General features: G+C 36.7%; 5 protein-coding genes and 1 pseudogene across 8 annotated transcripts; 2 read left to right on the top strand and 4 right to left on the bottom strand.

The window, feature by feature from the left end:
* The first annotated feature begins 547 nt into the window (after positions 1 to 547).
* LOC306844588 (ral guanine nucleotide dissociation stimulator-like 1) lies at positions 548 to 12,660 on the top strand. Its single transcript, XM_079376828.1, has 17 exons — positions 548 to 861; positions 2,832 to 3,121; positions 4,589 to 4,633; positions 4,882 to 5,051; positions 5,136 to 5,281; positions 5,365 to 5,613; positions 5,956 to 6,059; positions 6,178 to 6,262; positions 7,259 to 7,336; positions 8,183 to 8,269; positions 8,370 to 8,402; positions 8,512 to 8,633; positions 8,803 to 8,898; positions 9,021 to 9,156; positions 10,264 to 10,524; positions 10,700 to 10,814; positions 11,288 to 12,660. Exons 1-17 carry the CDS (start codon positions 838 to 840, stop codon positions 11,434 to 11,436), a joined length of 2,190 nt encoding a protein of 729 aa, XP_079232954.1. The 5' UTR covers positions 548 to 837; the 3' UTR covers positions 11,437 to 12,660.
* An 11,259-nt stretch (positions 12,661 to 23,919) lies between these two features.
* Positions 23,920 to 30,746, bottom strand: LOC306844590 (uncharacterized protein). The gene is made up of 2 exons (XM_079376831.1): positions 30,182 to 30,746; positions 23,920 to 27,078 (listed from the first exon to the last, which is right to left on the bottom strand). Exon 2 carries the CDS (start codon positions 26,535 to 26,537, stop codon positions 24,744 to 24,746), a length of 1,794 nt encoding a protein of 597 aa, XP_079232957.1. The 5' UTR covers positions 26,538 to 27,078; positions 30,182 to 30,746; the 3' UTR covers positions 23,920 to 24,743.
* A 5,065-nt stretch (positions 30,747 to 35,811) lies between these two features.
* Positions 35,812 to 36,776, bottom strand: LOC306844774 (annotated as a pseudogene). The gene has a single exon. The product of its transcript is annotated as an uncharacterized misc_RNA (transcript).
* Positions 36,777 to 38,605: 1,829 nt separating this feature from the next.
* LOC306844593 (uncharacterized protein) lies at positions 38,606 to 54,801 on the top strand. The gene is made up of 12 exons (XM_079376836.1): positions 38,606 to 38,636; positions 42,652 to 42,828; positions 47,826 to 47,855; positions 48,208 to 48,480; positions 49,086 to 49,424; positions 50,912 to 51,193; positions 51,282 to 51,311; positions 51,419 to 51,514; positions 51,734 to 51,764; positions 52,559 to 52,608; positions 52,757 to 52,791; positions 53,053 to 54,801. The coding sequence occupies exons 2-12, from the start codon at positions 42,702 to 42,704 to the stop codon at positions 53,143 to 53,145; spliced, it is 1,386 nt and encodes a 461-aa protein (XP_079232962.1). The 5' UTR covers positions 38,606 to 38,636; positions 42,652 to 42,701; the 3' UTR covers positions 53,146 to 54,801.
* On the bottom strand, positions 53,476 to 62,957 carry LOC306844587 (uncharacterized protein). Its single transcript, XM_079376827.1, has 4 exons — positions 62,731 to 62,957; positions 58,871 to 61,223; positions 56,916 to 56,992; positions 53,476 to 55,474 (listed from the first exon to the last, which is right to left on the bottom strand). The coding sequence occupies exons 2-4, from the start codon at positions 61,209 to 61,211 to the stop codon at positions 55,379 to 55,381; spliced, it is 2,514 nt and encodes an 837-aa protein (XP_079232953.1). The 5' UTR covers positions 61,212 to 61,223; positions 62,731 to 62,957; the 3' UTR covers positions 53,476 to 55,378.
* Positions 62,958 to 63,138: 181 nt separating this feature from the next.
* Positions 63,139 to 104,489, bottom strand: LOC306844592 (uncharacterized protein). Of its 3 annotated transcripts, XM_079376834.1 has the most exons (9): positions 104,096 to 104,449; positions 92,361 to 92,402; positions 78,180 to 78,234; positions 76,529 to 76,609; positions 73,856 to 73,974; positions 69,929 to 70,034; positions 67,621 to 67,651; positions 66,378 to 66,437; positions 63,139 to 65,758 (listed from the first exon to the last, which is right to left on the bottom strand). In XM_079376834.1, the coding sequence occupies exons 3-9, from the start codon at positions 78,225 to 78,227 to the stop codon at positions 64,803 to 64,805; spliced, it is 1,401 nt and encodes a 466-aa protein (XP_079232960.1). In that variant the 5' UTR covers positions 78,228 to 78,234; positions 92,361 to 92,402; positions 104,096 to 104,449; the 3' UTR covers positions 63,139 to 64,802. The 3 variants fall into 3 exon arrangements, with proteins under 3 accessions (XP_079232960.1, XP_079232959.1, XP_079232961.1); XM_079376833.1 differs by lacking the exon at positions 92,361 to 92,402 and having other exon boundaries at positions 63,564 to 65,758; positions 104,096 to 104,489; XM_079376835.1 differs by lacking the exons at positions 92,361 to 92,402; positions 104,096 to 104,449 and adding an exon at positions 79,412 to 79,441 and having other exon boundaries at positions 63,564 to 65,758.
* Between the last annotated feature and the right edge of the window lie 2,588 nt (positions 104,490 to 107,077).

Genomic DNA, 107,077 nt, shown 5'->3' with positions numbered 1-107,077 from the left:
AATTAAGTCCGTATATGAGCATTAGTGGGACTGAAGTTGTCAGAATAAACCCGAAATACACGTCGTTGTTGTCATGTGGTGAATTTGGCCAATCGTGAAACAGCTGTGTCGTCATCAGCGCTCCCGCAGTCGCTCTGGAGAAATTGCGCCGGCTGAGTCAGCCGGCTGCTCTCGAAACGCTATCGCGGTACTTTGATGCCACACGTGACAGTGACGTGTGGTCGGCGCCGGTTCAAGTCGGACTAAATTTCTAACCGGCATGCACTGCTTCAAGTCAGCCGCCGATCGGTCTGCTAAGTGCTGCATGAAGTCGAACGCACCTAATGAGTCCTGCTATGCCTAAGGCTTAGATTATGAATATTAATGCAGCAATGCGACGTCGCTTGTAAACTTCCAGAGGCGTTCCACGCAACGTAATTAATATTCATAAAGCAAGCCTTCACCATTAGTCAGTGAACGTTTCTAATGAATATTAATGAGCGCGTCCCATGCGTCATACTAGACGTAATTATCTACGTATAGAGACCAACCCCCTGCAGTTTAAAGCGCTTGACAGCTGAAACACAGACATAATCATAAAGATAATCATTTTCTGCGGTCACGGATTTCATTTTCCTTTAAAGCATTACTATATATTTGATGACAATAAAGGTAGTACTGTATGAAATGTACATTAAGTTGACTTTATCGTCACTGGAGTTCTTAATTCGCAAAGTTATCCATTTCCAGCAGCTCTCTAGACATGACGGTCAAGTTTGACTCGAGCTGACTAAGGAATATAGTTTTTGCGCAAATGGAGAGTCTAAACACTGCTTGAGGAAATAGAGAGCTGAAAACATGCGAAAATGGGAGTTCACTATGGTAAGTCGCTTATTTTATTCAACTGATTTATTAAAAAGGACATTAGTTCTCTTTAATATTATTTTACAGGTCAGAATGACTAAAGGAAAAGTGACTGCAAACGCGTTTTGTTGTAGCTTATACACAGTGTTGTTGTTTCTCTTCATTTTAATGCCAGAGAAAATGCAGTATTTCCTGTTCTTTCTTCTCCGGACATCCCAGTACTGTCACAAAAACTCAATGGGTTTACAATAATTTAGACGTGATATTGGCTTTAGGAACGCGTTTAATCATCTGTTGACCAGAGGTGTTGCTGAGGGGAGGGTGTGGTGCACTTCACTTTTCCCAGTAGAACTGATTTTGTGTTTGTTCTCAGACCCACCTGTAGATTGAAGATATTGACAGTGTCCTGTTTCACAGTTGACCTGTGATAGTTTCAGCTTTCCCTCCCCCAGTCATCCCCCGTGCTTTGTTCCATGGCACAGTTTTAGAGGAGACACAGGGCTTTGGTTTGGAAAGCTCTCTGTTTTGCTTGACTGGATTTTCTGGGAAGAATGCACTTGTGATTTTCACAGCAGTTGATTTGTTAGAGGAATAAACTACCCTTGGTTTACTTAGAAGCACAACCATTTCCAAATGTGTGGTTTGCATATTATGCATGTTCTGTGATGTTCATTGAGCTTTTGGCACAGAGCAGTGATTCTTAGAACAAAACAGGGCACAGCAGTGATGGACTTGACAGCTTACATATTTTACATGTCACACTTGTATTCAATACAGTAGCATATAAAAAGAATAAAAGAAACAAATTTTCTTATTATTATCAATGTTGATCTTCTGCTTATCAATCTTCTGCTTTATATATTTTTTGGAGCTGTGATACTTTTTTCATGGTTCTTTGATGAATAGAAAGCAAAAGGACAACACTTATTAGATACAAATCACTGCCACCTTTTGATCATTGTAATGCCTCCTTGTGTGTGTGTGTGTGTGTGTGTATATGTATGTATGTGTATATATATATGTATATATATTTTTTTTTTTTTTGTATTCATGATGTTTTAAACTGTTCTGAGGATACGTGATTTTATAGCTTATACAATTTTTTATTTTAAAAAAATGTGGAGTTAAATCATTCTAGTTGAAATCCATGATTATTTTCAGTGTGGGCATTTTTTTATTATTAATGGCGTATAAATCGCTGGATATCTTGTCTAAAGAATCAGTGACAGATGACACAATTATGCTAATATGTCCTCAAGCCAGTTGTTATGAGCTCATCTAATATTGGTTACATCTGAATTGGTCAACAACAACAGCCATGTTTTGCCTGGAAGAGAAAACACTGGACTTAATTTACTCCAGTGTGTTACACGGCCTGTCTTTGTTTAAAATCATCAGGAGTTTTTTTTTATTCGCCCACAGCTGTTATTCATTGTGGGATATGGTATTTGCTATGCAAATAATCATAGCTTCATTTACCACCAAAGAGGATTTTTGTAAAGAAAGTACTGAGTATTTTTGGTGTCAACCAGTTATGATTTGCCACCATGAAATACGTTAAATGATTTCTCTTCTTTCCTTAAAATGAAAATGCCCTTTTTGTGTGTGCATCATTAAACAGTGGTGTTATTATTTTAATACTGTAAAAATGTTTGGTGTATTTGCTTATAACATGATCTGAACTCTATATTGTACATGGCTTTGTTGAAAAAGCATCTGCTAAGAAAGAAAATGTAATGTACCATGTATTGTCTTCTCAGGCTAGTGAAGATAAAATGTATTCACTCCTCCTGACTTGTAATTTGGATAACAATTTGCCTGTATTTTCCAAAGAGCTCCTGTTTTGTATATTTCTTCCTGGACAGCTGTGAAGTATCAGGACTGCAAAATAGAATCTTTTTGGTGACACTGTTTTTGTTTAAAAGCATTTCAGTGGGCATCATATCAAGCTTAATGATAGGTTCAAGGTGTATGATCTGTTTGTGCAGGACCCGGTGCAGGAGTGGGGAGAGGAGGTGGAAGACGGGGCCATTTACGGCATCACTCTTCACCGAGAACCCATCCAACCCCCACCTGATGCCACTGAGAACTCTTCTGCCTTCGGCTTCATGCAGTACCGCACACAGAAGGTCCGCAGGCTTAAAGCAGCCACTCTGGATCGTCTTGTCACAGAATTGGTGAACCCGGAGTGCCCTGACCCAGACTACATGCAAATCTTCCTCTCCACCTACAGAGCCTTTACCTGCACAAATGCTGTCATAGAACTCCTGTTTCAAAGGTGAGCATAAATTCTCATTTAAAAAGTATAATTGCTGTCTCCGAGGGTTATAGGGACATGAAGCTAATATTTACATTACTGTTCAAAAGTTTCATGCCAGTAAGATTTTTATTTTTTTTAACTCATACTTGTATTCAGCAAGGACACCTAAAATTGATCAAGAAGTGTCAGTAAAGACATTTATTAAGACAATTCTAATGTTACAAAAGATTTCTAGCTAATAAATGCTGGTATTAATGAATGTTCTGTTCCTCAGAGAATCCTGAAAAAATGTGTCATGTTTCCACAAAAATATTAAGCACCAAATCAGCATATTAGAATGATTCCTGAAGGATAATATGACACTAAAGACTGGAGTAATGATGTTGAAAATTCAGCTTTGCTTTTAATATTTGTAATAAATTGTAATATTTCACAATATGATGATTTTTACTGTATTTTTGATCAAATAAATGCAGCCTCAGTGAAGCACATTTTAATAAACATTAGACTTTCTTAAACATTTGACTATATTTTTTATGATATATAGGTATTGCCTACCCAAACAATAATTATTTTTGTCATGTGAAATGTTTAAGCTTTTGTTTTCCGTACAGTAAAAGTGAACAGCAGCTAGGGCTGTCCTGCTCCAAATAAGAACCATAAAAGTATTCAACTTGTGTTCCATCAAATACTGTATAATTCTAGGAGGAATGAACCAAAATTTAGGTCCCATGTTGCTTTATATAAATACTGTAGCTAGTCATGTGCGTCAGTGACAGTTATAACTCATATGGGCTGTTTCCAAAAGCTTAATGAAGGCTCAGTGACTGTGAATTTAATGTTTCCATAACATTCCATCATACCTTTTATATGGTGTTATACCACAAACCTGTGCCTTAACTGTTGGTAGAAGGAATACAAATGTCAAATTTGTATTGTCTTAGCACATTAGACATGACGTTATGTGCATTCCAGGCCTGTTAGTTTCCTTTGGAGGTACCTTCATAAAGTCATTGATTGACTTCCGTTTCAGACACAGCCATCCCTCATGTATTTATATATGAGGAAATTTACACAGCATACATTCCACAAGGCTCAGTGACCGCAAATAATCAAATGAAGGGGGAAGCCCAAATTTCTAAATTCAGTATGAGGCAGAGTATTTCCCAGAGACACCTTTGATTACTGTGGAATTATGACAGTCCATTGTCACACCGTACAAATCAATGACGCAGTGGAATGCAGGAGAACACCTCACATTGTAAAACAGGTTTCACTTGACTTGTCTCACATCAGAGGTGCATTTGTTGAAGTGTGAGAGTCATTTGTGTTTTGTTGAAATATAAAGGTAATAGACCTTGAAAGAGCATTTATGACACATTTGTGTCTGAAATTGTTTCAGTGTTCATAATCCTAAACCTTCTTTTGAAGAGTTTTAGGAATGTTTTGAATATTAACTTTAGACTTACTTATTTGTCTCTGTAGGGAGGACATGGTCACCAATTTGGACAACAGTGTTTGCGTTAGAAGGTGAGTTGAATTCACATGTTTAGGAATGTCTTGAAATATTTGATTCTGATTTATCAGTTGTTATTTTCTGTGGTCAAATGTTGTTTAATAATGAACTTTATATTGAAACTGGTTTTCCAGTGCAATCATTATGTATTATTAGTAAAGTGAAACTGGTTATTCATCTCCAAGATTCATTGTAATTCCCAGAGCTTTGATAATTAGTCTGAAAGAATGCTGACAAAGAGTGTGTGTGTGTGTGCACGCAGTTCTCTGCCTCGTTTGATCCGGCTGTGGTTAGACGAGTACCGAGAGGACCTTCGGGACTCTCCAGGTCACCAGGCTCTTCGTCTGATCTGTGTTCATCTGCGTCATCGCCTCTGTTTCAGACGTCTGGTTCATCAGGCTGATGCACTTCTTAGAAAATTTCAGACGGAAGGCAAGTCTTAAAATATACCTAATTTAGCTTTTATGTGCAGACACCAAAAAAATCAACTCTAAGTAACTTCTTATGACTCAACAGACAAGCACACAGATACATCAGCAGAAACCAGCACAGCTGCTGCAGAGAATCAGGCAACTGAAAACACCATGGACCTAGAAGAGACGGGGGATGTACTGGCCTTCCCTGCACAAGACATTGCTGAGCAGCTCACGCTATTAGATGCTGTAGGTGTCAAGATTTACATACTATGGTTAGTTTTTAGGCCTACTTTAATGTTTTAGTTAATGTAATTATGTTTCTTTATCAGGAGCTCTTTGTCAAAGTGGTTCCATTTCACTGCCTTGGCTGCATTTGGTCTCAAAGAGACAAGAAAGAGAATCGGAATCTAGCGCCCACGGTCCGAGCCACTATTGCCCAGTTCAATGCGGTCACTAACTGCGTTATCACCTCTCTGCTGTGCCGTCCTTCCACATCCCCTCCCGGTTCCCCATCCTGCACTCGCAGCAGCCCTACACACAGGGCAAAGATTATTGAGAAGTGGATCTCTGTGGCTCAGGTGCGTATAAGGCATGAAACATACTAGGCAAGTATGTGAATGCAAATTGGATTCTGAAATGTGTCAGATCTCAGTGATCTCAGACATTATGAGGAAACGCTCTGCTCAAGTTTTCAGAGCAACATTTTGCAAACAAATTTGCTGAGCAAGTTAAGATAGTTAGGCTGTTCACATGTTTAAGTGTAACTACTTAATAATTCTTCATGAAACAGACATTTAAAGATATCATTACTCTGTGTTGGTACATATTTGATCCAAAAAGGGTAAAAGCCTAAAAGTCGTATATGTTTTTTTGTATTATTTTAAGCTGACTTGTTCTTTTTATCATCATTTGTGTTACAGGAGTGCCATCATTTGAGAAACTTCTCCTCTCTAAGAGCCATCTTATCTGCTCTTCAGTCTAATGCTGTTTACCGGCTAAAGAAAACTTGGGCGGCAATCAGCAGGTAGTGTCTTCTGATCCTTACATGAATAGTTGCTAAACCTGTAGTGCAATGTTAAGTGCACTCGTTAAATTTGCACAACACATGGTATTACATTTAAATGGATAAATTGTCATTTCAGGGAGAGTATGGCTGCCTTTGATCACCTCTGCGACACATTTCCTGATGAGAACTGTGTGCTGGTCAATCGAGATATTCTTGTAGAGGTAAGTTTTAAACCTGTTGTCTATTCTAATCTAATAGTATTGTACACATACACTTTTATTTAAAAGTTTAGGGTCAGTAAAATTTTTTTTTAATGTTTTTGAAGGAAGTCTCTTATGCTCACCAAGGCTGCATATATTTAATCAAAAATACAGTAAAATAGTAACATTGTAAAATATTACTACAATTTAAAATCATGTCTATTTGAATATAATTAAAAGATAACTTGGTAAATCTTATGAAATGGATTCTTTGATTAACAAAGTTCAAAAGACATTTATCTGAAACATTGTAACTTAATAACATAATAAATATTTTTACTGTCACGTTTGATCAATTTAAGACCCCCTTGCTAAATAAAAATACACATTTCTTTAAAAGAAAAAAACTTCCACCAATATTTGGCGTACAGTGTGCAAACAGATCCCTGTAATGGTTTAAGAGCTGATAGCAGTGTTGAATCGTTGATAAGACAATGACATCATCTCATCCCATGGCTGCTTTTATGCCCTTTTTACTATCGTTAAAGATGCTACCAGGCAACATTCAATATTTTCCACACCCTTTTTCACTCCAGCTCGCATGCAAAGAGTAAATCAGTAGAGCTAAATGAAGATGAGGTTAAAAAATGCAGAGTCATCTTGTTGGCAAAGAAACCATTATGAAGGCACAACATCCCATAATGTTCTGCAGTGTTCAGTGTATAACAACAAAACATTCATTGTTGTTATCTGTGCTGGCTTTTCATAGTCTATCCCACTCCTCTTTGACCTCAATCTTTATCATGCTCTGTTAAGTAATAGTATCTTGAATTGTGGCATTTCTTTGGGGGTGGAAGATTGATTTTGAATGTTTTCTAAAGAGATTTATGTAAATGTTTCTCTAGGGCAGTTGTTTCTAGTGCTCTGTTTTTAATCATATGCTTATCTAAATCAGTTTCACTGTTTGTGTTTCAATATCCCAAATGTCCTGTTATCTATTATTTGTGATTGATTTAGGAAGGAAACCAGGCAGCTGATGTAGACACTCACAGCGCTCCAAAGTCTCCTAGACTCAGTCCTACATCTAAGCACATGGTAAGAATCACTAGTATTTTTCATAAAAACAAGGCCCTGCTGAAAGTAGTACATTTGTCTTATTTAAGGCCATTGGCATAAGTTGCTGTTAAAAATATTATAAATCTGTTGTTTCTGGGAAATAACTACTCTTTTTGGGAAGTATGTATCTGCACCGGCTCACTTACTGGCTGCTCTTGTTTGACTCAAGTAATTTAATTTCCAGTATGGAAATCTGCCTCAATGTGAATCTGCCAACTCGTTAATTAAAACACCCAAAAGTGTATTACCATAATGCTAGCTGACACAGTATGACAGAGTTGCGAGTAAAGATGCATCAACAGTATATTCCTCTAACTGAAATATTTATACTCAGCATAAATCACACTTAGCTGGGAAAAGATGTGTGTGCTTAAAAGAGGAAGCTTTTAAATAAAGCATGTGTGTAGATTTGTTGAAGTTAAAATATACACTTTTTTTCCCCTGAAGTTTGGCTTCAGTACGATTTTTTTTTTTACTTTTAAACTTGTAAATTATTTAAAAATTCTGTTTCAAATAAATGCTATTCCTTTGAGATTTCTGTAATTATACAAATAAATTAGAATATTATAATAATTTCTGATGAATCATGTAACACTGAAGACTGGAGTAATGATACTGAAAATTCAAGTTTGCGTCACAGGAACAAATTAAAAAAATGTTAAAAAAAGAAAACGCTGCTTTTAAATTGTAATAACATTTCACAATATTACTGATTTTACTATTATTTATCAAGTAAATGCAGCCTTGGTGAGCATAAGAGACAAAAACATTCAAATATCTCGACTGTTACTGTATTTTTGCCTGACAAGTTTGTTTTTCTGGCAGACCCCCTCCAGCGGTGAGGTGCCGTACCTGGGCACTTATCTGACTGTTCTCACCATGTTGGACACAGCACTAAGTGATAATGTAGAGGTGAGAATTTTTTCTGCCGTTAATTCATATACGTATACATAGTGGGTTTTTTTCCAGTTCCGATACTAATGAAATGAAAACTCAATTTTTGTGCTCACAGGGGGGTCTCGTCAACTTTGAGAAGCGTAGAAAAGTAAGTACAATCAACCTACATATTGTTTCAGTGAAAAGCTAGGTTTTATAACAAATGCTAGTGTGTCAAGAGTGCTGATGTGCGTTTCTCCATTCCTTTCTGTGTTCAGGAGTTTGAGATTCTGTCTCAAATCAAGCAGCTGCAGGCATCATGTGCTCACTACAAACTCCAATCACATCCTCAAATCATTTCCTGGATCAACAGCGGCATACCTCTTTCTGATCAGAAGAGGTGAGGCACCTCTTGCACATTTTGATTATTATATTCAGTTTGATCAGTTTCCTGCTAAGAATGTTGGTTGAGATTAAATAACTTTGAATTCAAGGCAGTAGTACTTTGGGTACTTCAGAAGATCAGCATCTCAGATACCAACTGTTAGTCTTTTCTTTTTTCTCATTAGCTATGAGTTGTCAAGAGAACTAGAGCCACCAGTTGACCCCTGTCCCAGCTCTCCCAACCCCTGGAGCCATCGGCTCATCACCAAGAAACTGACCTCGTGAGTGTTGTTTTAACATGCAGTTTCGACTCATTTTGTGAAACCAGACTATTCTAAAAGACAAAAAGACATTTTGCTAACTTGTTTTTCTGTGATGTATGTTTCTCTTCTGCTCACTGCAGATTGCTGTCTGGCAGTGAGAACGTCTCAAAAAAGACTTTTGCGGATCAGATCAGTGTTTCATCCTCTGGTTCCAGTGGCTCAGAGATGGAAGATCTCAGCAGCCCCAGCCTCTCACCACTTAGATACAAAGTACAGGTAACAAACCTTTAGACTTTTTTGTTATTTACTACCTCATATACTCTATAAATGCTACAATATTTTGTTCTTTTAATATAAGTGTAGATTGTCAATCGATTAAAATATTTATTCAAATTAATTGATGTGCTGAATCCATCAGTAGAACATAATGACCTATATTTGCTGAGACATTACATTATATAAAGCAAAAAATTGACTAAATGGGGCTTTATCTTTTTTTTTTTTTTTTTTTTTTTTTGCCAGTCTTTTACTAAAACCAGTTATTACCAGTTATTTTTACTAAAACTTTTAAAATAGTTTTTGGTCATTAAAATTAAGCTGAAATTAATATAAAATTTTGAAGACCTTAAAAAAAAAATTGTATTTCATTTGTTCATGTTTTTGTACTAAAGTACTACTAAAACTGAAATAAAGCTAAATAGAAATATAAAAAAAAATTAATAATGAACTTTAAAATTACTAAAACTGAAAATATAAAAGTTAACTAAAAATATTAATAAATGCTATAATAGTATATAAACAACATTAAAACAACGCTGACATACACATGCGTCAGAAGGATTTCTTTAGCTGTTGGGTGACGTCTTGGTGTATTTTCAGTGTCTTTCAGTGCATGCGTAATTAAATTGTACTTTTTTGTTGTATTAATTATTTCTAATTAAATGTACTGAATCAATAGGCCTAAATCTGATAGGTATAATATTATCTCTAAACCTATTTTGACTATTTGTTTATACTGAGGCCTTTAGGTTAGTCAAATCCATTCAGGTGTTTGTGACTTGTTTGCTTCGCCTTAACCTTGCAGTCACAAAATAGTTAAAGTGTGCACTATCAACACAGAGCTTCAGTGAAGTTGACACAGAACACAGTGTATTAGATAATACCGCCAGCCTGTGATGTTTTACATTCGACACATCATTTACCAAAGTATTTATCGCTTGCAATTTGTGTTGCTGAACACCTGATAGAAATATGCTTATGAAAGAACAAGTTATATTTTACACCTCATATGGTCAGTTGCCACCAAAATGATCCTGTGCTGTGCTCACAACAGACCTCTTACAGATTTATTGGGGTAAATAGTCTCCATTCCCTCATTCACAGTCTGTATCCTGTCAGGACATCTCAGTAGACACGCCCACCTCATCTCTGACTCCGCCCAGCTCTTTTCAAAGATGCCTACAGGCGGATATGTCTGCCCTCAACCCTGACAGCCCCTCCCCTACTTCATCTACATCATCATCATCTTCATCATCCTCTCCTTCTCTCAAGCATCCCATGTACAACAAGCAGGTCGCCGATTCTTGTATTGTCAGAGTCAGTGTGGAATTTGGCAACAATGGAAACGTTTATAAAAGTATTTTGGTAAGTTGGCTTTAATATATGGTGATTTCAGCAGTGTCCATGCTTCTCGTCTTTTTTTATTTATTTAATTATTTATTTTACATATTTCTAGTGGCGATAAGTCTGTGGCTTACTACTTAGGTGTCAACCCCAGCGAATCTAAAGTCTTGAAACTTTATCATCTCTTTATTTTTAGATTACCAGTCAGGACAAGACAGCTCAGGTGATTCAGAGAGCTCTGGAGAAACACAACTTGGAGGAGATGAACTGCCGAGAATTTAGTCTCACACAAGTACTTTCCAGTGACAAAGGTGAGCTTCTTGATTTTATGTTTGACACTGAAACTCAAAACTATTTTCAAGTAATGGCAGTATTATTTATATACTATTGAAGTATTCATTAATATTTATATTAGATTTAATTTTTTGTCATTTTGCTGTTTGACATTTTTATTAGTTTTTAAAAATATTTCTAACTTTTTTTTTATTTTTAGTAATTTTAATCACTTTATTTCATTTAGTTGCAACAATTTTCATGCATTTTTCTTTTTTTTATTAACATTATACATTAATTCAGCTTTATTTAAATGACCAAAAATCTTGATGTTTTTTTGTTAATGATAATAACACTCATTTTATGTATTTAGGTGTAAGCACAATTTTTTTTTTATGATCCTGAAAAACATAAGTTCAGTGTGTCTAAGCTTGTTATGAATAGCATATACTTTTTTAAACTTGCGTATTTAGCACTCAATAAATCACTGTCATTTTTTTTTATATATCAGAGTTGCTGATCCCAGACAAAGCCAACGTGTTCTATGCCATGTGCACCACTGCCAACTTTGACTTTGTGCTTCGCCAGCGTTACAAAAATCTCAGCAGAGCTCCTGGCTCATCCTGGAGCCCTGGAGCAGGTGTGAGGTCCCGCAAGTAACAGAACCGTGATGACAACCCACAACATGGTGGCATAATACATGAAAACTTTAAAAGTGAACAAAGACTATATAAGCACATGGACGACTGTGATGAGCGGGTGACTACTGGATGTCGAAGCTCAGATACATTTAAAAACAGACTGATGGATGCATCACAGAGCTCTGAAGCACCCTGGAGTCACAAGTTATGACAACATCTCACTCAATAATGTCTCACTGACAAATAACAAGGGAACTGTAGCACAGCTGCCACAACAGCAGCTCTGATTTAAAACCAGTTAAAACTGGAGGAAGAAAGACTCCGAGCATCTGATATGAAGACCTAGAGAAGTTGCAATAATTGGCCACATCTACTGCCAGTTTATTCAGAGGTTTTGCTGGGAGGTTACACACGTGATAGTTTTACTGAGAAACATCTGTTTGTAGGTGGATGAACACATTTCTTTTAAGTATGACCTACAAATACCAGCTTTTATGTAGCTAATATTCAGCGATAGGTAAAAAGTGAAATTTATATCATATTTAGGTTGTTTTCTAAGTGACGTAATAAAAATGTTGATATATTTTATTTAGTTTTAATATAATTTTAATAAAGATCACATTATTTTAATTCCAATATTTTAATGTTTTGATGCATTTCAGTTTTAGAGTATTTAATTTAACTTTTATATGTGCTAATTCATCTCTTTTGTTGTTCTGTGTTGTTTTGTATAGTGCTGTTTCTTTTTCATTTTTAGCTGTATTTATGTGCAGTAATCTCAAAACTATAAGCTGTTTCGTCATGTTTAAGACCTTTGTCCAAATGAAGGATGCTTGCACTTCATCACTTTTTTTTTCTCAAGTTGAATGTTCATTTGTTTTTCTAGTAGTGTCAAATGAAGTAACTCATCCATATTGGATTTCTTGTGACTTTCTGAGCAAATGCAGTTCAGAGAACTGAAGAGCACTGGGTGCACTAGATGAATCTCACCGACTGTGTATGTGTTTTGTGAAAGTTAAAGTAAGTTAGTTGCTGAGGTATGTGAAATGTAGGTGTGTGTGAAATGGTTTTCTGCTAAATAGTGGTGCAGGTGCAGTGTTTTGTGCAGCAAGTGTTTTTGCCGAATGGAAGGGGGCCTGAATCGGCACTAAAAAGCACACTCCTGCTGTTTGCACAGAAAGCCACAATTCCGGACTGAAATGTCTGTCTGTCTTTGTGTCATTAAAAAGTTAATTTGGCACTCAGTGTTGTCCGTTTTGCATTCTTTAATTTAAAATAATCCATCACTTTTTGATTGTTTAAAATATGCTTCCGTTGTGGTTTATATTTGTGTTCACCAGAATTACACGTTTTTAAAACTACAATTCAGAAGTTCTAGTTGCTATTTTTTTAAATGTCATTTTAAATAGAAATAAGGTCTTCAAACATATCTTATGCTCAGTATCATTACGCTGATTAAATGTGAAATTGAACTTAAATACAAAAGTAAATAAAAAAACTTGACATTATGAATGGAAAATATCAATTTATCAAAACTATAAACAAAAATATATTTATATATACAGCTCCAACTGTTTATGATTACTGTTGTTTTTTAGCACTTTACAACTATTTATGTTGAGGTACTTCATTCCTATATGTGCATGCAGTCTCATTTCAGACAGTACACCTGGTTATCCAGTAGAGGGCCGCAGAGATTCATGCGTAAAGTTTTATTCCATATTGTCTTGCATCATCGGTCTGGCATTAATTTTTGGGATCATGAAAACCAAAATATATGTGTTACCTCATGAGCACTTCCTAAAACAACTAAATAAATTATTTTAAAAACGTAGCTCTGTTAAATGAGGCTCCAAATGAGAAAACAAGACTCCATTTTCCACGATGGCACACACAGGGAATGTCAGACTGAAAATTCAGATCTTCAGTCTTGAAAATTAATGTTTAGTTAAAAAAGTCATAATTTACTAATCCTTGTGTTATTTCAAACCTATATGACTGACTTCTTGAAAAAAGAAAATGAAAAAAGCAGGATCCTCACTCACTTGTGTGCTTCTTAATATTTTTGGATTTTTTTATTATACAAAAAAGCGGATCATGGAACACAAAAAAGAGATATTAAGACATTCATGCTGCGTTTTTCCACAAAAATGAACGGTGAACAGTAAATGGAGATTAAATACCAAACAATAATGGAAACAACTTCTACTATTATTATATTCCTAGTCTTATGAAGTCAATAGCATCAGCTTTAGCTATCAAATCTCATTCAGATGGATGATTTTATATTTATAAAAATAACTGGAGTGAGTCATGGTCAACTAACCAATTAGTCATCCAGTCCTTCAGCAACCAAGGCTTTTTTCTTGTTTATCTACATCTTTTTCTACTTTTAATTTTATATACTCCATTGGTTTTCTCTTTGAAAATATTTTATGTTTTAATTTAGAATTTGTTTTTCAGGGTTCATGTCAGGTTAAATGACAGCCAGCTGCTTTGTTATATATATATATATATATATATATATATATATATATATATATATATATATATATATATATATAGATATATTTTTTTTTTTTTTTTTTTTTCACATGAACTAACCAATTAAAATGCAAAGATAAATAGTTAAATCGATACAATACATAAATAGTTTAATAGGGATCTATTAAACAGGAAACGCTGAATCATAATATAATTTGCGATTTTTTTTTTTTTTTTTTTTGCGTGTGTGTGTGTTTAAGAAACCCAACCATATCCATCTCTGGCACATGGTGTCTCCTTTACAGGCGTTGTTTCTTCACGTGATATTTTTCCCCGTCTCTCCCTCCCTGCTTGACCCAGTAACCCAAACAGAAACGAGAAACATTCTCTATCACTTCCCATGTCCTGATGCTGTTGATTAACCTACTTAAATTATCCCATCTCTCCGGTGTCTCGCCTGGACATGATACAGCAACTAATTGGAAACACACTGCTTAGATACTTCTTAGAACTGTTCTATTTTAGCTCAGCACCAGAAGGCATTTGAAATGAATTGCAAATGGAAGAAAAAGACATCTTACGAAGTGCAAAAGAAGGTGTGTGAGATTCTAAACTTTTATGAAAGTTGCCATGGTTTGCATTATGAGTCATTTAGACTCATATTTTCAATTTGTTGTCATACATGATGATGTCAGCATAAAAATAAACTGCAATGTTGGAAAGCACTCGCCACATGGTCAAGTGCGGCCTGTTTAAGGGCCTCGTTGGTGTAAGCGAGCGTGTAATTGTGTGTTGACTTCTGTTACCTTTAGCTTTGCCGTCTATTCCTCACCTGACTCACCCTCACACAGAGCGTCTGTCCTCATGTGAGCCCTCGGTCACATGTTCGCACCTCCCAGGTGTTTGGATTAGAGTGAAAAGAGCAGGACGGTTCGGGCTGTGGGCAGGAAGCGCTGGAAAAGATGAGAAGAAGATGTGGGCATGGGTGAAAGAGTGCTGTTGTAAACAGACTTCTTTTGTTGTTCCTGTGATTCAGAGAGCTTCCTCCCAACAGCTGCAGGCCACCGCAGGCCCTGTGGTGTGTTTAGTGGGTTTGTTTGACTGTAGATGTGAAGCTCTGTTACCCATTACCATGATTCCCTGAGTCACTTGTGAGACAGCACAGTCGCCCTTAAAGAAATGCCTTATTTGGCCTGGTCTGAGTGTGTTTGAGTGAAAAGACGTGGAGTATAGTGTGGGACAAGATGGTCTCTGGGAGACAGTTTACAAAAATATAGAACATTTAACTGGCAGGAAATTTGGAAGCCATGTGAATATTTTGATTAATTGATTTTACATTTCTATTATTTGTTAACTTGTATTTCCATAGTATGTTCCCAGCTAACAAAGAATGTTTTACTAACATTCCATTTGACCAATTTGTAATCACTATGGGAATGTTACGTGTTCTCTGAACATTCTAAGACAAAGTTACTTTTAGACAAACAGTCGACAAAAATGTTCCATGGATGTTGTACAAATAAAATTTTGCACTAGTGTTTTGAGAATGTTATTATAAACCAGGTAACTTTAAAATAATGCTAGTGAAAGAACATTTGTTCATAACTTTGAGAGAACTTTGCCAGAATATAAACAAGTTCTGAAAAACGTTCCCTGTTTGCTGAATAGCCTAATATTAGGGTAGTTGACAAATTTATGAAAGCCCGTTCTTGTCTTGGAAAAAACAAAAAAACTAAATTTATTTATTTATTAACTTTTCTTAGAAATTTGAGTTTAAACATGAAATTTAGTTTCTTACAATTCTGACATTTTCTCAGAATTCTTACTAATTCTTAAATGTAAACCCACATTTCCAAGCACAATAGTCAAAATTGCATTTTTTTTTTTTTTATGTATTTATTCCATGGTGGAATGGTCTTTTGTACAAATGTTTTATAATAACTTGTTTTAAAGTTGCTTTTGTTTTCTAGATTTTAAGTTAAAATGTATTGAGGATTCACCTTACCAATTTAATAAGCCCATTATTTATTTTATTTATTATTATGTTATGGCTTTAGTTTAAATAGATACAAGGTAGAACGCTTAAGATCATTCATTTTAAATACTACAAGTGAATTTAAGCTTTAATGAGGGGAAATGAGCTTGTACAATTAAATATCCAACATTGGCAGATGCAGTGTGGTGTGCCAAATTATTTTTTAGAAGTCTTTCAATAAATACTAGGTCATTTCATGCCAACAATTCATCTGGACACATTCGTAGAAATCTAAGATATTTGAGTTTTCAGTCATATAGTTCTCATTTCATGTTTGCTCAGATTTGTGTTTTCTATCATTTCATTTATGTTGAGAATATGTTAAATTGCTTCATTAAATCGTTAATTTTGTGTGTTATGGTTGAAGTGCCTCTGCTCTTAAGAAGTAGCTTACATTTGTAGAATGCTTCTGTAAATCAGCATCATGTCTTGAAGATTAGAGCGTTTTTCAGTTAGCATGTGCATGTCTGCAGGTATGTAGGTCAAGACTGAGCTGTGTAAGGCACTAATGTTGTGCTGGGTCATAGGAGGGGATCTGACAGGTTGTCGGATGCAGGTAACAGGACAGAAGGAGACATGCTTATCTAATGGATAATCGGGTTAATGTGCTTGTGGCACTACTGAACTTCTAGTATACAGTATTATCCACAGCCATATCACCCTGCAGCCCAAGACAGGTTGCCCACTGAAGCTAAGCAGGGATGAGCCTGGTCAGTACCTGGATGGGAGACCTCTTGGGAAAACTAGGTTGCTGTTGGAAGAGGTGTTAGTGAGGCCAGCAGGGGGTGCTCACCCTGTGGTCTGTGTGGGTCCTAACACCCCAGTATAGTGACGGGGACACAGTATACTGTAAAAAGCACCGTCTTTCGGATGAGACGTTAAACCGAGGTCCTGACTCTCTGTGGTCGATAAAAATCCCATGGCACTTCTCGTAAAGAGTAGGGGTGTAACCCCGGTGTCCTGGCCAAATTCCCTCCACTGGCCCTTATCAATCATGGCCTCCTAGTAATCCCCATCCACTCGATTGGCTCTATCACACTCTCCTCTCCACCTGTAGCTGGTGTGTGGTGAGCGCACTGGCGCCGTTGTGCTGTGGCTGCCGTCGCATCATCCAAGTGGATGCTGCACACTGGTGGTGGTTGAGGAGAGACCCCCACATGATTGTAAAGCGCTTTGGGTGTACGGCAATACACAATAAATGCGCTATATAAATGCATCATTCATTCATTCAGTACGTGACTAACGCTGTCTAGTTCCAAGGGTAAAAGTGACCTCAGAGAGATTAAAATAGGTGTTTGAAATATGGGGAGCTAGAGGGGCCCGAGACCCCCTAGTTCCAGTTATAGCCCCTCTAGTTATCTTTAAAATGCAGGGTGAGGGGGGCTGCTCTACTGAACATCAGACTGTCATTTAGAATTGTTACTACAGCAAGGAGGTCGACACCGCCATGATGCTGGACTGTGATCAAAGGTTAACCACTAAGTTGACAGTGTTAGGGGTAACGCATAACAAGTAACTTGAGTTACATAATCAGATTACTTTTTTCAAGTACCTAAAGTTACTTTTATATCTGAATTACTTTTTCAAATACATAATGCAAGTTACCTTGTTTTCCCATTTATTCATATGACACCTCTCCTGTTCCTTTGTTGAGAAAAATTTGGAGTGAGGTGCAGATGCACTTCCTTTAGCCTGAGGCTTGTTCATTTCACTTTTGGGTTAAAGGGCTTTTACAGTTGCCAAAAATATAACTTTTGGGTTTTCCGTTATTACAATTTAATAAGCAAGCCCAGCTCAGGTGACAAAAAGTAACACAAAAGTAAAGTAACGCATTACTTTAAGTTGTGCATTTATTTACAAAGTGTTCATTTGTTTGATCAAAATACAGTAAAATCAGAAACATTGTGAAATATTACGGTTTAAAATATTTTCTTTATATATTTTATGAAATATATATATATTCATGTGATGCAAAGCTGAATTTTCAGCATCATTACTTCAGTTTCAGAAATCATTTTAATATGTTGATTCAGCAAAATATTTAAAACTTTTCAAAATGTTTAAAAATAAAACCATTTTCAGCCACATAAACATAATCGTCTGCCAAACTTTTATATTTAATAATATTAACATTACCGGTCATATATTATTTTTATAATCAAATGTTATAATGTATTTAATGAATAATACAAATAAAATAGACTCTTTTATAGGCATCACAACTTTATAATGTAAAGAAAAATGGATATTCATTTTGAGACTTGCTAAAGATTACATTAACCAGTGTTATTGAATTATTACTATTTTTTAAAAACTTTAACCATTAGATGACAACAAAGGTAATCTAAATATAAAAACAGGACATAAACAATTAAATATCCAGAATTAAATAATCATTTAGCATTTTGGAAATCTTTTTAGAATGAGTTGTATGTGAATAATATTGCGCATCTGTGAGGAAGAGATTTCATATTTAATTCTATGAAATAATTGTGATCATAGAGCGATAAGTCAAGAGGATAGCGGTCTGGACTTCATAGAGCTCAAGTGCTGCTTTATTAATATGAAGTGTCCTTGTAAGTGGAATATTGATGCAGGAACTGTGCTTCAAACATTATGGATGTATTGATTTATGATTGTAGAATAATGCCTTTTTAATGAAGTGCTTTCATTAGAGCAGTTGGAACATATTTTGTTGCTTTTCACATTTAAACAATCATCTGCAAAGTAACACAATGTGCCTACAAACCTTATGGTCCTCGGCCTCACACTGAAGGCAGCTGTTCTATCCACGCACATTTTCCCCAGAACATATGTCAGTCATGTTCTCACATACGCAGATGCGTGCCTGCAAAACAAGCTCTCTCTCTTTCTCCATACCCGCTCTTTCCCTCGTACACACAGAGTGTGGCAATATCCTGAGCGCTCGCATTACATAACTCTGGGCTGACTCATTGCTCTAGTGGCCTAATTCATCCTTCGCATTTAATGGATGAGCAGAAATCTAGTCCTCACTTACACTTCTGCCCCACTTTCTTTGACTTGTTCAAAGTGTCGCCTCAATCACACACATTGTTTACAATTCTGGCCAATTATATCAGGGCTGAAACATTCTTTTATCCTTTCTTTTATGGGTATTAGAATCTTGGCCTTGCTTAGACAATGGAATGATCTGACGTTGGTGTGCATGACATAATAAAGAGCTGCTATTGAGGCTGGGGCTTTTATTGGTGCTGATTATGTATTAAGCACAAATAGTGTAAAAGGACACTTATGCATTTGCAGTTTGTTAAGGTTAGGTGTGCATTTACAACCTCTTACATTTAATTTCATTAAAGCAAGATTAAAGCAATACATTCATTGTATAGAATGCTTAAATCAACACTTTTCTAATCTGTAGCCCTGCTCTTTTTAATGAATAGGACGTATATTAATAAGAAATTAGTTAAAAGTGGGTGCTATATATATACACTAGACCTTACCTTAATGATTTTCCACTCTTGGTTGTAATGTAGAAATGTACACTTTCTGTAAAATGATACTTTTTGTGAAAAATGCTGTACAAGGAAACATGAAAAATAACAATTTTAGTTGTCATTGTACACTGCAAAAATGAAAATGAAAAAACTATACTGAAAAATTTGGCTTGAGAGTTCGAATACTTTTATGGGCCATTGTCTATAAAATTATGAAAGAGCACTACAGATTTCTTGGGATTTTATCTGTCACTGATATTACAGCATCTTTTGTGGGATTTTTTATTTTTTTGTCTCCGCCAGTCACATGTTCGAAACCCCTCCATTAGAGCAGGCAGTCATGCTGTTAATACATATCAAGCAGAAAAGTACAAAGGGAAGGAATTTAGCTCTCGGTTGAGACTTTTTTTGACTCACTGTTGCTGCACACATTGGGTGATGTGTCGCTATGATAGGAATATTTCTCAATGGGGTATCTGTCGATATCATTTCATTCTTTGTTTGGGAAGATTTGGGTTTGATTAAAGTAACTGATTACAAAAGAGGATAATGACAGGAATTTGGCATGTAATGGGTGATTGTGCCACAGGTGCAGCGGAGGATGGAGACTAATTTATAAAGAGTCAAGAGAGTGAGAATGATCAACCAAAGTGATAAGACAAAGAGAGGGAGAAAGATGAAAATGTAAGTGGTGCTTACATGTCTGTCATGATACTTGGGTGTCACGGGTGTTACTACTGTCACGTCTAATGTTTGTATTATGTTGTTAGTGCATTCTGAGTTGTTTATATGTTGTTGGTTACTTGGGTAATAATATATATATATATAGCATTTTTTATTTAAATTTCTAAAATCTATCTTTTGAAACATTATCATTTCTTTACTGTCACTGTTGATCAATTTGATGTTTTTTCTGAATAAAAGTATTAATTTCTTAAAAAAAAAAAAAAAAATCTTACTGACCCAGAACTTTTAGACAGTACTGTTTCATTTGGATATTTTCTTTTTTTTTTTTAAATGGTGATTTTTTTTTGTGTGTGAATAGTGTGGTGATTTTAAAACAATTTGACAGAATAGTTAAAATAGTGTAACTAGAATATAGTGTCAATAAATACTAATAAAGCACTACTTAAAAGAGAAAGGAGAGATAAAGAGAGCATAAAGACAGTGAGTGAATGTTGAATGACCTGAGGGCGAATAAGAGAGAACAAAACTGAGAGGGTCATACGCTTTAGGATTGAGGGAATGGGGTGTGGGCAGGGCTGGCTGACCTACATTCTGCTGCCCTTTCACTAATCTGCCTGTGTGAATCACACTGCCTCTTTTAAACTCTTACCAACTCTTATTAGACACACACACATACCCTCTTTAGTACATCCTGTGATGGAGTTACATATGATATACACTTGCTTATACGCACGCACATCATTGTGTTATAATTATCACTGTTCCACATGACACACATACATGCTCAGACACTTCTTCCCTTGTTTGCGCTCTCTATTTTTTTGACCTACATCTTAGGCAGCTCAGTTACGTAACCAGAGTTATGTTGTGCTCTGGAATCCCAGCGCTCCTGCAGATGTTCAGAGACAAAACATCTTCTCTTCCCACTCCATTCCTCTCTCTGGCCTCTTTTCCTCCTTGTTCTTCCTCTCCTCATTTAACTTTTCCTCCTTCCCTTCTCTGCTCGCCTTTTCTGCTCTAGTTTCCCTCCTTGTCCTGCCTCTGCTCTTTCGTTTATACATACACCGGGATCATTAGTGCACATAGCCAATCTGGGATTCAAAATCTAATTTGAATGTTTTAGTAAACAGGAGAGTTAATATAATCTGTATTATTTCTAGGTCACCAATCAAATATGTGACTGCGTGAACCTTGTTGTTCAGATTTTCATGTTCAGATAATATGATCATCAGGCTTTGCACAAACATGTGGCTATGCCAAATACTGAGTCACATCAGTCAAATTGCATTATAAAATCATTTGTGTAAGAAATGTGATACATTTGGCCTTTAATTTAACAGTAATTTAGCCATTTAACATAAAGTAATGATTAATGCTAATGTTAAATTCTTGTTGTCTTTCTATATTATTTGCACAAGTCTCTGTTTCCTATAGATAAGGTGTATGGATCATTAAAGGACCAGAAGTCAAGCACTGCTGCAAATGGTTGAAGAATTCTCTGAAGTGCTGCAGTTTAGCTGAGAAACGTCAAATTGTTTTTGGTATTCAGTATTGAATTGAATGGTGTTCAGTCTCTCAGATGTAAGTAGTGTTCGGTTATTAATGAGATCACAATGCAGCTTTCTGCTTACTCCTCTTTAAGCTCTCTGCAGGCTGGATGACGTATCTGCACCTCCACCCTCTCTCCTCCCCAACCCTCACTCTCTGAATTCCCCTTTTCTCATCCCTCTCCTCCCCTTCGCACTGACCTACTTTTCCACTGACCTGCTTTCGTAAGGTTCTGCATACTCCGAACAAATAAAAAAAACCAAAAAGCGAAGGAAATAGGGGGAAAAAAGACCAGCGAAGGGAACAAAGCACCGCAGCTCTTGCTAAAAGTCACCTTGCTTTTGTTCTTGCATTGGCTCTTGCTACCGTAGCAACCGGTAGTGCAGCACAGTTCTGTGCTTGTTTTCATGTGGTCATCAACAACATGCACACAAATATATTAGACACCTTTTAATGAATCTACTCATTACAGACGATTTGGTTGTTGTTGAATTATTGTAGAACAGGTAGTACTTTTAGATGAAGGTTGTACAGCAGGTTGTGTAAGTGCCATGCATATTACATAATGCCAGACAGGGCAAGTGATATAACAAACTGGCAGTCTACCAGGAGCAATAAATTAATAAATAAATGACAGGTAATCATTAACGCTTGAAAATGAGTGTGTCAGAAAAGATCTAGTGGAGAATTAGCGAGAAAGTCGAGATGTAATTTCTTGGGACCCGGGTGTTGAAAAGATTGGATTATGACCTGCACTTCAGGCGATTCTTTTTATAATGTCAGTTGATGTCAGAACAGTTACATAACTTGTTTTCTGCTCTGGTCTGTTTTATTTCTATGAATTAGTGCATGCACTTTCAGTATATTTTCACGACCAGTGAACAGTGTGACCGGCTACATCATGTTCCTTTCCAATTATCTCTGGTATAATTTGCAGATGACTTTTTTATGACGTTGGTAATTTAATCCATCAATGCATATTTGGAGGAGAGAAAATGAAAGCATTTTTATGTGTACTTCTGTTCGTGTGTGTGTGTGTCTTTGGGCTGTGACACAAGTGCTGTGACTTGGCCAGTGTTACATCATATTGGATGACTCTTGCGGCCTGCAGGAGTACAAAGTGTCCCTATGCATTTACAAAGCTCTCATTTCAATTAGTTTGTGGTGTTTGGAGGAGAGAGGAAAAGTCAGAAGCTGGAACCATAAAGTCTGTTTGCCTTTCGGTTGGTCTGGTTTTAAATCTTGTGCGAGTACAGGCTGGTATTGTTTATAGTAACACTTTATTATGGGCCATTAAGGCTTGTGTGGGCATAGCTAAGAGGTATAAACAACATTAGGCAACTTAAATTCAACATACAACGTTTTATTTTTCTTTCCACTCTGTAGTGTCATTCTCAGCACCTTGACAGGTATGCCCACCTCTTTTAACAAACATCTTTTTTTTTAATTTCAGTAAATACCACACAATACACCAGGGTACAGAGTTGAAATAGATGAACAGGACATGAAAATACATACATACTGTATCACATTGAGGTGAACAGACAACAGACACAAGAAATATTAACCCCAAAAAGAATAATAGCATTGGAATATAAAATAAAATACAATATTAATAATAATTATTATTATAGAATGCCAAAATAAACTTGATAAAAACTTAAAATACTCAAAAGAGAGAATTTGTCTGTACACTTTTTACATAATGGCCAGTGCCAGGCACCTGTTTGGGAACAATAAACACAGATTGTATAAAATCTGATGAAAAAAATTCAGTGCAGAAGCAGCTTTCAGCTGTGGTAAGTTCTACAAAGACAACTAGTGGGACTGGATTTGTGTCTAGGTTACACGTAGTTGTGTGCTGCAGCATTTTACTGTGTTAACTTTTATACGCAACAGTTAATGGGTATCATGATGCAATGAGCTACACGCACCAAAGGAGAAACTCTCCAGTTCTGCGTAACCTCAACCGTTTCTTCTCATGAGGTAGCATATGAGGCGTCTCTGAAACCTGACCACAGAGGACACGACCATCTTGAGATGGCAATGATATATCTTACACTTTGTACAGTCCGCATATTAATTCAGCCTCGGGAGAGACCGCCTTGACGTTTCTGAAAGGGTTTTTTCTCTAATTTGGCTACATGTCAGGTAGACTTTTTCAAACAAACGATTGGTCACAGTGACCTTTGGAGAGGGTCGATCCATCAGGCTCCTTTACAGTGATACAATATAGTAACGTGATGTACAAAAAGTGAAATTTTTTTTTTTTCACTGGTTAACCTTGACCTATGAATGACCGAAACACTATGAAGAGAACATTCTCACGAATGGTGTGATAAAGGGACATAAATACGATGATTTAAAAAATATAATGGAAGCATCAGATATGAACATTAGAAAAGGACTATACAGGAATTCAAACAGTAAGAAGTAGACAGTGTTCGTAGTCTTTCTCCCACTTTTCTACTCTTTAAGATTGACATGTCATTTTTTTCATAAAATATATTGAAATATGATATGTTTAGTCATGTCACAGTATTATAATAATCCAAGTGCTTCAATAATGCTAAGGTCCAAAGGCAGAGGAGAGAGACAGGCATTAAACCGGTTGAGGTTTTTCCTCCTGAAATCAGTAAAGAGAAAAGGACTTGTGCCTTTAACTCCATCAACTTGTGGCAAAAACTACTTGGGTTCAGAGACTACCCATCAATTTAGCTACGAAACATGGTAGAGATATGTAAATATTCAAAGGTGAAGTCAAAGGTTGCTATACAGAGTTTTGTAGGTTTGTTTCGAAAGAGGAAAAAGATCATTTGAAAGGGCTCGATTTCCTCTTCGCAACTTCTTTGAGTTACAGTTAAGTGCTTATGAAAGAGAGTGAGAGAACAGAGCTGCATTAAAATGTCAAAGAATTGCTCTTGATAAGAAAACAGACCAAGAACACGAGTTACTTTCTTGTTGTGGTTGTTACGAATAAGCAATAGACTTTCATGCAATTAATTGGTACCATTTTCATTTTTCTTTCTGTGGATGGTAAAGGTGACATTTATCAAGTCCTGTCTTAACTCTATTAAAGGATGCGATGTGCCGGTTTCAGTCATGTTTCTTGTTTCTGCTACCTCGTCCTCCTGAGCTCCTCTTGCTGCCTTCCTTCCATCCCTCTTCCTTCTCTCTGTAAGGATAGTGTTGTGTGCAAAGTTCATCTGCTGTCTCACTCTCCCCTTCCTTGTTTGCAGAGCTGCTGCCTTGCTGCTGGTTAACCTGCGCTAGCGCCAGGTACGGGTGCTGAGGCAGAGCGGAATCAGGTGACATAGCAGCTGTTGTAGCCATGACGTCTTGGGAGCCACCGTTAGATAGTGCTCTATGCTTGAGCCTTAGCTTGTGTGGCAGAGCAGTGCCTTTCATCTCACCTTGGTTGTCTCCGTACTGGTAAGCATCACTGGCGACCATGGTGGGTGAGGATGCTGACTGGTGGATGGCATGATATCCACCGGTATCAGAGGAAGAGGATGAGGGAGATTCATCGTCAGTGGAGGCTTCCTTATCTGAACTGCGTGGGTCTCCGTCGCTAGAGGAGGTGTCCTTGCCTGAGGAGGAGTGCTCTTGGTAGAAGCCATCTGCTTTTGGGCAACCTTCATACGTTAGCACTGGTGGCTCCTCGTTCAGAGTGCCGAGGTAGGGATTGGACCGCTGGTATATGTGGGCTTTTCCAGCCTCGTTGAGCAAATCTGGGGCAAAAGAATTTGGAGTGCCGTCTTGAACCTGATTTCTGCATTGTCCTTGAACACTCAGGTCTTGCTGCTGTATGACAAACCGCCTGCTCTCCCCGGCATCTGCCTTGCCGTTAGTGAATTCATAGCTTGGTGAATCCAAAGACCTCCTGGCCAGCTGCTGTGCCACTTCTGAAAGAGTCTCTAAACCATCAGGTCTTATTGGTAGACCGCACCCTGTTTGAGTAAAATTAGTGATTTGCCCATTCTGTTGTGTTTGGGATGCCACCTGCTGCTCCATTTCCTCAGCCCTTTGGCTCTCAACAGGGTAGGAGCTGCTTCCGGAACGAAAGAGGATGACGCTTCTTTGGGCTGTGGCGGAAGGAGGGGCTGGGTTGTTGATACATTCTTGCTGTTCCATTTCTTGCACTTGGTGATTCTCCAGTCTTCCAAGACTTTGATGGCCATTGAACATGCCATTAAGAACACTTGCCTCAAGCCTGTTAATGTCCATTCCAGAGCTCTCGTGTTTGATGTCAAAGTTCATAGGTTCAGGACTGTCCCGTGAAGATCCATCAGACATGTCAGACAGTGATCCATGCGAGGAGTACTTGGTTAACGCTGTGTGGCGTTCACTCCTGGTTGGCTGCTCAGCCTCTGAGGAATCAGAGTTCATCATGAGCTGAGAAGCACTGGAGTATCCACTGCTTGAATAATATGGATTTCCAGAAGTTGCTCCGGAACCATTAGCTCCATTAGTCGCTGCCTCTGTAGCACTACTGATCTGCTGGGTCTTCTCCATGTAAGAGGCAGAGCTTATGAGTCCAAATCTTAGTTTCAATTGCAGGAGTTCTGTCTTCAGCCGCACATTCTCCTCATTCAGTGCCATTACCCTGTTCTCCAACACCATGTCATTGAGCCGGCGCTTCTCCCTTGACCTTTTGGCAGCTTCGTTATTCTTGCGCCGTTTTTCCCAGTAGGATGCATCTTTCTTTTCATCTGAGATGAACTCCCGCTTTCGCCGACAGGACATGTTGGGTTTTGGTTTTATTAGTCGGCCTTGACGAGGAGGGCTGGTGATTTGAGGTGATGGTAAACTCTCACTGTAGGTTGAGAATGTTTCTAATGTTTCCAAATTGGAACTGTCGTTTTGGGTAGGAAGATTCAGGCTTTCCATTGTGGTCCTGTTAAGGCCAGTTTGTATAACTGTCACTCAGTGGACATTGAAAATGAATGATTTAATTCTGAAGAGTATTTGTTTCTGATTAAAACTTCAAAAACACACTTTAATTGTCAGTATGTTCAATGACGTATGAGGTTCTGTTTTTTCCTCCAAAGAGGAACTGTACGTATTTCTGATTGATGCCTTTTTTCCCTTCTCTAACCAGTCTTCAAACCTTTCAAGTGTCCAGACTGGTCAAAAATATAAGAAAAAGATGAAAGGCAACAAAAACAACCGTCATTGGATAGGTGTGTTACAAGTTTAGTTTAGTAGAGATAGTCTTCTTTTTTTGTTGTTGTTTAGCTTGTTTTCAGTTCTTTCCAAGTTTAATTTGTTGACTTGGCAAACCTCCTTGTTCTTAATGGGTAAGGTGGCAGTGCAGGCTGGGATTGCTGTTGAACAATAAACTTTCTTTTTCCAAGCACCCCGAAAGATGTTGAACGTTTATCAGATCCGTCTCAGCTCAATGTTTTGTCCCAGTCTTTGATGAGCAGATCTGTAAAGACAATGAAACAGGATTTGTTTACTTAAATGTGCCTACAAGAATGAATGAAACTAATGTGTCAGAGTTAAAGTTAACAAGAAGTAACAATGCAGGATAAAGTTATTATAGTGTATTATTTCCAAAGTTTTGTAATTTATTGCACTGGTGACATTGCCTCTTTTTTTAACTCTGTACGTAGTTAAGAAGTACTTTCAGTCCCTTAAATTACAACAAGCATTTAACTTTAATTTGAGGGTTTTGTGAAGACCTTCCCTTACAATTTGCATTCAAACATTACAGCTTTGATGATAAATGCCATGGATGAATGTCAAATGACGCAATAGCAAAATGTGTTCTCTATTAATTCGGAAACATCCCAGTGTTCCATTTCCAATCTTGGCACCAACTGAAATGTTCTGCTTCTCCTCTGTCCTACGAGCTCTAGAGAAATGTAGGTCAGTAGAGTAGCGTAGCACAGCGAGTAGGAGATCATGCCGTGCTGCAGTAGGACACATATTGTGTAAGATACTGCACTGTCACATAATCAGAGACACCTGACTCACTGCCAGGACTCCAGGCAAAGGAAGCACCACAGAAGAGACCTAAAGGTGTGGAATATCCGGAATAACCCTCATTCTCTTTTTATCATTTATTTGTGATCAAAACATCATTTATTGACAATGTAACTAAGAACATTTGGTTTACTAAAAATAAGGAGTACCTAATGTACACAACTCGCTTTTCAACTGACTTCTTATTAGGACTTTGTCCTTGATTTGTTAGCTCATCCGATTTTGCAGCTTATCGTGAGAATCTGAATTCGTGTTACATAATCACACACAGCTATTGCACCATCACTAAAACACAACTTCAACACCAGGCATTCTCATAGTTCAACACTAAAAAGAGGAAGAGGAACAAAACTGTACAACACAAACAGCCCATTGTTCTCAAAAGCAATCTTAGAACTTTGCATACGCCTCTTTTGTTTAAGCCCGATTTGATTTTCCCTTATCTTCAGCCACACGAGTGAGTATTACTTTGTATTTCTACATTTGTAACTTTGTCCATTGTGTGGTTAGGCTCACAGCACTGTGGGGACAGAGCATCCTGAAAACATGGAAGCACAAAGTATTTGGTCCATGCATGACCATTTTTCCGAGAGCACGGGGGAGGGCGGTGGACGTTGCGCGTGTGTCCCACTGACCTAGAAACCGGCTGCTCCATAAACGGTGCGTGTGCGCACTGGCTCCAACGCGGTGCTGTAAAATAGGTCAGTGGGGCGTCAACGGTGTGTGCGTGCGCGGGTGTGTGTCTGTGATAGTGCGCGTCTGAGCAAGTGGGGAGGAATTATAGTGCCTACCAAAAATAGTGTGCTTGGGTGAGGGAGGAGTTAAGGATTCCAATTGGGGGGCGAGACAGAAATTTACCAGCACTGCGGAGGTACGAAAGAAGAGTGAATACGTCAGCATCAGAATATTAGATTAAACTGAGCTATGAATCACTCCAGTGATGCACTGATACGCATCAAATGCGCTAGCATTTTCCTGAAACGCAATGAGAAAGGGAGGAAGATTTCAAAATTAGGGATTCTGCTCTTTCACCACAAGGATTGTCCGATGTGGTCCAGCTTTTGTAATAAACAGAGAATGAGGTACTGCGCAGTTCAGGCTGCAGGTTGTGGCTCAATGCCAGATTGTCATCACAGTCAAGGATCATTTTAGGACATGCTGAGCTAAATTCAAACACCTAAGTTACTATAAATATAGTGTTTATAAATCTTTATTTAATGGTAGATTAGTGACTTAGGATAGGAATGATTTTCAAAGAATAAGGAGGAAGACATGACCGTCCATATGCACATTTGTGTTATTGGTTCCCCCAGCTTGTTTACTTTTCCTCTTGCAAGAATAAGTGTCCACAATTCAGAAAAAAGAGCTTGAGGTCCAGTCAAACACACAGTTATGCACCATTCTACATGGATAGTGTTTAAATCTGGAAGCCTCCTTGCATGTGTTCTCTCAGTCACATGTAGGCAAAACTGTTACGCCTCCAGTCTTCCTTCCAAACTAAAGGCCAAGTAGGCCAGTAAGACTGTGAGATAGTGTGTTGGCTAGACTCTTAATTACAGGGGTTAATGCTGAAATCACAATAGCCGTCTATGAAAATTGAGTCCACACCAAGTTGTCAAAGTTGGATGCTCTTCAGATTGTATGACCACTTGTGTGCATGTCTTTTTTTTCTGAAACAAAAACGTTCTTATTTGGTTTTCAGACTGATGCTTAGTATTACCAGGAGTTTGGGAGCAATGTGAGGCAGTTTCAGATTCCTGGCATTGCTGGACGGGGAGTGGTGGAATTGTTAAGGGGCAAAGTGTACTTAGTTTGGGAGTAGGTCAGCTTTTTATGAGCCGAGCATGCAATGGGTATTGCATCACAATTAGTTATGATTAATTATTAAACATTAGTCTTAGTCTTTGCATGTGACTAAACCTCTCTCTTTCCCAACCAAAAGTTTTACGTCGCTTCACATTGTACAATAACCTACGAGTCACGCGCTCACGTTACAATAATTTAATTAATTGACTGTGATTATTAAACATTCGCGCATCTGAGGAAGGTCTGTCTCTGAACAACGCATTATCCTATCGGGATATCCTATTTTACAACCAAACGCTGACTTGCAACTAACTTATTGAAATGCAAGGGAATCGTGGCACCGCAATGCACACACATTAACTGACCTCACAGCCACTCTTGCGTTTGGATTTCGTAATGATCACCACCTCCCCCACGCCACGACCGTCTCGCCTTGACATTGAATGTGAATATGTATGCAATGCACAATACGACATAATCTGTTGCTGCCTTACAGTTCACGACATGCCAAAATAAACAATCAAGAAAAAATAATTGAAAACCAATGAATTCGTCAGTCAGCGAAGCATTTGAAAGGCACGAGTCCGTTTCCATGTGAACAATAACATGCCCTGACCACGTTGCAAGGTAAGAGCCTAGCCTACAACTGCTTAGCCTGCTACAAGCTCTGTAAAACACAATACATACAGCACGTATTATGAAATATTATGTGAAAACCCGACTGCATTTGTACTCACCGAAGTGAAATAGCACAGTCCTTTCGTTAAACGGAAGAATCCTCTTTTATTCTTCAATAAATCGCTCCTCTATATGCGGTTTCTCGTCCCGATTATGCTCTTTCCTCCTTTTACAACTTCAGTCTCGGCTGGAAATGTCCCGCGTGGGTCGTGATCCACTCACCGGCTTTGTGTCGATTAATGTGACTCCCTGAATGTGCTGCTATTCGCCGTCTATCTCTCCCTCCCTCTTCGTCCTTGTGTTATGTCGGAGGCTTTGCTCCAGTTTTCCTCTCTTACACACACACACACACACTTTCTCCTCTCGTCGTCCTCGGATGTGTGTTAGTAGGTCAGCGGTTGCATAACACGGAGCTTTGGGTGCCTAGTCACGTTTTTGTTCATCATGACTATACACAAGCCTCCTCTCCTGCCGAAATGACCGAAGACTGAACGGAGGGGGTCAAAAAAAGCTCTTCTCCCGTTCACCGTAACGACACTCACCCTATACACCGATCACATACACGGCAGCAGCGGTGTGTGGTGCTCCAACAAGCCTCTGTTTAATCAACACTTCAGCTTCTCTGGAGGAAGGAGGAGGTTACGAGACTGCTAAACTGTTGCGTAAATATTCACAATTACATAAAAGATACTTTGGCTCAAAGAAAAGTCTCAGTAGATTGCAATCTATCTCACCTTCTATTTTGAAAAGTTAAAGTAGCTACATTTCTTTAATTTTTTTTGTTCTTTCGTTTAAGCATTAAATCAGTAAAATAATGTGTTTAATTGCTATTAAATTCAGTGCATTGTTGCATCTCAAACGAAATATTGTGCTTTTTTTAAAGAAGTTACAGGGTTGATGGGTTTATTATTATATAAATTATGAGGGTAAGCAATTAGAATATTATATTATTAGTGTAATTAGAATATAATAGCACTTATTATTTACACTGGGGTACAAATTAGCAGTTACTTTACAATGTAACAATATGCACATTACATAGTAAAGACATTTAATGTAGCATAACATTGAATTATATACTGAAATATTAGTGATGAGTCTAAAATAAAAACTATTATTTAATGTAGTTTCACATAGTGATTTTCAGTTGCCTAAAAATTGTTGTTCAAGAAGAATGTATGTCTTGTACATACCCTGTCTCTTTCAAAACATGATATAGGCCAAGGATACAGTCCCAGAACAGGAAGCCAAGTTCAAGTTACATTCTGAACATTTTATTCTTGTATGCATTGCAGCGTTTACTCATATTTCTCTTATGAGTGCGTGTCTGTGTATGTCACTATTACACATCATGAATCAGTAGGTTCTTCCCGTTTTACTCTGTTCCTTGACCTAAATCATGTAACAGGTGACAGTACAGTTCCCAGAAGGTACTAATTATATATAAACAAACAAGTAACATCATCTCACCAAGAACAACTATAGGGTTTTTTAACCGGTTGCTCCGTTTGAATGCTTACAAACCTAGAAATCACAAATGCACTCGAGTCAGGTCCTTTCGTGGGAATGTTTGTTCAAAGAAAATAAATTTACATTTAAATGGAAGTAGGTCATACAATTATTTTCCTCACAAATTTGCATGTGAACCTCAGTGAGCTTTAAAGGAATGATTCACCCAAAAATGAAAATTAGCTTAACATGTTATCACCCTCAGGCCGTCCAAGATATAGATGAGTTTGCTTCTTCATGGAAACAGAAATTTAGCAGTATATCACTTGCTCATCAGTGGATCCTCTTCAGTGAATGGGTGCCGTCAGAATGAGAGTCCAAACAGCAGATAAAAACTATACAAGTAATCCACACCACTCCAGTCCATCAGTAAACATCTTGTAAAGTGAAAAGCAGCGTGTTTGTGAGAAACAGATCCATCATTAAGCCTTTTTTAACTTTAAACCATTGTTCCTGGCTCAAATATGAGTCCTCTATCCATAATATTGCTTTCTCCAGTCATCTCGTCTGAATCGGGAGAGAAATATGCACAGTTCAAGCACTGTTTACAAGCAAAAACAGTCCAAAACTGTTCAAGTATGTCGGTAGGTTTTGATGTGAGAGGAGATAAGAGAATGGACTTTTTCACGGGTTAAGGTTAAAAATGTCTTGTAAGATTAAACAAACTCATGAAAAAACATTTAAGATTGAATAAAGAAAGTCTTCTACATTTTGGATGGCCTGAGGGTGAAATTTTCCATTTTTGGTGAACTTTACCTTTAAGAACCTTTTGACACAGTACGTGTATTTTTACCCGTGGCAAAAATAATCTCAAGCCAGCTGCAACAATCTTTATAACATGTAACTTTTTGCGCTGTCTTAAAGCACACTAGAATATGCAATTCTAGTGAAGTGCTAGGATCAAGAGGGTCAGGGTAAGAGACATGTCAGTTGTAGGCCTCCGTCGGCAGCCCGCGTGCTCCCCCTTCATCTGTCGCGGTGCTGACGGACACTACGCAGACTGGGGGTGTTGGCCTTGAACTTGCCTTTCCCTCCCCCTCCGCATTCTCCTCCATTCACTCACAGCTGCGTCTGCTACAGTTCCCTAGGCAACCGTTATGCTGCCTGCCTAGCAACTGGTTTTCCTTCCCCCTCCCTCCTTGCAGATAGAGAGGGGTTGATGAGGGGTGCTGGGAGAGACAAAGAACCCAATGTGTGTTTATCTTATGTGGATCATGGAACAGGAAGCAGCGTAGGCATCCTCTGTGGAGCTGTATTGTCTGAGCAATCACACTCGCTAGTCCACTAGTAGATCTGAGATCCAAAGGGAGCAGATGTTAGTAGTTATGAGTGGGGGAAATATTTAGAAATCCTGCCACGTCTTCATTCATAAAAGCAGAATGCCTAATAAACATTACACCTCACTGTTTACAAATCAAGACCAGCTTTATATTGTAGAAGTGCGTATTGTTTATTGGTATGTTTGTATAGTTAAAGTAGCCTACAGGATAAAAACACACACATTTTATTACGTCATAGTCAACAGCCAACCAATAAATGTATAAACAAAGCATGGTAGTGCCCCCACATGGTAATATTTCAAACATAAGACATGGTAAGTGTTTTAAAGGAATAGTTACCCCAAAAATGTAAAATGGAGAACGTTTACTCACACTCAGGTGATCCAAGATGTAGATGATTTTTTCTTCATCAGAGCAGATTTGGAGAAATTTAGCATTACATCACTTGCTGACCAATGAATCCTTTGTAGTGAATGGGTGCCGTCAGAATGAGAGTCCAAACAGGGGGGCGATTTTTCACTGGAGGAAGCATTATTATGGATTACAGATTGGTATTTTGGTCAGAAGCAACTATTATAATGTTTTTATCAGCTGTTTTGGATGATGATCCATTGATGCAATGCTAAATTTCTCCAAATAGGTTCTGCTGAAGGAACAAATTTGTCTTAAATAGCCTGAAGGTAAGTACAAAACTTCAAGTTTTAATTTTTAGGTGAACTATTCCTTTAAATGTTAATGATAATAATATTTATAAAAATCATTTGTAGACAACAATAACAATGGTCATATTTATTATTAATTAGCATTTCACACTTTTCCCAAAAAGACTGCTTACACATTAAATTAAAAAGTGTATTAATACACAAACAGATAAAACCAAGCACAGATCAGCTCAGTTGACCTGCAAACATCTGCCCGAAAGCTATGATTTTAAATACAGAACACAGAGCAGCATTTAGGCAGCTGAGCCTGTAAACCTTTTGTTTCGATCCACTGCTGCTTACCTGTCTTTTTGCATTGCTTGCATGTTTAACGTTCAGCATAAATGCATTCGTGAATCAATAACTTTGTCTCCTGCAGCTTAAAATAGCAACAGAAGTGCTGATGTTGACATTGAACATGTAGCTGCGATAAACTGTCTCGCAGACAGTGAGACTGGGAATCTCTAGAGGAAATAAATTCACAAATTGTTGTTTCTTTCTGCTGTACTACTCACTCCTTGGTACAAGAACACCATTCCCTGCTAAAAGTGAATGTTTCTTTTAGCTTTGTATGATGAATTCACACCTTACTATAGGGAATCAATGACGTTCACTCTCACATCTTTAAATAGCCGTTTAGGTGCTGACGCTGCCATTGAAGTTGTTGCTGTAATCAGCCACTCTGGGAGCCAAATATACTGTTGCCCTGCAAAGAGCTGCTTGTGATCAGTCAGCTACTGAGCATATGCGGGTCATGTGTTTGTTCACCAGAATTAAATATTTAAAATGACAAATAAATGTGATATATTTTACTATGACTGTTCAGTTCTATTCTGCAAGATGATTAGTTAAAAAAAAAAATCACTAATTTAAAAATTGTGAAATTTTTTTTTTTTTTGCAGTGACCAGAGAACATATTTTGATGTAATAGTAATCTGAAATCTTCATAAAACCAGTAAATATTATTAGAATTTAAAATAACTGTTTTCTATCTAAATTATATTTTAAAATGTAACTGATTCAAGTCTTAAGTGTCACATGATCCTTCAGAAACCAGTCTAATATGCTGATTTGCTGCTCAAGTAAATTCAAAAGAACAGAATTAATTTGAAATGGAAATGTTTTGTAACACGTTAAATGTCTGTACTGTCATGTTTGATTATGTGTCTTTGAATTAAAGTATTAATTTCTTATAGAATCTTAAAAAAAATCTTACAGACCTCAAATTTTTTTATTGGTACTCTAACAGTATTATATATGTGTGTGTGTGTGTGTGTGTTTAAATTAGCTTTAGGCTGACTAAATAATAAAAAACACATTGGTTATGATTTATAGTTGTCCTTAATTTTGAAATAACCAACTTACAGATTCTGGATATTTAATTTTTTAGCAGAACTATATGCAGTGGTTTTTAACTCATTCTCTGTTGAGTCTTATAGATTATAAACATGGAAGCAGGAGACCTAAAGAATGTGGGTTTTTTTCTAGAAATTAAATATCATCATAAAAATCCTATCGTGTGTCATTGTGAACTTTTGCATGTTGTTGTACTGCTTTCACCAGAGGCTTTTTATCTCACATATTTTAATAACAAACCTGTGGTTTAAATCAGAGTTGTATCATTTTACTTCCCTTCTTTCCAGGTAAAATTTTTTTTAAAAATCCAAACTTATTCATGAAACGAGCACATATTTGTACCAGATGTGTAAAATTAATGTAAAAAAAAGAAAGAAAATACTTTGAACCCCAAGTGCTTTTAAATATACTGGCAAAACCAAGAGTTCTCTCCCCAAGCAAAAGCCCAAACAGAGATTTAATGAAAAAATAACAGGCACTGAATAGGAAAAGTATTTAACTGTCATTTGTGAAGGTTCAGGTTTGCTTAACTTACAGCACCATACGCCACAAAAGTAGATACAGAAGACAGCAGAGCTTTTCACAACATTTTTCATTTCATCCAGCATGCAGTGAACATTACTAGTGGAGCAGACAAACATATGAAACATTCACATAAATTAAAAATCACTTAAATTGCCAGCTGTTCCAGTGAACAACCAGCTGGCTTATATTTGTCTGTTACAATCAGAAAAAGGGTTTCTTTCTTTGGATAGGTCAGAAGACAGGTGGACAGATGATTTCAGTTCATTTTAGAGAGCTGATGTTGAGACAACAGTTTATTGAGCTGGGCCACTTCTTCAGTCAAAGCCCTGATCTGGAATCTAATAGCACTGTGATTTTCTCTATATGCCTGTGAATCAAAGGGTTATTCTGAGGTGCTGTTGAACAAGCTGATGGCATTGTGTGTGTTTGTGGCTTCCATAAAACCTCTGTAGACTGAGACCGTGAAGTAGTCTCCACTGGAAGAAGGACTTCAGCATCAGCACCTTCAATTCCACATGGAGTCTTGAAACGTAGTTTATGAGGAAGACCTTTCATATTGTTCGCTTGCCATCCTAATGAATGTGTATCCACTGCTGTAATACCGCTTGGCTGTTCACCAGGGAATTTTCGGATATGTTCACCTCCAGCATCATGTGAAAGCTCAGGGCTCCCAATGCTTGACCCTCCAGGTATGAAGAACCCATAGTTTTGCGCCCCATCTGGACCACCATGCTGTGGGATTGATAATGCGTGAACAAAAGTAGGTTGTAAGTTTGTACTGGGACAGTTGTAGGGTATTTCTGGAGATGTTTGGTTATGTGGACCAAAGGAGCAGATCTGTGCTGGTGAATCTGTGGGATCTTTGATCAAACCGAATTTAAACTTAGGTGCCAGTAGCTCAGCTTTCAGACGTGCTTTGTCTTCAAAAAGAGCCAAAACTTTGCGTTCTACCAGCTTGTCACTGATGCGGCGTTTCTCACGCGAACTCCTGGCAGCTTCGTTGTTCTTTTTGCACTTGTCCCAATAACCTTTGTATTTTTTCTCGGCAGGGATACACTCACGTTTGCGACGCAGAGTGATACGACTGTCAGTCTCAGAGCTTTCTTGGTCTTTCAGACCTCTGAGATGGATAAGAAAAGCATGCGTGCTAGCATGCTGCTGGATGTTAATATGGACACTGTTTCTTCTGTGAAGGACATGGTTCCATCCTGACTGACTGCATCAGTTATTTCTTGAGGGTGCATCACTCTCTGTTCTGCCAGAGTGACACTTTGATCCTTCATGCTTTGAGTCTGGGGCTTATTGTATGTTTAAAATCACAAGACAAACTCACAGGTCTTCTAAAATGTTGGCACTCAAGAAACTCTTTGTTGTCGTCTTGAAGATCTTTAACTCCCCCTAGTGGTTGAAGCAGGAATAAAATGAAGGGGTTTATGTAGGCTCGCATATTACATAACTGAAGCAATTTGGCAATTTTAGAAATAAAGGTAGACTATATTGTAATACACGTGAAGCCAAATTAAAAAGACAGTAACTTTAGAAATTAGAACATTTAAGCATAACTTAAAAACAGAAAGTCATGGGAACTGATTATTCAGATTTTAAATTCTAATTAATTTTTAAAATCTAGATTTTGAAAGTTGTGGCTTAAATAGGACTTTTAAATGTCAATAACGAAATATAAAGGAAACTTTAACATAGACTAATATGAAATATTTCAGTTTTTTGTAAAACAATAAGCTACTTTTTAATTGATTGATTTTTTTTAACGTAAGGCTATGAAAATCTTGATAGTATTACTAAAAAAAATCCATGATATTTTTAAAACAAATATTAATAGTTAATATTTATCTTAAATTATATTTGACAACTTTTTGAAGTAATGGAAGTGGTAATAGATTTAAAATTCCATCTATCCATCCATCCATCCATCCATCAGACTTGTGATAGCCATGCTGAATAGAGAAAGTGATTTTAAGTTTAGGAGCAGCGTTGCACATTTATCTGATGTGTAATCCTGCAGAGCTCCTTACCAGCCATCCTTTCTGCACAGTATTGGCCAGGCTTTAATTTCATAAATTATTTATGTACATTATGTAACAGGACATCTCTGTTTACCACAGGCCCTTGACCTGCAAAAGGTTGAATAGCTAATAAATTATAAAAATCATTCTAATCTAGAAAGGACAGGTATACAGTACTTGTCAAATGTTTGAAGACATTTTCCTGTAATGCAAAGCTGAAATTATTAATTTCTTATTAAAACACACACACACCAAACATTTGAATTGTAGTGTATCATGGTTTCTGCATAAATATTAAGCAGCACAACTGTTTCAACATAGATAAGAAGAAGAAGAAATGTTTCTTGAACAGCAAATCAGCATATTAGAATGATTTCTGAAGGATTATGTGACACTGAAGACTGAAAATTCAGCTTTGGATCAGAAATTAATTACGTTTTGAAATATATTACAGTAGACAACAGTTAGGAATCGTATTAATATTTCACAATATTATTGTTTGTACTGTATTTTTGAGCTCATAAATGCAGCCTTGGTAAGCATAAGACACTTAAAAACATTGACAAATCATATTTTTTCCAAACTTTTACAAGTGCTGTATATATAATCTAACATGGGGCCTGTCTTGGAAAATAAATGTTGTCCTTAGGCAGCCAGAGGTAAACAACATAAAGACTCTTTGTAAAGCAGTCCTTCATTGAGTTACTGCTGTAACAAACTGTGCAATGAAACCTTATTTCTCAGTCTTCCGGTCAGACACAACTGTTACCGTATTTCTTATCTTAAAGAACCTTCGCCCTTAACTAAAGGCGTGTAAATATGCAACTAATTTGATCAGAGGAATCAGAATATGCTGGAACAGAGAAATTATTAGAGTAGCATTCTTTTTTCCATGTGCTCTTGCTTATATAGTATAAAGACCAATTAACAATTTTAGTGTTTTAAGAGCAGTTTTATTACTGCATAATGAGGACGAATACATGCTCTGTTATGGCTTGTGACGTCTTTGTTAGATTAAGTACATTAAGGCAGTTACTTGAGTCTGAGTCACTGAGCCTACACACACAAACACACACACACACACACACACACACAGAGCTCTTGAACAGATATCACAGGGTGAGTTGAGGACAGAGTGATGTCAACACTTACTCTCTCTATCTCTGTCTGGTTTTCAGTGAATGGTGCAAATTGTTGTTTTGAAGCAGTCTGCTTAGACTGGTCAATCTGCACCAATGCTTTTAATCATAGACAGCAAATGCAAAGGAGAAATTAAATGCAAGAGGGGCCACTAGTATCATTTAATCTCTGAAGTATAATATGTGGCTCAATTTACTGTTAATATTGAAAATGATTTCATTTAATCTGAGCATTAAAAGTTTTCTGGCTGATTTATGAAATGTGCATGTTATGCAGCAAAATAAGACTAAAGAAGGAAATTGTAAATAAAGAGGGGATTTTGCATTAATATTTGTTTCCTCATTTGTTTCCTCAGTAAATTGCTCGTCATGAGATTTACATGAGACATCTTTTGAAACTTTTTTTATGAGAAGTCGCATTTCTTTGGTCCTATGGTGTAGACGTGCTCCTCTGTTTTCAATTTATAACAATAATTTGTTTTTCCATATCTGATTTCTCCTCGCCTATAGGACAATTTACATAAAAAGTGCCTTTTTATTTATTTATTTATGAATTAAATGTACTGTACAAGGTTTGTGTGTGTGTGTGTGTGTGTGTGTGTGTGTGTGTACAGGTCAATGTAATCAGACATCGCAAAACAGTCCATGCATTCAGAAATCAAACACAAACTGGAAACTCAAAATTGGCTTCTCTCTTTTAAACTGAATGCTTTCATGGTCTCACTCTTCTTCCATGTCTTGGAAACACTGTAGCATTACTTTCTTCTAAGCAAGAGCCATGCATGCAAGTTAATGAACCAGTATGCCAAGAACTCCAGCTCATTGCTGATATAGATCTGTTTGATATCAAAGATATGTACAATAATGCGAGACTGCAATGACATGGTGCTGAATGAATGATGACAAATTGTTTTGGTGAACTAGTTTAAGTGATGTTGTGTTGCATTCGGTGAGCTCTTGAGAGCAACCTTGTTCTCCCTGCCTCCCATCTTTCTCCCAGTCTGTCACTGTGTGTTGCTGATCCTTGTTTAACCACATTTTATTCATTTTAATCTTATAAAGCACAGCAATGTGCCTCCATATTTGTTTACATCTAAATTGATGTGCTGTGTGACACAGAGCTGAGGACGAGATGTTTGAATTTTTTTCTAATTTTATAAACTTTTAGTGGTTATTATTTCCTTGGAGCAAGCAACAGCACGCACATCGATCTCAAATGGGTGCTCGACTAAAAAACAAGTAGAAGCATATTAAGAATGTAAAGTCGGCAAAACCAAAGCTCCAAAAATATATTAAAAAAAAATATTAAAAAACTATCGCATAGTGTGTGACGTTTCGAGCACGCAGGCTCTATCAGAACGTCAAACACCATGCAATAGTTCTTTGCAATAGCTTTGGTGTTGACGACTTTGCATTCTTAATATGCTTCTAATATTTCCCTGGAACAACATCAGAAAATACTAATTGATAATGCACTGTAGACATACAGTCATGAGAAAAAGAAAGTACACCCTCTTTGAATTCTATGGTTTTCAGATATAATAAAATCATCTGGTCCTTAGTAGGTCTTAAAATGTGGAAAATACAACCTCAAATGAACAACACCACGTAACATATTACATTTGTTCAGTATTTATTTAACAAAAATAAAGCTAAAAGGGAGAAGCCATATGTGGAAAAACGAAATAGCTTGTAGAGCCACGTTAACTTAAAGTAACAATAAAGTAGCAGCAATAGCTTAAATGAATTATTTTCTGTATGATTGAATTTTGACCCACTCTTCTTTACAACATGGCTTCGGTTCATTGAGGTTTGCGGGCAGCACAACTCTCATAAAAATTTCAGCCATTCAGGTCTGGATTTTGACTGGGCCATTGCAACACCTCGATTGTTTTCTTTTTCAGCCATTCTGTTGTAGATTTGCTGGTGCTTGAGATCACTATCCTGTTGCATGACCCCATTCCACCAAGCTTTAGCTGTCGGACATGACCTCACATTTGACTATGTAGAATACCTTGGTATGCAGAGGAAATCATTGTCAACTCAATGACTGCAAGATGCTCAGGTCCTGTGGTTGTAAAACAAGCCAATATTATGCCAAACATGACTGTATGAGTTAATTGACAATATGTTTAAATGTCTTGAAAAGGAGGTGTGATGAGACTCAGCAAACTTCTGGAAATTAATTTGACCCCAAAGTATAAGTTGATTAAAAACATTTTCATTAACAAGACTTCTCTTATCATTTTATCCATATACAATATGTGTTCTGGAGGGGCAACTTAGCTATGCTAAATTGATATATGTATATCTGCTGGCTTCCAGCTTCCATTTGCTGTGCCTCTGAAACAAGTGTAATAACCAGACCCACAATGCATTGTGTCCTCAGATGCCCCCTTACAGCGATTGCATGAGTGTGTGACGTGTGTCTGACGCTCAAAACATACTCCCAGACTGCTTAATCTCAGTTGTATCCCCCCAAACAGGTTTAACGCCATAAACCGATATGGCCTTTCTGTGGCCAATAAGTCTTTTTGAGGGTGTCTTGTCAGCTTTCTCCCTTTTTGCTTTAGTATTTATATATAATTTTAAAAATGTTAAAGGTATAGTTCACCCAAAAATGAAAATTCTGTCATCATTTACTAACCCTCAAGTAGTTCCAAACCTGTATGAATTTTTTTGTTCTGACGAACACAAAGGAAGATATTTTGAAGAAAGTTTGTAACCAGGCTGTTTTGGGGCATCGTTGACTTCCATAGTAGGACAAAAAAAAAATACTATGGAAGTCAACGGTGCCCCGGAACTGCTCTGCCACATTCTTCAGAATATCTTCCTTTGTGTTCAGCAGAACAAAGATATTCATACAGGTTTGGAACTACTTGAGGGTGAGTACCGGTAAATGATTTCATTTTTGGGTGAACTATCCCTTTAATACATCAAAGTATTTCTCCAGGGGCCTAAAATAAATAATGATAATAACAAAAGAACTTTATAATTCACATTTTTCCAGTGCACTGAAGCAGTAGATGCGCACACACACTGTGTTGTGCATTAGTTTGCCATCGATTGGCTGGAAATAAGACTTACAGAAAGTGCAGAATTGCAGTTGCTTTATTAGTGAATAAGATCACAAAAATAGATGATCATATATTCAGTAAAACAATAAATGCTTAAAAAAACATTAACATTAGCATGAAAGGCAAAATATATTTATTTTTCTCTCGATGGTATCTTTTTATATAAATAGCAATATTACTATTACACATGAAGACTCTTATGACTTTTGGTAACATTTAAAATGCCACAGAACTCCCACACAATACGGACTATAGACAATAAATAAGAAATCAGATCAAATTATATCAAATAATGCAATGCTCACCACTGACCTGAACAGCAACATATATATTTTTTTTGTCATTTTCTGTAAAAAAAAATGATAAAATCACACTTTAAGCTACATATATTTCTGCATCTTTATGTACATGAGCTAATTCCAATTCATATCCATCAGGAATGTCCTTACATTAGAGCAATGACAGCGTGTCACACTGCCCTGCCAGTTAACTACTTTTCTGTCCCATGTTTTCCCCTTTTTTTCACAGTAATCAATTTTTGATGGGTGGATCTCAATTAATTCTTTACCGTTTCCTAATTCATACAGTTTTTGTTAAAGGGTCCAGATTGGAAATAAGTCTGATGTTCTTACTCTAAGTACACATTTGGAGGTTTTGAAACCTACTTTTGATTATAACTTTATTTTTTTTAAATCACCACCTCATCCCCTTTATCATTTAATGTATAGTATGTACATGTCAGTTGTCTATGTTTATGTAATAGTGCTTTATGGATAAACAATGTCCAGCACCTCACCTGCTGAGCACAGGTCCTCTCTAAACCTCTAAATGCCCTCACGGACTAACCTCAATGTGTGGATGCATTTGCTTTTTGTGTTTTGTTTGTGTTTGGCCTCACACATGTCTCTTCATGTGTAGCGCCAGGTGGTCTGAACGGCTGAAGGCTCTGTGGCAGAGCATGCACTCATATGGCTTCTGTCCCGTGTGTTTTCGGAAGTGTCTCGTCAGCTCATCCGAACGGGCGAACTTCCACCCGCAACCTTCCCACGTGCAGTGGTACGGCTTTTCACCTGAGGACAACAGAAGTACAAGAAGGTAAAGACATGGGGTGCATTTCTACATAGTCTCAGCCTCTGCACATTCTGTATATTTTGCTTTGTTTTCTGATTTCTAAAAATGATGATCTCAGCGTTTTCCACTTTTTAGTATTTTTTACATAATGGTCTGTTGCAGAATAATCTGCTTTGAAAACTCTGTCCCTAAAAAGGCTTATTAAAAACAAAATGAACTGTGATTAGATGGTTTACAAGTGAGTCAAATGGTCTCTTTCTTTGCATGCATTCAAACATGGCTTTGGACACCACAATGAAGCAGTAAATACCAACAGGATATGATGTCACAATCCAGTGTTTGCATGCGTCTAAATGGAAGCCTACGAAGAGACAAATCTCTTGCAATGTTGTTGTTATTAATTAAACTAAAACTATTAAACATTATTTAGTTAACTGATAAAGCTAAAACAAATAAGGCTAAAATAAAATAAGATGAAATTTTTTTTTAAAGTAAAAGTAAAAGTGTGTTTTCAGATTACCTGTGTGTGTTCGGAGGTGTGCTTTGAGATGAGAGCTCTTGGTGTAAGTCTTATGGCAGCCTGGGTATTCACAACTGTGAACCGTGGCTTTCCTCTTCAACATCCCCCTCCTCATGCGCTTCCCCTCCAGACATGCAGGGGGCACTGTGGAGTCAGGCACCATGCTCTGTGCGGATGGATAGTGGCTGGCTGGCTGCCTGTGCACGTAGTTCACTTGCGGCTGGTAGAATCTGGGCTGTGAGTAGTTTTGGATGAAGCTATAGTGATGGTGTGGAGGAAACACCAGTGTGTCCATGGCGATCCCAGATGTCTGGGAAGGGAAGGGTATTAAAGGTGCAGGCTGAGGATAGTGTCCAAAATCCCACGACTTCATCTTCCCCATGCTGTTTCTCTCATTTTCTCTGTTGATGTCATGAGCAGCAGGGAAACTACTGAACTGATTGGGGTTTTCTGGTTGTGAGAATGATTTTGCCACTTGCTGCTGCTCCAAATATCCTCCATTAAAAAGGTCAGGCAATGAGGAACTTAAAGTTGCTTCATGAGGAAGCAGCTCAGCCAGAGAACTTGTAATGGACACATGGTGTCTGTTTGATCTTGACTCCTGGACCTGGTAAAGATCAGGACCGTGAACCTGGTCCTGCATCGGCGGCCGCTGGGAAGTGTAGTTTTGAGAGCTGGACCGTTCAGGTGATGCGCCGCCCCAGTCAGACAGCAGGAACTCCATATCCCAGCATCCCTCACTGTCATCATGGGTTTCATCTAACAGAAACTGAGAAGGTTTATAGCTGCCAGTGCTTTGGTGCAGATCCTTGGAATCCAGATCCAAGAAGCCTTTTTCAGACTTCCAAGCCTTTGGAATCATCAAATATTTAAAAATTTATTTTGACATCTCTTGATCAACCATTTAGAATTTTGCTATGGAATATGTTAGTTTCTAAACCACAGCATCTCCCTTCAGTTTTTTTTCTCTTTTAGGGGGTTTCTTGGAGAAATTACAATCATGTTTGTTATGTAACTAGTCAGCTGTCATAATGGAAGATGATATAAGATTAAAGTCACTATCAAAATGAACATTTACAGTTGTAATTACTGTGAAATCCAGCAAATCAGCCAAGTTTGATGAGATAAAATATCTGAAACAAACATACCTTCATGTTTTCGGAGGCGTTGCAGAAGTTTGAAAACGAAGGCAGTACGACTTGAGTCACAGCCATCCGTTTGGTGCCCTTTTAGCATTTATTATCGAAATAACTTTCTAAAGTCCCCAAAAGAGGCAAATAAATGCGTCGTCTTTTGTATTTGTCCAAAAAGAGTCTTAGATGTGCAATAGGCAAAGGGCAGGAACCCAGAAATTAGTGTTAAAGATATTTACAAAAAAAAGTTCACAGTGGCATTAATGCTAGTAACCCTTTCCCTCTCTTTCTTCCCCCCTCTCTTTCTCCCTCCCTTTTTCTCTCTCTATCAGTGATAAACTTACGTTTAAGACCCCTGACAGTTGTGATTGTGGGTGGAGTTTAAATTTGAGTCCAAAAATTTGAAAGTGTTTTGGAGTCATTGCAATTCAGCAAATTAAACTCAACCAAAATAACAGCCGAATGAAGCAATGTGGATAAACGCACTAAATGAAATTCTGGTATCAAAACACTTTATTTATCATATCAGCTATTTTAATTCTGTTTATAGAGGGAAAAGAAACAATCCAAATATGAGTGTTCATTCTGATATTTGTTTATGAGGGCATTTTAAACTAAAATGAGAGAAATTCTATTATTATTAATAATTAAATATAATATTAATAATATAATTAAATACATATTCATTTAAAAAAAATAAATGCAGTTGTTAATAATAAATTATATATGCAGTAGATTAATCAGCCAATAACAGTCAACATAAATTTGTTTATAATATTTAAAAAGTAATATTAATGTTAAAATTAAATTTAAATAAATGTTATTGATATACTTAATGCTTTTAATGCATAAAGTACTATAAATAAAAGCTAAGATGTGTTGAACACTATTTGCAAACAGTATCAAGGGTATTAAGTGAGCTGAAGTTGAATATACAGTGTCTACATTTACAGTCAGAGCTCTAATTTCATGCATTAGATCTCCCATGAAACACATAAACTCACTTCAGTGTCTGTGTGAGTGTGCGATTCTCAGAAGGTCGTGTTCAGTAGGTGATTATGTTCTGGAGAGCAGTTATCAGTGTGGTTAGGCCGATGAGAGGCCTCCTGTCCTGTATGAGATAATAGAGCTCTGGGTCCCTCTGAAGCCTCTTACTCCACAGATAACAGCACATACACACATTTACACCGTCAAACCTCGCTGCTGAGCTGCCTTTGTTGAAAGACACTGCATTGACTCATTTGAATGAGAACACATTATTTTCCTATGCATTTTTACTGTGCCTCCGTGAGAACAAAATACACAATCAGACAGGGTAACGTCACTCATAAACTCAAATAAACACAAGCAGATCTGCAATGTCAGAATCTCTTGAAATTCATATGCAACTTGATGGTTGTATCTGAAAACAAGGCTACAAGTGGCAAGTCAGCCTTTAGTCATTATGATTAAACACATGTATATATGTGTGTGTGTGTGTGTGTGTGTGTGTGTATATATATATACATATATATACTAAAATGTTTTTTCTTATTCTATGTACTGTATATGAATCTTTATTTACATACACTACCACAATAAACTGCACTACAGAAGTTTGGGTATATTAAGGACACAAATTGACCAAAGTGTGACAGTAAAGATAATTATGTTACAAAATGTGAAAATCGTGGTATTATACAAAAATTAGGCAGCACAGCTGTTTTCAACATTGATAATAATAAGAAATATTTCTTGAGCAATGATTTCTGAAGGATCATGTGACACTGAGGACTGTGCCACTAAAGGAATAATGCTGGTACTTTAAATGTAATAATATTTCACAATATTACTGCTTTACTGTTGTTTTTATCAAATAAATTGTGAGCATAAGAGATTTCTCTCAAAAACACTTTTCTACTAAACATGAACACACATCGAAAGGTTGAATCTATATAAATCTAGAGATTAATATTTAGGTAGGTAATTCTTGACACTTGTGAAAGGTCAGTCACTGGGATGCAAAACCGTGAATGAACTCCAAAAATATCATTGCTAAACGATCAGTTAAGCGAGCAGCGAGAGTCTGTTATGAGCCTGATTATTCCTGCAACTTGAGTCTGAGAGCTGATCTGGAGCACAATGGTTGTGAAAGAAGCAGACAGAACACAAACAAAAGAAATATAAATGTCCTTAAATTCTCTGCCTGGTTGCAGGCTTTTAGCCTAATCCATTACTCAATATATTCTTTAAAGGTGATATCTCAAAGTTGTTTGAGAGGTGCCTAGTGTTTGCACTGCTGTGATCTATGCAAGAGTGGCTACTTAAATATAAGAGAGTTTTGATTTAACAGTTTTTGGTCACAACAAAATCCCTATCCTTCCTTCTAAATTTTAAATGAGGAATATAGAAATAAAGAATACGTGTTTCCAAACTGGTACTTAACTGATTTTATTTTTCTACAACGCAGAATATTTTAAACTTTCCACAGCATTTGCAGTATATATCAGTTCCCTAAAGTAGTTTCAGGATATTGCTTGTATGTTTTTATGTAGCATACAGAAAATGGGGGATGTTGTGTCATTTAACTACAAACTATTATTTTTAAATGTCACTGGGGTTATGTTATATGTGTAGAGTGATCAGATCATTGCCATACTACTGTGGTAAACAAATTCTGATGGTTATTATGATAAAAGATAAAGGTGCTTGTTGGCTATGAAAGACTGAATTTCCAGGTATTATTTTATAGGTTCATTATACTTAGGCTTTGTTTTTTAGGTGGTTTCACATTATAAGGATCGTTTAAGAATCCATCCAATAATTTGAAAGTGCACAAGGATTATGAAAAAATGGGCACTATACACAAGAAACAGAAATGACAATATTTGTTTTCCTGTCCATGTGACACTGACAAAACAATCAAATGACCACAGTTCCTCCCAGCTGCAGTAAACAAGGTTGAGAGGAACAAAAAAATAAACCATATTGGTCTTCCAAACAAACATATTGAGGGTTGTTTGGAAGAAGACACACAGATGAGTGAGTTTTGCACATTTCCTGTCATTGTCATATACAGTATTAGCTCACATGGTGTCGCTCGTAGGAGTGCCTTTCTTCTTTGCTGTGATGGAAGGATGTGGTTTTCTTAAACATATGAAACATGCTCGTTGGTGCTTTTAATGCGAGGGTGAGGAAGTTTGCGCAAGTGAATGAGAAGGGAGGTTCAGGTAGTGGTGATTTTATGCATCTGTTTAACCACTTAATCCACAAGTCATAAAGACAGCTGGAGACACTTGACACTTATAAGGCTCTAATAATTGTAAAGAAACTGGAATATTTGGACTTCATTTTGTTCAGAATGTCATTTTGTGGGTATTTCCTCACAGCTTTGATCATCCTCCAGCAGCATTTTAGTGGTAAGTTTGTAATTTTCCACATTTATATTTCTATATAATCATACTATCTGTCTCACTGTAATCTAAATCACAAAATGTTCTTTTTATTGTATATAAAAGTGTAATTGATATTTAAAAATGTGTCTTTAGAGGTTAATTTCAATATTTAGTTGTTTTTGGGCCACGAATCTCTGTTGTTAATAGATACATTCAACTGAATAGATATTTAACTTGAAATTACCCTGTTTAAACAAGCATGGAATTCCATTTTGGCTCAGGTTTGGAACAAATCTAGCCAGTTGATCAGACTGACCAGATGTGAATTGAGCACTTGTAACTTTGACTTATATATTCACTTTTCTTGATGTTTCAGCTGCTGAATACTCTGCTCCACCGGCTCCTATACTGACCCAGAGCGACACCAGAGACTCATCCGTGGAGTTGTTGTGTCAGGCTCCAGAAGGTTATGGTGGACTTGTATTTAAGCTTTTCAAGATGCAGCAACTGATAGATAAAGTTGAGCATTCAAATGAACAGCAAGGGGCTCACTTTATTCTTTGGGGAAAAGATACAGAAAAAGAGAATCTGTATTGCTGTCAGTATGACAGCAGCAGGATCAGTTTCTATATGAAGCCAGACCCAAAAGGTGAGTGTTTCTTTTGTTATATTATGTATACACACACACACACACACACACACACACACTGGCTTCCATGTTTTATGGGGACATTCCATAAATGTAATGTTTTTTATGCTGTACAAACTGTACTTTCTGTCCCCTTACCCTAAACCTTTCCCTCAGACAAAACTTTCTGCTATTTTAGATTTTCAAAAAAAGCTTGTTTCCTCATGGGGACCAAAAAAATATACCCACAAGGTTTAAATTGACTGGTATTACTATCCTTGAGGGTCCTCATAACATAAGGAATACCAGGTGTACACAAACACACACACACACACACATATATATATATACTGCATGAATCTCTGTTTGCTGAGGCACAGGTTTAGGTAGTTTGCAGCTTTGCTGTAGTGAGAGGTTTTGAGGTCACAGTGGTATGACAGTTAAAGAAACAGCTCTTTCTGCAGTTGAGTTCGTAACCACTAAACCAAATTACTCCACCCAGTAGTGCTTTACATCTTTAGTGTTGTATTTCAATCAGTATGTTAACATTTCTGTCTCTTATCTTTGTTTTTGCACACATACGTTCTCAAAACACTAAATACTCATAACTGACTTTCTTGTTGCAGTAGTCTCAGTCAGTCCCCCTCCATCCCCTCACCTGGTGGTCGAGCCCTCTAGTGGGAATGTCATTCCTGGTGAAACGCTGTCATTCCACTGTCAGGCTCCACCTGACCCTCAGAAGCAGCCTCCTGGGGCTTTTCTCTTGCTCCGGAGAGCCAAAGGAACCCCAGGCTCCATGGTTGCTCCAGCACAGCTGGTGTCTCAGTCCCATGAAGCTCACTTCAGTGTGAAGACAATGGGACGGGAGGATGGTGGGGAGTATGTCTGTCTCTACCAACTCAAATCATCAAAGACGGAACAAGTGAACTCCACAGCCAGTCAGCCGGTACACATTACTGTCATAGGTGAGGAGACAGCTGTCAGACTGTTGTGTATGCTGTTCTGATTACATCTTATTTAAATATCTTGGATTCTATACAACTATAGCAATCATCACTATTACTATTGATCAAACACGTGATCGTTTCCAAAACCTATTTTAGGACATTATAGATGTATTTAAATATATAATTATATTTCTATAATTATGTCCTTCATTGATAAAGCAATCACAAAATGCACTGCAGAATTCTCAGCCTTGGCCAGCTTCCCTACTTCATGACCAAACACTATAGTATTCATTAGGCGTAAAACAGTAGGTGTAAAATATCTGGATGACCTACTGTCCTGCTAATATCGTAATATGTCAGGTCATCATGACAATTCCAACATGGAGTCTGGATTGTTCTCATGTTTACACAAATGCATACTTATAGAACATACTTATAACTCAAGATCTATCGAATGTAGCACATACTCAGATAGTGAATTCAGATGCAGCTAGTGAACAAATTAATGTCAAAATAGAGGACAAAGAGAAGAAAAGACATTTTTATTAGGTATTTTATTCGACACTGAAAATACTGATTAAAAATAGTAAAAAAATAGCAAGTAAAAATGTATTTATATTGTCTGTGATCTGTATTTTTATGCTTGGAGTTGTTAGCTTGGCAACATGCTACCATTGTTCTGTGAATTTTGGTGAACAATATCAAGTCATTGCAATAAAAAAACATGAATTTATTAAAGAATGTAATTTTACATTAGATTTTACGTACGATTTCCCTGCACAGATTTTGCGACTGGTTTAGGTTTGTCTCACTACAAATTTTATCTGAAATTTGCCACATTGATCAACAGAAAGCTGCTTGAATGACTTGTGTATGAGCTATGCTTCTTACAACACAACCCTACTGACAATAGTAAATGGACATTTTGCTAATATGACCATGATTTATGATGCTGCCTTCAAGTATGGTCACATTTGCTATTGCTCTGCAAAATTTCACAAATGAAATCCAGTCATTCCAATAGAAATCTGCTTGATCAGAAGTTTCACGTAAAATCATACATCATATATCTCTATGGTATAGACAATGGATAATGGACTTTTTTTATGCGACAACATCTTAAAGGGATAGTTCACCCAAAAATGAAAATGTTTACATTTACTCACACTCGCGTTTTTCCAAATATGCATACATTTTCATACTATTCTGTTGAACAGAAAATAGAATATCTTGTTTTGTGTACAACAGATGAAAGAAATTGATACAGCTTTGGAATAACTTGAGGGTTAGTAAATAGGGGCTTTCGCACCACTTTTCGCACCATGCTGGCAAGTTCCTAGAACTGAACTGACAGAATGTTAATTTTTGGGTGAACTATTCCTTTAAGGAGGCATCTGCCTATGCATATCTTAAGCAGCAAGGCATCTCACTTTGATGTGCACATTTGTGCTTTTAAGCAAATGTTCTTACGTTACTCTTTCTGTTTGTGTTTCTTCTCACAGAGCTCCCAGTCCCCACTCTGTCCTTGTCCCGACACAAGGGTGAAGTTCTGGAGTGTGTTGGATCACCCTCATATCCACAAGGCTTCTTCTATTTATTTCGTGTGGGTGTCCTGTCACCTGAGGCGACCCATCAGGCTCCCCTGACCCAACACAGAGCTAGATTTCCCATACCCACGCATTATGAACATGGTGCACAGTATCAGTGTCAGTACAGCGTGTCACTGGGCAAATCCAATGCATACTCTAAAATGAGCTCACCAGTAACTATATCATGCATTACAGGTACTGTATGTATTTTACTAAATGTGATATCTCATAAAGTTACATTAAAAAGATTTTAAAATCTGATTTATTGCATCCTTTTTTTTAGGATATCATGAATGCACACCGACCTCTACAGGTAACATTAAGTCTTGCTATGGCTATCACAGTAATGCAGCAAATCAAATATGCCCAACTTAGTATCTAAAAACACTTTCCTTTGTCTTCATACATGTCTATGGAAAGGCAGTGCAGATCTGGCTCTGATTGTTGGCTCTGTGTCTGCGGGTGTTCTGTTCCTCATGGTGATGGCAATCTTGGGCTTTGCCGTGCACAGACATCGTGAGTATTAGATATCTTGTCTCTTATTCTAGCTGCTCATAAGTTTACATTAGTTAAGTCTAGTCTCTGATGAACTATAATACCCAGTGGCAATTATCTTCTCAATCCATTTAATTAAATACTGGAACAAAAGTGAAAACACCCGTTGTTTGTTTTTCATTCATGCATGTAATCCTCATTAATATAAATTGAATTGTAATCTCTACCATTTATTTGCAGTCAAAAACATGTCAGAGAGGAGGAGACAAAGGTAAGACACAATACTGAAGAGCGTACCTGATATTTGATTAAAATTGCATACATTTATTCATTGGGCAGACATTTTTATCTCAAGCAACTTGCAGTTCACTCAAGAGTATACATTATTGCATCACTATCTGTTCCCTGTCTATCATTGATCTATTTGAGCTACAGGAATAAAAAATGATCTAAATAATTTACGTATACACTAGTTTTTTTCTTAAAAGACAATACTTTTATGCAGCAAGGATGCATTACATTAATCAAAAGTGACAGTAAGGACATTTGTAATGTTAGAAAAGATTTCTATTCTATTAATTTCTATTCATCAAAGCATCCTGAAGAATTTATCACAGTTACCATGAAAAAATTAAATCAACATCACAATTTAAATAAAAATATTAAATGATAAATATTAAAATGATTTCTGATGGATCATGTGATGTGACACTGAAGACTGGAGTAATGGGTGCTAAAATTACATTTTAAATGATATTTAAACAGAAAAGTTAATGTAAATTAAATTGTTGAAATATTTCTTTCAAAAACATTAAATAATCTTACCGACCTCAAAGTTTGAACAGTAGTATATATTTCTATAATTATTTAAATAATTCCAGTAAATATTTATATAAGTATTTAAAACACTGATTATATGATTGTATTATATTAAGATATACTATTTAGTTAATTCATATAATTATTTAAATCATTTTAATATCTTGGTACACTGCAAATATGAGTGATATGAATATTGTAAAAATATAACCAAAAATAAATAAATAAATAAAACTGTTTCCACAGAGATCAAGAAAAATTCTGGCAACATGTTCACTCCAGAGATCATATTGTTGGTAAGTCACTGTGACAATCTCTTCAGAGCAAGTAATTCGCCTGGGTGCTCTTCATCCAATCGCTTTATCTCCCATCATTACTTCTTATACATCATGATTTTGTGTTCAAGTTTATTGATTTTCTTTCACTGATTTATTTTTTCATCAGACCTCACTCTGCAGCGTTTTGACATTGAATCTGAGGTAATGAAGCCCCATTTCAAACCTTCTCTTTTGATTCCCTTTTCAAAAGGCCACGCGACAGTAGTATCTCGTATCTCATTCCAAGTACTAAAGTTACCAGTGTGCTGATTTGTGTAGGCAAGAATGAGAGAGGAAGAATAAGATCTTTTACATCATGCCGTATTTGTCAATATCCTCCTGTTGCATTATGTCCGCTGTGAGAAACACTGGCTTATAACATCTCTTGCATGTTTTTAATATATATGTTTTTACAATCTACAGGGCACTGCACAAACACTTAGAGGAAGACCCTCATTTTCAGAGCCAATTTACGACTATCCCATGGCAACCTTTAAGAATCCCTCACTTTGCTGATCTATCTATCTATGCTACAGTACATTTTTGTGTTTGACATATTCTGTATAACTGTAATGTTTATTTAAAAGCAGAAACATTTTGTATATTTGTAAAGTAATCTATGAGTAAACAATCTACTGTGGTTTCTGTAGTTCATGGAATTTTTTACTGAGATATGAATTTTTCTGTCAGCAGGGGGCTCTGGACATTCAGATATAATGTGAGATTGACATTTCTGTAAAACACTGGCAGTTTTGAGTGTTGGACATAACATCTTTTTAGATTTAATCACCTAACGCTTAAAAGTGGAAGCTTTAATTTTCGTTGCCTTTTTCTTTTTTTACTAATGTCACTTGGTTCTGAAGAACTTTCAGTTCCCCTTTGCTTATCAGGAAACTTATCAGGAAATGAATTTGACAATCATAGCAGCATGACGATTTTATTTTTGTTCCCAACTATGTTTCTCACAGCCTGAAACTACATGAAGCCTTGTGATACATTTTTGATTTGCAAACCATAAACGATTTATAGCTCTCTTAACATTCTGAGATAATCAATCATAATGGCATACGGTCGACTGAAGTTTCTCTGCTTTGTCCTCTGAAGCACCTTTAAAACGTTCTCCCAAAAATTGAATTCTGTCACTATTTCCTCACCCTCTATTTGTTCCAAACGTGTATGAGCTTCTTTCTTCTGTTGAGCACAGAAGAGGATATTTTGAAGAATATTGGTAACCAAAGCACTTGGCGGTAGCCGTTGAAAAAACTACTGTGGAAGTCGATGGCTACCGTCAGCTGTCTGGTTAAAAATTCTTCTTTTTTGCTCAGCAGAAGAAAGAAACTCATACTAGAGGGTGAGTTAATGATGACAGAACTGGTTTTTGGGTGAACTGTCCTTTTAACTGTATTTACTAAGAAACGCTTAGAACTGGCAGGAACAAAACCATGTTCAATCACCAAACTACTGTAAAACAAATACCAAATATAGGTTTTGCGAGAATCTACCCATGCGTCACTAATAATATAATTTTGTTTTCCTAAGAATACTTCCTCACAAAGAATAGCATTGTGTATTGGCCTTAAAGGTCATCTGGATTAACCTCATTGAAGACTGAAAGCAGTGGGCAGCTTTTTTCCAGTGCTATCGATGAGCCACTTCTATATTTGAAATGAGCATTCCCATGCAGCCTTAGCTAATTGTGCTAAGAAAGAGTGAATGAATAATTCACAGGCAACTAGATGGTCAGTAAAGCGTGTGTGTGTGTTGTGATCTCACTCATGACCAATCTCGCTCGGCTCGGACGTTTTCTTTGTACCTTTCCTACAGTACCATCATCACCATGGCGACGAATTTGAATGCCCACTGGTGTGTTGAGTCACGGCAGTCGAGTATTCATACCTCACAGCACGAATGTGCAGAAGCTTAGAATGGACTGTAATGTCACTGAACAAGCAAAGGGCTTTTACATGGAAGCTGAATGGAATGCTAGAACGTCGCCCTCTTTAATTGTTATTTTGAAAATCAAAGCCGTAGATATGGCGTAAGCATTACATCCTGGTCATTGTGCCTATTGTGAAGTCAGTTATCTAGTTTCGGACTCCAAGGGCCAAACCTCTATCACAATACTAACAATGAGTCACATTCAGCAATTATTCAGTGCATTCGCAAATAACCAAAAAAAAAGCTGATTAAAACATTTTATTTATTTGATCATTTTTATGTATGCATCAATAAAGCCTTTTCCCAGTATAATTTAGCTTTTCTAATCAGTAATGAAATATCTACCAAATAATGTTTATTTAAATATAATTCTTATATAATGTTACAGAATTCCAGGCTTTTAGACTGTTTTGTTACTATGAGATGAGCAGCTATGTTAACTTATTTGTATAACTAAATCAGAAAATTACATTCAAAATGACATAATCATTACACTGAAATCATTTGAGCCCATGTAACAACAATAAACACTGCCATACCTACTTTAACACCAGTTTGGCTCATTTGGTATTTACACAGCGTGTGTTATGGAATATCAGATTGGATAACCAACTCACAGTGTCTTTTTGAGGCAATTGATGCTCTTTATCCATCCATAATGGCACGTGGCACTCTAACTGGTTTCCTTTAAAAGATCAGAGGGGTTTCTGGGAAAGCTGATTGTTTGTTCATACGCTTTATTTTAGGCTGGTACACTTGGTTAACTGGGCTCCATATTGTATTGTATATGTCAGGATGCTGTAGTTGGATTTCAGTCTCGGTCATCATCGTCCACATGGCCGTTCACCATCCCTGACTCCCAGCGCTCAAGTAATGGATTTTTCTGCCTTGGGATCTTTACTGTTTTCTGTATTTATCAGAACATTAGAATAAGAACATTAATAAGTGCATTTCAAATTGAATGCCTTTATTTAGCTCACATTACATACACTCTCAGAGAAAAAGGAATAAAAGCTGTCACTGTGGTGGTACCTTTTCGAAAGGTACAAAAATTTAATATTAAGGTACTGATGTGTACACTTAAATATACATTAAGGGTACTAAAATACACCCCATAGTGTTAAATAAGGTACAAATATGTACCTTTTGAAAGGGTACCGCCCCAGTAACAGCTTTTGTACCTTTTTTCTGAAAGTGTTGGCTGAAGGACTAATTTGGTCAAGAATGACTAAACCACGTGTTGTTTTAAACCAATTTGACATTTTTCCTCAATGAATGAGATATTCTGAAGAATATCTAGACTGCTCTTTTACAAACAATGAGACCAAAGGGTGACCAGAGTGTGTCAAGCTCTTCTGAAGGCAAATTGAGTTGTTTTTCACTGGAAATTGTCTCGCATTTCATCCATATTTGCACATATTCAAATATGGCATATAAGATTTGATGTCAATGGTGACATTTATTGTAACTGGTTCTCACATGTCACATAAGTGCATATGCGCAAATTCAAATAAGTACATTTGAGTTAGATTTGAGAAGTGAATACATTTGACTTTTCACTGAATAACAATGTAAAGGTATCATAATATAATGCGCAAACCTCTTTTTTTTTTTGGTCATATTTGGAGTCTGACAGCCCCTGGTCATCATTCATTTGTTCTATGGGAGAGAACAGACTAAACTTCCTGTCTAACATCTCCTTTTTGCGTTTAACAAATGAAAGTCATAAAAATTTGGAACGACATTTGGGGGAAAAAAATTTGGGGTGAGCGATTCCTATAAATGTGGGGGAGGCAGGAGCAGTCTATGCAATTTTAACTTACTCATATATCAAGGTAGGCACTTTTCTCTAAGCAAACGAGACCTGAGATGAACTGAAAAAAAGTCTTCAGATAAAGGTGTTCACTTGGCAACACCTATTGGCTTTGATTGTGTTGGTTACATTATACTTTCCTGGTCGTGACATAATCTTGATGCTAGTATGAACTCTGCTCTGAGCTCTAATTATATGAAGAAAGATAAGCAACTTTTTCAGTAGCGTCACATTTAAGTGTGTGTGGTTGTGTTTGCACAGGGAGGGTGACTGAAACTTTGATACCCTTTGATTACCTACTGAAAGGTTGAAGAGCTTTGGTATCTGTTTATTGTTCGGGTAAAAACCTTAATTTGTGCACTACCAAATTCAAAATTGGAACCTCAGACCTTTGGGTTACCAGCACCAGCCCAAAACTTTAACCACAATGTTACCAACACCAGCGTGACTGTGAGATACACAATCAGTCCCGGAAAAGAAATTAAGAACACAAATGGTGCCTTTTAAAAGAGATTCAAACAAAAAAGTCCTCTACCTCTGACAGTTGTCTTTGTTCTTCATCAGCTTGGGGCGGTGGCCACATTAAGTCCAGTTTTCCAGTGGATTGACGCACTATAAGCAGAAGGCAGATTTTTTTTCAGCGAATGTAATGGATAATCCATTAATGAACTGGATGTTCATGACAATATGCATGCATAATAATCACTGAGAGAGAAAACAGTAAAGTATGGACAAGTAGGCGCATATTTTTCTTAGTATTATTTAATATTTCTCTAAAAAACCTATTTCAAGTATTTGAAGCATTTATATTGAGGTTTAGATGAGAAACATGAATGAGGTGTGTCCAAATATAGCAGAATTACTGTATTTCTATATCTTCATGGGCAATGAAGAAAAACAAATTTGAAGATTTTAAAATATTAAAATATCACTCAAATATTTACTACTGGAACAGAGCCACAGTTCATACAAGTCACTTCTATTGCATCATATTAGTATAAAGTTATGACACCAGCAATACTGGTCTATATCTGTTAGCTGCCCTTACAAAAATGTACCAAGGTTACCGCAGTTTCCTCAAAATTGCCATAGTTAATAAAGTTATTGTTATTACAGTAAAGCTGTAGTAAATTGATATTGGCCACCATGATCAGTCAAGGAAGAATATAAAATGACAGAAGGATTCTGAAAATATTTCACTCTATTAGAAGATGATACCTCATAAACTTAGATTTTACAGCAGGAAAAATATCTGTACTATGATGTTTTGGCAGAAATTGTTATGCTGAATAATTGTAAAGGATTGCTCTTCTGATAGAAAAGGAGAATTTGTTTTCATTAAGAAAAGAGAAAGTAGAAAAATGACAGGAAAAGTGATTTTCCTTCCCCCTCAGTTTAGTACTAAATCTATGTCATTTCTCTATATGACAACTAGCAGGCATTTCAGCAGGCTTGTACATTAAATGATAATTTCAAGAGGTCACAACTGTAGATCATGTATTGGACATGCATGTTATATTTCAAAAATACACCTTTCCAGAACACAGTATTCTTATCCATACAGAATGTCAGAAATTTCAATATCCGGTTTACGCTAGTACTGGTGACACAACCCCATATTAGCATTTTGGCTATTTGTTTGTTCGCTGCCATGGTGAAGTACAAACTACTGGCTTCCATTCAAATGATAATATGGTTACATTACACTCTACACACACAGAAACGTGTTAGAATTTAATGACACTGTTAAATAATAGTTCACAGGTGTTGAGTTTTGCCAGTGTTGCTGTTATTAAGGTTTTTCTATAGTGCAAATAGTCAAGCATTGTGCTAGCAATGCCAAGGTCATGGGTTTGATGTATAACCTTAAAATTAATAGTTAGTTATTTTTAGGATTTGTTAGATACGCTATGTGTTCTTTGCATATGTATCCTCTGTTTATACATCCTCTCTATGTAGCATCTTCTCTTGAAGCTAAACAGTAGCGAGTGGTGCTAGCAATGCAAAGATTATGGGTTTGTTCGCAGGCAATGGATAACCTGATAAAATGTATATTTTGAATGCAACAGAATTTGAATGACAAATGCTTCTTTGTATGTGTCAGGCGGCTTAAATGGTTGTGTATAGTGTTAATGCAGAAATCATTTGATTCTCAGTTAATGCATGAATTGTATATTGAATGCTACATAAGTTTCTTATGTTTTCATTTACATTTATTCAGTGGGGTCGGGGGGCTCGCCAACAATAAATTCCCCTTGAGGTCTGATGTAGGATCTAGGAATATGGTTACTGAAGGGGAGCAATTTCTACCGAGGTCTGTGCAAGACACTGCATTTATTCATTTAACATCCAATGTATACCATCCCTACCTTCAATGTTCTTTTTCACCTACAAACATGAAAGCACCAATGGTGTGACTGATGTCTGCAGTTGATTGAACTGCTCTGTAAACCAAAACCAAAATTTCACATGCTGCTTACAATGACTCACCTGACGTGGTGGTGGTGAACATCTCTGATTGGCGGCCTGCTCGAGTCTGTTGAGGTGGGGGAATCTCTTGGCTAGAGGTTCCCTTTAACTCTCTCACTCTAATTTCTGTCCTCAAATCCATTCCTGTTCCTCTTCTTTCTTCTGTATACATGGCTGCTCCTCCATAAAGACTATTTCTCTGTCTCTGGAGTTCTTGCTCCCTCTCCTTTGCCTCCTTAATGTCCAGCTCCACCTGAGACTGCAGACTCATAGAAGAGCGGAGCTTGAAAAAAGGGTTCTCCTTCACTAAACTTGAGTCTTCATCTTCAGTCACTTCTAAATTTGGGCCTTGTCTTGCTCTGACAGGCTCGGCAGAAGAAACTCTCATACCCGTTGAATTAATCAGTCTCACAGATCCTCCATCTGTGCATGAGGTAGTCTTATAACCTCCGTTTGGTCCTCCCACAGTTGTGGGAATAGCATTGGCCTCTATGATGATTATCTGGCCCTTGATTCCCTCAGTTAGACCAGGTCCTCGAGCAGCAGACGGGTTGCCATTGGTGGCTCCATACTGGGCCACAGCTGGTGGGGTGGGAGAATATTGTGAGAATTGCATTAGGCGTTCTTTAACATCAACAGCAGAATCAACTTCCTGTATTCCAGCGGCAAACTCTACAGTGGCAGATCTTCTGCTAATGGTTGCCACTGAATCCTTCGGCTCTTGGAATGACTCAAAAAGATGTTTTTTGTCTTGAAGCTGTACCTCTGTTCCCTTGTCATAAAATCCAGGTAGTCGGCCCAGTTCAACCAGAACCTTCTCCCTCTCTGTCTCGGCACTAATTTCCTTCTGCATCTTCTTTCCAGCAAACTGCCGGTCTTTGCCGTGGCTTGGGTTGGGTCTTATCTGAGGGTCCTGGGATAGAATAGGCTTTCTCACCGGAATTTCCACAAACTCATTAGTCCTGTCAATGGTGTCGCACAGTCCTCGAGAACGCCGTAGACTCTGCTCTCTCTTCATGGTCAAACGGATCTCCCTCTCAATGGGAGTTTCGTTAAGTGGAGTTTCAGAGGGCTGAGGAGCCTCATTATCATGGCCCTCCAAGACATCTGTTGTGCTGTTGGGGGAGAAATCAGCTGATACGCCACTATCGCTCTGGCTGTCATCAAAATGATCCACCTGCATTCTGTTGACTTTCCCTTCTCCCAGATGAGGCTTTGTGTTTGACTGGGACTCTGCTCTCTTTCCGTTGTTTTCCCGTTCCTGTCTTTGATCTTTAACCTCCCCCAGCTGCTTTCCTTCGGTCCCACCTGTTTCTGTGCAACACACTGTTTGCTTTCGCTCTTCACCTGTTTCACTGCTCTCTCTCTCCTCCCTTTTACTGTCCCTCCTCCCCTGTGGCATTATCAATGGCTCTTTTACTTCAGTAGAGATACAAGCAGAGTTATCTTGCTCTGGATTGGTTGGCTCGCCTGCAACTGTTTCTAGGGGCGGAGCAGCAACACACACCTGTTGCACCTCCTCATTCTCATTCAGACTGCTTGGGTTGTTTACCTCAGGCTCCCCCTGCTGGATGTCCTCAGCATTAATCTCAGGTTCAGCTGTGGATTCACTTTGGGTGCTTGATGAAGGTTCGGTCTCAGTGAGAAGACTTTTTGAAGAGCTCTTGCAATACGTCACGTTTGATGGTTCATCACAACGACTGTCCCGTCTCACACACTGCTCTCTGGTGGTGGCAAAGTCCACAGGTTTGCAGTCTATATTTTGCTCTTCACTGTTTTCTGATAGGAACACTATTGAGTCAGAGTCGCCATGTGACTCAAGCTCGTGTCCCTCTTCTTCGCTGGCTGCCTTTTTTATTTGTGGTGAACCTTTGTCTGCCTGTGTCATGGTAATATGTTCTTCACCCTCCGTTGTCTGAACATCTTCACTGGTTTCAGTGTTTTCCTTCACCTCATCCTGAATCTCAATGGCCTGACACGCATTCCTCACTGGTCGGATATCTTCTTCCAGTCCTGGCACTGGTGGCCACTCTTGATCACAATTCAGGTCATTTTCAACTATACTGCTCAAGACTTCCTCTGTTGCCTCAATGGCTCCATCTGCTGATGAGGAGGTGGGATGATCGTGAGGTTGAGGTGGAAAACTGCTGTCAGGTGTTTCTGTTTTTTCTAACCCAATAATAGCTTCTTTGTCCTTGTTTTTCCTGTCTTGGGGGTCTGTGGTCGTGTCTTTATCTTTCTCCGTATGATCTTGTGTTACTGCTGTTTCCCTATCATCAGTGAAGTGGGATTTTCCTTCTTTACTACTGCATTCATCCTGGAATTCAGATTTCTGAGGGCAAGTCACAGAATCTGTTTCCATTTTGCAATATATCTGTATGAAATAAATGGCAAAATGCATTATGCAATAACAGAATGACAAGCCAGAAACTGGCTTCCTTTATTTGATTGAACTGGTAATCAACAAAGTTGTCTCTTTCTTCCCAACCATGCCTTACTAATTTTCTCACCCGTTCTTAATTTTATGGCTTAGAGGTGAGACCCCTGAAGGCCTTTTCTTTGTAATGGAAACACTTATAGTTTTTTTTGCTGATTTAGGAAACTTTAATCAGTTTATGTTTCAATCCCAGTAGCTCAGGAGGTCTCATACTAAATTGAGTTCTAGTGTGACTGCATGGAATCTTTTTCGCTGTTGTAGTCTGTTGCTTTTGGGTTTTTGCTTCACAATTTTTTGACCTCTATGTCTAAATCAAATTCATTAAGTCATTTATTCTTTAACGCCTATGCCTCCAAGTCAGATTAGTGTCTTTTCCCATTAAGCTCACCTTAAAATAGGTCACCTGAAACAATTATTTGTAATATTTATTAAAACAAAGTTGTCTTTATATCAGTCTACAGACAAGGCTTTTTTTTTTCTTTTTCTTATTTTGCTGTAATGTCATTGTCTTGCACATTGATCCATAATGGGTTTTTTCATATTGGCACATGTGACTAATGATTAACAAAGTTATTAAAATTAGAAAAACATTAAACAGTGCGCAGGGTCAGAAGTGGAACTTTTTCCACCTTCACAGTCAATGAAGTTTCTCTCTATTCTTTAGAGAGTAAAAGTTTAACCAGCTCTTCTCAGAATCATATTTACTTAAAAAGAAAATCAGATATCCATGCAAGTCAGGTTTTATATATATATATATATATATATATATATATATATATAAAATATTATTTATTTATTTTTTTGACAATGAGTTGATCATTCTCAATATAACATTTGGACACTGTATTGCATTTTCCACTGGATGTAGAAGAAACACAAAGACTTAAAGGTGTGTCATAGCATAATGCTAATTACATAAGGAGCAGATTAATACCGTTTAATCAGATTATACTCTGGACATGAGTGACAAAACAACATGGAAAGTCTGATTCAGGAATAATACAGTAATAGTGAGGTATTCTTGTGTTCCTATGAATTATAGAACACCCAGAAACTATATAATTAAGGTCACGAATGAACAGGCATTTTCACTGTTGTGAAAATTTAAATATTAAGCATAGGCTATAAACAAAATCCAAGTAGTACAATTCTATTTTTAGCTACAGTATACTAAAAACTGCTGTCAGCATCCATAAATTTCAAGACACTTACATTATGAATAGCTGTCACTAAATACGAATAAGTGCACTTCTTTCAATTAATGTACTTCTATGTACACTAGTTATGTGGAGGGCTTTAAATAAAATATTCCTGCAATATCCTACTGATGAGCCCAAGTAACATAAGTAACAAATTCCTGACAATATAACAAATACTACTGAGAGCTACATGTATTACATTGCCCATTCTTATAAAACAAGATGAAAAAGGAAAATAGGCCTACCAGCTGATGAGATGAAAGAAAGGATGGAAGGTCAACTGAATGACACAAAGAACTGCAACCGTCCACCAAGACGTTTTGAAGTGTGCCCCTTTCACCTTCTCTCTTTAACTCTCTCTCTCTGTACCTCCACCCCCTGCTTAGTAATCAAGGTTAAAATCTGTGCAGTTCATTTCTCTTCTTCCACACTGCACTAAAGCTGTTGAGTACACCACAGGCCTTGCATCACTAATCCAAACAGCTCTCAAAGCTCTCATGACTGAAGCCAGGGTTGGAACCAGGAATCTCTTTATGAATAACTTTTAGATTCATACACAATAGTGCAAGATCTACATGTTACTATAATACTTTACAATAAGGTTTAATGTTTACATTAGTTAGTGCATTAGGTATCATGAACTAACAATGAACAATATTTTACAGCATTTATTAATGTTAGGTTACATATAAAAATACATTTTAATTTCAGTTATGCATTAGCTAATGTATTATGCATTAGTATTACTCATTTTAATGAATTGAAAACTTACTGTAAAGTGCAATGTAACAGCATAAGTTAATTAAATATTTAAATATAAATATGGAAACGGTTCAAGCTATTGAATATTTAAACAATCAGCCCTGAATATACAATATTCTTTTTCATGTTTCCTGATAAAAGGACTGTTGCCATTGTTTTTTAAAGGCGTTACTATTTGATTCTCTTTTATATATTATACATAACTTACAAAAGAATACTGTTTTATCCTTATGTTGACAGCATATACATCCTCATTATATACCTTCTACACTATTTCTTGTTTCAATCTGTTTTAAGAACAACATAGCCTTTGATTAAATTTCATCAGTTTAGTTTATTAATCCTGCAGCTCTTCCAATGTAAACTTTCTATACAAAATCCTCACCGCTTCTCATTCAGCTCTTTATTTAAACTGTACAACAGGCACTCAGTTAAGGCACTGAAAATTTACATCAAACTTTCTATGCTGAAAAAATGTTCCTGAATAGTATTGATTACATATCATGGTATGAAACTTGAATCGCTGTCACACACAATTCATATAGTGTAAATGAAAGACAACAGTCTACAGAGTAGTCCTTATAGAAATGTTAGTTGGAGAATAAACCTAAAATTGCCTAGATTGATAAAGCGGTTTATGCCAAATGCTGTATACTGGTCAAAAGTATATTAAGTACTGTTCATAGGGTCACATTAAAGGGATAGTTCACCTAAAAATTCTGTCATCATGTCGTTCCAAACCTGCATATAGTTCTTTCTTCTGCAGGACAAAATAATCTCTCTATATTGAAACACTCTTCAAATTATCTTCGGTGGTCTGCAGAAGAAACTCTTTTCTTTGGAACAACATGAAATGATTTTCATCACAGACATTTAAATTTTGGGTAAACCATGCCTTTAAAGTCTAAAAACACTTCTGTCGGCCAGTTAAAGGCACTGTAACAATAAAAGCAATCAAACTGAAACTCAGTTCACATCAACAATACAAAAATCTGAAGATGTTACAGCATGTATAAAATCACAGGTAACCATTCTGTCTCTTTGTTTTGATTCACAAACAAGGCACAGGACTGGTTTCTAATAGAGAATGCCACAACTATTGTAGTTTGAGACTTATTAATTACCCACGTGGCTCTATTCCCATAGCACTGGGAAAAACAAAATATTTTTATATGGTAGTGTTAAAACCGTCAAGGCCTCTGTGGGTCGGCAGCCAACGCTCTAGAGTCACCAGACATAAAAACAGGATCATAATCAGACACCAGAGGCTGGGAATGCAACTAATGGTTATACATCAACAATAACATGCACATTGAAGCCTTTTCCAGTCTTTTCCTGCAAGGCAATGTGCTTCTTCTAACACAGAAAAGAGTTATGGGAATTCAATACAGTGAAGGCAATGCAAGTCTTGAAGGCTTCAGTTGCAAGTTTCGGTGTGAACAGCTGAAGATCAAAATACGAATGTCTTGAAATACAAACTCTATATTCAGAGTAACAGACAATATGAAAAAGAATGGAGAATAGAAAGAGTCACAGTCAAACGTCAACAGATTGTTCACATGATCGAACAGCATTGGCAGGTTTTTCGTTTCGGTGCACCTGCGTCCTCTGCTCGATTTGCGGCGCTGGTATCCAGCTGAGCCGCTGCTTTGGAGACGAGCAGAGGCTCTTGTTCAGCATGCTGTTTCTCTGTTTCTGCCTTGTCGTTTGACACCTCCGTTTCTCCGGCGCCATCCAGTGGAACCTCCTGAAATTGGCTGAGCGAGATGCACGTGGCGGGCGTGACCTCCACGTCTTTTGGGGTTTGCGATTCTGTTGCGTTTGCTTCGACTTTTGCTCTGATTGTTGGAGATGGTTGTATTTTGGAATACATTGGAACCTGGGATGCCTCAATATCGCCATCTACTGTCACAATCTGGGGTTGCGTTTCGGTCGATTCGGGAAGATCTTTCTCCTCTTGCTCAAGATCTTGTAGATCTTGTGTTTTGACTTCCACAGCTACATCTGCAACTATCTGTATCTCCTCAGCAGGAGAATCTTCAATCTCTTCTGCCTGCTCTGGGTCAGCAGAAGCTTCTGGATGGTTCTGGATGGTCTTTTCCTCATCATCATTTTCTTCTGTGTTTCCAGAAGTGTCTTCATGTGTGGCATCCACAGTAGGTTCTTGAGCAGTTTTGTCATCCTCCTTTGGGATCTCCTCCCCCTCGTCTGTGATGATGACTCTTTCTGCTCTGATAATTGCTCCACCGTCATCATCCTCATCTACTCCCTGGCCAGGCTCCGCCTCCTTGAAGCCAAGGAAGGTCATAGTTACACCACCAGCACCTAGTCCTTCAGCAGGGTGGCTGTTAAAGTCGTTAGCAGAAGTATGTTCATCCTCTTCTGGAGTATTGTGTGATGATTCTCCTTCCACATTTCCGTTAAGAGGTGGTGTGGTGTCTGTTTCTGTTTTAGCATCAGTAACCAGTCCTTCTTCCTCCATGTCGTGATTTTGAGCCTGCACAGAATCATCTGCAAAAGAAACCCACAGTATGAATCTAGAATCACTTTTGATATTCATACATATGAATACTTAATATGAAGTTAAGACGAGGCATTGGCAAGGCTATGCTTAAATTCTATAATAGATTGAATATTAAAGGTTTTTCCTTAATATTAAACTAATGATGGAAAGAATGTAAAGCAGACAGAGAGAAAGAGAAAGACAGGGGAAAAAGAGAATGATAGTAGGATAATATGTTAAAGGTATTGTGGATTGTTGCTAGGCCATTGCTATGTTATGGTTAAGGTGTTCTGGGCGTATTTTAGGGTGTTGTTATGTGGTTTATAGTGTGTTTACTGGTCATTACATATCAGGTCCCTACTAGATTAAAAATGTATGTAACTGTTTTTCAATGATAAGTTAAGGCCAATTAACAGTGCCAACAGACACCGAGTTTTGTCAGATAGTGTGCTACCCATATTTGCGTCGATTGGCACTTGTTTTTTGCCAGTTGAACATGTTAAATCGGTATTTGTCGAGTTTTGGAATATCTGAGAAATGACATACTGTACGCTGTTGGTCTGCATCTATTGGTGCAGTTACCAAAGTCTAAAGAAAGAATAGTATATATTCACTGATATTTTATACCTTTCTTTTCCTCTTTTCCATTCTCCACGATCGGTCCATTTGGGGCCATGTCAGCAATTGCTGTTTGATCAGAAACATTTATGATTGATATTAGTTCAATAGCATACTATTTAGATGAGATCGTCACCTTGGAATTATAAGATTATATCTGACATTTTGGTCAAAATTGAGTTACTCACATACTCTTATTCTGTTTTTATTTTTAAGTTGTGTATATTTAGATAACAAAAAGGTTCCATCTAGTACTGTATATGGGATTCAAAAATTTTGAAGCTCAATATCTCAAAATTACTCAGAATTCAGACAGAGTCATATAATTCCAAGGTGGCAAGATGTATTGTTAATATTTAAAAAAAATTTAAAACATGTTCATTACAAAATATTATGGTTTGTTTAGAAAAAGTCTAAGTCTAAAGTAGATTGGTAAGTCTTCACAAAAAGGTTCGATTCTGTAACATGCGTAACTATAAATATTATCATAAATATACACTACCATTCAAAAGTTTGAGGTCGGTAAGATTAATTACATTTTTAAATGTAATTTATTCCTGAGATGGCAAAGCTGAACTACTACATTACTCCAGTCTTCAGTGTTACATGATCCTTCAGAAATCTGCAGCTCTAGCAACATTTATTATTATCAATGTTGAAAACAATTGTGCAGCTTAATATTTTTTGAAATTTCAAAACCATTTGAAATAGATTTTTTGTAACAAATTACATCCTTGCTGAATACAAGGATTAATTTTTTTCCACAAAATAAAAGGAAAAATAAAGTCAATGGAAAATCTTGACCCCAAACATTTAGATGGTAGTGAGCATAATATACCATTTAATAATATTAAGTATCACTATAAATTGATTACTGATAATTATATTGTTTCATGTTATGTTATGACTTCATACATTTTAAAAATATATTACTGTTTGACTTTAAATGAACATTAATCTAGATAAATAAATGCTGTATAGGTATTTTTCATTGTTAGTGGATGATCTCCAACACATCAGCTCATGTTATCAATCTGAACCTTATTGTAAACTCTTACCAACTAAATTAACAAGGAATTAATTTGACACAGATTCACAACTATTGTTTCGTCAAGGATTATACTCTTTTGTGTAAGCAATAATCAGGTCTAGAAAGCAGACAAGCCTGATGCTGTGTAACTGAAACAGACAGGCAGATGGTTAGCCTGGACACAGGTGCGGCGCTGAGAGAGGACAGGTGGCACACACTCACCTGCTTCCACTGGCTTCACCACGGCCTCTCCCTATTGGACGAACAAGAGAGAAAAGGTCAAGTCATCCTTACAGAGGACACATCACACTCTTTAGCTGTTTAAACCATCTCATTCTGCTGCTTAATATTTCATTCAAGGCCATGGAACATTTATGGGTGGAAGAGCTCGTCTCTGATCACCCTCCATTCTAGACTAGAGAAGTTTCCTTTCTAAATTCATTAATATTCACACTAATATCCCAACCGTCTCCCGAATACTGCAGCATTCTGCTTACAATGTGATTTTAGAGAAACACCATAAACCAGGGATCTCCAACCCTGCTCCTGGAGAGCTACCATCCTGCAGACGTCCGTTCCAAAAGCTGCAACACACCTGTCTGTAATTATCCAGTAGCCCTGAACACCTTGATTAGCTGGTTCAGGTGTGTTTGACTGTGGTTGGAGCTGAAATCTGCAGGATGGTAGCTCTTCAGGAGCAGGGTTGGAGACCCCTGCCATAAACCATTTACTGAAGGTATACTCTCAATTTTCCCTCATTAAAAAAAGTTTAACAAGAAATAAATATTTTTTGAATATACTTATTGTATTTATGTCACCATGACCAGATGAGTACTACTCACTTTATCTATGAGAACTGCTCACTTTAAGTATAGCAAGCATTTGCTCATGGATTGAATTAATCCTGGCTGATAGCAAATAGAATATTACTAAGTGCCAATTTAATTAATTCAATTAATATTATTACCATATTCAGAACATTAAAAACATTAATTCTAATATGAAATAGTTTTGATGTTACCTGAAAATTAATAGACTAGCTAGCCAGTTTCAGGTTTGTAGAGCTTGTCAGATTTGTGTGATTATAATTTATAACTCGCGCTTCCTTTATTGTTGTGAATATCAGCAATCATCTAATTCATGTGAAGCTTTCCCTGTTTAGCCATTTAATACTTTCTTTCACTCACTCTGATTGGATAATTAGGGGTGATCTTTCATAAACTTTAGAAAAATATGGCTGTGTTGCGAGATTCATTTACCAACAGACAGACACATCAGCTTCAGTTACCACAAGGTGGAGTCACGCCAACACTGTACAGTATGTTACATTTACAGTATTCAATGCAGGCAGTATTTAAATCAATGCAAAATTATAATCACAAAAATACAACATTGATACTGCATGACCTTTTTTTGAGTCATCGTGACTTTTTCCCTCATGATTATGTATTTCCCTCATGTTTGTATTTGAAATATGTATTTCACATTTAATTCTTATTTGGTGTCTCAGAGATCTAAAACTTAATTGGCGTACACACTGTAGCTGTTCACTACTGCCAACTATAAACTGACCCCAAACTGAAGCAATGCAGGAAAATATTAAAACCTGTTTTAATAAGAAAATATTATACTAAAATGTTATTTTTCAACAGAACATGAGGGTTCACATAAGTTCCTTGGTGTTCATGTTGGTCAAATATGAAGCAGCTGTATACAATGTGGCACTATGCGTTCATTGCTTTAGAAATTAATTTGTCCTGACAAAACACATACAATACTATAAGACCAAGACCCAGCTTAAAAGAATAGTTCACACAAAAATGTAAATTTGCTGAAAACTGATTCACCCTCAGGCCATACAAGATGAAGAAACAAACTCATCTATATCTTGGATGGCCTAGGGGTGGGTTTTTCAGCAAATTAATTTACATTTCATGTTAATTTTTGGTGAACTATTTCTTTAATTAGAATAACCTCAATTCTATAATATAAGCTATATACTATAATATAGTCTTACAGCAGCCCATCACAGCAACTCTAAAAGCACACACTGAAGGCTGTTGAATCAAAGACAAAATATGTTTACAGTTCAGCTGACCTGCATACAAGGTTGTTTGTTGTGATGGTAAAGAGTATAAAAAATTTGTAAATAAATAGCTCATAATGATTTCAGAGTTGTGCATCTTATAGTAAAGCGTATTGACTTAAACATTCCTTCTGAAATCATTTTAACGTTCTGATTTGGTGCTAATGAAACGTATCTTATCAATATTGAAAACAGTTGTGCTGCGTATTATATTTTTTGTGGAAACTGTGATACTATTTCTTTGAGAACATTTTTGTAACATTATAAATGCCTTTACTGTCTCTTTTGATCAATTAAAGGCATCCTTGCTGTAAAGAAGTACCAATTTAAAAATATCTTACTGACCCCAGACACTAGTGTGAAGTGATTTAGGAGGTGAAAAGCTCTGACACAAGCAGACGATGCGTGTTCAGAGTGATCATGCATTCAGACATGATGTCTCACCTTATGGTGTGTCTGAGCATCTGTGCCAGTTTGACTGGAACCGTCTTCAATGAGTTGCTTCAGTTGCAGTTCTTCCTCTGCCAACTGCTCAGACGTCACCTGTAATCTAAAGCACATACATGCGTGTCATGTCTTATAAGGTGGGAACCTACCATTGGCCTGTGTTCTTCTTTAAGTAAGCCAATAATACTTTTAATACAGACACATTTTGAATTTTTACACTTGATGTTTCTTGTTAAAAACTCTTATTTCTGGGAAGAGCAAGGCAGTGTTGGGGGAAAAAGTAAGAACAGTATTAACAGTAACTACATTTTCCAATATCATTCCAGCAGTGTGTATATATATATATATATACATACACTCACCTAAAGGATTATTAGGAACACCATACTAATACAGTGTTTGACCCCCTTTCGCCTTCAGAACTGCCTTAATTCTACGTGGCATTGATTCAACAAGGTGCTGAAAGCATTGTTTAGAAATGTTGGCCCATATTGATAGGATAGCATCTTGCAGTTGATGGAGATTTGTGGGATGCACATCCAGGGCACGAAGCCCACCACATCCCAAAGATGCTCTATTGGGTTGAGATCTGGTGACTGTGGGGGCCATTTTAGTACAGTGAACTCATTGTCATGTTCAAGAAACCAATTTGAAATGATTCGAGCTTTGTGACATGGTGCATTATCCTGCTGGAAGTAGCCATCAGAGGATGGGTACATGGTGGTCATAAAGGGATGGACATGGTCAGAAACAATGCTCAGGTAGGCTGTGGCATTTAAACGATGCCCAATTGGCACTAAGGGGCCTAAAGTGTGCCAAGAAAACATCCCCCACACCATTACACCACCACCACCAGCCTGCACAGTGGTAACAAGGCATGATGGATCCATGTTCTCATTCTGTTTACGCCAAATTCTGACTCTACCATCTGAATGCCTCAACAGAAATCGAGACTTATCAGACCTGGCAACATCTTTCCAGTCTTCAACCGTCCAATTTTGGTGAGCTCGTGCAAATTGTAGCCTCTTTTTCCTATTTGTAGTGGAGATGAGTGGTACCCGGTGGGGTCTTCTGCTGTTGTAGCCCATCCGCCTCAAGGTTGTGCGTGTTGTGGCTTCACAAATGCTTTGCTGCATACCTCGGTTGTAACGAGTGGTTATTTCAGTCAAAGTTGCTCTTCTATCAGCTTGAATCAGTCGGCCCATTCTCCTCTGACCTCTAGCATCAACAAGGCATTTTCGCCCACAGGACTGCCGCATACTGGATGTTTTTCCCTTTTCACACCATTCTTTGTAAACCCTAGAAATGGTTGTGCGTGAAAATCCCAGTAACTGAGCAGATTGTGAAATACTCAGACCGGCCCGTCTGGCACCAACAACCATGCCACGCTCAAAATTGCTTAAATCACCTTTCTTTCCCATTCTGACATTCAGTTTGGAGTTCAGGAGATTGTCTTGACCAGGACCACACCCCTAAATGCACTGAAGCAACTGCCATGTGATTGGTTGATTAGATAATTGCATTAATGAGAAATTGAACAGGTGTTCCTAATAATCCTTTAGGTGAGTGTATATATATATATATATATATATATATTTATTTTTTTGTCTACTCTACTATATGAAGTCATTAATTTCTTAGTAATTTTGTCCAGTTGGTTCGTTTGGACATTTAAATCAGCTAGTTTAAAGAAAAAAGTTTCACTGATTCATTTGAATCCTGCACAGCATTATATGGTTTTGGTCACACTTTAGTTTGGGGATCAATTCTCACTATATTAACTATGACTTTTGCCTCAATAAACTCCCTAATAATTAGTAACATAGTTTTTAAGCTTAGGTATGGGGTCAGATTAAAGGATCTATAATATTATCATGTAGAATAAGGCATTAATAAGTGCTTTTGGTACTAATAAGTACCAATAAACAGTCAATATGCTAATATGCATGCCAATAAGCAACTAATTGTGAGAATTGTTTCCTAAAATAAAGTGTTACCATGCTTTTTAGTAGCTGTTCATTCCTACAATTCAGACTAGGCCTATTTGTTATATATATATATATATATATATATATATATATATATATATATATATATATATATATATATATATATATATATATATATATATATATATATATATATATATATATATATATATATATATATATATATATATATTATGGTGATTTGATGATGTATAGTGTAATTTCTCAGTTCAAATGCAATTAGATCCTGATTGTTTCTGTAAGTGAAAATTACTACTTTTGATTGCAGAAAATAAAACATGAAATCAAGAATGACTATTTACATTCTCGGTGCAGGCTCCAAAATGTAATTACCTGTTCTTCATCTGAAATTCAACTCATTCAGTCTGGCTGCATTCTGGCCTAGTTTTATCGATTCCCAGGCTACTATCTTGTTTCACTCAGAACTATATTAAGGAAGTAAAATGAATTGTGAACAACAATTAACATTGGCTTTTAAAAGCTTTGATTATGTCCGTCTAATTGGCGTCAATGTACTTTTTATTAGTAGCTTTTAGTGTAGCAAAAACCTTTTGCTAATGTGTAGCTTGCCTGTAATCATGATTGTTTTGACAACCTACAATTTCAAAGGAGCTTCCTCAACAGGTTCCCAGAATATACTGTAGGTTTTTCAGGATTTACTATCAGACAAACAAGATGTGCAAGTGAGCCTGCACTCACGTGGACTTACTCAACTGCATTCCTCTCTGGAAATCACAGCATGCTTTATAGCTATATAAAACTGCATTGTAACAAATACAGGCATTAAACAAATCACTCCTCATAGGATGAGAGGCCTCAGACGGCTGTTTACACACCATGAAAGCCTGTTCCCTATAGGGCTGTGAGCAGCTTATTATTGCCAAACTTTGCTCTGACTAATTAAAGCCCTGCTTCCTCCCGCAGAAGAACATCTCAGCGGCCAGCTTATTACAATGATCACCATCTCCTTCAGTCAAGCAAATAAATGCTGATCTGCAAAGCAGGAACTTCAAATACTCATCCTCACTCACACGCAGAAATAGAAAGATATCACCTGCTTGGTGCTCAATACTTCGGCAGGAATAATTAGTGGTGTTTGCAGAGGGATGCAACATTATTACTACCGTGCGTATGATTAGATTTGAACAAACCCTGAAGTATTAAACTTCAGCTTGTAACTTATCTAATACAGCAATATATATAGATGCAGTTAAGTGCTCGTAGAAGAGATTTATTTATTTAGGTCAGGGATTTGGCAGTTGTGGTCAGAATTATTAGCCCATTTGAAGATGCTGTAAGAATTCACAAAAATCTAACCTTTCACTGATGCAAAACAACTGAAAGTGAAAAAAAAAAAATATCACATTGTTTTTCTTCAATACACACTGGCCACAATTATAAGCACCACTAGACATTCTTATGAATAAAATGTCTCTGAAGTATATTCCCATTCATAATTAATTTATCACACCAGGGTGACTATGAACATGAAATGTTGACTTCCTGTTTCACAAAAATATAAATATGAGGGAACACAAAGGCCAAATTCCATTAATCATCCAACACAATGATTGTGCAGCAAAAGATTGATGAGCTTCATAAAATGTAAGAAAACAGTTTAAGCATTGAAAGTTCCCATTTCCACCATCAGGACAGTAATTGAGAACTTCCAATCAAGGAGTGACCCAACCCATATATAGAATAATCACAGAGAAATTTTGGCCTGGCAAGCAACCACACAAAACCCAGTTGCAACCATCTAGCAATGCACTAAAACACTTGCAACTGTGTAGAAACATGCTAAAAATAGTCAGAACAGCCTATAAACTGCACAATAATGTGCCAAAAACATTTCAGATCACCTCAGCAACCACATAACCAAGCTCAGGGTTAAATAAAATATTAAAAATCATACTTGTTAATGTGCGTCTCTATCTCCTGAGCCTTAGCGCCCCAGAGGGGTGATCGAGGTCCCGTACTATCAGGAGATGTGGGAGGTCCTTCCATCAGCCACTGGTCTCTGAGGGACTTCCTCTGTGAGAGAAACAGGGAAAGGAGGAATAAGTAATTAATGCTGCGACACATTATTTAAATAGATTTCTTATCAGCGCTTCACACTAACAGCCAAACAAAGGCATTGCAGCAAGCTGGTTTCTGGCGCTTAAAGGCCTATTCACACCAAAAGTTAATATTTGCCATAAAAACACATGAGATAGAATTGAAAAAAAAAATGCATGCATTAGAAAGCCAATAGGCAAATGTGACCAGGATGTACTTAAAAGTAACTTCTTGTTTATTTAGATATTCTTGTGATGTTGCTTAATTGTTGCATGGTTTGAGTTGTTCAAGACCACGCAAAATCTAAATTGGAACTGTGTGGCTTGCAATCCATGTATTTAAATCTATATGTAAATGTGTTTCTAAATGTTGACAAAATAAATAGCAGATGTAGGCAAAATTGACATTCTCTGCTGATAAAATTTGTGTATACAATGTCCCTCCTACCCACCACTGACTAGCAATAGCAGGAAGCATATTATTGTGGTTTGTTGCGAGTGTAATAAGAGTATGAGCATTAGCGCAACAGAAGACACATAACAAACCATATTCTATAATTTGGGATATATTTCACATCAAGAAAAAGGTGTAAAAACAATATGCTTTCTCACTATTGGTATCAGTTGATATTTTATCAGTGCAAGTTATCTGCTATTTCCCAAGCTGCGATTTACGGACAAACTGTATGGCTAACAACAGTTGACAATTTCACCATTTTGACTCATAATTTCTATAGCAGGCCTTGTTTGGCCAATCAAATGTTATTTTCTGGATCGGGCTAGTACGTATTTGAATTAAAACCCCCAAAATATTGTAAACCATAACAATGTACCCAACATAGCTGATGGCCAATTAATACACTTCGTTACAGTAGTTCACAGAAGGTCAAATCATGTGCGTGTGTATGTGTTTGTGTTTAGACTTTGTCCATGGTACAAGCTGTCAAGATTGGGAAAAAGTCAAGTTGTTTGATATGTAACACCTCAACTTCCTGTTACAGAAGGAGACCATACAAAGAAAATACAAAAGTGTGTGTCTAACCATTTCATGGGGTCTTTAAGAAAAATCTGAAGGTAGAAACGTTACAGTGCACTTGGAGTGAATAATTCTGTTGCAAAACGTCCTTTATACAATTTAGAGAATGCCAAAAGTTAGTCTAAAGTGAAATTTCCTGCTGAGCTTAATGTACTTTCACTCCTCTGCTAATTCCACCTCCAACAGCAAAAACATGTAAAAACACATTTCTGAAAGGTTAAATCAGGACCATCTAGAGTGTATTCTGACACATTGATCAACGGGGAACTCCATAATGTGCACAAAAGTGCAGCCACCAGCTGCCACACAGGAAGTGACGTGCACCATGGAAACTGAAAATGTATGAGGACTAATGTAAGATAACACAAGACAACAGCGGCTGTAAGATAACTATCTACATGCATGATTTCATTATGATTATAAACCCTAAATATAAACCCTACAAACGGTTTATGCTACTTATCATAAGCGCATTTCCAGTCCAATGGCCACTTTTATGGTCCAGTGGTTATAAGTAATATTCAATTCTTCAACACAACTTTAAAATAATCATAAGCCATACTGATATATAATTATCTGAAAATTAATTTGTACACAAAGTTTGCTACAGATGTTTCATGAGAAGTTAGTGGACTCATTTGACCCAACAGTGTGTAGAAGCCCATTTCTGCCACACAATATTATGATTATGAATGATGACATAAAGTTCAATTTATTATTCAAAATCATAAGTCATAATGACAAAAATAGACTTTAATGATGTTTTCTTCCCATTTTGACTGTCATAATTTCAACTTACTTTCGTAAAAAAAAACTTTTATTCATCGACTTAGCATTTCATAATTTCAATTTACCTCAGAGTTATATGATTTTTTTTAATCAAAAGCATGAAATATGATTTGAGCTGTCAAAAAGTCAACAAAGTTTTTTTTTTTTGGATGTGAAATAACTAGTAGTGTGAGTGTGAAAAGTTTGCTTTAGGAGATTATTTTCCCACAAGGACAAAAGGTCCTGTAGTTGAAGAAACACCCATAAATGTACACACACAGACACTCAGTGTATAAAAAATTTGTCTTGGAACCAACAGAGTAAGAACACAAAGGAATAGGAAGAGGGAACGCCAATCTGGAAATATTATGGAAACAATGGGGAGTGAGAGAGAGAATGCACACACAAACATGAAACCTTCCAGGATAACATTTCAATTCTCAAGAAGAGTGTGTGTGTGTGTGTTTGTATACACTGAATGATCTTGTGTTCTACATGTGGCTATGGTGACTCTGTGCATTTCATTTTTTGTGTGTGTACATATAGGCCTACATTTGTGAAATTCCACCCCATGACGCAGCCTACTTGACACAAACGTGACCTGAAGTGTCCGGCTGCAAAACAGGGTCACAGACATACAGGCAAGCGTGTGTGTGTGTGTGTGTGTGTGTGTGTGTGTGTGTGTGTGTGTGTGTGTGTGTGAGAGAGAGAGAGAGAGAGGTCACACCTTGAGCTGCTGAAGTCTCAGTCTCTCATCCTCAATCTCTCTCTTGGCTCGCTCCTGTTCCTCCTGTATCCGCCGTTTCTCCTGAAAGCAGAAAATATCACATACTTGAATTATACATAAAACACTTTTCAGAATGTTCACACAACCTAACATGTTCCCTCCTATACTGACAAGTACTTTGCTTTAATGCGGCTTCCCGCTAGCTTGATATATTTCAGTTCTGTCAGGGGACGTCACATCTACCAATAGTTTTTTCATGAAATCACGACTTACTCTGCACTCTTCAGTCTGTCACACTGACTGATAAAGTCTTCAACACTTATAATATTAGATATTAGATTGATACCTGAAAGGATGATGTGACAATGAAGATTGAAGTAATGGTGCTGAAAATTCAGCATTGCCATCACAGGAATAAATTATATTTTAATATATATTAAAATAGAAAACTGTTAAAATTGTAATAATATTTCAACATTTTCTGTGTAATAATTTCAATGTTATTGTATATTGATTGAATAAATTTTAAAAAATTCATAACCATTAAAAAATTTGCACACCCTAAAATTTTAAATGGTGGCAAATCAACACATTTTTTAACTATTTTAAATAACCGATAGATTTTGGTTACATTTTCTTACACAGTCATGAAACAGAAATAAAGTATGTGATACCTCTCAAAGTATGTGAATCTCCTCCCAAACAGTGTACAGTATATGTAATTTTAATATGCAAAAGAAAGAAAAAAACAAACAAACAACACTTTGTGATACAAGTGTGCGTGTCAGCAGAAAAGTATCATCTCTCAACCAGGATTGTATTTCTAAACTCAGTGTTGTCCTCTGTAACCATAAGCTTTTAATGTTGGTGCTACATGTTCAAATTGTGAATTTTGGACATAACCACTGAACCCGAGGGTCATCATGACTTGAAATGAATACTAAAATGCATTCAGAGGACATGAATATTTCGTATGACACCAAGCAGGAGAAGAGACTCTTGGGTAGAGCGTCTTTGCTGTTGTCTGGTGTAGTTTTACCTTGTCTGGACAGACTCCATCACACTTAATAATTCAGGGGCCACAGAATGAGTCGTGAACACATCTAACACCAGTTTCCATGCCTTTATGTGTTTGTGAGAGACATGCAGTACACTCTTAAAAATCAAAAGTTCTTTGTTGGCGTCTATGGATCCATGAAGAACCTTTAACACCCATGGAACCTTTCCACTGTGCTGAAGATTCTTTGTAATTGAAAAAGCTTATTTAAATGATTAAACTGTTCTTCACAACTGTTCACTGAAAGGCTCTTTGGAGAACCCAAAATTATTTTCTGTCAAAACCCCCTTTTGAAACCTTTTTTTAAGAGAGTATACCAAATACAGTCTATATGTTTTCATGCATGTTTCTATTAAAAGCACAATTCGTAACGGCTACCTCTGGAGGTCCACAGGTACTGCAATAATAAGTGTTGTCAAACAGCAGCATACTCTAATATGATGGATGTGTCTGTATGTTTCCGCGTGACACTGTTTGCAGGGCTTAAGTGGTGCTGTCATTTAAATCCTAAATTAATTCACTGCACGCTGTTGACGGGGTCGGCTTGCCATATAATGATATATGAAATACAAACATGGCTTCTGTGGAACGTACCGCTATAGCTTTCAGTCGCTGCTGGTACTTCTCTGCTTCATGTTCCATCCTGGACCTGGAATATAAGAGACATTGGTTGCATTATTTATCCCAGTATTTTTAAGTTTGCTCTAAAATAGGTTTAATCTTGAGTTTAAAATTTGTGGAATCATTAAAGAAATGAGCACTTTTATTCATTAAGGATGCAATTTTTAAAAAGTGGCAGTAAACACGTTACAAATGACTTTCTATTTCACAAATGCTGTACGGCAATGACAGCTGTGATCACTTTTTGCATAGGAGTCGGTTTATGTTGATCTTCAGGTGAAATTTGTGCTTTGTTATTGGCGCTTCTCATAAAGTGCTCCCACACAACAGCTCACTTTATGCATAGATGAATCTTAGTTTCTCTTTCGAAGCATGTACCAACAAATCTTTGTTCTTTTGCTCATTTGAACTCTTTCTGATCAGTGTCAGATGTCTTGTTTTGTAGCAACATCTCTGAGTGTTCTGATGACGCTGGAGTTTAGTGTGTAGTGTGTAGCTGAGCCTGATATATCCTCATCTTGTTGACATCCACTTATTTGTTAGCAAAAGTCCACTAGATCATCCAGTGAGCTTTTGACAGAGCCAGTTTTCGTAAAATCTAAAGATCGTATTCTCACGCATTTTTGTATCTCCACTCAGTCTGACCAAGCCCAGTGCATTGTGGGTGTTGAAATTTTGCCACCTTTTTCACCACAGCCCTTTTTTTTCTATTTTCCTTAGTCATGAAGCACCCCAAAAAAAAGTTTTCTGCTGTGCAGACAGCCAACTTTTATTAAAACCCCATCTTGCCAGCAGTGAATTAACCCTTTAACTGACTGATTTACATTAGTTCATGCATTTCCTGGGAGTTAAATGCATACATTTAATATTTTATTATATATTGACTGAGTAAATATGAAAGGTTTCTAGGAAGACATTTCACCATCCTCATAGCTATCATACAGCCCTGAAGCACTAACGGAGAACATGGTTAAACGCAAGAATTTCACTTTCAGCTCTCAGCACTGAGAACAGAAGCTGTGTGTTCCCTTCAGGTCACGTTAGACTCGGCATACATGAACACACACAGATCGAGTCGTTTGATCCTTGTTGATGTTCGTACCTGGAACACCCCGCAGGAGAGAGCCCATTTCTTAAGTAGGGAAAAAATATGGGTGTGTATAATAAATATATGGAAGTGCAAAAGCTAAACAGAATAAACCCACCTTTGTTTGAGTTTGTGCCAATGAATACAGCCGGACCTGTAAATACAGGAAGATTAAACAAAACGTTTCTCTTTTCTTTCTGACTGGCTTGTTGCAGAGCTTGTTTTGACACAGGTTGTGGAAACCTCCGGGTTTTTATGGCAGGGAATCACAGGACTTATAAAGTCTGTCAAATGAGGCCTTGATTGACAAAGACCCTTCCTGTGTCTCTCCTGCGCTTTGCGAGTGGGGAGAGATATGCTTTTACCAAGAATGAAAGTGTTTACTCTTCTTCCCCAAGGCTAATGGGTAACTTCCAAACTGCCGCGAGGGGAACAGGCTCTCATCAGAGTTCTGGAGACAAACTTTGCCGAGAATAGCACCGAGGAATAAACAAAAACGAGCCTTTGATGATTCACTCTCTTCAGGTCTCAACAGAAAGTTCGATGCTAATTAAAATGTGGAGCTCTGCGTTTCCGTCAGGCACAAATAAAGAGAAGCGGAAAAGAGAGAATTAAAATGATGCAACTGAAAAGGCGAGAAACAATGGGCTTCTCTGCTTTCTCGTTCACACCCGTTATTATCAGGTGCATCCACCCAAGCTGTTGCAATGGCAACATGCTTCCATCTATAAAGGTGCAACAACACCCTGGTTTAATTACTATTGTGACCTGGAAACTCAACCGGAGTGCTAAATTATATTACGATTATATAGTATGATAAACTGCTGCTCAGATATATGCTGCAAACATTATCTTTATGTATTTGTTGCGTTTTAGAGAAAAAAAATCTCAGTATCTTTAAAACAAAATGCATTGAATTGAGAGAAAATTTGCATGAGATATTATTCGACTTGATTTTAGAAAATATTTAGAATTAATGTCAAACAGATCCTGTTTAAAGCATAAACCTCACAAGATTTAGTTAGATTTATGTTAGGAGAAAAGGAAATAGATAAGATGTTCTCTGAAAACAATTCTTAAAATCTTATGGGGCATTTACATGACACCATTTTTAAGTAAAAACAAAAAACTTTATACTTTTGGGGCGTTCATTTACACGGCAATGCGTTTTGGGGGCCTGAAAATGCAAACCTTTGAAAAACGTGCAAAGTTTTTGAAAATGATATCGTTATTGTCTCCGTGTAAACTACCAAAATGAGAATTAGTGATATTGGTGACGTCATGCGCATGCATATTACATGTTCAGTCTATCCACCTTTTTCTTCAACGTGGAAGTAACCCTATGGGTGAGACTTCCGGTTCATTAGCGGTTATAGATAAATAACGAGAAGAATAACAACATACAGTAAACTGTTTGCACTTCAAACCAGTGTGTTCATAAGATAATACATTAAAATAATATCGTAAGGCACACAAATTTTCAATATCAAGCAGTAAAAATAGCTGGACGAGGATGAGACTGGAAGCTAGACCCAAAGAATTTACAAATGTGCACAGGAGCATAGCGGTTTTTTTTTGTGTGTTTTTTTACAAAGTGATCTGTGCGAACAGGACCCGTTTTGAAATAGTTTTGTCTGTATATGAAAAAAGTAAAGAAAATCTTTTCCATTTTAAGTACAAAGTTGCTTAAACATACCCTGAAAATCAAAGCACAATGTTATAGTTTTCTAGCAAATATACGGTTAGAAGGATGCTTAAAAAACAAGGAAAAAAATTGTGATAAAAATATAGAACAAATATTTTACAAATACTTTCTAGAACAAAAATACATTTTTTGGCACGTTTATAATTTTAATTATTTCATAATTTCAATTTTATATTTGTTTAACGACTTTCTGTCCAGGGGAACTATAGCTGAATAATAGCATATTTACAGTAATGTTTATTTATGTGTGCTGTCCCTGCAAAACAAAACAAAAACAATAATAATTTTACAGTTAAAGTGTGTTTAAAAACTATTTCTTGACAAGACTGGTTTTCAGGGAGTACATATTTAACATACGTGTATTTTGCCTGGCAGATTATATAATAGGGGTGTTATATGGGCCCAAGTATAATCGGCTATTATTTATTATACTTTTAAGTATAAATAAGTTAAAACAAGTGGGAAAAACCTGCCAGTGCAGTAAGATAAAATATACTTGTGTTAAAAATGCACTCTATGAAATTATTAACAGTTCTTAACATCTTGTGAAGTGCTGCTTCTCAAAAAAGGTATCTTTTGTTTAAAGATTTTTACTGAAAATCAAGTAAAAAAAAGACTAATTAGGAAGTCATTTTTTTGCTATGTGTGCCTGCGTGGGTGTACAAAAACTACTAACTAGAAACTCATGAGTGTAGTCTTCAAATGAAGTCATGCTGCAGAGCACTTGTAAATACAGTATTGAGCAGAGATTACATGCTTTTAGGTCAAATATATATATGTGCTGGGGCCGGTCAGAAGCAATCTATATTTACCCTGTTGGAGAGCAGGCTTGACTGACTGACATTCCCCACTGGAAACCGTGAGAGATGAATGGAGCCTCAGGGGGAAGGGGATCATGGGAACTGAGATAAAACAGTCTCACCTTCAGATGCACACACACAAACTTTCAACCGTTTACATGACGGAAGGCTGCAAATGTAGCAGAAAATATAATAATGGCTCTTTCATCATAGCCTTACTGTTGTAATCTCCACTACCCATCCGCTGAATTATGCACATTCATAAGAAACCACAGTAAGCCCTGAGGAAACAAAGCGAGTCAGCACCGTCTTTGTGTATTTTCTTTGAATACTCTCCCATTCTCAATCCTGGCTCAATGTCAGCTTCACATTTTAGAAAGAAGTTGTTGAGAAATGTACAAAGCTTTAATATACATCCTCGCTACCACGATCACTCCCACTTGTTTGCCAGGGCAGTGCCGTGTAGTTGCTAAGGTCTCGAGAGTGGTTGTGAGCTCATTACTACAGTATGTGGTTGCTAGGGTATTCTGGATGATTGTAGGATGGATGCTTGCTAGTCAAAACAGCCCACCCACAAGTCTCTCTGATATTTTGGTCTCTGGATATGGGTCAGGTCTAGATTTATTTATTTTTTTTTTTGCCCAAAAATTCTTAAGGAATATTCTAGGTTCAGTACAAGTAAAGCTGATCAACAGCATTTGTGAAAATGTTGATTACTACAGAAAGTAATTTGATAATTAATTTAATAATTTATGAACTCTTCGCCTCTTCTTAAAAAAAAAAAAAAAAAGCAAAAATCTGAGTTACAAGGTGAACAGGGCCAATGTTTAATACTCACTATACACTGCAAAAATAAATAAATAAAAGGAAAACACAGGTAAATCACCAATAAAAAATAAATACATAAAATTCCTAATACAGTACATTTTCTATTTTAAGGTTTTTTGTTTTTTGTTTTTTTAAGTGTAGGAAAGTATAGTCACAAGACGAAGACAATATGCGTTAATAATGCAAAGATATGAAAAGATATTCAACTTTACACCATGAACCCTAACTTCAACAACTTTAAAAATTATTTAGCTGAAATGATGCACTGTTGCAATAAAGTTATCATAAAATACTATAAATTTACAAACTTCACATTTCTTCATTATAAATGTCTCAACCATAAAAATAATTTGTGGTAGTCAACATTCAATAATCCTTTCAGAAAGAAAGAAAAAAAAGTCACACCTCTACAAAGCAAGCTGCATGATTTCAGCTATCACTCATGTCTGTAGCACAAACTGTGCAGGGCACGTTATTCTTCCAAACTGAATATTTAGGGTCAGTTGTATAAAAATCCCAAAATCCATTTTGCATTGAGCAACAGAAACAGTTTACTTTAGCAAACAAGAGTAAAAATCCAACATAAACTGAATACTCAATCCCCTCAAGCTGAAATGGCTTTAGTTTAACTGTGTATCAATTTTCTATTTTCTGCCTGGGTAACTTCTTTATTCATGATGCATTACTAAATGTACAGAAATCAGGCTAATAACTTGGGCCATCAGCGAGCAGCAAATGATAAATGTGACAATCCAAACAGCAAGTAGAGCAGCCACGCGGAAGCCACCACCGCTAAGCCCCTGGGGCAGTGTTACACACTTCCCCACCACCCTGCACACTTTCTGCTCTCATACTTTTCATTTTCATAAAGCGATGTGACTGACTTGATCCCCAGATGACAGAGCAGACATCCTCTACAGCTGTGCTACGAGTGCACTCAGCCATGACTGCACTCTGTGGCGATGAACTGTGTTGCTTTATGAGTGCTTAACGATAAAATAAGATTATTTTTATATATTTTTTTTTTTTTATTGCCGAGCTGTGCTTCAAGACTATTCAATTAGTTGACTAAAGTGTTTCATTTTAGATAACTCTTTTCTTAAAATAGGCTCATTGGAAAAACATGCCTTTACCTACATTATTGCAAAATGTGAAAATCTCTTTATCTTTTATAGATAAAGTCTACTTTATGAGTTTTTTTGCACAAAAGTATGTCATGACCTCAAAACACAAGTGCAAATACATTTTGACATGCGTCACATAACCAGCTCCATATGTATGGCTTTTTTGACATAGTAAACTTGCTCGTTAGCTCACCTGGTACAGCACTGAACTTGTTTTGAAACTTCCTTTGAAACGCGATAGTATTTCCCGTTTTGTGATGGTAAGTTTAAGACCTTTTTAAGACCACATAAAGAATTGAAGGAATAAATACAACAAAACACAATGTCAATATGGTTTCTAAATGTAAATGTCTTTTATTGGCAATGTTTAAGTTTGAAAATACAATTTCCTACAGGTCACTTAATTTTTTTTTTTTTTTCCCCAAAAAAAAAATGCTTGGTTTGAATAGCTCTGCTCCTAACCACTACATTTAAAAATAACTTTTCCTGTAACTTCTGATCATCTTGATTTAAGGATGTTTAGATATTTGTATTGGAAAAGAAGAAGAAAATACTGAGGAAGATGTTAATTATTACAGTGCATTCAACATTTAAATGTCATGACTTTATGATTTTAAGGGTGTATTCACACCGGTCTTGTTTGGTTCGACTGAATTGAACTCAAGTTCACATGTTCAAGTTCAAGTTTATTTGTATAGCGCTTTTTACGATACAAATCGTTGCAAAGCAGCTCTACAGGAAATTAAGTTTCCACAATATATTTATATATTGCAGAACCTTAATATATTTAACTTATGGCAAAATTTGGTAATTCTGTGTGTTGTCTGAGCTTTGGCATCCTCTGAGGTCCCCTGAGGGGTTGGCATCATCTTTTCACATCCAGTTTGTTTTCTTTATTTTAAAAAAAGTTGTTGATATTGTGAGTGCACACAAATAAAAATAGACCCTTTACAGTTTACCTATTTAATTTGTGTCCACTGAGGTCCTGAAGCTTCAGCTTCCACTCTCCGCACAAACAATTGGATATGCATCTAATAGTGCACATTTATCTATTTTAAATGTTTAAACTAAGTATTTTATATCTATAGATTTTATTTTCGGCAAGTCATAATTACAACATTGGTATGACATTGTCTCATAAGTTTATTCATATTGCGTTAGTATCTGATAACATCAAATCAGTAAAAGAAAAAAAATTGCACTACGAAAGATCTCCATGATTAGCCTGTTTTTGCACTTCCTGTTTCCCCTGCTTGAGAATTTCTATCCAATGAATGGATGACCTTAGCACATGTGTAGTTTTGTTTACAATTTCTGGTTCACTTGCAAAAAGGGCAGTGTGAAAGTGAACCCGCACCAAACAAAATCAACATTTTATTTGGTCCGGACCAAAGCAAGTGAACTAGCGGACTTTCCTGGTGTGAATACACCCTAAGACTTCCTGCTCTGGTTTAAGAACTTTTTAGGCCTTGTGAAAGGGCAAATTAAGACTTTTTAAGACCGGCAGAATTCCCTGCATGAGTCACAACACTCAATAAAAGGAAGGAAAGAAATGCACTTTCTCTCATGTTTGCTAGTGTAGGTGGTTCGTCATTTTCAAATGTGATAGAGCATTAACATTTTTAGTGCCACTCACAGGACAATTCATTTGATGCATTTTATTCATGAGTACTGTTGTGATGCATACAACCAATGTAATAAAACACTGCCAAATTCACATTCATCTGTTTCTGTTTAAAATGTCCACTGAGTAACGCTAAAAGCATGTTCAGTTCACTTTGGAAGTGTCGCAAAGCATGCATGAAGCAACATAATATAACTGCAGAAATATCACAGGCATGTTTTTCCAGTAAGCTTGGGTTGTTATCTGGATTTTTTTTTTTTACCAACCAATTTGTTAAAAAGCAGCTATCACACTGCTAGTGTCAACTAGCATGTTGAAAAGATGCCTAGCAGGAATTCTGACAGCCGTACTAGAGCTCACAAACCAATGAGAAATCTGTCAACAGGGCACCTGGAGCAGGGCACGCAGCCCTCCACGGGGAGAGGAAACACATCTGTGTTCAACTAGCCTTGAATGTGGACGTCTGAAACAGCAACAGGAAGCTGCATTGATGCGATTGCTGAGTGTTTGTAGTCTTGACCTGACTGCGTATTCATTTCCCACATTTGTGCACGCAGAGAATTTCAAACACAACATTAGCCGCTGGCAGCTTAATACCAGCAGTCTACTGTAATAAATACCTCCAAACAATAACAACATTTTCAGATATCTCTATGGCAACTGCTCATTTTTTCTCCAACCTAGAGGTTAAATCCTGCTGGTACTGATTGTACTTCTAAACTCATCTGGACTTCACACCGTTCCTGGCATCTAGTTTTAACAATGCCTCTCTTTCAAAATCTGTGCTTTGCTGTCAACAATATACATAGGCAGCATCTGAGCACTTTGAAACACCTGAGCTTATCTGTTGACACTTAATGTTAAGTCTGTACTTCAAATACACTTTCATTGCAGTACATTTCTAGAAAGTATGCATGTATTTGTATTTGATTATTTGAGTGCACTCATCACATGACAGGCTTGTTTGCAATCTGTCCATGCTAATGCTACGTCATGGCTTGTCTATGACAGACATCTAGATTATCTCCTCCTAGTTGACATGCTCTACATTAGAATGACATCAGTATGAAGCTGTGTCGGAAGCCTGTTCCCTGCATGTCATCCTCACACCCCACATTTAGGTACATGTTGAATGATCTGTCCTGATGTTTTATAACACAGGAATATTTATCAGATTTTTCTTGGAGTGAAAAACAAGTCTTTTGAGAGAAACTGAGAGACAGTACAAAGAAATTTTGTTTCTTATTGTATCACAAAATCCATATTGTCTAGTTTGAATACCAGTGGTTGTTTTGTGCGCCAGCAAAAGCAAAGCTCTTTGTGGAGGCTTCACAAAACAATCTAGGAGTCCAACGGACTGCCATTTATTACAGTACAATGCCTTGTGACCTAAATGAGGCAGAGATTATACAGTATATACAATAGCGGCAATGTGGTGCGTGTGTTTGAATGCCCTGTGATTATGTAAATGCAAAGCATGTTATAACAAGGATATACCTGTGGTTAAAACAGTGAATACTTTATCCACATTTGAACAAGGCAGAATTCAAGCGCTATGCTTTTTTCATTTTTGCTGCTATGCTGAAAATGCGTTGCATGTTTTTTTTAAACAATGAACAATAATTTCATTAACAATCAAAGATAACTAAGAACACAAGACAAAGAAGCAGTTAACCGTCTTGAGGGAATGTGTTACTTTTCAAGAAGATTTCATTCTGTTACATTTAGCAATATTAAAGTTTTAGCCACATGCAGTGCCTATAGAAAGTCTTCATACCCCTTAATTTTTTCACATTTTGTTATGTTGCGTTATGTTAAACTGCTTTAAATTACCTTTTTTCCCCACATAAATCTACACCCCACTCACCATAATGACAAAGGATTTATCACAAGTTTGCAAATTTATTAAAAAGGAAACACGGAAAAAATGACATTGCACAAGTCTTCATACCCTTAACTCAAAACTTTGGCCACAATTACAGCCTCAATTACAGGTCTTTTTGGGTATGATGCAACAAGCTTTGCACATCTGCATTTGGGTTATTTTGCCATTCTTCTCTTTAGATCATCTGAAACTCTGTCAGGTTGGCTGGGCATCATCGGTGGACAGCCATTTATAGGTTTCTCCAAAAATGTCTGATTGGTTCCAAGTCCCAGCTGTGGCTGGGCCACTCGAGGACATTCATAGAGTTGTCCCTAAGCCACTCCTGCATTGTCTTGGCTGTGTGCTTAGGGTGATTGTCATGTTGGAAGGTGAACTTTCAGCCCAGTCTGAAATTGTGAGTGCTCTGAACCAGGTTTTCATTAAGGATATCTCTATATTTAGCTGCATTTAGCTTTCCGTCTTCTCTGATCACTTTCCTGCTGAAAAACACCCCCCACTGCATGATGCTGTCGCCACTATACTTCACCATTCGGATGGTATTATGCAGGTGATAAGCGGGGCTTGGTTTACATCAGACAAGAATAAGGGATTGAGGTTCATCAGACCAGAGAATCTTTTTTTTTTTCATAGTCTGAGAGATATTTGGGTGAATTTTTGTAAATTCCAATCAGGGTTTCATGTATCTTTACTGAGGATAGAAGATCATGGAGCTCAACCAGAGTGACCATCAATGTCTTGATCACCTCTCTAACCAAGACCCTTCTCCTTCGATTGCTCAGTTTGGCCAGGAAGCTAGATCTAGAAAGAGTCTTGATTTTTTTTCAAACTTCATCCATTAAGGATTATGGAGGCCAAATGCTCCTGAACTTTCAACACAGAATCATTTTTTTGTAGTCTTCCCAAGATCTGTCTCAACACAATCCTGTCTCTCAGCTCTGCTGGCCATTCATTTGTCCTCATGGCATAGTTTTTGCTCTGACATCCATTTCAGCTGTTAAACTTCATATAGACAGGTGTGTGTGCGCCTTTCCAAATCATGTCCAATCAACTGAATTTGCCACAAGTTAACTCCAGTCGGAGTATAGAAACATCTCAAAGACGATCCAGTGAAACTGGAATGATCCTGATCTAAATTTCAGGTGTCAAAGCAAAGGGTATGAAGACTTGAGAAATGTCATTTTTTCAGTGTTTCCTTTTTAATAAATTAGCCATTTTTTTAATTTGCATGAAGACTTTCTATAGGCTCTGTAACAATGTGGTAACACTTTACAAAAAAGGTACATGAATAATATCTGAATTAATACTTAGTTTAACATGAACTAGTGATTAGTTACGACATGAGCTATTCATGCACCAATGAAAAGCTTCCCGTAAAGGGTTAGTTCACCCAAAAATTTAAATTCTGTCATTAATTACCCACCCTCATGTTGTTCCAAATCTGTAAGACCTTCGTTCATTTTCAGGACACAAATTAAGATATTTTTGATGGAATCCGAGAGCTTTCTGACTCTGCATAGACAGCAAGACAACTACTAAGTTCAAGGCCCAGAAAGGTAGTAAGGACATTGTTAAAATAGTCCATGTGACATCAGTAGTTCAACCATAATTTTATGAAGCTATGAGAATACTTTTTGTGCACAAAGAAAACAAAAATAATGACTTTATTCAACAATTCTTCTCTTTCCTGTCAGTCTTCAACAAGCGTTCACAGGAGTGCCACAACACATGCTACTCCTTTAAAGGGATAGTTTACCCAAAAATGACCATCACTTACTCATTCTCATGTTGTTCCAAACCTGTATGATTTTTTTTTCTTGAACACAAAATAAGATATTTTGAGGAGTGTTGGTAACCAAACTTGGTTGCTGCTAACCAATGACTCCCATCCTCCAAAATATCTTAACCAAAGAAAGAAACTTGGAACAAATTACAGAATTTAATTTTGGCAATTCCTTCAGCCAAGGCCTAATACAGTATAGTTGCCTTTTTTTAATAAATTTATGAAATTAACATATTAAATTATTAAACATTCATAACAGCGAAACATTAAATTAACTCTCCATTTTAAATGATCTTGCAGTAGTTTGTGTCATTCTCTAGGCTGAGTAAGTTTTGACTTTCTGTGCATTTACTTCATCAGCAGAGCCCTGGTTCATATTTCTGATTTTATTACTTCTCTGGGGGCAGCTCTTCTACGAGCATCGATTCACTGCGGCTGTTTTCTGCAGTCCAGCCCCGTTTCGATTCTCCTTAGGCCAGAGACACCAAAATTGTGTTTGTGGAATTTGACCGTAGTACTGCAGAGCACAGTGCTTTTGTGCGTGCCTGTGTATGTCTGAGTGTGTGTGTTCACTGGGGACGTATGAGAGGAATTTGAAACATTTAGTGTGGCGGTTGTAACAACGCTGCCAGGTCTTGGTGAGTGACACTGCAGCATATGAAAACACAGGATTCCAATGAAGTCTGTACGTGAATCCAAACATAATATGAATGTGTGAACGTGTGTTTATGTCACAAAGAGTGCAAGACAGCCCTGAGGGCAGATTCCAAAAGGTAATATCACACGGAATGACGACATGTACGCCTAGAAACAATAGAAAACAGAAACAACGTAACATTTTCTCACAGGTGCCGTATGTACTGTAAACCAGGTTCGGAAATGAACAGGAGCCTGGAGCAATAAGCATCAGAATGAACACAAATGAACCAAATTCCAGATAAGGGGACAAAAAATGCCTCTGCATAATTAAACAAACAAAATCTATTACTGCTGGAATGATTAAAATGAATGAAACGTGTCAATTGAATATAACATTACATTTACTGTAGATTTGCAAACGTTGCATCACAATTCTACTTACGTGCTTTTTGCAGTTTTTTTTTTTTTTTTGCAGTGCATTATAACCAATCACGCACGTTTCTGTGCGTCTATGAGTCTATGAATGCAGTGGCCAATCAGAAGCCAAAGTTTTTAGTGCATACACTCACTTATGAATTGTGCACTCATCACACAAATTGTCTCATTATAAACAACAAAGTGGAGGTAGGATGCAAGTAAAAGTTTCATTTTTCAGCGTAGTCAGCTTTACTTATAATTACTTTTGTTGATGTTGCATCTGTACTATTTTGATTGAGTAATTGCGTTTCATTTGTACTACTGGGTAATTGAGTTCCCAGTAGAAACTTTTTAATTGGAATGAACCCTCAAATCAGGGTTCTAACCACAACAACCCCTTCTTCAGAATACAATATGGCTGCTCATTGCATCAGCAGAAGTGAAACAATAGAAATACATTGTTTCCTTAATCTCATCTCAATAAACTCCGTGCTGCACATAGTACTATCCAACCTCTATCTGTGGACATAATGCTGCAGCTTGCTGTTCAACATTCAAATACTTTGCTAGTGTTTGCTGTAGCAGTTGCAGCGCACTTAAGAAACCCTCCACCTTCCCCAGCTCCACCTGTATAGATCTGCTACAGGTTTTTTTCATGCATGGGGGTTATTTCATGTATGTTACTGTTTATTTGCAGCAGCAGTATTTCCTACATGCTCACAGCAACATGTCTCTGGCTGTATTGGCAGTAGCAAGTCTCGGTACTTCCTCTGTAACAGCAGCATATTCCGCCAAGATCATTAACATTGCTACATTTATTACCATGCTAAACTTTCCAAGAGTTGTCATGGCAGAAATAAAGTAACTATAAAAATTGCCCTTCTAAAAGTAAGAAATGCCAGTGGAAATCAAATCCCTTAACAGAAATGTTCATTTCAGACCCTGCTGTAAACTGTCCTCTGGTGCAACTTACAACGACAATTTCAGTCTGAACTCATCAAAAAAGTACAAGTTATAGTAATTTCTGTCACAAGCCAACTTCTTTTCAATTGACCCTCCGCCTTGCAACTTCAGTTCAACCACTGGTGTAATAACATTTCTTAAACTTCTCTAGGGAGGACCAGGGGTTGCTGGCCAGCTAACTGTGTCGGCCTCCCTGGACGTCTCTCTTACTTGTTTGGGATGTTATTGAGCTGCACAGGGCTGATAGAAATAGATCAATGGCCTCTCTGTCAGGTGCTCCTCTGTGCTAAACGTTAGTCGCCCTTTACAATAGAGTCTCTGTTCGGACAGGAACAAGCTCTTCACAACCTCCAAAGCTCTCCATCTGTAATATCCTCTGCATGGTTCCACACCCAGCCAAGACTCAAAGGAACTCATAACGGCAAGATCACACCTTCATAGAAGCTCAAAAACACATTTTCGAACACTGGAAGGAGGGTGTGTGTCTATGCAGTGCCTGCAGGACAGGCTCATTTCCATGATCTAATGAGTCAGATAACCTGACAGTGTCATCAGACCAGCTGCTGTTTCTGATACTGTTTGGTTTAACGTTTGTTTGGTGAGAGTCTCAGGCTGATTGCACTCCCTCAGACCTCCCACTGACCATTCACTGACTGTCTGATGCATATTGCACACAAAAATACCAAAAGCTTTCTCAATCTGTCTACATCTGTTTTGCTGATGTAGACAGGAGTCAATTTCAAGTCTTTAATATTGCAGCATATTCAATTTCAAGGAGTCATGGTGTACAGATTTTACCAGGAAACAAAGTTTAGTTTAAAGTTGCCAGATTGTAATCTTTTAATATGTCCATCATAATTACTTCTTAATGAGTTGCAAATGGTCTTTTTAAAATTATTTTTATTCGCCATTTTTTACCTTTTACACACAAGGATTTTTAAGAGTTTTACACAAGTAAAAATCTGCCAGTACAGTAAGAAAAAATGTTTATACTGGCAACAAAATAAGGTCCCATTACTTAGTTAGTTAGCGAATTAACTACCAGTAACAACGAGCAATACAGCATTCATTAATCTTTGTTAATGTTAGTTCATAAAAATGTTAGCTGAGGTTCATTAAATAATACTAAAAAATATGTTTGATTTTAATAATGTAGTAAATGTTGAAATTAACATTAAATAAGATTAACTAAATGACTTTCATTGTTACAGTTTTTTTTTGTTTTACTTGTTTTGTTTAAAAAAAAGTTTTAAATCTGCCAGTGCAGTAAGAAGATATAAAATTCTGATATAATTTACTCACCTTCACATCATTTCGAATCTTCATGTTTTTTTTCTTCTTCTGCTGAACACAAAGAGAGATATTTTTGAAGAATGCTACAATTGTTTTTGCCCCTGCATTGGAAGTCAGTAGAGACCAAAACAACATTTGCTTTTATTGACTTTCATTTTAAGGACAAACAACTGATTTTTCTAAATACATTTTGTTTTTTTTTGCATTTTCTGCAGAAGAAAAAAAACGTATAGCTTTGGAACAACTTTAGAGTGAGCAAATTATGTTAGAATTTTCATTTTTGAATGATCTATTGGATTAATATTGTATGCTAATTCACAAGTATGTTTACCTTTTTTGAAAGATGGAACATTAAACAAAAATACTTAAAGATTAGATTTTATGCAGTGGTGTTTATTCCTGATGGGCTGTTTGTGTTCAGCATGTAAATGCCCTGAAATGTCATGGAAAAAGCAACAAATACAACAGTGGTTGTACTTTACCTGTTGGTAAAGTTCCAAGACAGACAGCCAGAATTTGCGAGACTACTTGGATGTTGCCAAAAGTACCTAAAGATTTTTGGGGGAAGATTGGAAACTGGGTTCTTGCACAAGCACTAAAAACAATGAGTCAATAAGTCATACAGTGAACTAATCATCAAGCTGGGATTCTCACCACTAAGCCTGTAGATGCTGCAAGTACTGCTATCCGTCATCTTAACAGGAGAGCCAGTGAGATATTAACACTGCACTAGTTTATTTCATGGTGGATTCCAGGTGTCAGATGGAATATTTCAAATATTCTGTGGCTCACACTAGAATGTCTGAGCAAGCTTCGCTTAATCAATTTAGGATGTTTGTCATAGAGTGCAGGAAATGCTTGGATGCAAAAAAAATAAAAATAAGGAAATGAAGGCACATTAGGAAAGGTCAGCCTTCATCAAAATGCATAAGACGACAGTTCAGCTAATTATAAACTGGAAAAGCTATCAAATCCTCTGATTCATAAGAGGATTTCATATTTAAACAGTGCAACCAAATGCGCTCTAATGTTGCTGCAAGTCGTCAAGTCTCTAGCAGGTTCGGCAAAATGTCACCCTCTGGGCTGTCTATAATCTTCTGAAGCCATACAGGATACCTTCCCTCAAATTCACTATCAATTACCATCGAAGATTATTTTTAGAGACTTTGTCATGCTCATTTTTCTTTATCAAGCCAAGCCACTAAGCTCTGTTTGAACAGCTTGCGAGAAAAGCAGCCATGTGCAAGCAAAGGCCACGGATCAAGATGAGACTTCGGAGTCATGACTAGATAACCACAAAACACCACTGCAGGCACAGCGTGCAACGTGCATGTTAGCACCATGTTACCATGACAGAACAGCTGTCAGGTGTTTTAAATTAATGATAAAGGGCTGGATTAAGTTTCCCTGATGCTCATGTTTACCGAATTTGAAGTTTTTGAAGTCATGCTGCAAAGGAATGTCTCAAACGTTTGTTATGGTACTAACATGCTTGTGAGTTCGAAGGGCGTAAAAATAACTGTTTTGTGCTTATTTCCCTATTTCTAGGACACTTACACGCACACACACACATTACAGAGGAAGGGAAGAGCCCTTGTCAAGGACAAAAATGTGAGTGTTGCTTTCCCCTTTTCTCTCTCTCTCTCTCTCTGTACTGGTGCAGTGTGTTTTTTGGCCTGTTTTTAATTCAATACCCTGTCTCTAAATCAAAAAACACCTCCAAGCTATTTTTCTACCAAGCGTATTTTCAGTCAAATGTTTTTCTTGTTGTTTTTTAATGATGCAATTAAACTGGGCATTTGAACAGTCTGAGAAGATTTCATGAAACAGCTATGTCACTTTCTGCATTGCATTTTACCACAAAAATGTTCTTATTATTCACTAACCACCCGCAATCCGGTTTATCCAGACATTCCTGGTACTGGTATAAGTGCACTTTGCACATCGAAATAAAATCGATGTCATTATTTTCATGCAAACTTCTATGTAAATTAGGCTTAAATCAAAAAATAAAAAGCATGTTTAGCACACTTTTGGCATATTAAAGTACTGGTTCAAGTACCTGGAATGCAGGTTGCTCAGAGGTTCTTGGTTAAATTACGTGGAAGTGCACACTTTGTCAAGTATAAACATGTTTCAGATGTTTGCTCTAAATTTCCTCAAGAGAAATAAAAATAGACACACAAGAGTCAATTGTTGACATGCAGAAAATTCTTCCAGAATGTAGTGAGCTGCCTCTGTAAGCAGCATTTTAAGGCATTATACTGCAGGCATGCTCATAATGCAAAGGATGTTACTAAAAGTTGACATATTAATTACGCAGCCCCCTAAGATATCTTAATCAGCGTCACATACAATTTTTACGAAGAAAGCAATCCCAGAATGCAGAGCTCAGTTTAAAAAAAATGGTGGACGAAGCAAGAAAAGTGTTGCATTGCTTTGTGCCTGACAGACTAATTGTTAGCTTGGCAACAAACTAACTACTGAAGTCAGTTATGAGCCAAACTAGATATTAATTCAAAATGTTCCAAATTTTGCTTTTATTGAGGCCTTTTATAGAAAGATTTCTATTACCGGACAAAATTGAAATAATTACGATGTTTAATGTATTAAAAATACTTTTTTTCCTCTCAAAAGCTGCATTTATTTGTTCAAAAATACAGTAAAAACAGTCATATTATGAAATATTATTTCAATTTAAAATAAACATTTAAAATTGTGATTTATCTTGACATGATTCTCCAGAAATTAATCTGAAATGCTGATTTGCAGCTCAAGAGACTTTTCTTTTTATTATCCATGTTGAAATCGGTTGTGCTGCTTAATATATTTGTAGTAACACTAACATTCAAAAGTTTTGAATAGGTTTTTAGATTAGTAAGAATTGCATTTAAAAAAATGATATTTTTATTCAGCAAGAAAGCATTCAATTCATCAAAAGTCATAGAAAAAAGATTTATAATGTTACAAAATATTTCTATTTCATATGAATACTAATCTACTTATCAAAGAATCCTGAAAATTAGATCATGGTTATATATTAAGCATGCAAATATTAATCAGCAAAAACTGTTTTCAACATGATAATAATAAGGACCACTATTAATACCACTAATGAGCACCAAGCAGCATATTAGAATGATTTCTGAAGGATCATGTGACACTGAAGACTTCAGCTTTGCATCACAGAAATAAATTACAATTTAAAATACATTAAATCTTATTTTAAATTGAAATAATATTTCACAATATTACAGTTTTACTGTATTTTTGGTCAAATAAATGCAGTCTCAGTGAGCAAAAGAGAGTTCTTTCCAAAACATTACAAATCTGTAATTATTCTAAACTTTTGACCTGCAATGCAACCATGAACGCATCACTCATGTCAAAGGTATAACTTGCATGTGAACATAACATTATATATTCAGAGTGTAAAATCTTGAAGTTTACTAAGCAAATTCAAAGGTGGAAAAAAGCAGGTAAGAGAAGACACCCAGATGGTGAGGCACCTGTTCTGACGGGCCCTGACAGCGCCTTGGGGCTTTAGGCATTAAAAAGCACGTCACCTCTAGATGAATACAGCTGACATTCCACTTCTGCTGCACATCACCTAGATTCACAGGAACAAACAGCTCTGAAACAGACTTGAGAGCATGAAAATGAAGCTTTTATTTATTTATAACCTTTAATATTGCAGCATATTCAGCATCAGTGTTGGGCTTGCCTTGTGCTCAACCAGTTTATTGCTGATACACGTGCTTAGACGACAGCGGTTTAACATTACAGTGTTAAAATGAACTTCTGTTTCGCCAAAACTTTTCCAGACATTTTACTCTACCAACACACCCAGTAATATTGCAAAATTATAGTCTTGGTCCGAGACCAAGAGTTCCAATCTGACTGGCTAGATGCTATACAATTTCAGTCAAGGTGCACAAGACTTTATCTAGAGATGCAGATATTTTAGCTCGAGAATTAACGGTAAGCCCATAATTATTTTCATATTATGAGAAAAGATAAATTGCCAATATTAAAATTCAATACTATTTTACATTAATAAAATCATAGTAACATTGTACTTACATATAATACATAATAAAAGTATTTTAATGCATTAATTATGCATTGTAATGCACCTTACAATGCACTGTAACCACAGTTATAATACATTATAATACTTATCAACTTTAGAAAGAATCATACATTTCAAGTGTACCAAGGAATCTGCAAATATTATAATGAAATTGATTTTTGGTTTAAAAAAATATAATGCATAATGTACATTATGAATACCTTTATAATGCATTATACATGAAGGATTTAAATTTTAAATGTTTATTATAAATAAGCATTAAAAATAATACATAATTTTAAATGCTCATTAAAAGTTAATAAGAGAGGCATAATAATATTATAATGTACATTTTAACAACTTGCTAACAATTACTTTTTATAATGCTATTAAATACATTTTTCAAGAAGTTATTTTTAACTTCAAGTGAGTGTTAGATTATGGCTAAGGTAATATAAATATAATCTAAAAAATATGGTAAACAGACAAATTATATCCAATATTGACTAATAAAATAAATTAAAAGAAAAAAAACACTAATATTGTGCATTAAATTATATGGCACCACTATATACTATATTTTATCAGTTTGCCAATAAACTAAGTAATTTGTTTAGTCCTTGACCAGAATGTTGCAATGTGGTTCTGCAATCTTTTTTTATGCCGTGTCAGAAGTCTGACTATCCAAAACCAGCCATGTTATGACATCTCAGGTCAAATAAGGATTTTAAACACAATAACCTTCAGCAGACTGGGAATATCTACAGGAAGATGAGTTACTAATACCGCTATCTGACAGTTTCTTTTAAGCTCCAGTGTCAATTATTCATTTTGACTTTAATGAACAGACTCAGTAAGCCACAGCCAATGATTAAACATCTCTTTCCCCAACAGGATCTCAAAGCACACTTTCCCTCCTGCACTTTCATAATGAATCATTTCAGGATATTCCACCAGATATTCTTGTGATCACGGCAGGCAGGCAAAGTGACATGTAACGGCATGTTGCTGTTTGGGATTAGTGATTTTCTTAAACAGCTTTAGGGAAGAATGTGAGACCAGCCTAATCCTGCCTAAACCAAACGCACTGATTGCCATCAGCACACTTTAGCACCAGGACGCGGGGAACATACCTCAACCATGTCATTATACATTGTCAAACGTGATTATTGACCTTCCTCACATACTCGTGTCCACTTATAGATGGCCTTGTTTCATTTTAAGTGCCTGAAATTGCAGCTGTGCCCTGTTTTCCTGCCTTTAGAAATATCGTGAAGACTGAGTGTGCACCTACTTTGAGGAATTTGTGCAAACCCAACTATGCACTCGACATACTGCACTAATAGTCTTAAATAATAATTACTTAGTCCATTAGATGCAAATATGGAACATTTATGAAGTGATTAAGCTACACTTTGTATAAAACCTTATGAATTAAATGCATGTTATTCCAAAGAAGAAAATATTTGTCTTTGTAATATTTCAGTGACTTTCAGCTAATGTCACAGGATATTGGTTAATATTAACCAATAGGTATATCTGTGTTGGGCTACTAGCTAATGTAGCCTTTTTAAATAGCAAAGATTATGGCAATAATATTAAAAAGAAAAAGCCTTTTCAAACTATGTAGCATTTCAGAAGAAAAAAAATAGAATCAATCAATTCCTGATGGATAAAATCAATTTCAGACCTTTTATTCTCCCTGAATATCCAGCCTTACTCAGAAATACATCACAGTAACACAAAGTCACATCTGAAATCTTTGTGTGCAGAGTACATGTGTTGCTCTGCTCTATTTTTATGTTAAATATGAATTTTCCAGCCTATTAAAAACATATCTGTTCTTTAGAACCATTAGAGTCATTGTTTTGTCTTAGTGGATTAAGTATGTAATGTTTAACACACACATGCTTCTCCGCTGCCCTTGAGTTAGCTTTAGCAAAGACAAATCAACCAACAACACAGTGTCACTCAAAATATGATTATACAGTGTTGAGAAAACAAGGACTTGTTTTAAGACCTCTCCAGCATGTTTGAAATTCTTTCCTGATTTTCCTAAATAAACAAATCTGTTTTACTCTTCTGGTTGAATCTCATGAAGGGCTGCCTTGGACATATTTCACCCTAGACTCTAAAGGAAAAATATGAAATTATATTTTTGAGATCAGTAAGACTTCTCTGCATTGTGACATTATGAAAATTAGGCACATTTTCTCTCCCAAATCTCATTACTGCAATGCAAAAAGCTCATGTGTTATGTTAAATTAGATGTGACAGATACTACCATAATGGAAAAAAGTTATGCAAAAATTAATAGTTTTAAAATATTATGTTGCAATAAAATAATCATGGCTAACTGCAAATAGCACATTTTTACAATGTGTAACTGAAAATTGCTTTTGCATGATCCTGCATTCATATGCACACTATCGGCCAGCAAAACAAACACAAAATTGTACCCTCAAATAATATAGCATTATTTTATTGCATTGCAGTAATGAGAATGAATGAGATGTTTTTGCATTATGGTGGGGTACTGCAAAGTTCTCCTTGACAACACTGGCTGATTATGCCTAATGGCTCAACCCACTTTACAGGGTAATTGACATCAAACTACACAGCGTGTTAAAAGACAACACTCGTGACCTTGAGTGTGTGAAATGTGAGACAACATCTCATAGGGATCTCCTGCAAATCTTTGTAGCATGTCAACAAGATAATCGGCATAAAGAGGTGGTAGAAAGGTCAGGAAACATTGACGGGATTCCACATTCAAGTCAATAGAGCAGCTGAAGAAATCAACTAAGCAGATAATTAGTGGGGAAAGAGTTGACAAGAGAAAAGAGTTTCCTGACATGAAAAAAACACAATGGTTTTAAGATATTGAACAAATTAGCAGACAATGTCAATATCTGTAGAAAATGAAGCATGCAAACAAGGTGCAACAAAGGGTCATCTAAAACATTTCACAGCAGTAAATTAGAAAATTTTAAGCATGTCTTTGACAGCACCAGCTGAATATAAATCATAATACTGCTATTCATAAATAATTACAAGCATCCCTATCTGCCCTTCATGCAGGCAGAGGAAATTAATCAGGTAGCGTTCTAACAGCAAGCCTGCTTTCAAAATATTCATAGTTTTCATTACTAATTCCCAGCTCCATACGGCAGAGATGACAGAAGAGCTGTGACCTCATATCCTTCATGCTCTGCAGGGTATCTGAGCATCTGCTGGGTTTACAGCCTCTTCATGAGGCATATTCGTTGTTCATGCGTCAAATTGTTGATTTCAAGACAAAGTGTACTTTTATCGGTCTCTGATAGATCAATATCGGTCACTTTATGGTTGAGTATTTAATTGGTATGGTCAAACCCTGGAGAAGGTTGTCTAAACGTGGTTGGGTTCTCTTAAGCTAGGGATGCCCAGCATGTTCCTGGAGATCTACAGTACCTACCAGCAGAGCTCAGTTCCAACCCGGACCAAACACAGTTGTCTGTAATTATCAAGTGCTCCTGAAAATCTTAATGAGTTGGTTCAGCTATGTTTGATCAGGGCTGGAGCTGAACTTTGCAGGAATGTAGATCTCCAGGAACAGGATCCCTGTCTTAACCAGTTATAGGTGTTCAGTGACTGATGCTTACACCAATATCCAGCGCCATAACCACATAGTGAGGACATGCAATTACAAATATGGTGTTTCAATGAGCAATTCTTAAACTGTTATGTTTGGTCTTCTCACAATATTTGGTTGCATCATTGACAACATATAGAAAAGTTGCCACTGGCCGATATAATGCTGATAATGCAACTAATCAGAACAAGTCAGTCTTGACATTTAAAATGACATTTGCAGACAAAAAAAATATATATTCAGAAACATGCACAAAAGCTTTCTTGTGCACATTAATGTTTTCTTCAAATGTCACTTTAGAGGCTTCATACATTTTACACAATATTTACTCAATTTACTAGCAATTTCAATTATCCTTCAACAAAATTAACAGAGGAGTCACTCTTTGTCCAAGCAGTTATCTTAATTTGCTGATGAGATAATTCCCAGTATCTCAAATGACTAAATATTGGCCAATTCATTGGTCTCACCAATATATCAGTCTATCAATATTTTAACCCAAAGCTGCATCAGAAGGACTGTGATAAGTTTATTGTAAAGCACTTTTTGTATCTAGGAAAAAAAACTTCATAACATTCTATTATCTAACACAAAGTTGTAGTTAAGTTAGATCCAATTCACCAAGATTTACTCACTTATAAAACTAACACAGCACAGAGCAGAACCTCTGGGCCACTGAGCCCACCAGTGAAAATAGACAGAGGCGCTCAGTAAACTTCAGATGTATTACCCGCAGGCCATTGAGAAGAGTGTGTTAGCTTCCCAAGGCCCAGCAGCTTCTCTATATATTATATTATCTATACGAGATAACAATAAGCACTGAGTGACAGCGAGTCCAGTGGAGATGTGATGGCATTCCACTGCATATTTTCACAATGAAATTAAGATGGGATTCTGGCAGTTTGATTTGAGCTCGCTTCACCCTTTACCTACACCGAAAAGCTATTATGAAGAAGGAAGACTGTAAACATACTGAAATAAATAATTTCAGTTTACAAATGAAATGAACATGACATCTGTGCCATAAGATAATAAGAAGCTATATCTCTCCTTTTGTATTCCAGGAAAGAAAGTCATATAGGTTTCTGGAACAACATGAGGGTATAAGAAAACTATGGCAAAGCTTTCATATTTGGGCTAACTACTTCTTTAACAACTTTTGCATGTACAAGCAAAAAATCAGCAGGATTATGTCGTCGCATTGTCCTCCTGTGGTTTTCCACAGTGGTTTCCCATCAAAAGTAAACACGTCTCCAACAGCTAGCCAATTCTTTAGCCAGCAGGACGCTGTGAAACGGTGAGAGATGAGTACTAAGACAGCAGCGAGGGATGATGGGGGAAATACTCAGTGTAAAATTACACACTGAGCAACAGTTGTCTTTGGCCTCAGGCTGTTGTGCAAAGAGGTTCTCTGGAAGGCTGCATGTATAAACATCAATTTAGCATCCAAACAGAAATGCATCTAATAGCATGACACAGTTCTCAAAGTAGATCTGTTCGCACCATCCCATGTGGAAAAACAGAAACAAAAGCTTTTAGACTTAGACGGGTTTCCTACAGAGATTATTTTTTCTGATTATGCTGACAGTGTTCCTTTGGGGTGCATTTAGATTGATTGTAGCCTTCTCTGATCTCTCTTAAATTATCCTGGCAAACATACAAGTCCAACGCCTACAGATCAACCCCGAGAGGAACCCAAAGAACTGGAACATCTCACCACCACCAGCAGCAGCCCTCCATCTGAATTTGCATATAACAGATTTCACACCAATAAACATCAACCCATCAGTCTCGTTTTGTTAGGATTTGGATGTGCCATATTATTTAATGACTATGCAGAACTAAATTGTATAGACTCTTAAAAATAAAGGTTCCTAAAAGTGGTTTTCACAGCAAATGTCATATAAGAACCAATTTAGGTTCCCCAAAAACATTTCAATAAACAATATGTAAAGAACTAAACAAATGTTCTATTTGGAACACTTGAAGAACTAATATTTTTTAAGAGTGTAGCGTCTACAAATGTCTTTAAAGAAAATTTCAAGTTGTTCTAAAAATGTTTTCAACAATGAAATCGAAGTCATCTAATTTGTGTGCCATTTGCAACAGAACAGAAATTGCTAAAACACTAATTGTTTTCAAACATGTTTCCCTGAATACTCCCCCATCTACCATTGGTCCAAAAAAACAGCCCTGTTTCAAACTCATGCTATTGGTTCAGTTATCATTGCTACATCAGGCTAAAACAACAATTTAACAATTTAAATATCTTTAACATAAAAAAAAACACACTTCAGCCTTAAATGTTTATTTATCGCAAGAAAGAAGCAATTAATAACTTCCTGTCAAAGTGTGTGTCCTTTAAATTTAGAGGCAAATCAATGCTTCAGACTGCACAGGTCATTTTTCTTGGTGTAATTGAGTATTTGATGGCATAGTGACTCCATGGCAGTGAGGAATTTCCCCTCAGCAAACTGAACATCCATCATCTAGAGGTCTAAGAATACTTCAGAGCATCTTCACCATGACGCATGGCCAAGTGAGACCGTTCCTTCTCTATACCACTCAATTTTCTCTAGCTAACTGTCTGCACTATTACTTTCATTTTCTAAATCTCTGTACTTTTCACTCTGGTGGACCTGAACTGCACTTTAAAGTTCCTCCCTTCGTGGGTGGAAAAGCACCAGATAGAATTAGTTTATATCACTCGAACAGGTTGCAACCGCAACGACAAGGACGGTTTCCAGCTCTGCTACCGATTGTTTCAGGCCTGTTTATTCCTCAATTCCAGATAAAACCTCTTTTTTTGTCAATGGTAAGCAGTTCTTGCACAGATAAGCGAGCAGACAGCTTCAGGGGTGAGGAAAACTTCAGGTGGATTCTCTTTTTCTCTCCAATCATTCAGTTCAGTGATTTCTTTGCGCTTCGTGTTGACACACTCATATACTTACAATGTCCAAATTCTGTGTGCATGCTTTTAAAAATGACTGCAGCATGAAATTGGGTTGGCAACTAATCCTGCAAAGTATCTGCAGATATATTCTTACTTTAAATGTGGAATATGTAAACTTGGTACTTATTTAGATGTTATACTTTTGTTCTGCTATGGATTATCACAGACAGAACCGATCCAGCAAATAACATTTACTATATGTACTAATCCTTGCATCAAATGACAATTGATAGCCTGTGAAAATGAATCTGATGTATTTAGTTCTGTTACCATGTAGGCTGATGGGATTAACAGCACAGGGTGTTGCAAAGTCCTGCTTTAAACATGGAGACACCTGCTTGGCACGTCGAGTTATATCAAGCCATGTGAGATTATCTTTAAACAAAGTATTATTTGTGCACTGAATATTAAACCCCTTATAACAGACAGAATAACCATCATCTCAATGACAGCAGTGTCTAAAAGTTTAACACTTTTGTAGTTTTACTGTAGCAAGATTATTATTTTTTTAAAGATCACATTTCACTTTTTATTATTATTATCTATTTCACTAGTCAAAAATACATTAAGAAACCCTTTTTTATTACAAAAACATAAAATAATGTTTGTTTTTGTTTTGTAGGGCCTAATATAAAAAATGTCTAGGAGTGGTGTAACTGTTCAACAAGAAAACAGTATCTAAAATTATCCTTGTTCATTAAAACAACAAAGCAATTGCTGTTAAAAAAGAAGTTTTAAAACATTTCTCTGCCAAATCCAAGTCACTGTGGCCTAACCAAAATGCAACATTTTTCAAAAACATATGAAACTGACATGAATAGAAAGATATAATTATAAGAACTTTCCAAATATTTTTAAACTAAATTTAAGATCTCAGGCATGCTTATTTGTAATTATACAAATTAATGATAATTCCTGCCGATAATTACGTACGACTGATCATTAAACGGATGTGCTTTTCATAGTCTAATGTTACGCAGTAGAAGAAAATCATGTTAATATCAAAGACTAATAAAAACGCTACCTGTTGACTAACTTGAATCAAGTAACAAACAACCCCCTCAATAGCTTTAAAACATCCTTACCTGATGCACTGGCCCGTATGTCCTTCTGAATGGGTAATGAAGTGTTGTTTAAATGCAAACAAGCGGAAAGCGGAACTAATATAGTTCAAATGTAGGCAGGAGTTTGCATCGAGCGTCTCTGCGCGGAATGAAATCTTCAGCGCGTCTTCTGCTGGAAGAACAAAACACCTGAGGAGCTTCGGCAAGAGCAAAGGAAGGATTTATGGCTTCAGTTCAACGTTTAAACCGGTCAGTGCTGCCAAGCGACATTTATGCTGATTTAAAGTAAAATAAACGAGATGCAAACACCCAGAGCAAACTTTGTGCCTCTCCCACCGCGACGCACTTCATGCGGTTCATGCATAGAATGAAAGAGCGGTTTCTGGTTACCTGACTCTAGTCTCTTCCTGTTTATGAGGCCAAACCCCTTTTTCTCTCTTAATAAAAACTCCTTGGCTTGTTTATATGTGCTTTTTGGACTTGTTAAAAATTAACTACTGATGTGGTGTGCGGTTAAGCAACTGCTGGCGCATTTTATCAGCTGGAGCTTATAATGTCTTACTGTAACATTATTTCCAATTAAACTGTTATAAATGGAAGAGAGCTGTCATCCAAAAGCTGTCATGGTGTGTCTAGACAAGAAGAAGTGGGCCTGTCCTGAAGAACCAGCGGAAATAATTCAGTTTTTTGCATTTATTTGCATTTTATTTGTGTCATTTGTATTATAATAACACACACACACATTTCTGATTTTAGTTTTCTTAATAACATGCAATTATTTTATTTTATTGTCTTTTGAACCTCTTTCACTGAACATATTTACTTGAAATCCCCCTGATAATTTAAAATAAATATTTTATTAAGTATCAATTTTTTATTTTTTTACAGTTCTCTGATGATGGATAATGGTCACATGACATGTAAACAAATATTTCATGTTTTATTTTTATTTTTTATCAGATTTAATTAATTATTAGCTTTCCATTAAACGTATTAACCCCCCTGCAGTTCCTTTACAACACACAGTTTGGGAAATCTTGATGTAATGCTTAATACACCTCATGTTGTTAACAACAATGAATGGGATATATTTTATTACTCTTTGTATTTTTATGCCAGTACAGTACAATGTTATCCTATTTAAATCAATGTGATAAATGAGATAGGTCAAAAGTAAAAGGAGTCGGATTATATTACCTAAAATGTGTAATGTAATGGATTACAGTACTAACAAGTTTTGTCATCAGTGGACTACAAGAATGGACTACAGTTTGGGTGTGTGTGTGTGTGTGTATACAGCAGTCAACATTTAAAGTGGATCGAAAAAGTTCATCAAAGTTGTTCTATAACAAGAATGCATTTTGGTTTTAGAACAACTTTGATTAAATGTTCTGATCCACTTCAAATGTCTAGTGTGTATATGTGTGTGTGTGTATATACACACACACACACATACAAACATAACTTTTCATGCCACTAGATATTAATGGACTAATGGACTGCAGTGGTGTGGATTACTTTTGGATTATTGTGATGTTTTTATCTGCTGTTTGGACTCTCATTCTGACGGCACCCATTCATTACAGAGGATCCGCTGGTGAGCAAGTGATGTAATGCTAAATGTGTCCACATCTGTTCCAATGAAGAAACAAACTCATCTACATCTTGGATGGCCTGAGGCTAAAATGTACAGCAAATTTCATTTTTGGGCAGACTATTCCTTAAAAGGCCAGATTTTCAATGTGGTTTCAGAGTTTTAGACTGAATGTTTAATATTCGTGTCTGTTCCTATTCTTTTTTTTTTTTCTTCATTTTTAAAAATGTATAAATTATCCATAGCTGTCCAAAATTCCACAGCCATTTCCTTAAAATTGACTTGGCCACTGTCCATATGACATAAATCAGGGTGTGCAAGTTCAGGGCGACCTACTTTCAATCTCTGCTGCAATGCTCTGGAGGATCCCTATTCAGAGTCCTAGATAGGGTGAAACCTGTGATATATGTGTAAGAATTGTGCCAATTCCACAGCGTGGCAAGAGTTTCAGCCTCCTGTCATCGATTCAATTCTCCTTCTGTTTTCAGTGTTTATTATCTGATAAAGATTGAATGGAAGGAGGGAAATGACAGCACAAAGTAGTTAAAGTTGTATGAGAAATAAAAGTGGCTGCTTTCAAATCTACAGTCTGCAAGGAGGAAACGGTTGTAGAACACGAAGCACTTTTACACTATAGCACACACATTTTATTTTATGGTGGGCTGTTTAATTGTTAAAATCCAAGAATTACTTTGACATTTTTTAAACACATTTCTTCTGAATAGCTTTTTCCAAAACCTTGTGAGCTTATTTGTGCCAACTTTATTCTCTTTCAAACTCTAGTTGTACAAACACAGGTACCGTCTGGCCACCTTGCATTTCCATTTTTATTGTTTCCAACTTTGCCTTCTGTTGTTTTTATTAATATTTTCCAGTAGAGCAATAGTAGAGTGCAATAGTCCAACGGGCCAACTATGTGTTGCCACCTAACTGACCCACCAATTAGAGCAGTAAATTCCAGGGACATGTGCAAAGGACAAGTTCAAATGCGCAAATGTGCTTCAGGCTGGAAATTGTGGGCTGCATAAGCACGGTGCAAGTGAACACTGTTGATAACAAATTTTACATCACGTGTATCATGTGCAAGATGTAGCTGTAAACAAACAGTTGAAGCATACATGTGCCTTAAGGCAGCATCCTAACCATCACGGAATCTCATAAATACCTGATTTGGAATGCTCTACAGGCAGCAACTCAACACACAACACAAAAAGTGCTCCACACAGGAGCTCAATTCACAGTTGCTGTTATTATGCATCTTAAACTAGTAGTGTCATACTATAACAAGACAATGCTCAAATAGATAATCCAATCTTATTTACGTTTGAACTATTTTTTATGAAGTATTTTCACTATTGAATGAAATATGAAGTATACTGTATTTATTCGCTGCATACATGTGTTAGAAG

Source organism: Barbus barbus (assembly GCF_936440315.1).
Source record: "Barbus barbus genome assembly, chromosome: 25".
Taxonomy (NCBI): Eukaryota; Metazoa; Chordata; class Actinopteri; order Cypriniformes; family Cyprinidae; genus Barbus; species Barbus barbus.
The sequence above is the reverse complement of the archived record's forward strand: the minus strand, read 5'-3'. Positions and strand labels throughout refer to the sequence as shown.

What these genes read in the sequence shown, in the direction of transcription:
- LOC306844588 (XM_079376828.1), top strand. Translation starts at nt 838, where the DNA reads ATGCGAAAATGGGAGTTCACTATG. An exon ending in AACAGTGTTTGCGTTAGAAG is followed by an intron (nt 4,634 to 4,881) that starts GTGAGTTGAATT and finishes GTGTGCACGCAG; the next exon opens with TTCTCTGCCTCGTTTGATCC. An exon ending in ACTTGGGCGGCAATCAGCAG is followed by an intron (nt 6,060 to 6,177) that starts GTAGTGTCTTCT and finishes TTGTCATTTCAG; the next exon opens with GGAGAGTATGGCTGCCTTTG.
- LOC306844590 (XM_079376831.1), bottom strand. Translation starts at nt 26,537, where the DNA reads ATGGAAAGCCTGAATCTTCCTACCCAAAACGACAGTTCCAATTTGGAA.
- LOC306844593 (XM_079376836.1), top strand. Translation starts at nt 42,702, where the DNA reads ATGGCTTCTGTCCCGTGTGTTTTCGGAAGTGTCTCGTCAGCTCATCCG. An exon ending in TATGAAGCCAGACCCAAAAG is followed by an intron (nt 48,481 to 49,085) that starts GTGAGTGTTTCT and finishes TTCTTGTTGCAG; the next exon opens with TAGTCTCAGTCAGTCCCCCT. An exon ending in TCAGAGAGGAGGAGACAAAG is followed by an intron (nt 51,765 to 52,558) that starts GTAAGACACAAT and finishes CTGTTTCCACAG; the next exon opens with AGATCAAGAAAAATTCTGGC.
- LOC306844587 (XM_079376827.1), bottom strand. Translation starts at nt 61,211, where the DNA reads ATGGAAACAGATTCTGTGACTTGCCCTCAGAAATCTGAATTCCAGGAT. An exon ending in GTTCACCACCACCACGTCAG is followed by an intron (nt 56,993 to 58,870) that starts GTGAGTCATTGT and finishes TTCTGCTTATAG; the next exon opens with TGCGTCAATCCACTGGAAAA. An exon ending in AACAAAGACAACTGTCAGAG is followed by an intron (nt 55,475 to 56,915) that starts GTAGAGGACTTT and finishes TGATAAATACAG; the next exon opens with AAAACAGTAAAGATCCCAAG.
- LOC306844592 (XM_079376833.1), bottom strand. Translation starts at nt 78,227, where the DNA reads ATGGAACATGAAGCAGAGAAGTACCAGCAGCGACTGAAAGCTATAGCG. An exon ending in AGCGACTGAAAGCTATAGCG is followed by an intron (nt 76,610 to 78,179) that starts GTACGTTCCACA and finishes TTCTGCTTTCAG; the next exon opens with GAGAAACGGCGGATACAGGA. An exon ending in ATGCTCAGACACACCATAAG is followed by an intron (nt 67,652 to 69,928) that starts GTGAGACATCAT and finishes TTCGTCCAATAG; the next exon opens with GGAGAGGCCGTGGTGAAGCC.